This window comes from Bombina bombina, chromosome 3 (genome assembly GCF_027579735.1).
Source record: "Bombina bombina isolate aBomBom1 chromosome 3, aBomBom1.pri, whole genome shotgun sequence".
In the NCBI taxonomy this organism is placed as follows: Eukaryota; Metazoa; Chordata; class Amphibia; order Anura; family Bombinatoridae; genus Bombina; species Bombina bombina.
This window is the reverse complement of record NC_069501.1, coordinates 1,176,753,906-1,176,898,084: the sequence shown is the minus strand read 5'-3', so window position 1 is coordinate 1,176,898,084 and position 144,179 is coordinate 1,176,753,906. Positions and strand designations below refer to the sequence as shown.

The 144,179-nt window shown below is 39.0% G+C and overlaps 1 protein-coding gene across 1 annotated transcript; it reads right to left on the bottom strand.

Moving 5' to 3' along the window:
• Positions 1–28,108: 28,108 nt before the first annotated feature.
• Positions 28,109–107,748, bottom strand: CCDC82 (coiled-coil domain containing 82). Its single transcript, XM_053708590.1, has 8 exons — positions 107,614–107,748; positions 91,129–92,201; positions 83,345–83,519; positions 70,925–71,017; positions 52,391–52,515; positions 51,155–51,325; positions 42,563–42,742; positions 28,109–30,217 (listed from the first exon to the last, which is right to left on the bottom strand). The coding sequence occupies exons 2-8, from the start codon at positions 92,197–92,199 to the stop codon at positions 30,155–30,157; spliced, it is 1,878 nt and encodes a 625-aa protein (XP_053564565.1). The 5' UTR covers positions 92,200–92,201; positions 107,614–107,748; the 3' UTR covers positions 28,109–30,154.
• Positions 107,749–144,179: the final 36,431 nt, after the last annotated feature.

Below are 144,179 nucleotides of genomic sequence, written 5' to 3'. Positions count from 1 at the left end.
TAATCTGCCTTCCCTAACATCGCCGCCACCTACCTACATTTATTAACCCCTAATCTGCGCCCCCAACGTCGCCGTCACTATACTAAATGTATTAACCCCTAAACCTAAGTCTAACCCTAACACCCCCTAACCTAAATATAATTTAAATTAATCTAAATACAAATTCCTATCATTAACTAAATAATTCCTATTTAAAACTAAATACTTACCTATAAAATAAACCCTAAACTAGCTACAATATAACTAATAGTTACATTGTATCTAGCTTAGGATTTATTTTTATTTTACAGGCAAGTTTGTATTTATTTTAACTAGGTAGAATAGTTATTAAATAGTTATTAACTATTTAATAACTACCTAGCTAAAATAAATACAAAAGTACCTGTAAAATAAAACCTAACCTAAGTTATAATAACACCTAACACTACACTATAATTAAATAAATTAGCTAAATTAAATACAATTAAATAAATTAAATTAGTACATAACCCACTAAATTACAGAAAAACTACAACAATGTACAGATATTTAAACTAATTACACCTAATCTAATAGCCCTATCAAAATAAAAAAATGCCCCCCAAAATAAAAAAAAACCCTAGCCGAAACTAAACTACTAATTGCCCTTAAAAGGGACTTTTGCGGGGCATTGCCCCAAAGTAATCAGCTCTTTTACCTGTAAAAAAAAATACAAACAACCCCTCCAACAGTAAAACCCACCACCCACACAACCAACCCCCCAAATAAAATACTAACTAAAAAAACATAAGCTCTCCATTGCCCTGAAAAGGGCATTTGGATGGGCATTGCCCTTAAATGGGCAATTAGCTCTTTTGCAGGCCCAAACCCTAACCTAAAAAAACCCCCACCCAATACACCCTTAAAAACATAATTTATGCTTACCTGATAAATTTATTTCTCTTGTAGTGTATCCAGTCCACGGATCATCCATTACTTATGGGATATTAACTCCTCCCCAACAGGAAGTGCAAGAGGATTCACCCAGCAGAGCTGCTATATAGCTCCTCCCCTAACTGCCATTACCAGTCATTCGACCGAAAACATGCAGAGAAAGGAAAACCATAGGGTGCAGTGGTGACTGTAGTTTAATGGAAAAATTACCTGCCTTAAAGTGACAGGGCGGGCCGTGGACTGGATACACTACAAGAGAAATAAATTTATCAGGTAAGCATAAATTATGTTTTCTCTTGTTAAGTGTATCCAGTCCACGGATCATCCATTACTTATGGGATACCAATACCAAAGCTAAAGTACACGGATGACGGGAGGGACAGGCAGGCTCTTTATACGGAAGGAACCACTGCCTGAAGAACCTTTCTCCCAAAAACAGCCTCCGAAGAAGCAAAAGTGTCAAATTTGTAAAATTTGGAAAAAGTATGAAGAGAAGACCAAGTTGCAGCCTTGCAAATCTGTTCAACAGAAGCCTCATTCTTAAAGGCCCAAGTGGAAGCCACAGCTCTAGTAGAATGTGCTGTAATTCTTTCAGGAGGCTGCTGTCCAGCAGTCTCATAGGCTAACCGTATTATGCTACGAAGCCAAAAGGAGAGAGAGGTAGCCGAAGCTTTTTGACCTCTCCTCTGACCAGAATAAACGACAAACAGGGAAGACGTTTGTCGAAAATCCTTAGTTGCCTGTAGATAAAATTTCAGGGCACGGACTACATCTAGATTGTGTAGCAGACGTTCCTTTTTCGAAGAAGGATTAGGACACAAAGATGGAACCACAATCTCTTGATTGATATTCCTGTTAGTGACCACCTTAGGTAGGAACCCAGGTTTAGTACGCAGAACTACCTTGTCTGAATGAAAAATCAGATAAGGAGAATCACAATGTAAGGCAGATAACTCAGAGACTCTTCGAGCCGAGGAAATCGCCATTAAAAACAGAACTTTCCAAGATAACAACTTGATATCAATGGAATGAAGGGGTTCAAACGGAACCCCCTGTAAAACATTAAGAACTAAGTTCAAACTCCATGGTGGAGCAACAGTTTTAAACACAGGCTTGATCCTAGCTAAAGCCTGACAAAAAGCTTGAACGTCCGGAACTTCTGACAGACGTTTGTGTAAAAGAATGGACAGAGCTGAAATCTGTCCCTTTAAGGAACTAGCGGATAAACCCTTTTCTAAACCTTCTTGTAGAAAAGACAATATCCTCGGAATCCTAACCTTACTCCATGAGTAACTCTTGGATTCGCACCAATATAAGTATTTGCGCCATATCTTATGGTAAATCTTTCTGGTAACAGGCTTCCTAGCCTGTATTAAGGTATCAATAACTGACTCAGAAAAACCACGTTTTGATAAAATCAAGCGTTCAATTTCCAAGCAGTCAGCTTCAGAGAAATTAGATTTTGATGTTTGAAGGGACCCTGGATCAGAAGGTCCTGTTTCAGAGGTAGCGACCAAGGTGGACAGGATGACATGTCCACTAGATCTGCATACCAAGTCCTGCGTGGCCATGCAGGCGCTATTAGAATCACTGATGCTCTCTCCTGTTTGATTCTGGCAATCAATCGAGGAAGCATCGGGAAGGGTGGAAACACATAAGCCATCCCGAAGGTCCAAGGTGCTGTCAAAGCATCTATCAGAACCGCTCCCGAATCCCTGGATCTGGACCCGTAACGAGGAAGCTTGGCGTTCTGTCGAGACGCCATGAGATCTATCTCTGGTTTGCCCCAACGTCGAAGTATTTGGGCAAAGACCTCCGGATGAAGTTCCCACTCCCCCGGATGAAAAGTCTGACGACTTAAGAAATCCGCCTCCCAGTTCTCCACTCCCGGGATGTGGATTGCTGACAGGTGGCAAGAGTGAGACTCTGCCCAGCGAATTATCTTTGATACTTCCATCATTGCTAGGGAGCTTCTTGTCCCTCCCTGATGGTTGATGTAAGCTACAGTCGTGATGTTGTCCGACTGAAACCTGATGAACCCCCGAGTTGTTAACTGGGGCCAAGCCAGAAGGGCATTGAGAACTGCTCTCAATTCCAGAATGTTTATTGGTAGGAGACTCTCCTCCTGATTCCATTGTCCCTGAGCCTTCAGAGAATTCCAGACAGCGCCCCAACCTAGTAGGCTGGCGTCTATTGTTACAATTGTCCAGTCCGGCCTGCTGAATGGCATCCCCCTGGACAGATGTGGCCGAGAAAGCCACCATAGAAGAGAATTTCTGGTCTCTTGATCCAGATTCAGAGTAGGGGACAAGTCTGAGTAATCCCCATTCCACTGACTTAGCATGCACAATTGCAGCGGTCTGAGATGTAGGCGTGCAAAGGGTACTATGTCCATTGCTGCTACCATTAAGCCGATCACCTCCATGCATTGAGCTACTGACGGGTGTTGAATGGAATGAAGGACACGGCATGCATTTTGAAGCTTTGTTAACCTGTCTTCTGTCAGGTAAATCTTCATTTCTACAGAATCTATAAGAGTCCCCAAGAAGGGAACTCTTGTGAGTGGAAAGAGAGAACTCTTCTTTTCGTTCACCTTCCATCCATGCGACCTTAGAAATGCCAGTACTAACTCTGTATGAGACTTGGCAGATTGAAAGCTTGAAGCTTGTATCAGAATGTCGTCTAGGTACGGAGCTACCGCAATTCCTCGCGGTCTTAGTACCGCCAGAAGAGCACCCAGAACCTTTGTGAAGATTCTCGGAGCCATAGCCAATCCGAATGGAAGAGCTACAAACAGGTAATGCCTGTCTAGAAAGGCAAACCTTAGATACCGGTAATGATCTTTGTGAATCGGTATGTGAAGGTAAGCATCCTTTAAATCCACTGTGGTCATGTACTGACCCTTTTGGATCATGGGTAAAATTGTCCGAATAGTTTCCATTTTGAACGATGGAACTCTTAGGAATTTGTTTAGGATCTTTAAATCCAAGATTGGCCTGAAAGTTCCCTCTTTTTTTGGGAACCACAAACAGATTTGAGTAAAACCCTTGTCCTTGTTCCGACCGCGGAACCGGATGGATCACTCCCATTAATAAAAGATCTTTACGCAGCGTAGAAACGCCTCTTTCTTTATTTGGTTTGTTGACAACCTTGACAGATGAAATCTCCCTCTTGGGGGAGAGAATTTGAAGTCTAGAAGGTATCCCTGAGATATGATCTCTAACGCCCAGGGATCCTGGACATCTCTTGCCCAAGCCTGGGCGAAGAGAGAAAGTCTGCCCCCCACTAGATCCGTTCCCGGATCGGGGGCCCTCGATTCATGCTGTCTTAGGGGCAGCAGCAGGTTTCCTGGCCTGCTTGCCCTTGTTCCAGGACTGGTTAGGTCTCCAGCCTTGTCTGTAGCGAGCAACAGCTCCTTCCTGTTTTGGTGCAGAGGAAGTTGATGCTGCTCCTGCTTTGAAATTACGAAAGGAACGAAAATTAGACTTTCTAGCCTTAGGTTTGGCTCTGTCTTGAGGCAGGGCATGGCCTTTACCACCTGTAATGTCAGCGATAATTTCTTTCAACCCGGGCCCGAATAAGGTCTGCCCTTTGAAAGGTATATTAAGCAATTTAGATTTAGAAGTAACGTCAGCTGACCAGGATTTTAGCCACAGTGCTCTGCGTGCCTGAATGGCGAATCCGGAATTCTTAGCCGTAAGTTTAGTTAAATGTACTACGGCATCTGAAATAAATGAGTTAGCTAACTTAAGGGCTTTAAGCTTGTGTGTAATCTCATCTAATGGAGCTGATTCAAGTGTCTCTTCCAGAGACTCAAACCAAAATGCTGCTGCAGCCGTGACAGGCGCAAATCATGCAAGAGGTTGCAATATAAAACCTTGTTGAACAAACATTTTCTTAAGGTAACCCTCTAACTTTTTATCCATTGGATCTGAAAAGGCACAGCTATCCTCCACCGGGATAGTGGTACGCTTAGCTAAAGTAGAAACTGCTCCCTCCACCTTAGGGACCGTTTGCCATAAGTCCCGTGTGGTGGCGTCTATTGGAAACATCTTTCTAAATATCGGAGGGGGTGAGAACGGCACACCGGGTCTATCCCACTCCTTAGTAACAATTTCAGTAAGTCTCTTAGGTATAGGAAAAACCTCAGTACTCGCCGGTACCGCAAAATATTTATCCAACCTACACATTTTCTCTGGTATTGCAACTGTGTTACAATCATTCAGAGCCGCTAACACCTCCCCTAGTAATACACAGAGGTTTTCCAGCTTAAATTTAAAATTTGAAATATCTGAATCCAGTTTGTTTGGATCAGAACCGTCACCCGCAGAATGAAGCTCTCCGTCCTCATGTTCTGCAAATTGTGACGCAGTGTCTGACATGGCCCTAATATTATCAGCGCACTCTGTTCTCACCCCAGAGTGATCACGCTTACCTCTTAGTTCTGGTAATTTAGCCAAAACTTCAGTCATAACAGTAGCCATATCCTGTAATGTGATTTGTAATGGCCGCCCAGATGTACTCGGCGCTACAATATCACGCACCTCCCGAGCGGGAGATGCAGGTACTGACACGTGAGGCGAGTTAGTCGGCATAACTCTCCCCTCGTTGTTTGGTGAAATATGTTCAATTTGTACAGATTGACTTTTATTTAAAGTAGCATCAATACAGTTAGTACATAAATTTCTATTGGGCTCCACTTTGGCTTTAGCACATATAGCACAGATATCTTCCTCTGAATCAGACATGTTTAACACACTAGCAAATAAACTAGCAACTTGGAAATACTTTTCAAGTAATTTACTATAATATGAAAACGTACTGTGCCTATAAGAAGCACAGAAAAAGTTATGACAGTTGAAAATTAATAAACTGAAAAGTTATAGCATCAAATCTTTGTAAAAAACACAATTTTAGCAAAGGATTGCTCCCATTAGCAAAGGATAACTAACCCTGATAGCAGAAAAAAAATACAGAAATAAACGTTTTTTTATCACAGTCAACTACAATCTCACAGCTCTGCTGTGAGTGATTACCTCCCTCAAAACAAGTTTTGAAGACCCCTGAGTTCTGTAGAGATGAACCGGATCATGCAGGGAAGACAATAAACTTCTGACTGAATTTTTTGATGCGTAGCAAAAGCACCAAAAAGGCCCCTCCCCCTCACACATAACAGTGAGAGAGATCAGTAAACTGTCATAAATTAAATAAAATGACTGCCAAGTGGAAAAAAATAGTGCCCAAAACATTTTTTCACCCAGTACCTCAGAAAATTAAACGATTTTACATGCCAGCAAAAAACGTTTAACATTAATAAATTGAGTGTTATTAAAAAGCCTGTTGCTAGTCCCTGCAAATTAGGCTAAAGTTTTATGCATACAGTATAATTCCAGTGAAGTGCCATTCCCCAGAATACTGAAGTGTAAAATATACATACATGGCAGCCTGATACCAGTTGCTGCTACTGCATTTAAGGCTGAGTTTACATTATATCGGTATGGCAGAATTTTCTCATCAATTCCATTGTCAGAAAATAATAAGCTGCTACATACCTCTTTGCAGATTAATCTGCCCGCTGTCCCCTGATCTGAAGTTTACCTCTCCTCAGATGGCCGAGAAACAGCAATATGATCTTAACTACTCCGGCTAAAATCATAGAAAAACTCAGGTAGATTCTTCTTCAAATTCTACCAGAGAAGGAATAACACACTCCGGTGCTATTATAAAATAACAAACTTTTGATTGAAGGTATGAAACTAAGTATAATCACCACAGTCCTCTCACACATCCTATCTATTTGTTGGGTGCAAGAGAATGACTGGTAATGGCAGTTAGGGGAGGAGCTATATAGCAGCTCTGCTGGGTGAATCCTCTTGCACTTCCTGTTGGGGAGGAGTTAATATCCCATAAGTAATGGATGATCCGTGGACTGGATACACTTAACAAGAGAAAAAAACCTAACACTAACCCCTTAAAGATCGACTTCCCGGGAGACGTCTTCATCCAAGTTGGGCAGAAGAGGTCCTCCAGATGGGCAGAAGTCTTCATCCAAGCCGGGCAGAAGAGGTCCTCCAAATGGGCAGTAGTCTTCATCCAGACGGCATCTTCTATCTTCATCCATCCGGTGGGGAGTGGGTCCATCTTCAAGACATCCGACGCGGAGCATCCTCTTCATCCGATGACTAACACAGAATGAAGGTACCTTTAAGTGACGTCATCCAAGATGGCGTCCCTTAGATTCAGATTGGCTGATAGAATTCTATCAGCCAATCGGAATTAAGGTAGAAAAAATCCTATTGTTGCTGTTCCAATCAGCCAATAGAATGTGAGCTCAATCCTATTGGCTGATTGCATCAGCCAATAGGATTGAACTTGAATCCTATTGCCTGATTGCATCAGCCAATAGGATTTTTTCTACCTTAATTCCGATTGGCTGATAGAATTCTATCAGCCAATCAGAATCTAAGGGACGCCATCTTGGATGACGTCACTTAAAGTTACCTTCATTCTGTGTTAGTCGTCGGATGAAGAGGATGATCCGCGTCGGAAGTCTTGAAGATGGACCCGCTCCACGTCGGATGGATAAAGATAGAAGATGCCGTCTAGATGAAGACTTCTGCCCGTCTGGAGGACCTCTTCTGCCCGTCTTGGATGAAGACTTCTGCCCGTCTGGAGGACATCTTCTGCCCAGCTTGGATGAAGACGTGTCCCAGTAAGTCGATCTTCAGGGGGTTAGTGTTAGGTTTTTTTAAGGGTGTATTGGGTGTTTTTTTTTTTTTAGGTTAGGGTTTGGGCCTGCAAAAGAGCTAACTGCCTTTTTAAGGGCAATGCCCATACAAATGCCCTTTTCAGGGCAATGGGGAGCTTAGGTTTTTTTACTTAGTATTTTATTTGGGGGATTGGTTGTGTGGGTGGTGTGTTTTACTGTTGGGGGGTTGTTTGTATTTTTTTTTACTGCTAAATGAGCTGATTATTTTTAAGGGCTATTGATAGTTTAGTTTATGCTAGGGTTTTTTTTTGGGGGGGGGGCATTTTTTATTTTGATAGGGCTAATAGATTAGGTGTAATTAGTTTAAATATCTGTAATTTGTTTTTTTATTTTCTGTAATTTAGTGGGGTTTTTTGTACGTTAGCTAATTTAATTTATTTAATTGTATTTAATTTAGTTAATTTATTTAATTGTAGTGTAGTGTAAGGTGTTATTGTAACATAGGTTAGGTTTTATTTTACAGGTACTTTTGTATTTATTTTAGCTAGGTAGTTATTAAATAGTTAATAACTATTTAATAACTATTCTACCTAGTTAAAATAAATACTAACTTGCCTGTAAAATAAAGATAAATCCTAAAATAGATACAATGTAACTATTAGTTATATTGTAGCTAGTTTAGGGTTTATTTTATAGGTAAGTATTTAGTTTTAAATAGGAATCATTTAGTTAATGTTAGGAATATTTATTTAGATTTATTTAAATTATATTTAAGTTAGGGGGTGTTAGGGTTAGACTTAGGTTTAGGGGTTAATAACTTTAATATAGTGGCGGTGACATTGGGGGCTGCAGATTAGGGGTTAATAAGTGTAGGTAGGTGGCAGCGACATTGGGGGCGGCAGATTAGGGGTTAATAAATATAATGCAGGTGTTGGCGATGTTGGGGGCAGCAGATTAGGGGTTCATAAGTATAATGCAGGGGGCGGCGGGGTCCGGAGCGGCAGATTAGGGGTTAATAAATATAATGCAGATGTCGGCGATGTCAGGGGCGGCAGATTAGGGGTTAATAAGTTTAAGATTAGGGGTGTTTAGACTCGGCTCATGTTAGGGTGTTAGGTGTAAACATAAATTTTATTTCCCCATAGGAATCAATGGGGCTGCGTTAGTCAGTTTTACGCTGCTTTTTTGCAGGTGTTACACTTTTTTTTGAGCCGGCTCTCCCCGTTGATTCCTATGGGGAAATCGTACACAAACACGTTACACCAGCTCACTGCTGACTTAAGCAGCGCTGGTATTGGAGTGAGATTTGGAGCCAAATTTTGCTCTACGCTCACTTCTTGTCTTTTAACGACGGGTTTCTGAAAACTCGTAATACCAGCGATGCAGGAAAGTGAGCGGTGAGAAAAAACTGCTCGTTAACACTGCACCCCTGTTACCGCAAAACTTGTAATCTAGGCGAAAGTTAATTAAAGGGGCACTGAACCCAAATTTTTTCTTTCGTGATTCAGATAGAGCATGAAATTTTAAGCAACTTTCTAATTTACTCCTATTATCAAATTGTCTTCATTATCTTGGTATCTTTATTTGAAATGCAAGAATGTAAGTTTAGATCCCGGCCCATTTTTGGTGAACAACCTGGGTTGTCCTTGCTGATTGGTGGATACATTCATCCACCAATAGAAAATTGCTGTCCAGAGTACTGAATAAAAAAAAAAGCTTAGATGCCTTCTTTTTCATATAAAGATAGCAAGAGAACGAAGAAAAAATTGATAATAGGAGTAAATTAGAAAATTGCTTAATATTGCATGCTCTATCTGAATCATGAAATAAAAAATTTGGGTTCAGTGTCCCTTTAACACAACACACAGAACGTCTGGTACTCTTTTGCAAGCACACAGCTAGATTAGTATGTTATGTTTTTTTTGCATTTGGGGTTGCGCAGGTATCACAAGTTGCAAAATAACTTATTTTGCACGCATGTTAACCTGCTTAATCCAAAAAGTCTGATCGCGTGCACGTTCACCTATTTCCCCATAGAAGCCAATGGAGAAGACAAATAGAAAAAAAAACAAGTAAAACCTTAGAATGTTTTCTTAATGGAATATGTTCTATTTATTTATAAATAAATATTTTTCTATATATGTGATGCTTTCTGGACAGATATATCTATTTATAGCAAGATATGCATATTATTATATATATGTATAGATATCTCGAGATCTATATGTAAACATCTCTTTAAAAATCCCTCTGAGATATTGTTTAATGTGCATAAGATTGTAATGTAAAATATGTTCATTATCTCCATAGTTAAACATATCTCTATACATATAAATCCATGTTTCTCTATGTATGTGTATACATGTCAATGTAAAATCCCTTTGTCTGCTTTTATTTCCTAACACCTGAGATCTCCTATCTTTGAGCCCTTATAACTGTCAAGGCATCCACCAGTTCTGCCTGAGGATCTCTTGACCTCGATCCGTACCAAGGGAATTTGTGATTTAATTGAGATGCCATGAGATCTCTCTCTGGTCATCCCAAGAGTTCCACCAACCTGAAAAAAGTTTCCTGATTGAGAGACCATTCCCCCGGCTGAAGAGTCTGGTGACTCAGATAATCTGATTCCCAATTGTTCACACCTGGGATGTGAATAGCCAAGATTGGGCACTGATGCTGCGAGTGCCCCTTGATGATTTATGTCAGCTAATGTTGTGGTGTTTTCTGACTGAAAGCAGATAAAAGGAAAAAAGACTAGTTGGGGCTAAGACAGTAGGGCTCTGAATATATCCCTGAGCTACAAATTATTGATGGGGAGAATAGCTTCCCAAGAGGACCACACTCACTGAGCTTTCTGACCCTCCCAGACCGCTCTCCAACCTGATAAACTTCCATCCATGGAAATTATCTGCCACTCTGGCCTGCGAAACTCATACCTCTGGAAAGTTAAGCTGGAGATGTCCACCATGACAGGAACTTTTTCACTTCCTGATCCAACTGGATGGTCTGGGAGAAGTCTGAATGGTCTACATTCCACTGTCTCAGCATGATTAAATGTAGAGGTCGCATATGAAACCTCACAAGCAGTTTGGCGTCTGAGGCCACTACCATTAAGCCCTCTACCTCCATACATTGTGCAATGGAAGGAAGAGGAGTAGATTGAAGTTTGACATGCTGCTTGCAGTTTTTGGTTGTGTTGGTCTGTCAGAAAACTTTTATTTCCATTGAGTCTATGACGACTCCTAAAAAACAGACCCTTGTATTGGGAAATAAGGAACTCTTGGCCTCGTTGACCTTCCATCCATGCATACACAGAAAGCTGAAGGTTAAGAAAGAGCTTGAACCAAATATGGGGCTTCTGAAACCCATTGGGCTTTGATCACAGAAAGTAGTGCTCCTAGGATTTTGGTGAAAACTCAAGCACAAACTGGTCTTAAGACCACTGCTTCTTAACTTCTGTTTCCGGTGAGCCGGAAGGTTCACGCAGAATAAGCAGCATCCACTGCTTGGTAAATATACCCCCTAGTATGAATTCAATAACAATTATTAACTGGTGAACTTCAGGCTTTGCAGCGTGTGAATGCAAAACACTCTTTCCTCCGGTTCTCTCTGTAATGAATCTAACTCTGCCAAACAACATATTTATCTCACAATTATAACATCAGATACTTCTAGAAACATTCTTTTTGGTGAAACGTTCTTATTGGTGAAACATACTTATTGGTGATAGCGTGTAAACAGAAAAGAGAGACACTTTATTCAAATCTTCAACATAGCTGTTAAGGATCAGGTAAGCTAATAAACTTGACAAACCAAAAAAAAAACAAAAAACGGTTGAGCCTTCTTATATTTGTGATTGACCTGGCATGCTTGTGGACAAATAATACCAGGTGACAGGAATTATCTAAGGAAAACTGTTTGTGACTACAGGCAAACAGTATTTATTAGTCCACACAATAAAATAAGATACATTTAAAAGAAATTGCAAATTCTATCACAAATTAGCATTAATTTTTAAGGTAAACCTGTTTTATATCACCAAATTGAAATGAGTTCTCCCCTTGCGGGTTCTACAATACATAAGTAAACAAAGGTGCCACAATGGCCTTGTACAGTCACAAAAGATTTAATAAGATTCAGGTGATAAAGGGACTCACAAACTCCAAGCACCTCCAGGTGCTATAAAGGCTGACTGGAACCTCACAGCTGTCCAGTAAAGTGCCCTCCCAGCAATCAGGAACCCTCCACACCATAAACTCTTGTATGAACAAGAGGGATGGATGGATGCATAGCTTGAAGAACAGTACACAACAAAGTGTGAAGATAAAAACATCAATAAAAACAAACAAAACACAAGCAACAAATTTCTCAGCCTCCCAAAGGCTGTTTCATCAGGCCTAAAAACTAGTTTAAGGGTACCTATAAAAGGGTCTGCAGCTTGTGATGCAGTGCAGGAGTGAAACCCTTGGGGCTATAGTTAAGCCAAACAGGCCGAGTAAGTTTCATCAACGTATCTCACAACATAATGCCAATACTGTTGGGTCTCAGTAGACCAGCAGCAGATTATTCACTATTTTGATCCCCTCTTTACACTGTATGCACAATTATTAGGCAAGATGTATTTTTGAGGAGTAATTTCATTTGTGAACAACTACAGTGCTCTCGGTCAATCCAAAATGTTAATAAACTTCAAACCTGAATATTTAAGAAAGTAAAAGGGAAGTTTTGGCTTTCTTATGAGAATATCTATGTGTGCACAATTATTGGGCAACTATTAGTATGCAGAATTATTATGAAACAAACGTTTTCCCATCTCACTTGTTTATTTTCATCTGTTAAAATGAGAATAATAAACAAACAACTCAAAATTTACAAACAAACATTTCTGACATTTCCACACAAAAAAAATCAGTGACCTATATAGCCACCCTTCTTTTCAATAACAGTCTTAGGGGCCGAATTATCAAGCTCTGAATGGAGCTTGATGCCCCTTGTTTCCAGCGAGCCTTCAGAAGTTATGAAGCAGCGGAGGACAGAAATCAACTCGATCGAATACGATCAGATTGATTGACACCCCCTGCTAGCGGCCAATTGGCTGCAAATCTGCAGGGGGCGGTATTGCACAAGCAGTTCTGGTGAACTGCTTGTGCAATGATAAATGCCGACAGCGTATGCTGTCGGCATTTATTGATGTGCAGCGGACATGATACGCTACATCCATGGAGTTTGTCAGTTTCTTGAACTGTTGACTGTGACGACCAGGGTTAACCAACCCTGCGCCAGTCACTTGTTTGGCACAGAAAGGGTTAACAGACCCTTTTCCACCCTTACACTCTCTAGTCTGTCCTAGACTTAGAAAAATGCCCAAAACTCTCCTTTACCTCCTCTGCAGGGCAGCTTTAATTTCATCATAGTCTTGATCAAACTCTGGAGCAAGTTCAGCAAAAGCTTCAAGGGCAGGACCTTTCAAACCAGGGGTAAGATACTTGGCCCACTGCTCCCTTGGCAGCTGGAACTGTCTGCAGACTTTTTCAAAGCAGCGCAGGAATACATTCAAGTCTCCATCTCTCTCCAGGGTAGGGAAACTCTCTGCCTGCGGTCTGATTAAAGAGGAGTCTCTAGGTTCTCTAACAGGTTCTCTCCAACCGTGCAAGCTGTAACTGATACTCTCTCTCAGCCTGTCGTTTAGCAACCTGTCTCTCAGCAGCCAGAGCCTCTCTCTCTCAGCCTGTCGCTCAGCTGCTTACCTAGCAGCCTCTCTCTCTTTCAACCTGGTGTTTAGCAGCCTGTCTCTCTGCGGCCAGAACCTCTCTCTTAGCCTGGCGCTCAGCTGCTTCCCTAGCTGCCTGCTGTTCTTGGAATTTGAGAATGCACAAAATTGTATCCACTGAGCCTATATGCTTTAAATCAGTTTGCAATTAACAGTCCAAGGGATCTCCAGATCTTGATGAATCACTGCCCACAGTTGCAGACACCTCACCTGAGACTGCAGCTTGTGCAGCCTGGCTGCTGTTATAGTCCAAAAGAGCTTTAGCAATCCCTCCTTAGTCTTTCCACAAGAGGGAATTTCTCTCTCCTTGCATAACAGTTGCATTATTTCCTTGGTCTGCTGCTGGTATGCCTCCATAGTAAAAATAAAATAGAAAAGAAAAACAGAGAATAGGGAAGGGGACTGTTTGCAATGTGTAACTATATATTAGCCTTAGGAAATTACGAGAGTCACAATTTATTTTAGTACTGGGGTTTTCACACTAGCAAATCCACAAAGCACTAAAATGTAATACATTTTTTTTATCCCACTGCTGCCACCAATTTGTGATGACCAGGGTTAACCAACCCTGCGCCAGTCACTTGTTTGGCACAGAAAGGGTTAACAGACCCTTTTCACTTTTACTAATCTGTCACAGTCCAGCCAAGCCTGTGACTTAGTTAAGTGGGTGCAAGGGTTAACGATAGAAGAAAACAGAAGAAAGAGGGGCGCCTCATGTGTGCATCAGCATATCACAGGAAGAAGTGAAGCAGATTAACACACTAAATGGGTGCTCACATTTAGCCCAAGTACACTTATGTACTGGTAGAAGCAGGCTGGTAACTTGGGGTGTACCAGCTAACCCTCTCCAGGAAGATGATGCAGGTGTGTACTGACCCAATCAGTCACTCAGTGTGTGTTGTAGATTACCAGTAGTGGAGTGCCAGAAGCAGTAGCTATGCTACTTAATAAGGTGCTGTACCAATGGTTGTATTAAAAATATTTTTGTTTATTAAAAGCAATTAAAAACAAGTAACAAGCAATGGTTACAGAGAACATATAACAAATGTGCTCTGTCTATGCAACGTGTTTCTCAGCCTTAGCATTGGCTGTTTCATCAGGCATAAAGCCCCTTACAACTGACAAAATATTTAAAACAAATTCTATCCAATAGTGAGCTAGTACACACCTATAGTGGGCGTGTACAGGTAAATATATCATTAATTGGTAGTCAATAGCAACATGTAACCAATATAAACATGAACAAAACAGTATAACATTATACAGTATATAATTATACAATATTGGTTAGCAAGTGGGTTACAATCAAAGTGGTCCCCAAGTGATTGCTTTTGTATCAGACTTTGATAAAATTTATTTGTAACCCAGATCTAAGTGGAATTAACAAAATGCAATATAACATATATCATATATACCCCTACAGATAACTTATAAGGATAAGAGTGTTGGATACATGTATGGTCATAGCATCTCCATTGAGTTGGACAATATGCATAAAAATGATTATTTGGGCAAAATACTTACTTGCCTAATAATTGTGCACACAGTGTATACCTATCTCTGGATTCTGAAAGTCATTAATTATATCAATCACTGATTAACATAGTTAATATCAAAATTATTATTATGAAATTCTGTCAGATGACTCTCTTATATGGGAAAAAATTAATACAACAGTTCTAGACTACAATCACAGTCATAAAGAGCACTTGTTTAAAGAATAAGTGATAGGCTTGAGTATATGTGACAAGTCAAAGTGAAAGTTATTCAGTCTGGTAAAAAAATGCATTGGGGTAAGCAAGTTTTAATGCAAACAATTAGTTCACAAATAGGCCTAAGAAAGACACAACATGACATCTAAATTATAACAGAAATGTCATGACAGTCAGCTTGCTCAGAAATTGTAATAACAGCAGTCTAATTTATTATCCACACTGTCAGTTTCAGTACTGACACAAGTATACACTTACTAGCACTCCACCAAAAAGAGGATATACAGTTCCAATATTAGGCTGAATCGATGTCGAAAAAAATGTGAGGTAAAATTACCCCAGTCTAATTTATATCAACTCCAAATAAATGCTTGGTGGAGAATACACAGAATATATTATTCCATACTGCATATGTACACAAGACACAGGTGATAGAAGCATAAAACATGAATATATATATATATATATATATATATATATATATATATATATATATATATATATATATATATATATACACACAGTTGTATGCAAAAGTGTAGGCACCCCTGACAATTTCCATGATTTTCATTTATAAATAATTGGGTGTTTGGATCAGCAATTTAATTTTGATCTATCAAATAACTGAAGGACACAGTAATATTTCAGTAGTGAAATGAGGTTTATTGGATTAACAGAAAATGTGCAATATGCATCCAAACGAAATTAGACATGCATACATTTGGGCACCCTTTTCATTTTGTTGATTTTAATACCTGTAACTACCTAGCACTGATTAATTGGAACACACAGTTGGTTTGGTGAGCCATTAAGCCTTGCACTTCATAGACAGGTGCATCCAATCATGAGAAAATGTATTTAAGGTGGCCAATTGCAAGTTGTTGTTCTCTTTGACTCTCCTCTGAAGAGTGGCAACATGGGGGCCTCAAAACAACTCTCAAATGACCTGAAAACAAAGATTGTTCAACATTATGGTTTAGGGGAAGGCTACAAAAAGCTATCACAGAGATTTAAGCTGTCAAGTGTCCACTGTGAGGAACATAGTGAAGAAATGGAAGACCACAGGCAAAGTTCTTGTTCAGGCCAGAAGTGGCAGGCCAAGTAAAATATCGGAGAGACAAAGGATGGTAAGAACGGTCAAAAACAGCCCACAGACCACCTCCAAAGACCTGCAACATCATCTTGCTGCAGATGGTGTCACTGTGCATTGTTCAACAATTCAGCGCACTTTGCACAAGGAGAAGCTGTATGGGAGAGTGATGTGGAAGAAGCCTTTTCTGCACACATGTCACAAACAGAGTCACTTGAGGTATACAAACGCACATTTGGACAAGCCAGCTTAATTTTGGAAGAATGTGCTGTGGACTTCTGAAACAAAGATTGAGTTATTTGGTCATAACAAGGGGCGTTATGCATAGCGGCAAAAGAACACAGCATTGCAAGACAAACACTTGCTACCCACAGTAAAATTTTGTGGATGTTCCATCATGCTGTGGGGCTGTGTGGCCAGTGCCGGCACTGGGAATCTTGTTAAAGTTGAGGGTCGCATGGTTTCCACTCAATATCAGCAGATACTTGAGAATAATTGTAGGAATCAGTCACAAAGTTGAAGTTATGCCGGGGCTGGATATTTCAACAAGGCAACAACCCAAAACACTGCTCAAAATCTACTCTGGCATTTATGCAGAGGAACAAGTACAATGTTCTGGAATTGCCATCCCAGTCCACAGACCTGAATATAATTTGCATTTTAGCCAATCAGTGTTCACTCCTAGGTAAATTCACGTGCATGAGCTTAATGTTATCTATATGAAACATGTGAACTAATGCCCTCTAGTGGTGAAAAACTGTCAAAATGCATTTAAATTAGAGGTGGCCTTCAAGGTCTAAGAAATTAGCATATGAACCTCCTAAATTTAGTTTTCAACTAAGAATACCAAGAGAACAAAGAAAAATTGGTTATAAAAGTAAATTGGAAAGTTGTTTAAAATTGCATGCCCTATTTGAATCATGAGTTTTTTTTGGACTTGACTGTCCTTTTAAAGGACTGAGAGTGAGAGAGCAAACTTTCCAGGTCTTACTGCTGCAAAGACATTGCAGAGCTCCAAGCAGCAGAAGCAGTTTGAAATAGAAGCTACAGCTCTTTTAAATATTAACTCTCATAATGTAGTGGAAAGGACACTCGACTTAAAATTCCTGCCCACTCAGATGCCATTACGTGTGCCCTCCCACAACAGCATTAGTAATAGAGAGTAGAATAATCTGCAGCATAAATGACCAAAGGAGGAACAACATGACCAGTGGAACTGCTTCACTGTTCCCCAACCACATGATGGAAAAACATAATTTATGCTTACCTGATAAATTTATTTCTCTTGTAGTGTATCCAGTCCACGGATCATCCATTACTTGTGGGATATTCTCCTTCCCAACAGGAAGCTGCAAGAGGATCACCCACAGCAGAGCTGTCTATATAGCTCTTCCCCTAACTGCCACCTCCAGTCATTCGACCGAAGACAAACAAGAGAAAGGAGAAACCATAGGGTGCAGTGGTGACTGTAGTTTAAAAATAAAACATACCTGCCTTAAAATGACAGGGCGGGCCGTGGACTGGATACACCACAAGAGAAATAAATTTATCAGGTAAGCATAAATTATGTTTTCTCTTGTAAGGTGTATCCAGTCCACGGATCATCCATTACTTGTGGGATACCAATACCAAAGCTAAAGTACACGGATGAAGGGAGGGACAAGGCAGGAACTTAAACGGAAGGTACCACTGCCTGTAAAACCTTTCTCCCAAAAATAGCCTCCGAAGAAGCAAAAGTATCAAATTTATAAAACTTTTAAAAAGTATGAAGCGAAGACCAAGTCGCCGCCTTGCAAATCTGTTCAACAGAAGCCTCATTTTTAAAAGCCCATGTGGAAGCCACAGCTCTAGTAGAATGAGCTGTAATCCTTTCAGGAGACTGCTGGCCAGCAGTCTCATAAGCTAAGCGTATTATACTTCTTAACCAAAAAGAAAGAGAAGTTGCAAAAAGCCTTTTGGCCTCTCCTCTGTCCAGAATAGACAACAAACAAAGCAGATGTTTGACGAAAATCTTTAGTAGCTTTTAAATAAAACTTTAAAGCATGAACCACGTCAAGATTGTGTAATAGACGTTCCTTCTTTGAAGAAGGATTAGGAAACAGTGACGGAACAACAATCTCCTGATTGATATTCTTATTAGATACCACCTTAGGTAAAAACCCAGGTTTGGTACGCAAAACTACCTTATCTGCATGGAAGATCAGATAAGGGGAATCATACTGTAAGGCAGATAACTCGGAAACTCTACGAGCCGAGGAAATAGCTACCAAAAACAGAACTTTCCAAGATAAAAGCTTGATATCTATGGAATGAAGAGGTTCAAACGGAACCCCTTGGAGAACTTTAAGAACCAAATTTAAACTCCATGGCGGAGCAACTGGTTTAAACACAGGCTTGATTCTAACTAAAGCCTGACAAAACGCCTGAACGTCTGGAACATCCGCCAGACGCTTGTGCAAAAGAATAGACAGAAATCTGTCCCTTTAAGGAACTAGCTGACAATCCCTTTTCCAATCCTTCTTGGAGAAAAGATAATATCCTGGGAATCCTGACTTTACTCCATGAGTAACCCTTGGATTCACACCAATAAAGATATTTATGCCATATCTTATGATCGATTTTCCTGATGACAGGCTTCCATGCCTGAATTAAGGTATCAATGACTGACTCGGAGAAGCCACGCTTTGATAAAATCAAGCGTTCAATCTCCAGGCAGTCAGTCTCAGAGAAATTAGATTTGGATGGTTGAAAGGACCCTGAAGTAGAAGGTCCTGTCTCAGAGGCAGAGTTCATGGTGGAAGAGATGACATGTCAACTAGATCTGCATACCAAATCCTGCGTGGCCACGCAGGTGCTATAAAAGTCACTGATGCTCTCTTCTGCTTGATTTTGGCAATCAGACGAGGGAGCAGAGGAAACGGTGGAAACACATAAGCCAGGTTGAAGGACCAAGGCGCTGCTAGAGCATCTATCAGCGTTGCCTTGGGATCCCTGGACCTGGATCCGTAACAAGGAAGTTTGGCGTTCTGGCGAGACGCCATGATATCCAGTTCTGGTTCGCCCCAACGTTGAACCAGTTGTACAAACACCTCCGGATGGAGTTCCCACTCCCCCGGATGAAAAGTCTGTCGACTTAGAAAATCCGCCTCCCAGTTCTCTACACCTGGGATATGGATAGCTGATAGGTGGCAAGAGTGAAACTCTGCCCAACGAATTATCTTTGAAACTTCCAACATCGCTAGGGAACTCCTTGTTCCCCCTTGGTGGTTGATGTAAGCCACAGTCGTGATGTTGTCCGACTGAAATCTTATGAACCTCATTGCCGCTAGCTGAGGCCAAGCTTGAAGAGCATTGAATATCGCTCTTAATTCCAGAATGTTTATTGGGAGGAGGGTCTCCACCTGAGTCCACGATCCCTGAGCCTTCAGGTAGTTCCAGACTGCCCCCCAGCCTAGAAGGCTGGCATCTGTCATTACTATTGTCCAATCTGGCCTGCGAAAAGTCATACCTTTGGACAGATGGACCCGAGATAGCCACCAGAGAAGAGAATCCCTGGTCTCTTGATCCAGGATTTAGTAGAGGGGACAAATCTGTGTAATCCCCATTCTACTGACTGAGCATGCAGAGTTGCAGCGGTCTGAGATGTAGGCAGGCAAAGGGCACTATGTCCATTGCCGCTACCATTAAGCCGATTACTTCCATACACTGAGCCACCGAAGGGCGAGAAATAGAATAAAGAACACGGCAAGAATTTAGAAGTTTTGATAACCTGGTCTCTGTCAGGTAAATCCTCATTTCTACAGAATCTATCAGAGTTCCCAGAAAGGAAACTCTTGTGAGAGGGGATAGAGAACTCTTCTCTTCGTTCACTTTCCACCCGTGCGACCTCAGAAATGCCAGAACTATGTACGTATGAGACTTGGCAATTTGGAAATTTGACACCTGTATCAGAATGTCGTCTAAATAAGGGGCTACTGCTATGCCCCGCGGCCTTAGTACCGCCAGAAGTGACCCCAGAACCTTCATAAAGATTCTTGGAGCTGTAGCTAACCCAAAGGGAAGAGCTACAAACTGGTAATGCCTGTCCAGGAAGGCAAACCTGAGAAACCGATGATGATCTTTGTGTATCGGAATGTGAAGATAAGCATCCTTTAAATCCATTGTAGTCATGTATTGACCCTCCTGGATCATAGGTAGGATGGTACAAATAGTCTCCATCTTGAATGATGAAACCCTGAGAAATTTGTTTAGGATCTTGAGATCTAAGATTGGTCTGAAGGTTCCCTCTTTTTTGGGAACCACAAACAGATTTGAATAGAAGCCTTGTCCCTGTTCCTTCTTTGGAACTGGATGGATCACTCCCATAACTAGGAAGTCTTGAACACAATGTAAGAATGCCTCTCTTTTTATCTGGTTTGCAGATAATTGTGAAAGGTGAAATCTCCCTTTTGGAGGGGAAGCTTTGAAGTCCAGAAGATATCCCTGGGATACAATTTCCAACGCCCAGGGATCCTGGAAATCTCTTGCCCAAGCCTGGGCGAAGAGAGAAAATCTGCCCCCTACTAGATCCGTTACCGGATCGGGGGCCAATCCTTCATGCTGTCTTAGAAGCAGCAGCAGGTTTTTTTGGCCTGCTTACCTTTGTTCCAAGCCTGGTTAGGTCTTCAGACCGACTTGGACTGGGCAAAAGTTCCCTCTTGTTTTGTATTAGAGGAAGTTGATGCCGCGCTCGTCTTAAAGTTTCGAAAGGCACAAAAATTAGGCTGTTTGGCCCTTGATTTATTAGACCTGTCCTGAGGGAGTGCATGACCTTTTCCTCCCGTGATATCAGAAATAATCTCCTTCAAACCAGGCCCGAATAGGGTCTGCCCCTTGAAGGGAATATTAAGAAGCTTAGACTTCGAAGTGACGTCAGCTGATTTAAGCCATAGCGCCCTACACGCCTGAATAGCAAAACCAGAATTCTTAGCCGTTAGTTTAGTCAAATGAACAATGGCATCAGAAACAAATGAATTGGCTAGCTTAAGTGCTCTAAGCTTGTCAAGTATATCGTCCAATGGGGTCTCTACCTGTAAAGCCTCTTCCAGAGACTCAAACCAGAAGGCCGCCGCAGCAGTGACTGGGGCAATGCATGCAAGAGGCTGTAGAATAAAAATTTTCTTAAGGTATTCCTCTAACTTTTTGTCCATTGGATCCAAGAAAGCACAACTGTCCTCGACAGGGATAGTAGTACGCTTAGCTAGGGTAGAAACTGCTCCCTCAACCTTAGGGACCTTTTGCCATAAGTCCCGTGTGGCGGCATCTATTGGAAACAATTTCTTAAAAATAGGAGGGGGAGAGAATGGTACACCTGGTCTATCCCATTCCTTAGTAATAATTTCTGAAAACCTTTTAGGTATTGGAAAAACATCAGAGAAAACAGGCACTGCATAGTATTTATCCAATCTGCACAATTTCACTGGCACTGCAATGGTGTCGCAGTCATTCAGAGTAGCTAAAACCTCCCTGAGTAACACGAGGAGGTGTTCAAGCTTAAATTTAAATGTTTCCATATCAGAATCAGGTTGCATCATCTTCCCTGAGTCAGACACATCACCCACAGAAAGAAGCTCTCCTTCCTCAGCTTCTGCATATTGTTAGGGGGTATCAGACATAGCTACTAAAGCGTCAGAGTGTTCTGTATTTCTTCTAACCCCAGAGCTGTCTCGCTTTCCTCGTAACCCAGGTAGTCTGGATAATACCGCTGACAGTGTATTATCCATGACTGCCGCCATGTCTTGTAAAGTAAACGCCATGGGCGCGCTAGATGTACTTGGCGCCTCTTGAGCGTGAGTCCCTTGAGCGGGAGTCAAAGGCTCTGACACGTGGGGTGAGTTAGTCGGCATAACTTCCCCCTTGTCAGATTCCTCTGGTGATAAATCTTTTAAAGACATAATATGGTCTTTATAACTTAAAGTGAAATCAGTGCATTTGGTACACATTCTAAGAGGGGGTTCCACCATGGCTTCTAAACATAATGAACAAGGAGTTTCCTCTATGTCAGGCATGTTTAAACAGACTAGCAATGAGACCAGCAAGCTTGGAAAACACTTTACAGAAAGTTAACAAGGAAAAAATAAAAACGGTACTGTGCCTTTAAGAAAAATAAAAAAGGTCAGAATTTGAAAAACAGTGATAAAAAGCAGTAAATCAAACGGTACTGTGCCTTTAAGAAAAATAAAAAAGGTCAGAATTTGAAAAACAGTGATAAAAAGCAGTAAATCAAACGAAATTTTAGTTTCTTATACACAGTTAGTCTATTATACACAGTGTGTATAATAGGCTAACAGAGCATTGCAGAGCATTGCACCCACTTGCAAATGGATGATTAACCCCTTAGTTTCAAAAACGTTTTTTTAACAGTCACAACAAACTGCCACAGCTCTGCTGTGGCCCTACCTTCCCATACAATCGACTTTGGAAAGCACAAAAACCCTTCAGAGAGGTCCTAAGCATTCAGGGGACTCCTTCAGGGAAACTGGATGTCTCAGACTGCAAAATATAATGCGCATTTAGGCGCGAAATTAGGCCCCTCCCACTCATGTATTCACAGTGAGAGGCCAAACAAAACTATACCTAGGCCAAAATTAGCCAGCCCTGTGGAAAAACTAAGCCCCAATAAAGTTTTATCACCAATATGCATATAAAAAACGTTTAAGCACTTCCAGCAAACTTTTTATATGTCAGAAATGTGAAAAATAATAAGAGTATTACCTCTAACAGCAAGCATGATACTAGTTGTTGTTAAATCACTGTAATCAGGCTTACCTCAGATAAATCCGGTATTAACAGCATTTTCTAGCATTTACATTTCTCTAGAAAAATTTAGACTGTACATACCTCATAGCAGGATACCCTGCACGCCATTCCCCAAGCTGAAGTTACCTCTCTCTTCAGTTATGTGTGAGAACAGCAATGGATCTTAGTTACAACCTGCTAAGATCATTAGAGACCACAGGCAGACTCTTCTTCTATTTTCTGCCTGAGACCAAAATACTACAATTCCGGTATCATTTAAAAATAATAAACTTTTGAATTGAAGAAAAACAACTAAATTACACCACATCTCTCTAACTGCTTCCATGTTTGTTGAGAGCTGCAAGAGAATGACTGGGGGTGGCAGTTAGGGGAGGAGCTATATAGACAGCTCTGCTGTGGGTGATCCTCTTGCAGCTTCCTGTTGGGAAGGAGAATATCCCACAAGTAATGGATGATCCGTGGACTGGATACACCTTACAAGAGAAATAAAAGTGAGCACACCCTAGATAGTCAATCATGCATGGGCAGGAGATGTTAATCTTCCTAGTCAGACAAGACTGGGGAGATTGAAATTCTACACCTAAGTAGTGGAGAACAGGGTAGGGAAGCCTCAGTCTGATGACCACTGCTTGATAAGTCCTGAAGAAGGAGAAGGGCTTAATAAATCGAGCCCTTAGTATAAGTCACTATATTTCCCCAAAGCCTTGGTCATCTTTATCTTAGAAAAATTGGGGACACAGTACATTATCAACAATAAAATGTATATGTTAATGCTGAGCAAAACACTGGTGACTTCTGGACAGCAGCACAGTTTTTGTTTTGAATTCCCATTCTGTGGATAGACTTTACAATAAGTAATGATTAAAAATACATGATGGGGCTGTACTGGACATAAGGGCAGAGAAAGCAACAGTGAAATACAATGAGGGCAATCGTTGCCCGTGAATAAAAGTACGGTCATATACAACATAAATATACAAACACATATTTAAATGGAAAAAAAAATGTATTGATAGTAAAAAGTGTCATCATTATATTCAAGCTAGGTTATACAAAACACAATGTAGAAAATTCATTGTTAAAATAATATTTTTACAATTATCATTACATTTTATGCAACTTCTACTGTTATCTGAATACTATAACACAAGTCTCTACTATTAAAATAATTTAATTAAATAATATACAGATGTCCTAATATATCATGTTCACAACCATGTCAAACATTTAGTGGAAAGAATTACTTACAAAGACTAAGTGGAATATACATTATAACATATTTATGTGTACAAAACTATATTTGGACTAGAATATCATTATGCCAATGGGACAGCGCAAGTTTTTGAGAATACGGGGATGGCAGGCTAATTGGTTGTATCTCATGACGATGGGTATAAAAAAACAAAAACAAAAAAAAGTGCAATGTTTGGGCTGTCTAAGAAGCATTTAAGGAGGACAGTTAGGAATAGTTTTCTTCTACAGATCTTGCAGATGTAATTTAGACAGAATTATAACTTTATATTGGTTGCAAAATGTAATTGTTTACTGCCCCTTTAATGATTTAAGTATCTCTATAAAAGATCAATAGAGGGGTAATAGGAGTTTGAGAAAGAGAAAAATCCATCTAGAAGAAAAGAGGGCAAGTACAGAACAATGTTATGAGTGCCAAGGGATTTTATTTTTTTAGAATCGTCAACTCAACACCATTAAGGGTAGCAAATGGCTACTTTGGTTAGGGCAGTTTCAGTGGAGTGGAGACGTCTAGCTAAAAGCCTTAGAAATTAAAGGAATAAGTGGCAATTTTCTGAAATGTAGTATTGTTGAAAAAATGAAAACTTTGTGTGGGGGAAAGGATTTGAATTATAGGTTATAGGAACTTAGATGGAATAAGGTCTAATGATTTAGGGCTAGATAACAAGTGGAGCGCTATTGTTAGTGCGAGTCGTGATGACCGATTTCAACACTGCGCTAACTTGTGAGAATATTACAAGTTATAAATAAACTCTGATGCGATATTTGTGCTCCACTGTGTAATACCAGTGCAGCAAATGGGCGCTGGTATTACAAGTTCACAGCAATGCGAATGTGAGAGCGGATGAGTGAAGGAGTTCATGAAGTGAGTCTAAAAATGGGAAAAGAGGGGGGTGAGATGGGAGTTTAATGTATAGGTCTTTATTTGCAAGGTAATAGATTGTGCAGATAGAATAACTCTTAAAGGGATATGAAACTCAATTCTTTTCTTTCAGGATTCAGATGGAGCACGCAATTTTAAGCAACTTTCTAATTTACTCCTATTATCAATTTTTCTTTGTTCTCTTGGTATCTTTATTTGAAAAATCCGGAATATAAGCTTAGGAGCCGGCCCCTTTTTGGTTCAGAACCTGGGTAGCGCATGCTGAATGGTGGCTACATTTAGCCACCAATCAGCAAGCGCTACCCAGGTGCTGAGGCAAAAGTGGGCTGGCTCCTAAGCATACAATTCTGCTATTCAAATAAAGATACAAAAAGAACGAATAAAAATTGCTAGTAGGTGTAAATTAGAAAGTTGTTTAAAATTGCATGCTCCATCTGAATCCTGAAAGAAAAAAAATTGGGTTTCATATGCCTTTAACTCCTTAAGGACCAAGGACCTACAGGGAACGTCCTACAAAAACTGTCACTTAATGACCAAGGACGTACCTTGTACGTCCTCAGGATTTTGAAGAGCTGAAAGTGATCATGGTCGTTTCCAGACACTTTTAGGGTATTGCAGTGATGCCTCGATATAGAGGCATCCTGCAATACAGTTTTTTAAAGGGACACTGAACCCAATTTTTTTCTTTCGTGATTCAGATAGAGCATGAAATTTAAGCAACTTTCTAATTTATTCCTTTTAGCAATTTTTCTTCATTCTCTAGCTTTCTTTATTTGAAAAAGAAGGTATCTAAGCTGTTTTTATGGTTCAGAACCATGGAAAGCACTTGTTTATTGGTGGGTGAATTTATCCACCTATCAGCAAGAACAACACAGTGTGTTCACCAAAAATGGGCCGGCATCTAAACTTACATTCTTGCATTTCAAATAAAGATACCAAGAGAATGAAGAACATTTGATAATAGGAGTATATTAGAACGTTGCTTAACATTGCATGCTCTATCTGAATCACAAAAGAAAAAATTTGGGTTCAGTGTCCCTTTAAGCATCTGATGCAGAGAGAGCCACTCTGTGGCCCTCTCTGCATCGGCCAGCGATGGTGCAGATTGTTGGTGTGTGGGAGCCATTGCAGGGAGGCGGGTGTGCGGACCATCGCTGGAGAACTTCCGTCCGGTGGTTGAAATTAATTTGCGGGTGCGCGCACGGGGGGGGGGGGGGGGGGGCAACTACACTAATGTTGGGAAACGGATCTGGGGGGGTAGGGTATTGAGAGGGGCAGCTACACTACAGAAAAATGGGGGATTTATAAAGAAGAAGTCAAAGTTTATTGCAAAGTGGGTACTGGCAGACAACTGCCAGTACCCAAAATGGTGGCAAATAGTTAGAGGGGGGAGGGTTAGAGAGCTGTTTGGGAGGGCTCAGGGAGGTTGGGTGGTATGGAGGGATCCTACACTGCAGAAAATATATAATTAAAAAAAAAAAAAAAAAAAAAAAAAAAAAAACATTTTATTTTTATACTGGCAAACTTTCTGCCAGTACTAAATATGGCGGTGACAATAATGAGGTGGGGGAGGGAAGACAGCTGTTTGAGAGGGGTCAGGGAGGGATCAGGGGGTGGGATGTGTCAGGTGGGAGGCTGATCACTACACTAAAGCTAAAATAAACCCTACAAGCTCCCTACAAGCTACCTAATTAACCCCTTCACTGCTGGGCACAATACAAGTGTGGTGCGCATTGGCATTTAGTGGCCTTCTAATTACCAAAAAGTAATGCCAAAGCCATAAATGTTTGCTATTTCTGAACAAAGGGGATCCCAGAGAAGCATTTACAACCATTTGTTCCATAATTGCACAAGCTGTTTGTAAATAATTTCAGTGAGAAACCTGAAATTGTGAAAAATGTAAAGTTTTTTTTTAATTTGATCGCATTTGGCGGTGAAATGGTGGCATGAAATATACCAAAATGGGGCTAGATTAATACTTTGGGTTGCCTACTACACTAAAGCTAAAATTAACCCTACAAGCTACCTAATTAACCCCTTCACTGCTGGGCATAATACAAGTGTTGTGCGCAGCGGCATTTAGTGGCCTTCTAATTACCAAAAAGTAATGCCAAAGCCATAAATGTTTGCTATTTCTGAACAAAGGGGATCCCAGAGAAGCATTTACAACCATTTGTTCCATAATTGCACAAGCTGTTTGTAAATAATTTCAGTGAGAAACCTAAAGTTTGTGAAAAAGTTAGTAAAAAAAGTTAACTATTTTTTTTTATTTGATCGCATTCGGCGGTGAAATAGTGGCATGAAATATACCAAAATGGGCCTAGATCAATACTTTGAGTGGTCTACTAACAAAAAATATATACATGTAAAGGGTTATTCAGGGATTTCTGACGGATATCAGTGCTAAAATGTAACATACAAATTTTGAAAAAAAAATGGTTTGGAAATAGCAAAGTGCTACTTGTACTTATTGCCAAATAAAGTGCAAAAACAGCAAAGAACATGTAAACATTGGGTATTTCTAAACTCAGGACAACATTTAGAAACTATTTAGCATGGGCGTTATTTGGTGGTTGTAGATGTGTAACAGATTTTGGGGGTCAAAGTAAGAAAAAGTGTGTTTTTTTACATTTGTTTCATCATATTTTATAAAAAAAAAATTATAGTAAATTATATGATATAATGAAAATAATGGTATCTTTAGAAAGTCCAATTAATAGAGAAAAACTGTATATAATATGTGTGGGTACAGTAAATAAGAGGAAAATTACAGCTAAACATAAACACCACAAAAAATTAAAAATAGCCCTGGTCCTAAATGGTCAGAACATTTAAAAATGGTCTGGTCACTAAGGGGTTAAACAGAACAGAAAGTGAGGAGTAAGAAATACAATTTAAAAACAAGTAAAATAAAATTAATTTCTATCACTCTCCTATTTTTTTAGCAAATAAATACTAAAAAAAATCCATTAGAAAAACAGGCTTGTCCACTGAATCATTTTTATTCAATCATTCAATTCTGATAACCACTTCGAATTTTCTTCCTCCTTTTCACTCCTATATTTAATATTATAAGCAGCTCCCTCTAGTGGTTCTAATGGTTTAGTACATACTGGGCTATTGGCAATTAACTATTATCATAGGGAGTAAGCGGTTAAACCCTCTGAGGAAGTGTGAGCGAAACACGTGTCAGGGATCTGGCTTCAGAGAGTTCATACTCTAATTTTTTAACCGCGTACTCCCTATGATAATTGTTGATTGCCAATAGCTTGTAAATGTATGTTATATTCTGAGATCAGACTTTATGCTATGATAGTGAAACAAGTCAGTTAAACGTTAATCTAGCCCCCCACTATAGAAGGGGCTAAAGCAGACAGAATCTATTACACTGAGCAGCTGTGCTAAAGTTAACTGTGCAAGCAAGGACTTTATAATTACAGATAGAGTATTAGCTAGATAGCTTTAATATCATACTCTGACATCCCACATATTAACAGGTCCTCTTGTTACAGCATTATTTCTGAATTTATTAATAGCCGGCTACAAAAGATATTGTTTGTATCTGACTGCTTGATATTATACAAACCAAGTACAATGTTTCACATCTAGATACATGATTCTCAGAGGTATTATTCACATACCTATGATATGAGTTTAAGTGTTTTTAAACGTGTATGATTGAATAGTTAAACCAATAAAGATAAAGTATGAATAGTTAAAAATCGCTCCTGTATTATTTAGTGAGAATTTTTCCTATATAATTGTAGGGGTAATTCACTCTTTTTTGTTACAGACTTTGTAACTCATTTTTCTATTCATATATGAGTCTGATATCAGTCACATGATATAGAGGAGCAGCAAATTGAAGTTAATTTAGAAATTTGTCATTTTTTTTACTTCTGATTTAAACTTCAGATTAAGTGCTATTATGTTGTATTTTTATTATGTGCTTGTTAATTATGCAATTCTACTTTATTTAATGGTCCTTCAGGTGTATGAATACTAATAAGTTAATAGGTATTGCTGTTGTTATTTAGATTCTCTAATTTCCTACACCACTCTCCTAAGGAAAATATCCTCAACCAACTTTGGTATAGAGTTCGATAACTACATCCAAAAAAATGGTGGTGAGGGTGTAGCGATTGCAATATAAAAAGGAGGATAGTGAGAGAAATGGGCCAGATTTAACAAGCAGTGGATGCTGCTGTCTCCGCCTAAAAGTTTCCGGCTTGATGGATACTTAAGTTAAGAAGCGTAACTTGTCCGTCACCTTTTAGGTGGCGCACTACAATCATCCAGATCCGATCTGGATGATTCACACCCCCTGCTAGCGGCCGATTGGCTGTGAATGTGCAGGGGGAGGCATTGCACAAGCATTTTCACAAGAAATGCTTGTGCAATGTTATATGCCGACAGAGTATGCTGTCGGCATTTAGTGATGTTGGGCGGACATGATACGCTACAGCGAATCATGTCCACCCGGCATATAATAAATCTACCCCAGAGGGCGTTTATAAGGAATGGGGGGTGGAAATAGGGAAGAGAGAAAAAAGAGAGAAAAATATATATTGGAATTTTCTAGACAAACCCATCTGTAACATGTCCATTCGTCGTAATTGTATGGGTTTTAAATAACTTTCACTGTCTTGAGGTCAACTCAAGTGAGTACAAAACCTGTTGTTTGTACAGTAGGTGCTAATTTATTCTTGAAATAAACACTAAATGCTAAACTATAAGATTTTTGCTTACTACCTCACCCTCTCTTTTTGTCTGGGTAAGGGCAAGTTATGGTGCCGTATATTTAGTTGTCTGAAGTAAAGTTTTATGCCCACCCAACCTTGAATATCAGTAACTGCCACTATTCAATGGTCAAAAACAATAAAACAGCTTACAATTAAGAGCTAGATTTATCTGACCTATAAAATAACGCTTACAAATAAAAAGGTCAATGATATTTATAACATAAAGCGCATAACTGGTCAGTTAATTTAAAATATATAGCAGTACAGATAAATTATATATTATATAATTATAATTGTTCTTCTTGGAAGTAGTCTGCTTCATTCAAATAGTTTTCAAGCGTGTTAAATTCCTGCAGAGAAAAACAAACAAACATTTATTGTAAATAGCCTGAAACTGTCATTTTGATGTGTAATAAATAATCATTTGTTTATCAGTTTCCTTAGCAGAGCTTTTTATAGAGCATGATTCAGGTGGAATGTGACATTTTGCAAAACGTTCCACTTTTTTTTTTTTAGATCCATATACACATTAACATACAACATTTCACATTCAAGTGCTTCTGCACTAGTAACGCCCATATGTAACCACCCATTACAAACAATTAAACGCTTCATAAAGCTAAATACAAGTGACACATACTGTGGAAAGTAAGTCTATTCACGTAGAGATATGGTACCTAGGCGCTTAATACAATTAACATACGGCTAGATTACGAGTTTTGCATTATGAGGGGTGTGGTACTAACTTGCAAGTTATTGTCACCGCTCACTTTCCTACAGTGCTGGTATTACAGGTTTTTCTAAACCCGGCGTTTAAAAGACAAGAAGAGAGCATAGAGCAAAATTGTGTTCCATACCGCACTCCAATACCAGCGCTGCTTAAGTGAGCGGTGAGCTGGTGTAACGTGCTTGTGCACGATTTCCCCAGACATCAATGGGGAGAGCCGGCTGAAAAAAGTCTAACACCTGCAAAAAAGCAGTGTAAAGTTCAGTAACGCAGCCCCATTGATTCCCCTAATCTGCTGCCCCCGACATCGCTGACACCAACACTATACTTATTAACCCCTAATCTGCCGCTCCCGACATCGCCGACACCTACATTATACTTATTAACCCCTAATCTGCTGCCCCCAACATCGCTGCAACCTACCTACATTTATTAACCCCTAATCTGCCGCCCCCAACGTCGCCGCCAATATAATAAACATATTAACCCCTAAACTGCCGCACTCCCGCATCGCAAACATTAGTTAAATATTATTAACCCCTAATCTGCTGCCCCCGACATCGCCGACACCAACACTATACTTATTAACCCCTAATCTGCCGCTCCCGACATCGCAGACACCTACATTATACTTATTAACCCCTAATCTGCTGCCCCCAACATCGCCGCCACATACATTATATTTATTAACCCCTAATCTCCCTCCCCCAATGTCGCCGCCACCTACCTACAATTATTAACCCCATAATCTGCCGCCCCCAACGTCGCCGCCACTATATTATATTTATTAACCCCTAAACCTAAGTCTAACCCTAACCCTAACACCCCCTAACTTAAATATAATTAAAAGAAATCTAATTAAAACCTACAATTAATAACTAAATAATTCCTATTTAGAACTAAATACCTATAAAATAAACCCTAAGCTAGCTACATTATAACTAATAGTTACATTGTATCTAGCTTAGTGTTTATTTTTATTTCACAGGCAAATTTGTATTTATTTTAACTAGGTAGAATAGTTACTAAACAGTTATTAACTATTTACTAACTACCTAGCTAAAATAAATACAAATTTACCTGTAAAATAAAACCTAACCTAAGTTACACTAACACCTAACACTACACTACAATTACATACATTACCTAAATTAAATACAATTAAATACAATTACCTAAATTACAAAAAAAAACAACTAAATTACGCAAAATAAAAAACTAATTACAAGATATTTAAACTAATTACACCTAATCTAATAGACCTATCAAATTAAAAAAAGCCCCCACTAAATAAAAAAAAAACCCTAGCCTAAACTAAACTACCAATAGCTCTTAAAAGGGCCTTTTGCAGGGCATTGCCCCAAAGAAATCAGCTCTTTTACCTGTAAAAAAAATACAAACAACCCCCCAAGAGTAAAACCCACCACCCACACAACCAACCCCCCAAATAAAACCCTAACTAAAAAAACCTAAGCTCCCCATTGCCCTGAAAAGGGCATTTGGATGGGCATTGCCCTTAAAAGGGCATTTAGCTCTATTGCAGCCCAAACCCCTAATCTAAAAATAAAACCCACCCAATACACCCTTAAAAAATCCTAACACTAACCCCCGAAGATCCACTTACAGTTTTGAAGAGCCGACATCCATCCTCAATGAAGCCGGGAGAAGTCTTCATCCAAGCGGCAAGATGTCCTCAACGAAGCTGGCAGAAGTGGTCCTCCAGACGGGCAGAAGTCTTCACCCAGACAGCATCTTCTATTTTCATTCTTCCGACGCGGAGCGACTCCATCTTCAAGACATCCGGCGTGGAGCATCCTCTTCAATCGACTGCTTCTTCTGGAATGAATGTTTCTTTAAGTGACTTCATCCAAGATGGCGTCCCTTAGATTCCGATTGGCTGATAGAATTCTATCAGCAAATCGGAATTAAGGTTGAAAAAATCCTATTGGCTAATGCAATCAGCCAATAGAATTGAACTTCAATCCTATTGGCTGATCCAATCAGCCAATAGGATTGAGCTTGCATTCTATTGGCTGATTTAATCAACAAGCTAAAGAACTGGCTCTACATACTAATCGTGCTGAATTACTTCGGAAGAAAATCAAGACAAAGGATGATCAAACTCGATTAATATTAACGTACAATCCACAAATTCACTTAGTAAGTGAAATAATGAACAAACATTGGCACATACTTACCTTGGACCAAGATTTGCGACCAATTGTTGGAGACAGAGTTCAAATTGGCTACCGGAGAACTCAGAATATTAAGAACATGGTTTCTAGTAGCCACTATCAGGTGGGCAAAACCAAAATGGTAGTCATCCCAGGTGCATTTCCCTGTGGTACGTGTTCCACTTGTTATCATATAAGAAAGACAAATATGATCCCAGACAGATTCGGTCATACACACAAAATGAAGAACCATATCAGCTGTTCTACTGAAAGTGTAATATATGCACTATACTGCAGCTGTTCCAAGATCTATGTGGGTATGACCAGCAGGAAATTACGCATCAGACTCCAAGAACACATAAGAAATATAAAAAATGCTGCGAAAGATCTGGAGGATGGTAAAATGATCTCCTCACGTTGCATCTCATTTTCTGGCACATCACCATTCGAACCCCAGAGATCTTAAATGCCAGGGAATTGAGAAAATTTCTCTTGGAATTAGGAGGTCAAACTCGAACAAGCTCTATTGAGAGCTGAATGCAGATGGATATACTTACTAAATTGTGTTCATCCTAAAGGACTGAATGAACAAAATAACTATTACTGTTTTTTATGAACAATTTTTCCAATTGTCAATATAATGTACCATGATCTCGTTAATACAATCATGGCAAATTATTGTCAACTGACACATGGCATATTTTCTGACTTTTTTCCATTTCACGTTACCACTTGATTAATAGGTAACATTTTAAATAATGATTCTATGGTTCCCACATTTCACTTAGGAGTACATCCTCCCCCTTTTTCATTCACATTTCTCACTTTGAGATCACTCTACTTATTTTAGTGCATGCTTCCTCACACCCATGTATCCATTCCTTTTTCTATAATTGAATTAATTCACACAATACACGGTCATGATAGAGACATTTATTTATTTACATGGTCTTAAACACCATATTCAGACCATATTTGTTGAGTCTGTATTACATTTAATATTAACCTTAGGCTCTGCTACACTTGCACTTGATTCTACATGTTTCATTCATTCATTCCTTTTTTTTTTTTTTTTAAACTTTATTTATAACCAAGACAGAGAAATCTACAACATTAAAGGTTACCAAAAAAAACAGGCAATAGATAGCACAGTAATTATACACCGGTCCATACATAATTAAATACAGTCAAGATAAACCATAGTGGGGGGCCGGAAGGGCCCGTGCGTAGTTAAATACCCTTCTTACAACCTTAGATAAAATAATTATTCAACAAAACTGAAAATGTATGGTGTAACCAAATAAACCTTTGTAAGCTAGCTAGACTTTCTTCATCATAGTTGCTTTCCCCCTTTTTTACTCCCCCCCACATTGTATAAGCAAAACAAAACAAACTACAGCACAACAGAACAAAACAAGACAAAACAAGACAAGACAAAACAACAACAACGACAACAACAGCAACAACAACAACAAAAAAAAATAAAAAAAATAAAATAAAAAAAAATAAAAAATAATTTTTTTTCCCTTTCTCCCTCCTCTCCCCCCCCCGTCCCCTCGCCCCCTCGCCCCCATCCCTCCTCAACCTCTCACTCCGTGTCTGTTGCCCATTCTCCAGGGAAATGGCCTGCCAGAATGTTCGTCTGTATAAATTCTGAATTTCTAATTGGTTTGATTAATTTTTTTTGATGTATTAGGGGCTAAGATCTTACAAATATCTCCCATTTCTTAAAGAGTACTACTAAGTGTTTTTCTTGTGGATAAGGTACATTAATCTGTTCTGTTATAAATTGGTCAGTCAGAGCCCTTTTAAATTGTGCCATTGTAGGTGTAGAAGATGCTTTCCATGCTTTAAAGATAAGATAACGTGCGGTTAGTATAATGGTGTTTATCAGGCTATAGTTCTTAAATATGTCCCGGTATTTTACCAAAAAAAAGATCTCAATAGGGGAAATTTTATGATCCATTTTCAAAACTACCGTCATCCAAAATATGATTTTACTCCAGTATTGACATACCATGGGGCAACTCCATAGACAGTGAAAAAGATCAGCACCTGTAATTGAGCATCTAGGGCATAGAACCTTTGTTTTATACCATTTAGTTAGAACATCAGGTGTAAGGTATCTTTGTAGCCCAACTTTTATTTGTGATTCCCTCCATGCTGTTGGAACCCAGGTCTGTTGTGTTATTGTAAAACTCCCTATAATAGTCTGCTCATCTATATCCGGAAATACAGTAGCCCATTTAACAACCATCTCGTCTACTTGTAATTTTGACGCTTTCTGATTTAATAGTAAGTATAGAGGGGAGATTGCATATATTCCTGCTGCATACATTGAAATCCTAGGCTGCAGCACACCCAAGGACCAGTCATTCCCATAATTTGTGAGCATCTCCTGGAGAAAGTGTCTAACTTGTAGGTAAGCGTAAAACTCACGTGTCCCTATATCAAACCGAGATGTAATTTCTTGAAATAATAATGTATATCCTGCCGCATCCCGTAACTGACATAAGGTTTGGAGACCTTTTGTCTCCCAATCCTTGAATACCCGATTAGAGAGGCCCGGGCTAAATTCTGGATTGCCCACTATGGGTAGATATTGTGAAACATATGGAGAGTTCCCCACTTCTATACATAGCCTTTGCCATGCAATAATGACATTCTTAAAGGTATCTAAATAGAATATGTTAGATGGGATTGAGGTAAGTGGACAGTGCAGAAGAGCTTTCAGATTAAATGGAGCCACAAGCTGTGATTCCCAGGTGAAAGAGGTAATTTGTTCTTTCGCAGTTAACCAATCTAGTGCAAATCTAGCTATAATGACCAGATTGTATGTCTGGATATCAGGGAGTGCCAAGCCTGCTGAAAGCTTAGAATTCATAAGCCTATATCAGGCAATCCGCGGTCTTTTGCCGTTCCATAAAAATTTGGAGCAGGCCTTATTATATATAGTAATATCTTTCTTGTGTAGGAACCATGGAATATTTTGCATAATATAGAGGAGTTTTGGGAAAATTACTGATTTAATTAATGTCACCCGTGCCGTTAATGAAATAGGTAGCCTAGTACATTCGTCCAGCATCTTTTTGCAAGAATCCATCACTGCTTTATAGTTTAATCCATACCATTCCTCCGGATTTCTAGAAAACCGTAAGCCCAAATATGTAATCTGGGAGACCTCTCTGAAAGGATGGTTTACCTGCAATAAGGGGTTTTTATCTATCCACATTAATTCAGATTTAGAAGTATTAATCTTGAACCCTGAGATTTCCCCAAACTCTTGAATAATACTCTGTAGAGTAGGTAGTGATACTTTAAGATTAGATAAAAATAGAATCAAATCATCCGCATAGAGAAGAAGGATCAACTTCTCACCTGCTAATGAAATCCCCTCAAGTTCTTGCCGTAGTAAAATGGCCAAAGGTTCTATACTAAGATTAAACAAGAAGGGAGAAAGTGGACAACCCTGTCTAGTCCCTCTGAATAGATTGAATCGCTGAGTGGACGCGTTATTGATAATCACCGCGGAAGAGGGAGTACTATAGATTAAACGTATATAATTATTGAAAGAACCTGAAAACCCGAATTTATCTAGCGTGGAAAACAGATGATCCCAACTGACCCTATCGAAAGCCTTTTCCGCATCGACTGTTAAGATAGCCTTGTCTATACTTCCATAAGATTCCTTAGTTTTATATGTGTTCCAATAGGATTCGATCAAAATTAGTAGTTTCCTTGTGTTCCTTACTGGTTTACGTCCATGCATGAAACCAGATTTATTCTCATGGACTAGGTCACCCATGTGTGGTTTTAAACGAAGAGCTATAATAGCCGCGAGCAGTTTATAATCGGTGTTTAAGACCGAGATAGGTCTAAAGGAGCTTGGTAATTCAGGATCTTTCCCCTTTTTTAGGATCAGTGAGATATTTGCGGCAGCGAAAGATGCGGAGCACCTCGTGTTCTCAGAGAAATAAAAATTAAATAGTTTAACTAATATCGGTAGCACCTGGGGTTGGAGGATTCTATAATATTCTATGGGGAGAGCATCTGGGCCCGCTGCTTTATTGGGCTTCGCGTTTTTGATTGCCCAAATTATTTCCTCTTCCGTAATGGGAGCATTAAAGGCTTCTCTGGCTTCTGTGGGTAAACGTGGGACTTTAATCTTCCCCCAAAATAACTCTTTTTTTATCTGGTTTGATAGGCTCTTGGCTATATAAGTCCTGAAAGAAGTCAAAGAAAACTTTTTCTATGTCTGCATGACTTGTATATCTCAGGGCTCCTTGTTTAATAGAAGTAATTGTATGTTTAGGTGAAGACTTGACTAACCTTGCTAAGAACTTTGCTGATCTACCTGTGTACCCCCCATACTTTGCTTTAGTTCTAAGTTCTTCCTGGGCACTGATCTGTTTCAAGTACGAGTCCCGAAGTGTCTTCGCTGTTACATAAGCTTCCCAACATTCTCTCATACGCCTAATAATATAAGCTCTGTATGTGTTCTTGACCCGGTTGGCTAGTTGTCTAGCCACTGTACTACAGCTTTTTGACCAGTAAAGCGTATAGGACTTAATCTCTCCGCGTAAAACGGCTTTAGAAGCCTCCCAAAATGTCTCAATCCTGTCTACATAACTAATATTATTATTAAAGTATTCTGTCCATTTCAATCGAAGGTGGTTCTGAAATTTAATATTATTACTTAGGTATCTAGGGAAAGAGATATAATTCTTACTAAGCCACCTACCTACGTCATTAAGACCCAGTACGATAACCGCATGGTCAGAGATAGCTATGTCTTCAATTCTAGTGGTCCAATTCCGGGCTAACATGGTTTCTGAAACCAGAAAATAGTCAAGCCGGGAAAAAGATCATTGAGCGTGTGATATGCACGTATAGGAGCGCACATCCGGGTTCTGTACTCACCATAGATCGACCACCCCCAGGTGGGAACATAATCTCTGAAATATCCGCATTTTTCTACCTCTGCTATTTAGCATCCTATTGTTAGAGTTGTCCAAGAAGGGGTCTGCTAACAGGTTAAGATCCCCTGCAATAATTAAGTTTGATCCTATAAATCTATGTAATTTTACAAGTAGGATGGACCAAAAATTATGGTCAACTTGATTGGGGCCGTATATATTACAAAGTATATAACTGATACCTTTAATTTCCAGCTCCAATATTAGGAATCTCCCTTCGGGGTCTAGTTCAACATTAGTTATCCTATACTCTAATTTACGATTCAATAAGATTGCCACCCCCCTCTTCCTTGAAGTAAATGGGGCTGCTACCACTTCCCCCACCCACTTGGATTTGAGTTTGGGTATTTCAATAGCATTAAGGTGTAACTCCTGTAGAAGGACTATATCAGGGTTAAGTTTCCCCAGATGTTTTATTACAGCTTTCCTTTTAATTGGGGAATTAATGCCCCCTATATTCCAAGATAAAAGATTCAGATTATATGTCATCATTACTAATCATCTTGCTGGTCTAGTATACCGCAAAGAGTAAAAGGTGTTCCTTATATTTATCCTAAGAGAAAGAAACAAAGACCCCTTCCCCACCACGGCCCATAAGAAGGGACAGGGTGGGAGAGGGGAGGCACGAGAGGGAGGAGGCAGAGAAGAGAGAAAAAAAAACAAAAAAAAACAAACAAGAAAACAAACACAGGAGACACGACCCAAACCCACAAAAACCCCAACAAAACATAAAAACACCATTTCTATAACTAAAACTATCATAATCCTAGGTTCGGAGCCCATAGTACTCACTTCTACATCTCTAAGTAACATAGTATTCTCATTCTGTGATCGAAGAACCTCATCCTGATATATTGAAGACCTACTCATGGAACCCCTGCCTCCCTACAGAAAGTCTCAGCCTCCATAACATTGTTAAGTGTGTGTGTATTTCCATCTTTCTGCACTATTAACTTTGCTGGGTAAATCAACCTGATGTTGTAATTCTCTTTCTGTAGCCTCCCATAAAAGAAGGACATATCTCTCCTCTTAGTTAGTGTTTCTGAAGAGAAGTCCTGGAACAGCAGTAATTTATGAGAGCCTAAGGAGAGAGAGTTACATTGTCTGTAGTGTTTGAGGTATAATAATTTGTCCTGGAAGTTGACAAATTTAAAAATTACTGGCCTAGGCCTCAAGGCCTCATTCTGTTCTCGACGTTGGCCTATCCTGTGAGCCCTTTCAACCAAAAAGGGAGCAGCAGGAGCTGGGATCTGCAGAGCCTGTGGTAATGTGATGGTAACAAAATTCATTAGATCTTGATATTCAGACGACTCTGGCAAACCGATCACTTTAAGATTATTACGCCTTGATCGGTCCTCAAGGTCTTCAACCTTAGCTTGGAGCGATGTGATAGTTTTGCTATGAGTATCTATTACAGGATCAATAATATTGAATCTATCTTCCAGGTCTGAGATCCGATTCTCAATTTCATCTAGTCTAGATGAGAACTGCCTAACCTCCGAAGTGAGGTTTGATATCTCATTTCTAATCTCTTGTTTGATCATATCAAATTGGGGTGCCAGCATTTTGGCTACTTCAGCTGCAAATTCTATCAGATTGTTGGGAGAAGGATTGGAGACACTTTTTTCCAAAGGGGAGACAGTGCTAGAATCCAAGTTCCTGCTGCTCCCCTTTTTTTCTCGGGATTTAGGAGGCATATTGGAGGGAGAACTCCTTTGCTGCATATATTTATCCATGAACAAGATCTAGCTAGTATTTATCTGTGTAGTACTAGGTATTATCTAGGATACTTTATAGTACTCTCTAATATCCTATCTAGTGACACAAAACTTTTACCTAGATTAATGTGCGTGGCTGAATATCAGTGCAAATACTCAGCTTCCTAGGCATAGAACAATGCCGTAAGGGTTACCCAAGGTAACTTGTGTATAAGCGTCTTCACTAGTATATTGTTCTAGGGTTACTCCTGTGAATACAATTCAGTGTCCTGTTATTTAACTCAATCAATTCAGTAAGAGCAGGCCTTAAGAGGACTTAGTGTTTTTTACCACAGCAAATTTGAGATAGACCAAATCTATATTATATGCCTCAGGTGTACGTCTCTTAGCCTTAACAAGCTCTTCTAGATGTTAATTTATTAAGAAAGGAGTTTCTAACTGTTGTAGCCACTATATTTTAATGTATATTGACCTTCTGTAACCACCTTTCCATGCAGATATTATATTACAACATCTTACAAGCACAGATACAATAGCTTAGAGCAGGAGAGGATTTTCTACTAATGCAGGGTATACATAGATAAACTCTCAGCACATAAAGAAAAACTGACTCCCTTACATTAAAGCTCAGCATTCAGTTTGTTTAACTCAACCTCTCACGTTTTGAACTGCAGCGACACAGAACCAGAGAGAAATTTTATACTGTTGCAAAATATACATAGGTGAGATAACAGCACAAAAGAGGATAATAGCTCTTTCATAATACCTCACCCTACATCTAAGCATTAAACTTATTTATAGCAATGTCTTTGCAGCCAGTTCATCCAATTTATCCAGGCAACCTGAGCTATCAGTCCACTTTGTGGGTATAGCAGAAAGGCTCAATGCACTGAATACATAAGGAAAGCTTTGAAGCGCATAGGCAAAATGTGTCAATATGTTCAGAGAGCTCAAAAAAGTTTTTACGTACCCAGTCCGGCAAAAATTCAAAGATCAGGATACGCTACCTTGCTGCCGATATCCAGAGTCTTAACATGAGCACCATGCCTTTGCTCACTTTACCCAGGTTGTGGTGTTCCGTGTTCGAGGAGACCCTCTACTGTATCCTAAACAGAGGGACTGTTGTATGGCGGAACCGCACGCCCGTGGTGAAGAGAGCAGCCGACAGAACATTCACACCAAACACTCCTTCTCTGCTAGAGTGCACGCCGTCGGCGGGGGGAGGGTCTGAGCACACAGCAACCAGGAGCGATGTGCAGTGTCGGCCCCGATGACTCACTCTGTAGAGGGCGGGATTGTTTTCACTGTTTGCCCATCCAGGGGGCCCAGACTTCCTTGTGACCCACTCAGCACCGCCACTGCTCCGCTCTCAACTCGGGAGAGGGACACCTCCTCTACCAGTGTTAGGATCTCCAGGGATGGTAGCGCTGCCCGAGCACTTCGATGTCCCATTCAGTTATCACCCAGGGATGAAGGGGTCGCCGCCAGGTATGCAGCACACTCAACCAGGTAAGTGTCAGAGTCACCACTCTGTATCCTGAATACCACTGTGTAAACGGCTTTATTCAAAATAACACCTCTTGTGTAGATAAGCCCAGAGCCTCTCTTTTTTTTTTTTTTTTTAAGTGCAACTCAATTGCCAGGGACAGTACATAGAGACTCTGACAGTCCTTAATATAACGGCTTAAACGTGGCAAAGGGCTTGACTGAAATAGTTCTGGTCCAATGCTCAGGAACTCCTGTAGAAAATGGTGTGCACCAGCCACCGTGCACTTTTAGGCTGCAATTTTGACTTCCCATGCTGGACCGGAATCCATGTTCCCAAGCCTGGATGTGGCCAAGGGAAACAAATGCATATGTTGGTGTTTGATTTAGGCCTCTCTCAGAGGCACGGAGCGTCCTCAGCACCTGCAGCTACCTGCAGCTACCTGCATGCCCCGCCTCCAACAGGAAGTCCCCTGTTGCCACTCTTTGGGAGAGTCAATGAGACTGTTTCATTCATTCCTAATTATTTGTTTATATTCTTTTACATTGTTCACGATTATTTATATTCCACCTCACCTTTATTGCCACTTATCTTAGCATTTGACACTATTTAGTATTTATAAGCCACAGTAGACGTCATGTAAATGTATAATTAACACGAAATATGAGTCCTTTAAAATATAACACTGTATAGACCGTTTGTCTGTGTCTCCGCCTTATTGTCTATCCCAAGATACACTTGGAATTATAATTCCTAGACACACATTTTATTTCTAGACATACATTTTACCTCCATAAATTTGAGTCCTTATAGCTTTTGTGTACAATATTTTTTGTTATTTTTATTAGAAAGTGTTATTATGAGTGTAAAGGTAGGTTTCAAAGTATTTTTAATGTGTTTTGTGACACTTTTTTGTTTTGAGAAACTGTTAACCAGAACTCTGGGTACGCGCTAACCCGATGTACATTAACTTAAATTGCGCTCAAGTAATCGTGTTTACTTTCAACTTGTAATACGAGCGCCACATCTGCTGCGCGCAAACAGTAGCGATAAACCCGATATCAATCATGCAGGACTGTTAGCACGCCTCTTGTAATCTGGCCCATAGTCTATGTACTTCCAAAAAACAAGCCAGGCAGATAGCTCAGCATGCTAAGGTACTGTGGCAGAGTTCTGTACCAACCCAAGGGTTACAGGTTCAATCCCCGGCGAGGTCCACTCAGCCTTTCATCCTTCCGAGGTCGATAAAATGAGCAGCGCCTTGAGACCCTTACGGGTGATTAGCTGCGCTTTACAAGTACCCAATAGAATACAATTTAAAGATTTTTATTTTGAAAAAAAAAATTGTATTTCCAAAATGTAAAAAAAATTGTATTTGTAAATTTAGATTTGTATTGGTATGTCACTATTTATGTACAATGATATAGAATCACACTACTTCCTTTTTGAAAGCAATCTTTTTCAATACTACTGAAAATACTCTCCATGAGCTAAATCTTTATGAATGAATCAATTACATGCAAAAATATTTTTAAACACAAACATGTATATTTTCTATAAAACAAAACAGTTTAAGCAGACAATAAAAAGGAATTTGCAAATGAAATAATCTACCTTTTTAATGATTCCTTTGTTTGCCATCAAATTGAAACTTGTTTCCACAATTTCTTTGGCAGACTTATCACTGACATCATGAATGTATGGACTACATTTCTTGTATAGGTAATATTTATAATGTTTAAGTTGGTGATAAACTTCTGTACGAGCAGAACAAACTTTACCAATCTGAAACAACTAAAATAGAAGAGTGAAATATTATGTGAGTACTCTTTACATAGATATTAACATATATATTAAAGTGAAGGTAAACTTTGGTAAATGAAAGCCCATTTTTTTAAAATATTATTAAAAACAGGGGCACTTTCATTCATCAAAGTTTACAAAGCAGTCGTTTTGATTAAAAACTTACCTTTTTTTCTTTTCACAGCCAGAGCAGCTTCCCCCTCCTGGAAATCCTCTCTTCACACGTCAGCAATGACTAATCCGGCTTCCTCCAATCACAGCATGGCCTCAGGCAATGACTACCCTGGGGGGAAAGCCGTGATTGGAGGAAGCTGGATTAGTCATTGCTGACGTGTGAAGAGTGGATTTTCAGGAGGGGGAAGCTGCTCTGGCTGTGAAAAGAAAAAAAGGTAAGTTTTTAATCAAAACGGCTGATTTGTAAACTTTGATGAATGAAAGTGCCCCTGTTTTTAATAGTATTTTTAAAAAACGGGCTTTCATTCACCAAAGTTTACCTTCACTTTAAGGAAAGTAGGTCTTCCTTATGAGATTTACATGCTTATCGATTGATATTTTATACATTCTTATTTGATGTCTTAGCATATTTATGTTACCAACTGTGTAAATCAATGTTACTCAATCTTTCCTCCTGTACCGCTAACATACTAGAATATGCACAGGCACCTGACAATTGGATTGTGCATGTGGGCTACGTGTGCACCCAGAGGCAGAACTTTTTTTCCCTTTCTGCGATGAGATTTTTTTATAGTGAAAAATTTCCTGCAGGTCATTTTGAAATGAAATTCAATTTATATTAGGGGGTTACAATAAAGCATCATCTCAGCTGCAATGTGAGACTGGAGAATAAAGCAAAATCCATGAGAGCAGTCCTGATCCATATTTTACTGTTCCCTTCAAAAAGAGTGCTTTGCTGTGGCTGCACTGTGTTATAGAAAATGTACATAGTGCAGCCAAAGAGCAGCGCTGTTTGAAGAGAACAGCTTGATGCAGAGCAGTGCTGCAAAGCGAAAGAGCTAACAGTTTCTGCTATGACATCTCAGATCACAGTATGTTCTGCCTTGGGGCATGTGCATGCTCTTTTGTTGCATAGACAAAAAATAATTATTGTACAACCTGCAATGATAAATGTACAAAATATTACTAATTGAATTTGGAACAGCTGCATATTTCAAAATCCTTTTCTTCTCCATTTAGAGGATTTCAGTATCTGATCACAGGAAAGTCAATTCACTGTTATAGGTACTTGAGGACTGTAGATAAGAAATGTTTTTATTAATTCATATATTTTTTTTCCAATTAATGCCGATTGTAATTTTCATATCAGTTTATATGACCAAGTAAAAGGTTTGTAGCAATCCTATAACATAAAAGGCCAAATGAGTTTGTCGGAAGCTGTCATGGGCAGTAGAGACAGCACAAGGACAAACACACCTGGCCTTAGAGTCTACCTGACCTGCGGAATGGTAACGGTGGGCAGAAGTGGGTGTGGCCAGGCGTGAGCAGGGGCAGGGTCAGTCGCGGTCACGCGTGAGAGAGAGGAGGAGGAGGAGATAGAAAGAGAGGGGGAGAGAGCAAAAGATAGGTGAAAGAGCAAAAAAGAGGGGCGAGAGAGCAAAATAGAGGGGAAAGAGCAAAGGAGAGGGGAAAGAGCAAGATAGAGGGAAGAGAGAAGGGGATAGAGAGAGCAAAAGAGAGGGGGAGAGAGAAAGTAAGAGGGGAAAGTAAGAGAGCAAAAGAGAGGGGAAGAGAGAGAGCAAAAGAAGAGAGGGGGGAGAGAGAGGGGGAGAGAGGGGAAGAGAGAGCAATAGAGAGGGGGAGAGAGAGCAATCAAGGGGGGAGAGTGGAGAGAGAGAGAGAGGGGGGAGAGAGAGCAAAAGAGAGGGATGGAGAGAGAGCAAAAGAGAGGGGAGAGAGACAGTGCAAAAGAGGGGGTGAGAGAGTGCAAATGAGAGAGGGAGAGAGAGAGCGCAAAAGAGAGGGGGAGAGAGAGAGAGCAAAATAGAGGGGGGAGAGAGCGCAAAAGAGAGTGGGGAGGGAGAGAGCAAAAGAGAGGGGGGAGAGAGAGAGCGCAAAAGAGAGGGGGAAAGAGAGACCGCAAAAGAGAGGGGGAGAGAGCGAGAAAAAGAGAGATGAAAGAGCAAAAGAGAGGGGTGAGAGAGCAAAAGAGAGGGGTGAGAGAGCAAAAGAGAGGGGGAGAGAGAGCAAAAGAGAGGTGGAGCGAGAGAGAGCAATAGAGAGGGAGAGAGAGAGCAAAAGAGAGGGGGAGGGAGAGAGAGAGCAAAAGAGAGGGGGAGGGAGAGAGAGCAAGGGGTGGGACCGATGTACTGCAAAAAATGGCCCATGTGAACAGGATTTAGGATTAGTTATTAATAAGAATCATTCTCATAATTATAAATCAAGCTTGCTAGATATATAACTGTAAATATAACTCAAACCTTCCAACATTTCCCCCAAGGCCTCTGTGTTTTGTGGGCAGAGCCAAGATGGAAATGGCAAGAACCCAGGTTTCCTGTGTAATGGCAGCAGTTGGGAGGAGTGTGTGCTGTGGGCAAGACTAGGGAAGTGTGTGCTGTCTGACTGGGGAAGAGATAGTGGGTGGACCTCCCAACCCAGACAATCATGCAAGATGCAAGATCTGGGACAATTGGGAGTTATGCAAACCTAAATACTAAATATGTTTCTCAGGCAAACACACATTGCTTTATTTTTAAAAGTTAACATGAGTTAATCAATCAGGAAACACATACGGAAATGATATGGTTGGGCTTTAAAGGTCCAGCATACTAATTTAACCCCATAAAGATGAAGGCAATTGACCAAGGTCTTAACGTAAACAAATTTGAGCAATTTGTATGTTCAAACATAGTTTACCTCTCTCACATTAAGTGCACCCACACTTATTATATATAGTAGGCCAAATAGAGCTTTCTATTAAAATCAAATATTTATTTTTAACTATAATTTAATATGAATAAACTCTAACTAAATGTGATAAATTAAGAAATGTTATGTTTTCCAAGCAGCACAAGCATTTGTTATTGTTAATATCATAATCGTCCCATTTACATGGAAATTTGGCACATTGATTTTCTGGTACAGTATTACAGGCTGGGAATGGAAATAACCCCCATTATGGCATACCATTTGCAAGAGTAGAAAACCCAGGGTATTGTAAAAGGTGAATGCCCAATCTGTTTTTGTAGTTACAATCACAAAATCTGGGCAAATTTAGTGGTCATTATTATTTTTTGCGTTTTCCCCCACAAACACTAACATTTTGTTGTTTATATCATCCTTATATGTCTTACTGCTATAATATTTGCGTTCAGCGATGTCCCACGAGTACAACAATACCCTCATGTATAGGTTTTATGGTGTTTTGGGAAATTACAGGGCCAAATATGGGGCCCATTTCAGTCAGGAAAACAAAAAGTATTCCTCCCACTCAGTTTCCACAGTGTAAAGACATGTATCACTAATACCACTATGTGGTGAAACTCTGGGACCAAAGGCTGGTGACTTGAGTCTGTCAAAAAACTAGTTTATTGTGCACTAACCATTGTATTGATCAGGTGTGAGTCAATCTGCATAATTACCGCTGTTCAAATGAGAAATATGTAGCTCAGTCATCCAGGCAGTAGTCCGTGCACTAGACAGGATCACAAACGTCTAGCCCAGACTCACAAAAGTGACCCCAAGGAAAGAGACAATCTAAACAAATGGATGAGTAAGAACAAGAACACTTCAATAGGTCTCACGTAAGTATGCGCTACACGGACATCCAGTCTTATCGCTATGGAACCTCCTGATCCAGGATAAGCTCAGCCTCGTGCTAAGCCTACTCAATGAACCGCACCGGATAACCCAGGCGTCCGTATGGAGTATAGTATCCTTCTTGCGATGGCCACATCCGAAGCCGCTCATGTAGTCGTTCGGCGTCTTGCATAACTGAGTCATGTGGATCACATGGGAGGCGGGCAGCCAAAGGTATCCAGGTCAGCTGTCCCCAGGCTTGGAATCATGTAATAGGCTAATAGCAATAGCAAACTTGAAAATTAATACACAGTGTCCTTAATAAAAAGGACAAAGTGTATTGGTTTTCAAGTTTGCTATGCCTATTTCAGTCTTCATACATGGAAATTTGATACATTGATTTTCTGGGCCAATGTTGCCTTTGAGACAGTATAGCAGCCCTGGAATAAACATTACCACCATCATGGCATACCCATTGCAAATGTAGATAGCCCAGGGTATTCTAAATGGGGTATTTGAGTTGTTTTGTGTAGCTAATTTATCATGGCCTTAGTGGCTGAGCTTAATGTAAAAAACATAAATTATGCAGGGAAGAGTCCACAGCTGCATTCATTACTTTTGGGAATTCAGAAACTGGCCACCAGGAGGAGGCAAACATACCCCAGCCAAAGGCTTAAATACCTCCCCCCCTGCCCGACCCAACCTCGACACCACTACTGACAAAACCCAAAGCCAAGCGAAACATCGAGGATGCAACACACCAGACCGGCAAAGACTGTAGTCCGAACAAGGGTATTAGCTGAAATAGATGACAGTCAGAGAGCTGGAAAAAGCTATTATTCAAGGAAAACTACCTTGAGCAGGCAAATGGAGTTGCAACTCCCACAGAAGGTAGGGAACTCCTGCACACCACCTCTCAGAGCATCATGACTCGGAACAGAGAAAACCATGCCCGCACACCCGACCAGATGATCCCCCCCAAAAGTGGGGAAGGATGAAGCTCTGCCATCGCAAGAAGGAGCGCATTAGGCTAACGAGTTAGTGTCCGGAAGAACCTCAAGTGAAAACCAAACGTTAAATCACCCGGCACATCAGACCAAACAGATCACACACATCTCCCAACTTCCATTTAAAGAAAATAACGGTTCTAAGTCTCGGGGACCTGAAGAACCTAGAGTCGTCTGCAGAAGAAGGACCATAGCCTAGGCGAGTAGTCCGAATCGACCACCCTTAGAGTGATATGCACAACCCTCCATCTGGAGAAGTTGCATATAAACCACAGGCCTCATACATCAGTAGGATCCAAACCCAGAGTCCATAGAATAGGCCTAGAGGTATCCTCAGCACCACAAAAGTGACACGAACCCTGGTAACGGCTGAAAAAGCGCCCAACCAGTACTAGCCTGGTAAAAGAGCACTCTGGAACTGTTCAAGGTCCAAGAAAATTTGTCCCGAAGGATCGATAAATGAACTAGAAATGAAAATTCTAATATTCAACAAGTGCGCAACTCCAGAGGGAGTGCCCACGCGACCACGAGTCGCAAGTATTGGTTCCAAAGAAAAACTATAAAACGAAATCTAACAGACCTGAGCTCAAGGAAAAACAAATTAAACACATCCACCCAGATCAAAAATAAAATGAAAGGCAGCACTCATCGGGTGAACGCCCAAGGTGAATGAGAATGACAACAGGACCAGCCGAGTAGTGGACCCATTCACCCAAGCTCAGAAAAGGAACTGAAAAACATATAAAAAATAAAATGAAAACGATAAGGAGATTGGCTTCATCCCCTAGCATCATATCCATTTTGCCATCCAACTTCTAAGGCCTCAGATCCCTCTGTCCAATAGGACTGGGATCCTCTAACATTGACAAAACATGTCTTAAAAGAACCCTAAGGTGAGCCAGACTATAACGGAAGGCAAAATCACCCCTCACTGAATCTGCTGGAGACCTCGGCTCTGAGATTGGGGCCCCTGAAGCCTCAGGGGCCAACGTTTCCCCATAAGGCCGAACTGAATTGGGTGATCCCACGCTCGATGGGCCTAGGTTTACCAAGCATGGACAGTATCAGAGAAATACTTCAATTTGGAGATATAAATGAGACAGTGCCATAGAAATGGCCATGCGGAACTGTGCCGTAACCTCCGGCGGAAACAAGCTACTCTCCGGAAAAGGAGTGAAGGCCATAGGGACACCTGTGTGCATAGCCGGAAAAGGGTCTTGATATTCATCACAAGACACATCCTCCGTATCGGAGGCATCCGTGTCGAGCATATCAGAATCCTCCATAATCTTGGGATTACAAAAAGATAAAATTAACTGGCACCCTTTGACACCCCCAATGGCTGGGACACTCACCACCTCCTGTGAATCAGACAACCCACGAGCTAAACTCTCTCGGTCGCACACAGTCAGCATACGGAAGTGAAAACCAAAGTAACTGCACCCGTCACGAGGTGCACCATGCCAGTCACCAAAGGGCACATAATCTGGAAAGATTGCGTCATTAAAAGAAGGCCGTTATGTTCCGTAAAGGCTGTGAGCCTAAATAAAGCTACACATTTGCAGATAGAACCATATAACAAACATGATTAAAAGTCCCCCCTGTTCCATAACCCCCCTCAGGAAATATTAACCTATGATTCCTTATTAAGATAAAAGGAGTCCCACTGGGACCCTACCTTGTTTCGTTAACATTACATTCACATATCTAAATAAAATGAAACAATCTTACCGGAATCTACGCCGTGGAACAGGAACACGGCCCTTCAAGTTTGACAGATAGAGCTGTTAATATGAGTTGGGATGGGTTTGCAGGAAAACTCTCCCTGCATCTTCGAACTCTAACATTGCGAAGAGTACTACCCTCCATAAGAGACTATGTTGAACTTCTGTACACTTCTCTGCCAACCTCCTGTGACAAGAGGCAAAGAATGACTGGGGGATGAGGGAAGTGGGGGAGGTATTTAAAGTGACACTGAACCCAAAATTTTTCTCTCATGATTCAGATAGAGCATACAATTTTAAGCAACTTTCTAATTTACGCCTATTATCAATTTTTCTTTGTTCTCTTGGTATCTTTATTTGAAATGCTAGAATGTAAGTTTAGATGCCGGCCCATTTTTGGTGAACAACCTGGGTTATTCTTGCTGATTGGTGGATAAATTCATCCACCAATAAAAAAGTGCTGTCCAGAGTTCTGAACCCCCAAAAAAGCTTAGATGCATTCTTTTTCAAATAAAGATAGCAAGAGAACGAAGAAAATGTGATAATAGGAGTAAATTAGAAAGTTGCTTAAAATGTTATGCTGTATCTGAATCACGAAAGAAAAAAATTGGGTTCAGTTTCCCTTTAAGCCTTTGGCTGGGGTGTCTTTGCCTCCTCCTGGTGGCCAGGTTCTGAATTCCCAAAAGTAATGAATGCAGCTGTGGACTCTTCCCTTTCAAGAAGAAAAGGGACAGGCTAAGGCGAGGGGATTCATGAAGACTGAGTAGTCAGGACATAGTTGGGACAAAGAATACAAATTTAATACATATTTAAGCCTTTGGCTGGGGTGTCTTTGCCTCCTCCTGGTGGCCAGGTATTGTATTCCCAACAGTACGGAAATGAAGTTGTGGACTCTCCCTGCCTTATGGAAGGAAATAATAACATAAATCAAGAACACGTACAGAGTCATTTGAATCAATAGTTTAGCTCAGTATGGTAGATTCTGAAACAGTCTGTGATACAGCGGCCAGGTAGAGATGGGCAGGAAGGGCAATACCCCCAACCCAAAAGTACTATGTACTGATAAGAGTGATAACAGTAATAATAATAATGTGATCAGCAGTGAAAAGGTTAATATATATATTTAATATATTAAAGCTGGATCTGTGCTGGAACTGCGTCACACTTTATAGCACTGTCTTCCTCTCTCCTTAAAATCGCAGTGTGGCAAGAGAGTAGGCAGATACAGTGCTGACAGCCAATGATTGCATTCATTTGCTGTCACATTGTATCAGTGATTCATCGCCACTGTTGCTATGAGCTGATTGGGTCTTTGGATCCTGGATCTGCAGCCAGATCCAGTGCTCTCAACGCAATGGAGGGGAAGCAGGATGCAGGAAAAGTTAAGACGTTCCATGCTACCCTAACGACGTTAAAGCCCAGCACTTTTAGGATGGCATTGAATGTTCTAATGGCATCTAGGGGTTAAAGTACTTTCTATTATAAAACATATTAAAAATGGCCAAGTGACAATCTCAGAGCCTAGACTGGATTTGAGTGGTTGATGTGTACATGACAGTGTACCTACAAGTTTTCGGCTACATATGCTCTGAGATCAGGCATCTGGGGTGTGTATGAGGCACCAATCTCTACAGTTAAAAACGCTAAAGCTACATTTTATATTGGTAAGCGAATTACAACTACATAGCGCTGACTTTAAAGTACTAGACAGCTGTTCTAGGCACGTGCTGGGATAATGCACTAGACTAAATGCTCAAAACTAACAACTAGAAGATCAAAGTCCAATAAATTCCCATGTTAAAAATACAGCTCTCCCAGCTAAAGTGCAACTGATCAATCCATCTCTGTGCTATCACCACTATTGAATAGTTAAAAACAGAATGGAGAATCGGATATAAAATAAATACTTTAAAAGATACCTGCTTGTCATTGGACATAAAATCGTCAGATTCCATGGACCTGCCATTATAAGACTGGCCTGATAACATCACTTGAAATCTGCAATGCCGTTGGAGTTGACATGCTTGACAGGGCTGGTCACGAGCATATATGGACTTGATGTGAAGCAGAGGGTAGCAATCTACTCTTTCCTGCAAGAAAAGAAAATAATAATAATAAAAATAATATTAATAGTAAAAAGGGACACTAACTATGTTCCAATGTAAACAAATTGAAATCACGCAATTGTTCATGCGCTTGATTTCAATTATAGGATCGGGTCCTGGGGGGTGTCTATGCAGCTAGGCACACCCTCCAGCCTGCAATCCAATTTAGCAAGCCACTACGGCTTCGGGACAGCCAAACGGCTAGGATGTTCAATGCCGTCCTAACAGCGCTAAAGCCCAGCGCAGTTAGGACAGCATGGAATGTCCCAACGGCGGGAAAGGGTTTATCAACAAATTAGTTATCTCAAAATAAAAAGGTGCTGACATCACTACTGAAACAACAAGTGTTTAACATCACATGCTAATACCACTTAAACAATCTATATTTCCTGGTTTGTACCTATTCAGATATTCTTAAATTCGCTTACAGTATACAATATCTATTGGAAGTTTATTCCATTCCGTGAAGAGGTGATTCAGTAAATAACTCCTGAACCTCCAATACTGCTCTTTTATAGAAATTAATCATTAATCTCTGATTTTATTTAATTGCTTAAAGGAACAGTGAATAAAATTAAACAGATGATTCAGACAGAACATGCAATTTTAAACAATTTTCCCATTTATATTATAAAATGTGCTTACTTCTGTTGGTATCCTTTGTTGAAGAGCATACCTAAGTAGGCTCAGTAGCACTGCTAGGAGCTAGCTGGACACATCTGGTGAGCCAATGACAAGAGGCATGTATGTGAAGCCACCAATCATAAAGAGCATTCTGCAGCAGCAAGAAATAGAGTACTTAGACAGCATCCGTTATGAAAGGGGTACAAAGTAATATTTTTGCATATTTAATTGCATGCTTTATCTTTATCATCAAAGTTTTGTTTTGATATTAGCGTCCCTTTAATCAACAAATAAAAAGATAAACTCATACTCTTTCCAATATTTTTATATTTTTTTAAACAGCAGATAAGGTACAGTATGTTGGCTGTTGTATGTATATAGAGTTGCAATCAAGGTCTAACTTTTTCCAATTCTTTTTTTTTTTACCTTGTACCGTGTGCTCCAGCGACAGCTTGTCGTCAGTTTCGCAAGACGAGGAAGAATAATTCTTTCATCTAAGTAGTTAAGGGAATTTAACATTTCCTTTGCATATTTTTTCTGCCTTGTTCCATCTACATATTAATAGTTACATAAAATAAAGAAAGAAATTTAACAACTTTGAGGTTGGTTCTAGGACACATTTTAACTAAAGCAAATAAAAACAAAGAAACTTAAAAAAAAAACAGGATGGTATAACACAAACTATTCTGTATTCACTAAGCGTTACAATAAAAAAATAGGTTACTATCACCCTCTGACTGTGCTGCTGTTTGTTTTTTTGTGCTTATACACAATGACCTAAATCAGAGATGAAGATTGGTTTTATAAAGCTGGCACTAGTTACGAGTGTGTGTAAGGGAATAATGGACTCTTAGTCCGGTGCTACCCCCCCAGTAATTACTGATATAAGAACAGGAAGTTGGAATAGGTCCAACCAAAGAGCACTCTTAAAGCACTCTTCCCTATTAAAGGAGTAGCGATGATTATTAAAAGCTATGTTTTAATTCTTATTAAAAGACAGAATAAATACTCTCCAAGTGAACAACAAGTAAAAAAAGAGCTATAATTAAAAATGTACAATCACCCCCCTGTTTCCTGGCTGATATCTTAGGTTTATTTTTATTTTACAGGCAAGTTTGTATTTATTTTAACTAGGTGGAATAGTTACTAGATAGTTATTAACCGTCAGATGCTAACGTGCCGTAAGTCGGATAAACCAGCGATGTCCAGAAATCTGCGCAAGTACAAATTTCTGGCGTCACCAGTGACTTGCGCCACGTTAGAAACTGCCGGCGCCTACAAAACCTGACTAAAGTCTAAATCACCCGCACTGTCTAACACGCCTCCCTAACATAGCCCGACACGTCTAACCCTCTATCCGCTATCCCCCCTCTCTATCCTAACAATAAAATATGTAATAACCCCTAAACCGCCGCTACCTAATAAAATTATTAACCCCTAAACCGCCGCCAGCTATATTAAATCTATAACCCCCTAAAGTGAGCCCCTAACACCGCCGCCATCTACCTTACCTACCCCCTAAAGTGAGCCCCTACCCCGCCGCTATCTATTTTAAAATTATTAACCCCTAATCTAATCCCCCTACCCCGCCGCCATCTATATTAAATTATTTAACCCCTAAACAACTAAACTATCCCTACCACTAAACCTAAGTCTAACCCTACAAATAGCCCTGAAAAGGGCTTTTTGCATGGCATTGCCCCAAAGTAACAGCTCTTTTGCCAGCCCTTAAAAGGGCTTTTTGCGGGGCATGCCCCAGAGAATTCAGCTCTTTTGCCAGCCCTTAAAAGGGCTTTTGGCGGGGCTTTGTCACAAAGTAAACTGCTCTTTTGCCTACAATCTACATCCCCCTACACCGTGGCCACCTATAATAAATGTATTAACCCCTAATATAATCCCCCTACACCGCCGCCAGCTATATTAACCCTAATTATATTAGGGTTAATATAGTTAATATAGTTATTATATTATATATATTAACTATATTAACCCTAATTATATTAGGGTTAATATAGTTAATATCGTTATTATATTATATATATATATTTTAAGTATAATAACCCTATCTAACTCTAACATCCTAACTAAACTCTTATTAAAGTAAATCTAATATTAATATTATTAATTAAAATATTCCTATTTAAATCTAAATACTTACCTATAAAATAAACCCTAAGATAGCTACAATATAATTAATAATTACATTGTAGCTATGTTAGGGTTTATATTTATTTTACAGGTAATTGGGTAATTATTTTAACTAGGTAGCTATTAAATAGTTCATAACTATTTAATAGCTACCTAGTTAAAATAATTACCCAATTACCTGTAAAATAAATCCTAACCTAAGTTACAAATACACCTACACTATCAATAAATTAAATAAACTACAAATATCTATCTAAAAATACAATTAAATAAACTAAACTAAATTACAAAAAAAACAAACACTAAATTACAAAAAATAAAAAAAGATTACAAGATTTTTAAGCTAATTACACCTATTCTAAGCCCCCTAATAAAATAATAAAGCCCCCCAAAATAATAAAAATTCCCTACCCTATTCTAAATTAAAAAAAGTTCAAAGCTCTTTTACCTTACCAGCCCTTAAAAGGGCCTTTTGTGGGGGCATGCCCCAAAGAAAACTGCTCTTTTGCCTGAAAAAAAAAACACAATACCACCCCCCAACATTACAACCCACCACCCACATACCCCTAATCTAACCCAAACCCCCCTTAAATAAACCTAACACTACCCCCCTGAAGATCTCCCTACCTTATCTTCACCACGCCGGGCCGAACTCCTCATCCGATCCGGGCGATGTCTATCCAAGCGGCAGCAAAGTCTTCTTCCATCGGGCAGCATCTTCCATCAAGCGGCATCTTCAATCTTCATTCTTCGCTCCTCAGACGCGGAGCATCCATCCCGGCCGACGACTGAACGACGAATGAGGTACCTTTAAATGACGTCATCCAAGATGGCGTCCGTCGAATTCCGATTGGCTGATAGGATTCTATCAGCCAATCGGAATTAAGGTAGAAAAATCTGATTGGCTGATTGAATCAGCCAATCAGATTCAAGTTCAATCCGATTGGCTGAACCAATCAGCCAATCAGATTGAGCTCGCATTTTATTGGCTGATCGGAACAGGTAAGGTAGGGAGATCTTCAGGGGGGTAGTGTTAGGTTTATTTAAGGGGGGTTTGGGTTAGATTAGGGGTATGTGGGTGGTGGGTTGTAATGTTGGGGGGTGGTATTGTGTTTTTCTTTCAGGCAAAAGAGCAGTTTTCTTTGGGGCATGCCCTGCTAATGGCCCTTTTAAGGGCTGGTAAGGTAAAAGAGCTTTGAACTTTTTTTAATTTAGAATAGGGTAGGGAATTTTTATTATTTTGGGGGGCTTTATTATTTTATTAGGGGGCTTAGAATAGGTGTAATTAGCTTAAAAATCTTGTAATCTTTTTTTTATTTTTTGTAATTTAGTGTTTTTTTTGTAATTTAGTTTAGTTTATTTAATTGTATTTTTAGATAGATATTTGTAGTTTATTTAATTTATTGATAGTGTAGGTGTATTTGTAACTTAGGTTAGGATTTATTTTACAGGTAATTGGGTAATTATTTTAACTAGGTAGCTATTAAATAGTTAATAACTATTTAATAGCTATTATACCTAGTTAAAATAATTAACAATTTACCTGTAAAATAAGTATAAACCCTAATATAGCTACAATGTAATTATTAATTACATTGTAGCTATCTTAGAGTTTATTTTATAGGTAAGTATTTAGATTTAAATAGGAATATTTTAGTTTATAATATGAATTAGATTTATTTAATAAGAATTTAGTTAGGGGTGTTAGGGTTAGATAGAGTTTATACAGGGAGTGCAGAATTATTAGGCAAGTTGTATTTTTGAGGATTAATTTTATTATTGAACAACAACCATGTTCTCAATGAACCCAAAAAACTCATTAATATCAAAGCTGAATATTTTTGGAAGTAGTTTTTAGTTTGTTTTTAGTTTTAGCTATTTTAGGGGGATATCTGTGTGTGCAGGTGACTATTACTGTGTATAATTATTAGGCAACTTAACAAAAAACAAATATATACCCATTTCAATTATTTATTTTTACCAGTGAAACCAATATAACATCTCAACATTCACAAATATACATTTCTGACATTCAAAAACAAAACAAAAACAAATCAGTGACCAATATAGCCACCTTTCTTTGCAAGGACACTCAAAAGCCTGCCATCCATGGATTCTGTCAGTGTTTTGATCTGTTCACCATCAACATTGCGTGCAGCAGCAACCATAGCCTCCCAGACACTGTTCAGAGAGGTGTACTTTTTTCCCTCCTTGTAAATCTCACATTTGATGATGGACCACAGGTTCTCAATGGGGTTCAGATCAGGTGAACAAGGAGGTCATGTCATTAGATTTTCTTCTTTTATACCCTTTCTTGTCAGCCACGCTGTGGAGTACTTGGACGCGTGTGATGGAGCATTGTCCTGCATGAAAATCATGTTTTTCTTGAAGGATGCAGACTTCTTCCTGTACCACTGCTTGAAGAAGGTGTCTTCCAGAAACTGGCAGTAGGACTGGGAGTTGTGCTTGACTCCATCCTCAACCCGAAAAGGCCCCACAAGCTCATCTTTGATGATACCAGCCCAAACCAGTACTCCACCTCCACCTTGCTGGCGTCTGAGTCGGACTGGAGCTCTCTGCCCTTTACCAATCCAGCCACGGGCCCATCCATCTGGCCCATCAAGACTCACTCTCATTTCATCAGTCCATAAAACCTTAGAAAAATCAGTCTTGAGATATTTCTTGGCCCAGTCTTGACGTTTCAGCTTGTGTGTCTTGTTCAGTGGTGGTCGTCTTTCAGCCTTTCTTACCTTGGCCATGTCTCTGAGTATTGCACACCTTGTGCTTTTGGGCACTCCAGTGATGTTGCAGCTCTGAAATATGGCCAAACTGGTGGCAAGTGGCATCTTGGCAGCTGCACGCTTGACTTTTCTCAGTTCATGGGCAGTTATTTTGCGCCTTGGTTTTTCCACACGCTTCTTGCGACCCTGTTGACTATTTTGAATGAAACGCTTGATTGTTCGATGATCACGCTTCAGAAGCTTTGCAATTTTAAGAGTGCTGCATCCCTCTGCAAGATATCTCACTATTTTTGACTTTTCTGAGCCTGTCAAGTCCTTCTTTTGACCCATTTTGCCAAAGGAAAGGAAGTTGCCTAATAATTATGCACACCTGATATAGGGTGTTGATGTCATTAGACCACACCCCTTCTCATTACAGAGATGCACATCACCTAATATGCTTAATTGGTAGTAGGCTTTCGAGCCTATACAGCTTGGAGTAAGACAACATGCATAAAGAGGATGATGTGGTCAAAATACTCATTTGCCTAATAATTCTGCACTCCCTGTATAGTTAATATAAATACTATAGTAACTATATTAACTATATTAACCCTAATATAATTAGGGTTAATATAGTTAATATCTATAATGTAATAACTATATTAACTATAATATACTTAGGGTTAATATAGATAATATAGCTGGCGGCGGTTAAATTAGGGGTTAATAATTTTAATATAGATGGCGGCGGTGTAAGGGGCTTACATTAGGGGTTAATACTATTAATATAGGTGGCGGCGGTGTAGGGAGGGCAGGTTATAGGGCAAAAGAGCTGTTTACTTTGGGGCAAAGCCCCGCAAAAGGCCATTTTAAGGGCTGGTAATAGAGATAATTATTTTAGGGGGATTAGATTAGGGGTTAATAATATTAATATAGCTGGCGGCGGTATAGGGGGATTAGATTAGGGGTTAATATTTTTTATATAGGTGGCGGCGGTGTAAGGGGTCAGATTAGGGGATAGATCAGTTAGATGGTGGCGGTTTTAGGGGCTCACAGTAGGGGGTTAGTTTATGTAGATGGCGGTGGGGTCCGTGAGCGGTGGTTTAGGGGTTAAATACTTTATAAGGGATTGCGGCGGGGGATCGCGGTTGACAGGTAGATATACATTGCGCATGCGTTAGGTGTTAGGATTTATTTAGCAGATTGCGGTTGACAGTTAGATAGACATTGCGCATGGGTTAGGTGTTAGGTTTTATTTAGCAGCTAGTTTAGAGAGTTACGGGGCTCCAATACTCAGCGTAAGGCTTTTGCGGGCGACGATTTTCATCGGATCGACCCCAAGAATTTTAAACTAATTACACCTAATCTAATCCCACTAACAAAATAAAAAAGCCCCCCAAAATAAAAAAAGCCCTACCCTACACTAAATTACAAATAGCCCTTAAAAGGGCCTTTTGAGGGGCATTGCCCCAAAGTAATCAGCTCTTTTACCTGTAAAAAAAAATTACAAATCCCCCCCAAACATTAAAACCCACCACCCACACAACCAACCCTACTCTAAAACCTACCCAATACCCCCTTAAAAAACCTAACACTAACCACTTGAAGATCACCTTACCGGGAGAAGTCTTCACCCAACCGGGCCGAAGTCCTCAACGAATCCGGCAGAAGTGGTCCTCCAGACGAGCAGAAGTGGTCCTCCAGACGGGCAGAAGTCTTCATCCAGACGGCATCTTCTATCTTCATCCATCTGGCGCGGAGCTGGTACATCTTCAAGACATCCGACGCGGAGCATCCTCTTCTTTCCACGACTTCTTGCTGAATGAAGGTTCCTTTAAATGACGTCATCCAAGATGGCGTCCCTTCAATTCCGATTGATAGAATTCTATCAGCCAATCGGAATTAAGGTAGAAAAAATCCTATTGGCTGATGCAATCAGCCAATAGGATTGAAGTTTAATCCTATTGGCTGATCCAATCAGCCAATAGGATTGAGCTGGCATTCTATTGGCTGTTCCAATTGTATTTAAGTTAATAACTATTTAGTAACTATTCTACCGAGTTAAAATAAATACAAACTTGCCTGTAAAATAAAAATAAACCCTAAGATAGATACAATGTAGGCTTTATTTTATAGGTAAGTATCTAGTTTTAAATAGGAATTATTTAGTTAATGATAGGAATTTTATTTAGATTTATTTAAATTATATTTAAGTTAGGGAGTGTTAGGGTTAGACTTAGATTTAGGGGTTAATAACTTTAATATAGTGGCAGCGATGTTGGGGGCGGCAGATTAAGGGTTAATAATTGTAGGTAGGTGTCGGCGATGTTAGGGACGGAAGATTAGGGGTTGATAATATTCAACTAGTGTTTGCGATGCGGGAGTGCGGCGGTTTAGGGGTTAATACATTTATTATAGTGGCCGCGATGTCCGGTTCGGCAGATTAGGGGTTAAACATTTTTTATAGTGTTTGCGATGCGGGAGGGCCTTGGTTTAGGGGTTAATAGGTAGTTTATGGGTGTTAGTGTACTTTTTAGCACTTTAGTTAAGAGTTTTATGCTACGACGTTGTAGTGTAAAACTCTTAACTACTGACTTTAAAATGCGGTACCAGTCTTGACAGGAGAGGGTCTACCGCTTACTTTTTGTCAGACTCTTAATACCGGCGCTATGCAAGTCCCATTGAAAAAAGAGGATACACAATTTACGTAAGTGGATTTGCGGTATTTCCAAGTCTGGCCAAAAAAGTGAGTGGTAGACTTGTACCTGCAAGACTTGTAATACCAGCGGTAGGAAAAAAGCACCTGTTAATGCTGCTTTTTCAGCCTAACGCAAAACTCGTAATCTAGTCGACAATTATTTGTGAGAAAAATTCTGTTAAAACATATTTTTCTGATACTGAGGACCCTAACAGTTTATCTATAACAGACAAATTGTCTCTTAATGATCTGATTACCCTCTTAGGGGAGTCTGAAATGAATGATACCTCTACTGGGGATGATTGGCGTAAAATTCTTAAACTAAAATCACAGTTTGTTCCGCCTAACAATATATCGCCTTTTCTAAATTTAGTCTGTACATGACATATTGACAATACAGGAACCTAAACTGAATACACAGGCCAATCTGTCTAAGTCAGAAATAGGAGCTATCACTGAGATATCCAGTTGGAGTGATGTACAAATTAAAAATAGAGATAAAGGCGGGAACATTGTGATATGGACAACTACCATGTATATAACAGAAACCCTTAAACAACTTAATAATTCTAAGAACTACAAAAAACTGTTAGGGAACCCTACAGAAAACTTCCAGGAAAACTAAAACAGACTGATAGATTCTGCTCTAACTCACAAAATGATTGACAAAAAAGAACACACGTTCCTCACAGTAATCCAAGGGTAGCCACTCTGTATCTTGTACCCAAGATACATAAAGGACATTATGGCCTAGATTTAGAGTTCGGCGGTAAAAGGGCTGTTAACGCTCCGCGGGTTTTTTTCTGGCCGCACCATAAATTTAACTCTGGTATCGAGAGTTCAAACAAATGCTGCGTTAGGCTCCAAAAAAGGAGCGTAGAGCATTTTTACCGCAAATGCAACTCTCGATACCAGAGTTGCTTACGGACGCGGCCGGCCTCAAAAACGTGCTCGTGCACGATTCTCCCATAGGAAACAATGGGGCTGTTTGAGCTGAAAAAAAACCTAACACCTGGAAAAAAGCAGCGTTCAGCTCCTAACGCAGCCCCATTGTTTCCTATGGGGAAACACTTCCTACGTCTGCACCTAACACCCTAACATGTACCCCGAGTCTAAACACCCCTAACCTTACACTTATTAACTCCTAATCTGCCGCCCCCGCTATCGCTGACCCCTGCATTACACTTTTAACCCCTAATCTTCCGCTCCGTAAACCGCCGCCACCTACGTTATCCCTATGTACCCCTAATCTGCTGCCCTAACATCGCCGACCCCTATGTTATATTTATTAACCCCTAATCTGCCCCCCACAACGTCGCCGACACCTGCCTACACTTATTAACCCCTAATCTGCCGAGCGGACCTGAGCGCTACTATAATAAAGTTATTAACCCCTAATCCGCCTCACTAACCCTATCATAAATAGTATTAACCCCTAATCTGCCCTCCCTAACATCGCCGACACCTACCTTCAATTATTAACCCCTAATCTGCCGACCGGAGCTCACCGCTATTCTAATAAATGTATTAACCCCTAAAGCTAAGTCTAACCCTAACACTAACACCCCCCTAAGTTAAATATAATTTTTATCTAACGAAATAAATTAACTCTTATTAAATAAATGATTCCTATTTAAAGCTAAATACTTACCTGTAAAATAAATCCTAATATAGCTACAATATAAATTATAATTATATTATAGCTATTTTAGGATTAATATTTATTTTACAGGCAACTTTGTAATTATTTTAACCAGGTACAATAGCTATTAAATAGTTAAGAACTATTTAATAGTTACCTAGTTAAAATAATAACAAATTTACCTGTAAAATAAATCCTAACCTAAGATATAATTAAACCTAACACTACCCTATCAATAAAATAATTAAATAAACTACCTACAATTACCTACAATTAACCTAACACTACACTATCAATAAATTAATTAAACACAATTGCTACAAATAAATAAAATTAAATAAACTATCTAAAGTACAAAAAATAAAAAAGAACTAAGTTACAGAAAATAATAAAATATTTACAAACATAAGAAAAATATTACAACAATTTTAAACTAATTACACCTACTCTAAGCCCCCTAATAAAATAACAAAGCCCCCCAAAATAAAAAATTCACTACCCTATTCTAAAATACAAATATTACAAGCTCTTTTACCTTACCAGCCCTGAACAGGGCCCTTTGCGGGGCATGCCCCAAGAATTTCAGCTCTTTTGCCTGTAAAAAAAAACATACAATACCCCCCCCCCAACATTACAACCCACCACCCACATACCCCTAATCTAACCCAAACCCCCCTTAAATAAACCTAACACTACCCCCCTGATGATCTTCCTACCTTGTCTTCACCATGCCAGGTTCACCGATCCGTCCTGGCTCCAAGATCTTCATCCAACCCAAGCGGGGGCTAGACATCCACTGAAGAAGTCCAGAAGAGGGTCCAAAGTCTTCCTCCTATCCGGCAAGAAGAGGACATCCGGACCGGCAAACATCTTCTCCAAGCGGCATCTTCTATCTTCTTCCATCCGATGACGACCGGCTCCATCTTGAAGACCTCCAGCGCGGATCCATCCTCTTCTTCCGACGACTAGACGACGAATGACGGTTCCTTTAAGGGACGTCATCCAAGATGGCGTCCCTCGAATTCCGATTGGCTGATAGGATTCTATCAGCCAATCGGAATTAAGGTAGGAATTTTCTGATTGGCTGATGGAATCAGCCAATCAGAATATAGTTCAATCCGATTGGCTGATCCAATCAGCCAATCAGATTGAGCTCGCATTCTATTGGCTGATCGGAACAGCCAATAGAATGCGAGCTCAATCTGATTGGCTGATTGGATCAGCCAATCGGATTGAACTATATTCTGATTGGCTGATTCCATCAGCCAATCAGAAAATTCCTACCTTAATTCGGATTGGCTGATAGAATCCTATCAGCCAATCGGAATTCGAGGGACGCCATCTTGGATGACGTCCCTTAAAGGAACCGTCATTCGTCGTCTAGTCGTCGGAAGAAGAGGATGGATCCGCGCTGGAGGTCTTCAAGATGGAGCCGGTCGTCATCGGATGGAAGAAGATAGAAGATGCCGCTTGGAGAAGATGTTTGCCGGTCCGGATGTCCTCTTCTTGCCGGATAGGAGGAAGACTTTGGACCCTCTTCTGGACTTCTTCAGTGGATGTCTAGCCCCCGCTTGGGTTGGATGAAGATCTTGGAGCCAGGACGGATCGGTGAACCTGGCATGGTGAAGACAAGGTAGGAAGATCATCAGGGGGGGTAGTGTTAGGTTTATTTAAGGGGGGTTTGGGTTAGATTAGGGGTATGTGGGTGGTGGGTTGTAATGTTGGGGGGGGGTATTGTATGTTTTTTTTTTACAGGCAAAAGAGCTGAAATTCTTGGGGCATGCCCCGCAAAGGGCCCTGTTCAGGGCTGGTAAGGTAAAAGAGCTTGTAATATTTGTATTTTAGAATAGGGTAGGGAATTTTTTATTTTGGGGGGCTTTGTTATTTTATTAGGGGGCTTAGAGTAGGTGTAATTAGTTTAAAATTGTTGTAATATTTTTCTTATCTTTGTAAATATTTTATTATTTTCTGTAACTTAGTTCTTTTTTATTTTTTGTACTTTAGATAGTTTATTTAATTTTATTTATTTGTAGCAATTGTGTTTAATTAATTTATTGATAGTGTAGTGTTAGGTTAATTGTAGGTAATTGTAGGTAGTTTATTTAATTATTTTATTGATAGGGTAGTGTTAGGTTTAATTATATCTTAGGTTAGGATTTATTTTACAGGTAAATTTGTTATTATTTTAACTAGGTAACTATTAAATAGTTCTTAACTATTTAATAGCTATTGTACCTGGTTAAAATAATTACAAAGTTGCCTGTAAAATAAATATTAATCCTAAAATAGCTATAATATAATTATAAATTATATTGTAGCTATATTAGGATTTATTTTACAGGTAAGTATTTAGCTTTAAATAGGAATTATTTATTTAATAAGAGTTAATTTATTTCGTTAGATAAAAATTATATTTAACTTAGGGGGGTGTTAGTGTTAGGGTTAGACTTAGCTTTAGGGGTTAATACATTTATTAGAATAGCGGTGAGCTCCGATCGGAAGATTAGGGGTTAATAATTGAAGGTAGGTGTCGGCGATGTTAGGGAGGGCAGATTAGGGGTTAATACTATTTATGATAGGGTTAGTGAGGCGGATTAGGGGTTAATAACTTTATTATAGTAGCGCTCAGGTCCGCTCGGCAGATTAGGGGTTAATAAGTGTAGGTAGGTGTCGGCGACGTTGTGGGGGGCAGATTAGGGGTTAATAAATATAACATAGGGGTCGGCGATGTTAGGGGTAGCAGATTAGGGGTACATAGGAATAACGTAGGTGGCGGCGATTTGCGGTCGGAAGATTAGGGGTTAATTATTTTAAGTAGCTTGCGGCGACGTTGTGGGGGGCAAGTTAGGGGTTAATAGATATAATACAGGGGTCGGCGGTGTTAGGGGCAGCAGATTAGGGGTACATAAGTATAACGTAGGTGGCGGTCGGCAGATTAGGGGTTAAAATTTTTAATCGAGTGGCGGCGATGTGGGGGGACCTCGGTTTAGGGGTACATAGGTAGTTTATGGGTGTTAGTGTACTTTAGGGTACAGTAGTTAAGAGCTTTATAAACCGGCGTTAGCCAGAAAGCTCTTAACTCCTGCTATTTTCAGGCGGCTGGAATCTTGTCGTTAGAGCTCTAACGCTCACTGCAGAAACGACTCTAAATACCGGCGTTAGGAAGATCCCATTGAAAAGATAGGCTACGCAAATGGCGTAGGGGGATCTGCGGTATGGAAAAGTCGCGGCTGTAAAGTGAGCGTTAGACCCTTTAATCACTGACTCTAAATACCAGCGGTAGCCCAAAACCAGCGTTAGGAGCCTCTAACGCTGGTTTTGACGGCTACCGCCGAACTCTAAATCTAGCCGTATGAGTCCTCCTGGGAGACCAATCGTCTCTGGGATTGGTTCTCTCATGGAAAGAGCGAGTAAATATATAGATGCTCGACTACGGAAAGTTGTGGAAACCCTTCCCTCATACACCCGAGATACGATGCATGTATTAAACAAGATCCAAATTATCAACATAAGCACAGAATCTGTACTTGTCACATGTGACGTAGAGTCGTTGTATACAAGTATACAGATGGATTGGGGCATTAAAGCAGTTGCCCATTTTCTTGAGAAAGATGAATACCTGGAGGTGGAAACGAAACAGTTTATTACTAAATTGTTGAAATTCATTTTAACACATAACTATTTTGTCTTTGATGACAAATTTTACCTCCAGGTATGTGGCACCGCTATGGGCACATCCTGTGCCCCTACATATGCTAAAATATACCTAGGCTGGTGGGAAGAGGTGGTAGTATTCCATGCATCTATGAATAACTACACTCAATACATCTCCCACTGGTCTAGGTATATATACAATATTTTGTTTGTGTGGGAGGGACCTGTAGAATCACTGGAGGACTTTTTCAAAGTACTCAACACCAATCCTTTTGGGCTATTTTTGACATACAAAACTAGAACAGATAAGGTAGAATTTCTTGACCTGACCATACATAAGGAGAAGGATGGTTTAAGGACAGAGGCATTTAGGAAACAAACAGCTACAAATAACATACTGCACGCCACCAGCCACCACCATTCCTCTACTATTAGAGGTCTCCCGTATGGAGAATATCTTAGGTTAAGGAGGAATTGTACTACTCAGGACTCTTTTAAAAAAGCTGCAATTGATCTAAAAAACAAAAAAAAGAGACTCCTTGAACGCAGCTATTCAAAAAAAAAAAACTCCTGGCCAGAGCATATCAGAAAGCCCTATATAAGGATAGATGTGATCTTCTAAAACCCAAAGAGCACCAGGTATCAGAAACCTTGAGATTCATCACCACTTACAACTGCCAAAGTGAGAAACTAACAACAATAATTCAAAATCCCTGGCACATTTTGAAAAGTGATGAGAAATTACAAGAAATATTACCAGACAAGCCCTCTTTTACATTCAGAAGGGCTAGAAACCTCACAGACAATCTGACTTCAAGTCACTTTAGTAGGAACGCAACAAAGTGCCTATCTATAAAGGTTCTATCCCCTGCGGAAACTGTAAAGTCTGCCAATATATGGTGAAAAAATAAACAATTAATGACAGATTTGAAAAATTTGGAAAATTAAAACACATATCAATTGTCAAAGCACTGACGTGATATACGGTCTATCATGTTCATGTGACATCTACTATATTGGCATGACTACCCGCAAACTGGGTACCAGAGTGACAGAGCATCTCAGTAATATACGTAATGCCCAGAAAGATCTTGATAAGGGCAAACAAATTACGAGTGTTGTTAGGCACTTTCTCAGGCATCACATAGGCAAACCTTTAACTTTCAAATGTTGGGGATTAGAACAATTTAAGTCAGGTATAAGAGGAGGGAACTGTGAAAGAATCCTACTCCAAAAGGAGACTAATTGGATTTTTAAACTAAACACTGTCATGCCCAATGGCATGAACAAAGCAAATAACTATTGGGTATTTCTGTAAAATGATAGTATAATCTATTTTGGTTCATATACCCATACCTATTACTATTCTCTCTACATTGTGTCTTAGTTGTGGCAACTAATCTTCATATTACAAAGTTATTCTATAATACCCCGGTATAAAAAGATTTGATGTCTAGTACTTGATATCTCATGCAAAAATATACACGGTACGATTATCACCCAATCTGCAACCTTTGTCCACTATACTGGCTATATGCTATATGATGGCTAATTAGGTTAATGCATTTTAACAATAAGTATCATAATCAATGTATATCATTATATATCTCATAAGATTGTAAGGGGAGGTACAATATATGGAATTACAAGTGAGAGGTTCTGTCCCAGCTGTATTATGGGACTCAGATATAATATTAGATGTATATTTTATTTACGATTTTGGAATACTCACTACGATCAGATTAAATTGCCACCAAATTGTGCTGCCTACTATACATTAACTAACATTTCAGCATTATACAAATTAATGGACAGTGTTAGTGTGAAATCAGCTCCTTGACTCCCTTTGTCTGTATACAGTACCCCAACTCTGATTGTAGATATTGACAAGCTATAAGTGCTCATAGAGGATATGGTCACTCACACAATAAGCAATGGGCATTTCATCCGCACCATATACACCCATAGGAGCCCAGAACGAATACAATCTACTAATATGGCTATCTGATGTGCATAATAATGAACCACACAAAGACGAGATACGACTGGTTAGATACCCTAATATGCAACATATTAATTCTGTTTAATATGTACACACCCCTGGTGCTGTCAGCAGCTGATATTGGATCCCTTCCCCTAGTTCTGACAGCGCATTTAGTCCGGCCCTCTCATCGACGTCATGAAGACACTCGCTCCTATCAAATACCGTTTTTACAATCTCCTATGGGGCGCAACATTGTCATACACTTCTGATTATGATTGGACCAATATCGGCAGCTACACATTCATTTCCCTATGCACCTTTTGTGACACATCATGTTTGTTCGTATTCAGGGAATCAACATTTTAAAAGGTATTTTATCAATCATTTAACATTTTTATATATATACCATTTTATTTTTAAATTTGAATGGAACTTTCTGTCATTTTTTTGCTATTTGCAACCACATATCCATAGGGCTTAAGACGATCCTCGCATGATGAACGGATATTAAGTCTAATAGGTCCCAGCTCTGATTAAGTTAGTATATCAGTGACAAACATTAAGGTATAGTTTTCAAACATATACAATTTCATATCCACTCCTTGTTGCAATGAAGTTTGCAGTGTCAACAAAGGGATAATCTGTTGGGAACTCACTCCAGTGGGGGTGGCCAACCAGGTGCTTGTGTTTTTTTGATTGTTCTGGTTTCTTATGTGGTTGGTAAGGCTTGTATATTTAAAGGCAGTTCACAGCTTGTTTTTTATGCCTAATGAAACAGCGTTTGACATGCTAAGAAACATAACATTGCATAAAGCTAAGGTGGGCAGCTAGCAAATTGGTTTTAATTATCAGCAACATCTTTGGAACCTTACTGAATTAGCCTATCACCTACCAATCACTCCCATAGGGAGTTCTATTCTGCAGAGATCGTGATTTTTTCACTATTAAGGTTCATTGTTCCTGGGTTCTTGAGTCTTGGCCTATCGAGGTGACCAGTAAGCTGGGTTGCTGCTAACCACCCAGTCTGTTCCTAATAGCACTGTCTGAGTGCTCTTCTTAAATGTGAGTACCCTGATTAGGTTTTTTAAAAGAATACCACATTACACTACTGGTACACACAGGTGCCCCTTCTGTTTCCCATTGCATATACAGATATTGGGATCCTGTGTTCCTGTATATCAAGATTGAACAGTGAGCTGGGTCGCTGCTAAACATCCAGCCTGCCTCCAATAACATTGTATGAGTGCTCCTCACAAATGTGAGTACCCTGATTAGGACATTTATTGGCTTATTTCCATTCTGTTATTGGTATACACATGCACCTATCCTGTTCTGTATATTTTTCCAGATATTAATTCTGTTTCTTGGGGAATCTATGTAACAAAGGAGCGATACTGTCCACACACATTGATTATCGACTGCACACAGGGTCACTGAGCTTATCATTGAAACCACTGATTCTCCCTATCCTAGCACCATTCATACTGTATTAATCATTATACTATATGTTAGGCTGGGTATTGTTAAGGTGCGCTAGTTTGCACGCATGTTTTGGATGTAAATTACTATGTCAGCAATGACGGAGTAGAAGTAATCCGAATGTGCCATAACATCTTAGTTATGGAACGCACATAAGAGGGAATGCACCTAAGAGGGAAATTTGATCGATCCCATGCACAAACCCCAAAATGTATTACTAGGAATGTGGGCTAGAAATAGTATCATGAGCCCCAAATCAGTTTTGAGATGTCAGTAACATACACAGTTTACAATAACATTGAGGATACCGCCCCCGGCCTTACGTCACCGACCAACCACGCTGCAGAGAGTAGTTTTTATACACCCCTAGAATATACGAGCACTTGTGATTTGACACATAGGGGGGCCGGAGAGGCAAATGTTAGCAACGATTGGATAAACAACCTTTATGTCATGATAGGTAGATGGGAGGGCGTTGTTTGGCCAGGTACCCTCTGATTGGCTGAATATCGGTTTGATAGTGTATAAGACAAGGTGGCACCCGGGCTTCGGTTTGCCTACTTCTAAACATTGACAAAGGCTTCCCAGACAGCCGAAATGCGTTTGTTACTGAATACACAGTTTTTCATGTCTTTCACCCCTGACACCTGATGTGGACGGCTGCAGATATCGGCCAGGAAACAGGGGGGTGATTGTACATTTTTAATGTTAGCTCTTTTTTGACTTGTTGTTGACTTGGAGAGTATTTATTCTCTCTTTTAATAATAATTAATTAAAACATATAGCTTTTAATAATCATCGCTACTCCTTTAATAGGGAAGAGTGCTTTAATAAACCCCCACTTTGGTTGGACCTATTCCAACTTCCTGTTCTTATTTCACTAAATCAGAGATGGCCAGCTGACTGCCCCAGGGCCACATGTGGCCCTCTCTTTGTGGCCCCCAGGTAAAAGCATATCTATGAATGAGTGTTATAGTTTTATAGTTTTTGCTAAAAAGTTGAACTAAATATATGTGCTTTGGCCACAACAAAAAAGAACCCTCTAATGGGCAGAATAGCATAGGGTTCCCTGCGCCAGCCTAAATCCCTGTGCCATTGGACGGTTTTAAGGATAAGGATTATTTGTGTGGACAATAGCCATAAATATACAGTACATGTGGCCCATAAGGCTTTCAAAATATTTATCTGTGGCCCCCATGTGTTAGGAAGTCAGCCATCACTAGCCTGGATTAAATAAATGTAGAATTGTTGGCACTCTGTAAAAACAATTATTTATTTCAGAATTTCAAAAAGCGAACAGACAAATAGAAAATCACAGGTCAACTGAAATTTTTTGAGCAATAGAACTTCTACGTGTTTTCAATGCTAACGTATGTTGGTGTTTATTTTTTCTAAGAGGGAAATTTGATCGATCCCATGGAACCTTTTTGAGAAATTAAGAAGCTCAAGATCCTAAACTTACTTTGCCAACCCTTGCAATATGTCTTGTTGAATGTTGTCAGCATTTGGATGTGTTACAAGGTCACAAATTATCTTTAGCTATAGAACCACCAGTCTAGACGTGGTTTTTCATGCCTACACTCACAGGGGCAGCCCTCATGGAATTCTATTAAAAACAAAGGACTGTCCCGTCAATTGATGAGATGTCTCCGTAGAAATAATGAGAGCTCTCTGTGAAGTAAAAGTTTGCAATGGATAACGAAATACAAAGGGTGACCTTGACGTATGTTTAAATTGTATTATTACGCCTTACACTGTCCCTTAAAATCGTTATTTTCGTATGTATGGGTTTTTCTTTCAAAGTAATTCATTTTTTTTAGTTTGATAAAAGCTTTCCAAAACAGTGAGATCTGTAGGGCGGAAATGTTTACAGAATTATGCTGGGATTTGAGAAACAATTCCTTATACGCCTGTGGAACGCCCATGTTCAGCCCATTTTAGGAAAAAAACAACAATTACGCTTTGTATTTTGTACTTATAAGTACAAATTTCTATATGATTTGCACATCCAGTGTACTTAAATTAAAATACACTGTGCATATTTAATATGATTTATTTCTGTGTAATTTACCTACAAATTTTACTTTTTTGATAAAATATGATTTTTAATGAACAATTTTGTTACGATTTTTAATTGATGTAACAATATCATTTTCCCCCCAAGTATTTTTGTGTAAATGGTTACATTTTTTATTTTGTAAGATTTTGAAATTAAAATTTCCATTTTACAGTTTTGTAATGTATGCATCTCATCCCATACAAAAATAAAGTATACGCCCCCGAGCGAGACACCTTGTTTTCTGCTTAAAAAGTGGCTTTGGATAATTCCACCAGGGGAATAGCAGGACTGGCAAGCATTCTTATAGAATCTCACCAGCCCAGAGAGATTTTTAGAATCGGGTCCTCCGTGAGAAAAAAAAAAAAAGGACAGGGTACTAAAAATTTACCTCCCAGACATCTACTATCTATAGCTAGGTTAATTTTAGCTGACACAAAAGTGCAAATTTGTTGCCTTGTTGTAAAATAGACAATAGGCCCGCTAAACATTTAAACCCCACTGTGATTTTGTTTCTATCAGCACACTGTAAAATATATTAACAGGTGACTTTTTTTGTCAGAAGTAATTACTTACCATAGAGACTAACTAGGAAAGTAGAGTCAATAATATTGATAAGGAAAGCCTTTATCACTCTCTCAAAGTGGCTACCAAGATCGTTGCTTGAGACTGTAAAATAAACAAATTCTTTTCACATCCACTTTCCATTTTTGGATCTTTACAATGAAGTTTAGAAAAAAGTATTATATAATAATAATAATAATTATTATTATAATAATAATAATAATAATAATAATATTTCTCATACTGATTATGTACTGATTATTGGTATGCAAAATGTACCCAATGTGACATAAGTTGTTCTAAGTAAATGGCAAATATTCAAGGGACATGAAGCACTAATTACTTTTTATAAGGATATTATTAATATTGTCTACCTCCCTCTATTCATGGGTGCCATCATGTTGATATCTAGCTTTCACTGCTTTCCATCATTGGCGTGTTTGCGCATGTGCAGCAACTCTCCTTTAAATACCTGCAGTGAAACCTAGGTTCCAAAATGGTGGCACCAGTAATTAGAGGGAGGTGCATGAAACGTGTTTAGCGTCTAATGTCCCTTTCAGTATGTCCAAATAACTGTTAATCTCCCGCATATGGACATAATCAAAGACATGTAAAATCAAGCATCCCCTGACTTCATGTGTATTTAAAAGGACAGTAAAGTCATAATAAGACATTCATGATTTAGACAGAGCATACAATTTAAACAACTTTTCAATTTACTAGGTTCTAACTGCTGATTGATGGCTGCATATATTTATATATATATATATATATATATATATATACCCCCCAATTGTCATTGGCTCACCCAAGTGTTCAGTTAAAAAACAGTAGTGCATTGATGCTCCTTTAACAAATGATACCAAGACAATGAAGCAAATTAATAATAGATAATAGAAGTAAGCCCGGAAAGTTTTTTAAAATTGTACGTTCTACCTAAATTATGAAAGAAAATTTCGGGGTTTCATGTCCCTTTAAGTTTTCCTCACTCTTAATTTGATTGAAAGATCAGGAAAAGAATAACATCCATGTTTTTATTTTTTCACTTTTTGGAGTGAGTTACTGTAGCAGTAGCGCCATCTGGAGGCCCCTCTATAATAGTAAAATATCACAAATCACTAAACAGCAGCAATATGGAGTGTCAGTGCCAGTGAAGACAGGGACTCCCAAAATCCCCAAATCTAAATAGGTAGAAAAGTTAATGCCCACATCGACGTTTAAGGTTCAAGTAATTAGCATGAATAAGGGTTAACTGAACCCGAAACATCGTTTGATGTCTATTTAATAAAGAGAGAAATTAACTACAGTTCTGTGGACATTAACTTTTCTACCTATAATAGTAAAATTATTATTTTTATTTTTTGGTATGGTTAAAGGGACATAAAACTTATTTTTTTTCTTCCATGATTCTGATGGAGTATGTGATTTTAAACAACTTTCCAATTTACTTCTATTATCTACTGTTTAGTTGTCTTGGTATCCTTTGTTGAAAAGTATATCTAGGTAGGCTCAGGAGCTGCTGATTGGTAGCTGCACATATATGCCTCATGTTATTGGCTCACACAGAGCGTTAACCAGCTCCCAGTAGTCCATTGCTGCTTTTTCAACAAATAATACCAAGAGAATAAGCAAATTAGATAATGGAAGTAAATTGCAAAGTTGTTTAACCCCTTAGTGACCGAGGACGTGCAGGGTACGTCTGAAAAAAAAAGGCAGTTAACGCCTGACGACGTACCCTGCACGTCCTCGGCTAAAGCGAGTGCTGGAAGCAATCAAGATCGCTTCCAGGCACTATTACAGTACTGCAGGGATGCCTCGATGTCTGGGCATCCCTGCAGTGCTGTTACGGAGTGCCGGGACCGGAGCGATCACTCCCCCTTGAGTGATCACTTCCGGTTTTGCTCCACGTGGAGCCCGGCAGTGCAGCAGAGCATCGGAAGCGATCGGACACGCTTCCGATGCTCTGCTAGTGTGCTAAGTGCCTCGGTGGGTCGAGGCACTTAGTTAGTATATAAATAAAAGTAAAAATGTGGAAAAAAAAATATAATATAAAATAAAAAAGCCCACATATAGCGCCCCCCCCCCTCCCCCATGAGGCTTCCAAAATGGCGATGCCCGGTGCATCATGGGGCATCTGGGGGTGTCCCTAGCCTGTCTCACCATAGGGGCAAGCTAGGGTCACCCAATCTGAGCCTTCTTAGAAAAAAAAAATAATAATAATAAAAATACCCCATTTGTCTGATCATGTCAATATTTGTAAATATTGACTCTGATCAGTGTGGATCTCCCTCCCTCTCCTCACTTGCCATTTTGTTGGAGAAAGAGAGAGACCTATATTTTAGCAGAGAGAGATTTATTTCTTTTATTTGTTAAAAAATTTAAAATCCAAAGGCTCTTTTCAGAGCCATTAACCCCTAGCTTGCCAGTGATCACTATAAATCACTGGCAGTAGCACAGCTGCACTTTTTTTTGCTGTCTGTGCATTTTTTTAGGGGTTAATTTTTGTTGTTGTATTTTTTTTTAAAAACTCAAAGGCTCCTTTCAGAGCCATTTAGCTAATTTAATTTAAAGACTATTTAACCCCTAGCTTGCCAGTGATCGCTATACATCACTGGCATTAGCATAGCTGTACTTTTTTGCTGTCTGTGCATTTTTTAGGGGTTAATTTTTGTTGTTGTAATTTTTTAAAAACCTAAACGCTCCTTTCAGAGCCATTTAGCTAATTTAATTTAATTTAAATAGTATTTAACCCCTAGCTTGCCAGTGATCGCTATACATCACTGGCATTAGCATAGCTGTACTTTTTTGCTGTCTGTGAATTTTTTTAGGGGTTAATTTTTGTTGTTGTAATTTTTTAAAAACCCAAAGGCTCCTTTCAGAGCCATTTAGCTAATTTAATTTAATTTAAAGAGTATTTAACCCCTAGCTTGCCAGTGATCGCTATAAATCACTGGCATTAGCATAGCTGTACATTTTTGCTGTCTGTGCAATTTTTTAGGGGTTAATTTTTGTTGTTGTCATTTTTTAAAAACCCAAAGGCTCCTTTCAGAGCCATTTAGCTAATTTAATTTGATTTAAAGAGTATTTAACCCCTAGCTTGCCAGTGATCGCTATAAATCACTGGCATTAGCATAGCTGTACTTTTTTTTTAAAAAAACCCAAAGGCCATTTAGTTAATTTAATTTAAAGAGTATTTAACCCCTAGCTTGCCAGTGATCGCTATAAATCACTGGCATTAGCATAGCTGTACTTTTTTTTAAAAAAACCCAAAGGCCATTTAGTTAATTTAATTTAAAGAGTATTTAACCCCTAGCTTGCCAGTGATCGCTATAAATCACTGGCATTAGCATAGCTGTACTTTTTTTTAAAAAAACCCAAAGGCCATTTAGTTAATTTAATTTAAAGAGTATTTAACCCCTAGCTTGCCAGTGATTGCTATAAATCACTGGCATTAGCATAGCTGTACTTTTTTAAAAAAAAAACAAAGGCCATTTAGTTAATTAATTAATTTTGGTTTTCTGTGACAGATACAAAAATGTCACAGAAAAGATATAGTGTTGAGGAGGCGTATGCCATCCTTGCGTCAGAGTCAGATGCCTCTATGTCTGACTCAGACCCCAATTTTGACCCTGCCATATGCTCAGATACATCATTAGATGCAGTCTCAACTGATAGTGATGTATCTGTGGCTGCTAGCCCCCCTGCCAGCCCCCCTGCTAGAAGGAGGCGTGTTGCTGCCATTGCCGCTGAAGAGTGGGTAACGCCTCATCTCCAGAGGCCAGATATCCCACCCTTCACAGCAAATGCTGGCATAAATATAGATGTGGCAGGTTTTAGCCCCCAACAGTTTCTGGAGGTGTTTCTGGGTGATGATGTATTGGGGAACATTGTCGCCCAAACTAATTTATATGCCCATCAGTACCGTGCTGCAAAGCCTGAAACATATTTGGCAAAGCAGCAATGGGCCCCCATCAATGTGCCAGAATTTAAAAAATTCTGGGCATTGACTATGCTGATGGGCATCATAAAGAAACCCTCCGTTCGCTCCTACTGGAGCAGTAGCCCCATCTGCTCTACCCCCATTTTCTCCCAGAGTATGTCGAGGCAGAGATATGAAATGATTCTTCATTTCATGCACTTCAGCGACAACAGCCTGTGCCCCCCTAGGGAGCATCCCCAATTTGACAGGCTGTATAAAATCCGCCCCCTGATTACCCACTTTTCTGCCAGGTTTGCAGAGGCTTATACACCTGGAAGGAATATATGCGTTGATGAATCCCTGATGAAGTATAAGGGAAGGCTGGGATTCAAGCAGTATATTCCTTCCAAGCGCTCCAGGTATGGGGTAAAGGTGTATAAGCTCTGTGAGAGCGAGACTGGGTATACTCAGGCCTTCCGGGTGTATGAGGGAAAGGATAGCCACCTTGACCCTCCAGGTTGCCCAGAACATATGGGAACCACTGGCAAGATTGTCTGGGACCTGATATTACCCCTAATGAACAAAGGGTATCACTTGTACTTAGACAATTTTTATACAAGTGTCCTTTTGTTCAAGCTACTGTATTGCTTTGATACAGTAGCTTGCGGTACTATTAAAAAGAACCGCAAAGGTTTCCCAGGACAACTTGTACGCACCCGGCTACGAAGGGGGGAGACCTCTGCTCTGCGCCAAGAGGAGCTGTTGGCACTGAAGTACAGAGACAAGAAGGATGTATACCTTCTTACCACCATCCACACAGAGAGGACGGTGGCGGTCTCTGTACGTGGCAGAGCTGAGATCATAAGGAAGCCAGTGTGCATCAAGTCTTATAACAGACATATGGGTGGGGTTGATCTGGCAGATCAGCTGCTGCAGCCCTACCTAATTATGCGGAAGACAAGGGCCTGGTACAAAAAGGTTGCAATTTACCTAATGCAGATTGCAACCCACAACGCTTTTTTGTTGTTCAAAAAAGCAAACCCCGGAATGAAACTGACTTTTTTACAATTTCAGCTCCAGATCATTTCGGGGATTTTGTACCATGATGCACCTGCTCCCCGGGCGGTGATGGGAGAGAGCAGAGTTGGGGCTACTCATTTTATTTTTAAAATCCCCCCTACTGCCGCAAAGCAGAGACCACAAAAAAAATGCAGAGTCTGTACCAAGAGGGGGCAGAGAAGGGACACTGTATATCACTGTCCTGATTGCCCTGGACAGCCTGGACTCTGCATTGGGGACTGCTTCAAGCGGTACCATACAATGGTCAATTTTAAAAAAATAAATAAATTTGCTGTTATTTTTTTTTGTTATGTTTACTGTTAAATTTTTTGTTATTTTTTTACTTTTAATGTGCCAGATTTTTACATTTCACTAATATATTTTTTTTTCTAAAATGGGGCTGTTCTTTTTTTTTTTTTTTACAAAAACCCCTGTCAAACCTATGCATGGGGACATAGGTGTACTCAGGGTGCCTAGCAGAAAACAACCTGTAGTATTTTTTTTGCACTAACTTACAACAGTCTCTCCTAAATCATAGTCAAAAAGCAATGTGTGTGTAAAAATGAAAATTGAAAAAATGCCACCATACACTTTCTCCAATTTTTTTAGCTAAAACAGTTACTTCAAATGCATCAAAGCACACCATATACAATACCTTGGGGTGTCAACATTTCAAAAATATGCACATTCATGGCAATAAATAAAAGTGGGGTTTACAATAGGCCCCAAACTAAAGATAGGCCTATCAGAAGAAATACTCTCACTTAATAACTAAAATCACAAGTCATAAAATTGTAACATAACCTTCCCAAAATCCTGGCAAACCTATGCATGGGGGGCATAGGTGTACTCAGGGTGCCTAGCAGAAAACAACCTGAAGTATTTTTTTGCACTAACTTACAACAGTCTCTCCTAAATCATAGTCAAAAAGCAATGTGTGTGTAAAAATGAAAATTGAAAAAATGCCACCATACACTTTCTCCAATTTTTTTTAGCTAAAACAGTTACTTCAAATGCATCAAAGCACACCATATACAATACCTTGGGGTGTCAACATTTCAAAAATATGCACATTCATGGAAACAAATAAATTGGGGTATGTTAAAATACCCCCAAAAAGACAATAGGCAAAGAAAATATGTTAAATGTGAAAAAAAAATCACAAACGCATGTTGGACATTTGGCATTACACCCCCCGAACAAGCCAAGAAACTTATGCATAGGTGGTATCACTGTACTCAGGAGATGTTGGTGAACACATATTGGGGTCTTCTTTGGCAGTAACACATAACAGGAGCTGAGAATTCATGTCTAAAGTACAATGTGTGTGAAAAATAACACACAAAAAATGACTGCCTAATAGTTTGACAAAGAATTAGTGCATGGAAAGTGTTAAAATACCAGCATTTGAAATACCCTAGGGTGTCTACTTTTCAAAAATATATGGTTTGATGGGGGTAAATTACATTGGCCAGCTTCAGAAATGTCCTACATAGGACATGGGTGCATGGGATGTGAAAATTCCAAGTTGAAAAACTGGAATGCGCCCCCTAAAAATAAGGCCTTTTAGCCCCCAGAGAACCCAACACACCTATACATGGGTGGTATCACTGTACTCAGGAGATGTTGTTGAATACATATTGAGGTTTTTTTTGGCAGTAACACATAACAGGGACTGAGAATATATGCCTAAAGTACAACGTGTGTGAAAAATAACACAAAAAAATGACTACCCAAAAGTTTGACAAAGACTAGTGGTTGAAATAGTGCATGGAAAGTGTTAAAATACCAGCATTTGAAATACCCTAGGGTGTCTACTTTTCAAAAATATATGGTTTGATGGGGGTAATTTACATTGGCCGGCTTCAGAAATGTCCCAAATAGGACATGGGTGCATGATGACAGATGTGAAAATTCCAAGTTGAAAAACTGGAATGCCCCCCCTAAAATTAAGGCCTTTTAGCCCCCAGAGAACCCGACACACCTATACATGGGGGGTATCACTGTACTCAGGAGATGTTGTTGAATACATATTGAGGTTTTTTTTGGCAGTAACACATAACAGGGACTGAGAATATATGCCTAAAGTACAATGTGTGTGAAAAATAATGCAAAAAAATGACTACCTAAAAGTTTGACAAAGACTAGTGGTTGAATTAGTGCATGGAAAGTGTTAAAATACCAGCATTTGAAATACCCTAGGGTGTCTACTTTTCAAAAATATACGGTTTGATGGGGGTAATTTACATTGGCCGGCTTCAGAAATGTCCCAAATAGGACATGGGTGCATGATGACAGATGTGAAAATTCCAAGTTGAAAAACTGGAATGCGCCCCCTAAAATTAAGGCCTTTTAGCCCCCAGAGAACCCGACACACCTATACATGGGGGGTATCACTGTACTCAGGAGATGTTGTTGAATACATATTGAGGTTTTTTTTGGCAGTAACACATAACAGGGACTGAGAATATATGCCTAAAGTACAATGTGTGTGAAAAATAATGCAAAAAAATGACTACCTAAAAGTTTGACAAAGACTAGTGGTTGAATTAGTGCATGGAAAGTGTTAAAATACCAGCATTTGAAATACCCTAGGGTGTCTACTTTTCAAAAATATATGGTTTGATGGGGGTAATTTACATTGGCCGGCTTCAGAAATGTCCCAAATAGGACATGGGTGCATGATGACAGATATGAAAATTCCAAGTTGAAAAACTGGAATGCGCCCCCTAAAATTAAGGCCTTTTAGCCCCCAGAGAACCCGACACACCTATACATGGGGGGTATCACTGTACTCAGAAGTTGTTGTTGAACACATATTGAGGTGTTTTTGGTCAGTAACATATAACAGGAACTGAGAATCCATGCCTAAAGTACAATGCGTGTGAAAAATAACACACCAAAATGACTACCCAAAAGTTTGACAAAGACTGGTGGTTGAATTAGTGCATGCAAAGTGTTAAAATACCAGCATTTGAAATACCCTAGGGTGTCTACTTTTTAAAAATATATGGTTTGATGGGGGTAATTTGCATTGTCCGGCTTCAGAAATGTCCCAAATAGGACATGGGTGCATGACGACAGATGTGAAAATTCCAAATTAAAAAACTGGAATGCGCCCCCTAAAAATAAGGCCTTTTAGCCCCCAGAGAACCCAACAGACCTATACATGGGTGGTATCACTGTACTCAGGAGATGCTGCTGAAGACATATTGGGGTGTTATTTGGCAGTAACCCTTAACGTTCTCAGTAAATGTATTCTTGAATTGCTATTTTGTCAAAAAATCACCACTTTTTTTTTTTTTTTTCAAACTTTGGCATAGATTGGTGGTAAAATAGTTGCATGGAAAGAGTCAAAATACCCCATGTTTAATACCTTAGGTTGTGTTCTTTTAAAAAATATATATATGTGAAGGGTTAATCAGGGATTCCTGACAGATATCAGTGTTCCAATGTAACTATCGCTAATTTTTTTTAAATTTTTTTGGAAATAGCAAAGTGCTACTTGTACTTATTGCCCTATAACTTGCAAAAAAAGCAAAGAACATGTAAACATTGAGTATTTCTAAACTCAGGACAAAATTTAGAAACTATTTAGCATGGGAGGTTTTTGGTAGTTGTTGAAGTGTAGGAGATTTTGAGGGTCAAAGTTAAAAAAGTGTGTTTTTTTCAATTTTTTCCTCATATTTTATAAAATTTTTTATAGTAAATTATAAGATATGATGAAAATAATGGTATCTTTAGAAAGTCCATTTAATGGCGAGAAAAACGGTATATAATATGTGTGGGTACAGTAAATGAGTAAGAGGAAAATTACAGCTAAACACAAACACCGCAGAAATGTAAAAATAGCCATGGTCCCAAACGGACAGAAAATGGAAAAGTGCTGCGGTCATTAAGGGGTTAAAATTGCATGTTCTGTCTGAATCCAAACAGTAACATGGGTTTCATGTCCCTTTAAGACTTAGAAGAGGACACAGAACTTTATTTACAAAATCTGTAACAGGCAAACAAAACCAGGAACATGCAGAAGTAACAGAGTAACTAGGTTCTACTAAATTGGTTAGACCATATTGCAGAATATCAAGTAAATGCAGAAAGCTGACAGTATACCAGAGCCAACCTGTTACCGGCCTTTTTAATTGCACCAAATGATCACAATGGCACAGCAGTTTATTCAAGAAAAAAATAACAAGCAGCTGTCAATGAGAGTCCCTTTAATTCCAGTTATTGTTTCACCCTTTGCAAAAACTTCAGGAAATGATTTATCAATTCCAGCAGTTTCAAACCTGTGCTAAAACAGCTGCAGATTTGCCTCTAGATGGCGCTACTGTCAAAGTGTGCAATAACCTCAAAACGTGAGATTTGTATTTGTTCTATTTATGTCAATGAGCACTTGTACCTTTTGCATTTGTATCAACAAAACTATAAACATGGGCAGAGATATAGAAATGAAGAAATATACAAACAAAACTATAAACATGGACAGAGATATAGAAATGAAGAAATATACAAACAAAACTAAACGTAAATCCCTCTGAGTTAATATTATAATTATAAGGGACAAAGGACCCTACAAATAGTTCCTTTACTTTTAGTAAAAGCTGATTTTGCCTGTGGTATCCCTACCTATACTTAAAGCTTCTATACTATAAGTATTGGCTATAGAAAAGCAGAAGAAATGATGCTACACAGTGAGGGTTTGGAGAGATAAGTAATAAAATTTTAAGTTTCAATTGTTGTCTCTAAGTATTGGGTATTGCTATACAGGCAGAGATAATATTAAGAAGCATGTGTGTGAACAGAAAGTCATAAAATAAGGAGATCTGCTTTCCCTGCAAGCTCAACCCATTTTAATAGATTGTCCTTTCAAAGAACAAAACATGTCTATTGCATATACAAAAATAAACATAAATAAGCAATTTCTCATATAATTTTATACTCCACGGGCTGGTATAACAAGTCATTGGCAACACAGTATACTGTTTTCATTTAAATTTACCTTTTTTTCTCCTTGTATCTTTTGTTGAAGTGTTGCTCTTGAAGGCATCCTGAGGTAGGCTCAGGAGCTCACATGTCTTGAGCACTGTGGACCAGATTTTTAAAAACTTGCTAACGTGGAAACTTTGGGTTTTTATTTTTGAGCTTTATATTGTAATGTATGTGTCTATCGTTCTTTATCAGAATCCCCCATAGTGAGATAAACCGCTCTTAAAGGGACAACTCCAAAATGTTAATAGTTTATAAAGATAAATAATCCCTTTATTACCTATTCCTCATTTTTGCACAGCCAACATGGTTACATTAATATACTTTTTACCTCTGTGATTACCTTATATCTAAGCCTCTTCTGACAGCCCTTTATCACATGGCTATTTATTTATTATCTGTTGACGTGCATGTTTAGCGAATCAGTGCTGTGTCATCCACAACCCACAGGAATGAGCACAATGTTATCTATATGACACACGTGAATTAGCAGTCTCTTGTTGTGAAAAGCTAATAAAAATGCATGTGATAAGAGGCGGCCGTAGTGACTTAGAAACAGGCAGAAATTTAGAGGTTTAAAAAATGTTATAAAGTAGAATAATATAACAATGTAGGTTGTGCAAAGCTGGGGAATGGGTAATAAAGGCGTTATCTATCTTTTTAAACAATAACAATTCTGGTCTAGACTGTCCCTTTAAACTAAAATTTGCATTTCTAATACTGACGAGACCTCACATAATCTCACCAGAACAGAGAGCTTTAGAGAATCGTACCCTATATGTATAACATTGCTACATATTAATATATGTTACCATATGCTCCTAAACCTACCACACATATTCTATTAGAAATAAAAATAGAGAGTTTTTGGTATGCTTTGTATAAACCATGAAACTTTGATTTTTCCTTCCATGCCCCTTTAATAATAATATTAAAAGTTATAAAGATATTTCAAAATCAGCTAAATTTGTCAAAAGTACAACAGTTTTATTGCAATTTTGAATTACAGACATTTACACAGTTCTCTTGTGTTTTATGCCTTGAGCCATTTTTAAACTCATTATTCATCTCCATAACATCCTTAACATTAGTGTCTGACAATTTCTCTCACCTAGGAGAACAGAATATCCAATATGTCCTTTCTAAAAAAGCATTTACATTTATCCCCAAGGCTTTTTAAAACTTCCGATGCAAGAGCAAGTGAAGAAAGGTTGTGAGAAAAACTAATAGACAAGTTTATCAATACTGTAGAATTGATTTTCTTTTTTATTCTGTTGTTATAAAACAGAAACATATATTATACACAAGCACAATGTTTGGAGTTTACAAAGCTTGTTGTTTATACATTAAAAGGAGATGAAAGTAAAAAATAAACAATTTTAAGAGACCGTTTCAATTTGTCTCCATTGTCAAATTTACTTCATTGTCTTAGTAACCTTTGTTGAAAAGCATAATTATGTAGACACTGTCCCAGTAGTGCGTTGCTGTTCTGGAGCTGGATGTTAAAGGGATATGAAAAGCAAATAGCATAACATTTTAAACAACTTTACAACTAACTTCTATTATTTAATGTTCGTAGTTCTCTTGGTATCCTTTGTTGAAAATCATACCTAGGTAGGCTAAGGAGCTGGGAGCTAGCTGCTGATTGGCTGCACATATATATGCCTTTGGTCCCTGGCTTACCAATGTGTTGAGATAGCTACCAGTAATGCATTGATCCCCTTCAACAAATGATATCAAGAGAATGAAGCAAAACTGATAATAGAAGCAAATTGGAAAGTTGTTTAAAAATATATACTCTATCTGAATAAATAAAGAAACTTTTTAGGGTTTCATGTCCCTTTAAAGTGAATGTCAATTTTGATGCTAAAGTGCCCGGTTTTTAAAAATTAGATTAAAAACAGGGGCACTTTAATTCATCAAAATTCACATTTAACTCCTGCTGTGAAAAAAAAAACTTACCTTTTAATCTTCACAGCAGCTCCAGCTTCCTCCGCCCGTCGCAAAGCCTCTTCCTGGGTCTAAAATGAGGAATTCGGCTTCCTCCAATCAAGGCGTTGAATCAGAAACTGATTCCCCTGGGGCTGAAGCCGTGATTGGAGGATGACCTATCCATCATTTCTGCCTTCAGAAATGGCTTGCGACGACCGGAGGAAGCTGGAGCTGCTGTGAAGATTAAAAGGTTAATTTTTTTTCTCAACAGGAGTGAAATGTAAATTTTGATGAATTAAAGTGCCCCTGTTTTTAATCAAATTTTTAAAAACCGAGCACTTTAGCATCAAAATTGACATTCACTTTAACTATGTGTTTAACATGCTGTTATATGCAATCAACAGCGCAAAAATTAAATTATCTTAATACATTAGAGCAATTTTTTATTTTTTTTGCTCTTTTACGTCCCTTTATTTTTTATCAGATTATAAAAATGGGTTATTGTAACTGCTAATTTATAACGTTTAACTTACGGAGAGGAATGTGGTGCTTTAAAAACAATTCCTGGTGTGCAGCTAAACGGAAGCGACTAGTGTCGCCATCTTGTGCGTCTTCTTCATCGTTGACTATGAAGTTGCTCAGACTATCACTATCGTCATTGTCATCAGACAGTGAAAGGGGTAAATCATTCATTTCAACATCACTGTCCTGTTGGAAAAAATAAATAAAAATATTAAACATTTGCCTACATGAAACACTTTTTGCTTTTGTACAAAAATGGTGCTTTGTGTTGTGCTCTCTAGAGACTTTTAGAAAATACCCTTATAACCTCAAGGGGAAGGTGGGAAAGAACTCAAGATGACAATCCCAGACCTTACTCCAGATAGACCTATGTACTGGATAAGGTAGTGCCTAATGCCAATTATAATATATTAGAAGTAAGGAGAAATAGAACAGGGGTATTAATATGGCACACTTGGGGGATTGACATCTCTTAACAAATTAGGTAGGTGATTGTGTGGTGTGGTACTATGTAATTAGTTTAAAACTTAACATTTATTATTTATTATTGATTAGATAAAAACATTTTTTTACTCAGTGGTGTGGACCATGCCACTATATGTTAAAAAATCCATTCACACACATATAAAAGAAAATCAAAATAACTAAAAATTAAAGAAAAAATAATTAAAGAAAAAATGATTTATATACAAGCACTGCTGACTCTCTGTATGAGGAGTAACCTCCTACAAGTTGCACAATTAAATATATAGTATTGGGGTAGAGGTATCGTTATACTAGGTTTTCTATAATTGCCCGCTGCAAGCTAGGGTTGTGGTATTAGGAGAAGTACTATTATCGATAATGCTTTTGTGCCTTAAATCAATTTAAACTGTAAGTACTTTTACACTCTCCTATTCCCAAAACCAGCTTATTATCAACCGTTAAAGGTGCCCTAAAAGAGGGCCAACAATTATGCCAAAAGACAATAGTCAAAGGATAGTATTATAAATAACCTAAACCCAATTGTCTATCAATATCCCATATGAAAACAGAGAGCACAGTACGAACGGCCTAACGCGCGTTTCACATACGCTTTTTCAAAGGCTGAGGACGCCAGAACATAAAAGAGAAAAGATTGTACATGTGAGGAGAAGTATTTAGTGTTTACAAGTCAGTTAAAGGGACAGTGCAGTCAAAATGTAACTTTCATGATTTAAATAGAACATACAATTAAAACAACTCTCCAATTTACATATTTTATCAAATTAGCTTTGTTCTCTTTGTATCTCTTTTTAAAGGGACATGAAACCCAAATTTTCTCTTTCATGATGTAGTTAAAGCTCGAACGGGGGGTCCGGGTCGGTGCAGGAGGCTCCCCTCCCGGGCCCCCCTTTTCCGACCCGTCTCGCCCTCCCGCGGCCGCTTCCCCCGTGCAATTGTAAACAACTTTCAAATTTACTTCTATTATATAATGATATCCTTTGTTGATATCCTTTATTGAAAAGAATACCTAGGTAGACCCAGGAGCTGCTGATTGGTGGCTGCACATAGATGCCTCGTGTTATTGTCTCTCCCATGTGCATTGCCGTTACTTCAACAAAGGATACCAAAGAAGTAACGCATATTAGATAATACAAGATAATTGGAAAGTTGTTTAAAATTGTATTCTCTATCTGAACCATGAAGGAAAAAATTTGAGTTTCATGTCCATTTAAAGAGCATATCTAGCTAGGCTCAGAAGCAGCAATGCAATATTTAGCGGTAGCTAGTGATGGGTAAATACACAAATATTGCTCATGTCATTGGCTCACCCGATGTGTTAGCTAGCTCCCAGTAGTGCATTGATGCTCCTGAGGTTTACTCTTCAACAAAGGATAACAACAATGAAGCAAATTTGATAATAATAGTAAGCTGTAACACTGTTCAAAATGCAATGTTCCATTGGAATCATGAAAGGTTTTGTTTTGTATTATTGTTCTGTCCCTTTAAGATCAATTTCATCTTGATAGTGGCAGGATTATATGAATTATGGTTGAAATTGTCTTTTTGGTTACTGTAAAAAGAATACAGTAGAAAAACTTGGAAGTAGAGGAGACACGACCTGGAAGTAATTACAGATAGTAAGATTAGAATGGACAACACATATCCATGTGTCACTTAAACCTCTAATTAGGCTTGATAGAACAAAGTGTGACTGTAAAAATATGAATTGGATTTAAATGTAATGGAAGGGGTTACTAAGGGGCAGATGATTAAAACAATTCTGGCATAGAGAGAAATTACACAAAATAATTAGGATTTATTTTAAATATTGTAATGTAGGGTCTCACTCTCTCCTATATATCTAGAACCCTATAGAGGGAGATAAACTTCACTCAAGCTAAAATTTCAGTTTATGCAATTCTTTAAGGGACCATGTTGTACGGACGGAATTTTTAAATATTAAGTGCTAGATTACAAGCGCTCACGCAATCTCAGAGCTGTGGTTAAAGGAAAAGTAAACTTTCATATACCACTATGCAGAATTGCAAAGAGGAGCTAAAATCAGTATAACTTTAATTGATACATTTTTTTAATCCTTACTATATTTCACCCTTATGTACCTTTTAAATCTCAATCCTATGCCGCCGTTCCTCCGTCTGGATATAAAAAAAAAAGTATATATGATGACGAATATCGTCTCTTTCTCATTTCCATTGGTCCCCCACTGGTGTCCCAAGCGACTCCTTTTATGCCCACAATTGATAATTCTTAGTCTTGATCTAAGTGCATTCATGGGACACGCATGCGCATTATCTTCAGAGCTGCAATTTGCTGATTGCTTATTTGGTCATTTTTTACTCATGCGCAATATACCGTTTACGCATGCGCAATATACACAACGCTTAACATGAACGTGCAAGGATGTACACGTAAGAGCGGGTGGGACCGCTCTTACGTGTATAGGAGATCAAGCAGTAAATGAGCGGGTGGGCGGAGGAAGTATACAAAAGGGTACGCTTTTTCAAATAAAAATTTACACAAAACTAAAAAGAATATATTAAAATAAAGTTAGCGACTGTAATACTGGATTACTGAATGAAATTAATAATGAAGGTCAAAATTTAATTTCACTTTAACGGTTTTCCTGAAAATAAAAAGTTGCACAAAACACATCAAAAACACATTACAAAGTACATAACACTGTCTAATAAAAATTATATTGCACACAAAAGTTAAAAGGGCTCAAAGATATGTGATCTCAGCTGTTAGAGAGAAAAAAAAGCAGGAAAAGGGCTTTAACATTAAAGAGATAGGAAAGTAAAATTAAACTTGCATGATTCAGATAGAGCAGGTCATTTTAAGACACTTTTAAATTCACTTCTATTTTCAAATGTGCTTCGTTCTCTTAGTATCCCTTGTTAAAAAAGAATACGCACATATCCTACACTAGTGGGAGCTGCTGCTAATTGGTGCCTGCACACATTTGTCTCTTGTGATTGGCTAAATAGATATTTTCAGCTTCCTGTCAGTAGTGCAATGCTGTCCCTTCAGCAATGGATAACAAGAGAATGAAGCAAATGTGATAATAGTAGTAAATTGCAAATTTGTTTAAAATTGTATGTTCTATATGAATCATAAAATAAAATGTTGTCGTTTACTATCAATTTAAAATACATACATATAAATCACTCATACATGTGTATTTACAGACATCAGACATATATACACAAATAAAAACATTAATATATATATATATATATATATATATATATATATATATATATATATATATATATATATATATATATATATATATATATATATATATATATATATATACACACACACACACAGGTAGCCCTCAGTTTACGCCGGGATTAGGTTTCAGAAGGAATGGTTGTAAATCGAAACCGTTGTCAATTGAAACCCAGTTTATAATGTAAGTCAATGGGAAGTGACTGAGATAGGTTCCAGGCCCCTCTCAAAATTATCATAAGTAACACCTAATACATTATTTTTAAAGTTTTGAAATGAAGACTTTAAATGCTAAACAGCATTATAAACCTAATAAAATAATCACACAACACAGACATCACTTGCATTTTTCTGCAAACAGTTCTTTCTATGCATTCCTATGCATGGACTGATTTATAGACAGGAAGATCTTGTTCCTTTGAAATCTGCTCGATAGCTCAGGTCTGGTTAAACTGATTAATTTCAGGGGGTCGATCCGATAAAAATTGTCGCCCGCAAATGCCGGCGACGCCAATATTTGCGCGGGTTTGGTATCACATATACGGCGTAACCTAGAAGTTACGCCCGTATATTTCTGCCGTCGCCCGTAGTTTTTTGGGCTATAGGCAGGTATACCAAACCCGCGCAGTTTGGTATCCAATATGCAGCGTAAGGACTTACGTGGCGAAAATGGAGAAAACTTACTCCATTTTCACCTCGCCACAAAAAGCAGCCGTAAGAAGCCTTACGCTGACTATTGGAGCCCCGTAACTTCCTAAACTGGCTGCTAAAATAAACCTAACACCTAACGCATGCGCAATGTCTATCTACCTTTCAACCGCGATCCCCCCCCCGAAATCCCTAATAAAGTTATTAACCCCTAAACCGCCGCTCCCGGACCCCGCCGCCATCTACATAAACTAACCCCCTACTGTGAGCCCCTAAAACCGCCGCCATCTACCTTATCTATCCCCTAATTAGAACCCCTTACACCGCTGTCATCTACCTTATCTATCCCCTAATCTGACCCCTTACACCGCCGCCACCTATATAAAAATTATTAACCCCTAATCTAATCCCCCTATACCGCCGCCAGCTATATTAATATTATTAACCCCTAATGTAAGCCACTTACACCGCCGCCATCTCTATTAAAATGATTAACCCCTTATTTAATCTACCTACCCCGCCGCCAGCTATATTACCTATATTAACTATAATATACTTAGGGTTAATATAGATAATATAGCTGGCGGCGGGGTAGGTAGATTAAATTAGGGGTTAATCATTTTAATAGAGATGGCGGCGGTGTAAGGGGCTTACATTAGGGGTTAATAATTTTAATATAGATGGCGGCGGTGTTAGGGGATCACTTTAGGGGGTTATAGATATAATATAGCTGGCGGCGGGGTACGGGAGCGGCGGTTTAGGGGTTAATAGCTTTTTTATTGTTAGACTAGTGAGGGGGGATAGCGGATAGAGGGTTAGACGTGTCGGGCTATGTTAGGGAGGCGTGTTAGACTTGTCGGGCTATGTTAGGGAGGCGTGTTAGACAGTGCGGGTGTTTTAGACTTTAGTCAGGTTTTATAGGCGCCGGCAGTTTCTAACGTGCCGCAAGTCACTGGCGACGCCAGAAATTTGTACTTGCGCAGATTTCTGGACATCGCTGGTTTGTCAGACTTACGGCACGTTAGCATCTGACGGCGACTTATATGGGATAGCTCGAGTTGCGAGCTGAAACTGCGGGCGACGCCGGTTCCCTCGCTTGTGCCGCAAACTGCGATCTATATCGGATCGCGCCCCAGCTTGCTTGACTTTGCTGCTACACAAGCGGACAGCTCCACCTACTGGCTATTTTAATAAATGCACTGCTTCTCAATGCTTTTCAATAGGAGTCACATGACTGGAAAAAAAGGTTATTATTCTGAAACTGTGTAAATTGAACCGTTGTAAAACGAGGGCCACCTGTATATATATATATATATATATATATATATATATATATATATATATATATATAGATACATATATATAAGTGCATTGGAGCCATTTAATAAAGGTTTTAACTATGTATTTAAGGTAAATATTTGACAGTCCATTGTAGCATATGTTCTATGTATTTATAAATAGATATATCTGTATATATCTATGCCTATATACAATCATATATATATATATATATATATATATACACACACACACACACACACACACACACACACACACACACACACAGGTATAAATATATATTTGTTTAAAAAATCATCAGATATATGCAGATATATTTATTTATGAATAAATAGAACATATTCCATTATGTAAAGAACATTGAAATATAAAATATTCATATTTTCATATCAGGTATGTGCATATTACAGTATGCAATCATATTTAAGCATATTACAGTATGTGATTGGGTTTGCGCATATTACAAACAAACATGTTAAAGAACATTGGAATATGAAATATTCACATTTTCATGTCGGGTTAGCTCTATCGTGAATATATTATGGTGTTTGTGCAAGAAAGGGGGGTGTTAGGTTTTCCCCCCACTTTTTTATCCATTGACTTCTGGGGGGAGGGGGATGCATACACAGGTTCATGATTTTCGATTTCTGACTGCGCAAGTTGGGTTACCGCTGGAGAACAAACTGTTTACTTTCAACTTGTAATACCAGCAAAATCCAAATAGCGAAAATGGAAAATACTTTACACTTGTAATCTAGTGCTTAGCGTCGTTTAAAAAGCCTGACAAAACATATAAAAACGTTTACACAGGCCATTTTTTGCAGTACAACGGTCCCACCCCTTGCTCTCTCTCTCTTTTGCTCCCTCTCCCCCCTCTCTTTTGCGCTCTCTCTCCCCCTCTCTTTTGCTCTCTCTCTCCCCCTCTTTTGCTCTCTCTCTCCCACTCTCTTTTGCACTCTCTCTCTCCCCCCCTTTCTTTTGCGCTCTCTCTTCCCCCTCTTTTGCTCTCTCTCCCCCCCTCTCTTTTGCTCTCTCTCCCCCACTCTTTTGCTCTCTCTCTCCCCCCTCTCTTTTGCTCTCTCTCTCCCCCCTCTCTTTTGCTCTCTCTCTCCCCCCACTCTTTTGCTCTCTCTTTCCCCCCACTCTTTTGCTCTCTCTTTCCCCCCACTCTTTTGCTCTCTCTTTCCCCCCACTCTTTTGCTCTCTCTCTCCCCCCTCTCTTTTGCTATCTTTCTCCCCATCTCTTTTGCTCTCTCTCTCTCTCTCTTTTGCTTTCTCCCTCCCCCTCTCTTTTGCTCTCTCTCTCCCCCTCTCTTTTGCTCTCACTCCCCCCTCTCTTTTGCTCTCACTCCCCCCTCTCTTTTGCTCTCACTCCCCCCTCTCTTTTGCTCTCACTCCCCCCTCTCTTTTGCTCTCACTCCCCCCTCTCTTTTGCTCTCACTCCCCCCTCTCTTTTTCTCTCACTCCCCCCTCTCTTTTTCTCTCACTCCCCCCTCTCTTTAGTTCTCTCCCCCCTCTCTTTTGCTCTCTCCCCCCTCTCTTTTGCTCTCTCCCCCCTCTCTTTTGCTCTCTCCCCCCCTCTTTTGCTCTCTTTCCTGAGCTTTGTTTTCTTTGTATCTTTCGTTAAAGGGACATGAGACCCAAATTTTCTCTATCCTGATGTAGATAAAGCTCGGACGGGGTGTCCGGGCCGGCAAGGAGGCTCCCCTCCCGGGGCCCCCCTTTTTCGACCCATCTCGCCCCCTCCCGTGGCTGCCCCCCATGCAATTGTAAACAACTTTCAAATTTACTTCTATTATATAATGATATCCTTTGTTAATAGCTGCTGATTGGTGGCTGCACATAGATGCCAGGTCAGTTTGTTGAAGGCCAGATGTGTTTGTCCTCGCGCAGTCTCTATTGCGCATTAAAGCTTCGGACAAACACACTTAGCCTTTTATATTATAGGATATAACGTCCTTTTAATACTCTGCACTATCTCCATAATCTTTAAAATATTTTTTTGAATGCAGCTTTTAGAAATGTCAATAACTAACTGTGGAACAATTCACTTTTCTCCAGTGTTATAAAAATAAATGCAAGAAAGTGAGTTCGTAGGCGGAAAACATTAGAATAAATGTTACTGTACCTCACTGCTAGTCAATAGATTTTTGGATTTTTGCGTTTTCTTTGCGAGCTGTTTAAGCTTCTCAAGCTTTTGCTTCTTTGAGTTTCCTTCAACTACATCCTCCGTTGATTCTGTAACTTTTGTTGCTTGTGTGTCATTATTGAGGCTTGAAGTTATTTTTTCATTACTAGATTCATCTTCATAATCTAAAATACAGTGGCGCTTGCTAAACACTTTTCTTATAGGGCCTTCACTGTCAGAGCTGGTATCACTATCATTCAATACTGCAGAGGATCTTCTTCGTTTTGGTTTAGTGATATGTTCTTCCTCAAAATCCTCTGCAGAAGTATTTTTTTCTTCTTGCTTTGGATTATTTCTTTCTGACATGCTGCTACTGCTGCTCAAATCTTCTTCATCATTTTCGTCCATTTCATCTTCAGTGTTACTAGTGCTTTCATCACTTAAAGAAATAACCTGTGAAATGCTGTCCTTCTTAGTTCGTTTCCAGTCAATCTTTGAGGTAGTTTTTTGTTCCTCCAACTTCTTTTTCATTCTAGTTAAGTAATTTCTAGAAATATTTTCCACATTTGGTGACAAAGAGCTGCTGCAACTTGTGTTTGTAGGCCCATAGTCATTTTTGCCCATTTCCTCTTCAGATGAGGCAGTGACAATGCCTGAGGAAAAATTGTCCTTATCTGCATTGAAACTTGACATTACTAACTCCTCTGCCTTCTTATGACTTCTAGTTAAGTAATTTCTAGAAATATTTGGTGACAACGAGCTGCTGCTGCTACTGCAGCAACGTGTGTTCATAGGCCCATAGTCATTTTTGCCCACTTCAGCTTCAGATGAGTCAGAGACAATATCTGAGGACATATTTTCCTTCTCTGTATCTTTCCAGTTGAAACTTGATATTACTAGTTCTTCTGCCTTCTTATTACTTCTAGTTAAGTAATATCTAGAAATGTTTCCCACATTTGGTGACAAAGAGCTGCTGCAGCTTGTTTTCATAGGCCCATGGTCATTTTGGCCCACTTCCTCTTCTGCCTTCTTATGACTTCTAGTTAAATAATGTCCAAGAATATTTTCCATTTCTGGGGAACACAAAAAAAATAAAAAAAATAAAAATATGGTGTTAATTATAAGTAGGTGGTTAACAAGTATTTTAGGTAAGCAGAACCAAATCTTACCAATAACAAAAACAACAATATGGATTTCATTATCTTGATTATGAAATTTTTCATAAATTAATCCCAATTTTTTAAAGTAATGTAGATAATGTTTATCCTAAATATTATATGTTTCCTACTATTGAAGTTGATTGCACTATGATAGAATTTATCATCATAGTTTGCAGCAATCATTCCTGTTGCTGACAATACACCCCCCCCATTTGCATACTCCTTACTGCCCGACACAATTATAACAAGTGCTATTATAACACTCTACACCTACAGCTTCCCCATGCAGAAGCCACAAAAATTGACCCTGCCATAAGAGATATATTCTTTATCAATTAAATGGAGCTGTTGCCACCACCCACAACACTATTATTATTATCATCATCAGGTATTTGTAGTGTGCCAACAGATTCCGGAGTGCTATAAACATAGGCGGTATACAAGGCAACATTTATTGGGTAGAGGGCCCTGCCGAGAGTTACACTGTTGTAGTTGGCTCTTATGAAGGTTAACTACAAACAGCTGGGCTCATAGGCTTACATCCTAAGCTGTTCAAGGGGATAGCAATGTAGTTAGGAAAGGTTAGTGTAGGTTGTATGCGTCCCTGAATAGTAGAGTCTTTAGGGAGCGCTTAAAGCTTTCAAAACTAGGTGAGAGTCTTGTGGAGCGGAGCAGAGAGTAACACAATAGGCCTCAGAGGACGTAACAGATAAAGGCCACTTTCACATTGGCTAAAAACAAATCCAGACCTTCCTCTGATAAATGCACGCCATCTGCTCTATAAAGGCGTTTACAATCACCAAAAATAGTATCGTGCCTGGTCACAAAGCCACCCTCCTCTACAATCATTCTTCCAACATCCCTGTTAAGCTTCTTCCTATTTCTATAGGCCGATCTATGAACCCTCACATACCTCCAATGCAAACGAGCAATCATGTTTGACCATGCAACCTGTACACCAGGAAAGCAAGCTTTCACCCAACGCACATCAGACTGCCCAATGGACGCCAGCTTAAGCACTGGAACTGCCCCTACATCATTGCACGCCAAATGCAGGGCCATAAGTGAGGGCCTGACCCATCGGTGGAATGCATCATCCAGACACGCCGGCAAATCCCTTCCCTAATGGAAATTGCATCTGGACGAATTCCTAGCACCTGGCCGCATGGAAGCTTCAATGCATTAATGGCCACCCAGTGGACATAGGAATGCCCCACGATCCATGCTCTAACAGGGGGATTCATTACAACTAGAACAAAACAAGAACTAAATAACAATGAAAACTAACCATATAATGCCCTAAACCAGTGCTTTCCAAACTGTGTGTCGGGACACACTAGTGTGTCGGCAGCAGTGTGTAGGTGTGTCCCTGCTTCAGCACAATTTTTTTTTTAAATTTAATTTTTAAATTTTTTTTTTTTTTTGGGTTTCTGACTCTCCGTCTGCCTCCCCGCATATCACATGGTTGACACATGATTGATACCTAGTGGGTCACAGATCATCTTAACCAATTGGCGCAGCTCAGTGGGAACTGAAACTATTCCCATTGGCGGCTTTGGCGGGACATTGGCTCCTGACTGCATGTGTAGTCTCCTTAATTGGCTTGTGACTGCACGTGTAGTCAGTGAGTGGGACAGCAGTGTGTTTGCAGCGTGGGCAGTAGTCAGTAGGGCTCACGGAACTCTGAGGGCGGCAGCTTAAATGCTGAGCTGAAGTCAGAGGTTTTTTTTTGCAGCTAGCTCCCAGTAGTGCATTGCTGCTCCTGCTCTTGATATTCCACCAAATAATCAGAAACTGTGTTCATCCCATCAACCTCATACATCCCATTAAAATAGTAAGTAGCTATTGGTGTTATTAAACTTTTTTTTTAATTCTTGCACATACATACTGTTACTTGTAAATACATATTATTATTACATCATTTATGTATGTGTCCGTATATTTTAAAACAAGTTAGTTTAACCTCCTTTTTGCTAGTACAACTGAATTAATTACCGTGTCGCGAAATGATTTAGGTCTAAAAAGTGTGTCACCAACATGAAAAGTTTGGAAAGCTCTGCCCTAAACATTAGATGAAGACCCACTAGCAATGTCCAACGGTCTAATATATACCTGGTACCTTTATCTCCATCTTCCTAATCTCTGGAAATCCTACTTCGGCAGTGCTAGTAGCAGTGCCAATGCGAAAAGAATGATGGGCAATAAAGTCAGAGTTAAGCCCAGCCTAAGACTCTCCTAAACTGAAATTTCAATAAATTTGAACCATCAGCAAAAACAAAAAAATTGTGCTGAACTAGACTGGCGCTTTTTCAAATACTCAGATATCAACTTCCCTGGGCAACACCCCTGGTACACCTGCTCCTGCATGGACAACCACACCCCTTTACCATCCTGATCAATCTTTAACCGGGGAATATATAACAACAATGCACCCGCATTGAACCGAACATGATAAACTTGCACTCCCGCTCCCTGAGACACCCTGGACTACGCTACCAACTCACCCACTCTCAGAACCCCAAAAATGCCAGGGAAAAAGCAGCATGAATACCGCCAACAAAACACGCAACCTCTGTTTTTCATTACAATTCTTAGCAACCCTTGACTACTTGTCAAATGAAAAATGAACTGATATGGTCTGGGAAACCTCACAACTTGCAGAACAAAGCTAAGGTCGCTAAATGCTTTTTAACTGCCCCTCTTTTACAACCATTCTTCAAACACACCAGTCACTCTAACAACACTGCAGGGGAACTGATTGCTGGGGAACTCCTGTACTCATACTGAACGCTTCCCACTCTGCCCAGTGCCATACATAAGAAAGCCAATTAGCCTGAGCCAGTGAGGCCCTCACCGTGGAACTCAGTACATCCCACCCTCAGCAACCTGCCAAAGAAATGAAGGACAAGAGAAACCTACTCTTTCAGCCCCAGGTACCAACTGCCTAAATTGGACCCATTGAAAGCGGGACAATGCATCAGCCACCACATTATTAACATCGAGCACAACAAGCCTTAAAGTCAATATTGTGTTGAAAACACTGTAGCACAAGCCAGCGCAAATATCTAACAACCAGTGAGGAGGAAGCGGAAAGCTTATTAATAGCAAAAACTACTCTCATGTAGTCACACCAGAAAATAACTGATCTGTTAACCAAACGGGCACCCCACAACTCAATAGCCACCACTATGGGGAAGAGCTCAAGCAAAGTCAAGATTCTTGTCAAGCCACGTTCTGACCAAGAATGTGGCCAGGGCTCAGTACTCCAAGCGCCCTCAAAGTAGTACCATTACCATGCGCCCAGGCAGCGTCAGTGAACAATTGCAAGGATTGACTAGATACCCTCCATAGCAAAGTACCCCTAAATTCTGACAGAAACACGACTCAAACTTTCAAATCTTTCCTCATGTCATCAGAAATCTGACACTTCCTCTGTGCTCCGCCACCCCTTTTCAGAGGAGTTTCCAATTTACAATTGAACACTCTTCCCATTGGGATAACACGGCAGGCAAAGTTCAATAAACCCAAAAGTGACTGCAAGTTCTTAACAGGCAACCATTCTGCGGCTATGGTAACCGCGGCAAGACTGCTCTCAATTTTTCCCTGGGCAAGCAACAGAACTTTGCCTGAGTATCAATTTCCATACCCAAAAAAGTCAGGCACGTGGACAGACACTGTGTTTAATTCTTCTGCCAAGGGAACTCCAAAATGGGAAAGTAGGCCTCTCATGACAGACATTAGTCTTGAGCATTCGTTTGACCCCGCTCGCCCTACCAAAATAAAGTTGTCTAAGTAATGTGCAATTAGGCACCAGCTACCGATGAGACAGCCCAATGCAAACATGTACTGAACGTCTCAAAGAATGCGCAGGAAACTGAACAGCCCATAGGTAAACAACAATCTACATAGTAGGAACCCTCAAACCAGCCAACCCATCAAGTGAAAGGATACTGGATGAATTGGAAGGAGACGAAAGGCCGATTCAATGTCCCGTCACCCGCCTTGCGGACCAAGGCTACAGCCTGTTCAAAAGATTGGTAATGAACAGAACTAACCTCAGGGTCAATTGCATTATTAACCGATCTACCTTTCGGGTAAGGCAAGTTTTCTATTAGACAAAATTTCCCTATCTTCTTCTTGGGAACTATGCCCAAAGATAAAGTAAACAAACCAAGGAGAGGGGGGATGACAAAGGGGCCCACCATACAGCCTAAGGATCGCTCCTTATCCAACTTGTTTCTGACTGCCTAAGGATGCTCATAAGCTGACTTCAAATTCCTATGTTTCTGAGCCCCCACCACCACACCCTCCCGAATTCTGTCAAGTAGCAATAATGCTGCATTCCTGTTCGGGTAAGCCCTGAGCCAAGGCTCAAAGCATACAGCCTCGGTGGAGTTGGGTCTTTTTAATCCAGCAACTCTGCCTGCCCCTTTCCCCGTGGCACTCTCTTTTTTCCTTGAACATTCAGTCCCTGGGTGTGGGGCACCACAGTACAAACAGGAATGCCGAAACAGTTTGCTCCTTTGTCGCACTTCCCGTTATTGTACTTCCAGCACTCCCTAACCTTCCTTTTCACTACCCCTGACTGTCTAAACGGACTCGACTTCTGAATGGGAAAGGGAGACGGCAACATTTTTGCACCCAGGCACTGGTAAAGGTGCATATCAGTGACCCCAAATGATAGCAAAGGATTCACAACCATCTGTGCCATAAATCTGCATTGTACAATCTCCAAGAATGCTCCCTAAAGTGCTTGTGTATGAATTCAATGGTATCCATGTATTTCAAGATCGCCAGGGCCTGGTCAGGCTTGACCTCCAGATAACATGAAGCCAATACGTGAAAACAGCCACGCCATTAATCCATTGTTTTGGACCTTCTTGAGGCCTATCCTAGCCTCACTACGCTCCTTAGCCCTATATGCTTCTACAGATAGCTTGAATATATTTACATACTTCCCTTCCCTAATCTTCTTAGCAATTTTGCTCTTTAAATGGAAATAGAGGGAATGAACAATGCAGAGGTACGTGTCACCCTGAGCCTCTGCCTTCCAGTCTAGCGAAACCAACCCAACTGTTCCCTGAACTTTACTAGGCGCACCCCCAGTCAAATCTTGCCCTAATGCTAAATTGGTGGACACAGGCACTCCAGAGCTCCCAGTAACCCCAATCTAAACTAAGCCAAGTCTCGTCTCTTGCCGGTCCTGCCTTGCCACTAGTTTTCTCAACAAATTGAATACTCTTTTTTGTGGTTTGGACACTGGACCTAGAGATTCATCACTCTCAGAGCCAGAGTCACTAGACTAACAAATCCCCCCCACCCCTCAGAATCCCATTGAAATATGAAGTTCACCTGCTAAAGGAACTGGCTGTGACAACGCCGCTCCACTGGACTCTTCTGCTGCTGCTCCACCGGGCCAAGCCAAGGAAGAAGAGTGGGAGGGAAGGGGGCCCACTAGGCCACCAGGCAAATTAATTGAATAAAAAAGGGACCCTGATGAATCCCCATGATCACCATCCCCTGACACCCAGGGTAAGTCCCCTGTCCTGTTAGCCTGCCCAGGGCAAGGACCAACCCCAGGCCCACTCTCCTCTAACGCCCTCCATCCATCAACAAATTCAGGGATGCTAGCAGGGCCCCTTAAAACTATATCCTCACACTCTCCCTTTGAAATGGCATCCAAAACCTCAGCCTCCCCACTACTCCCAGCTTGAGAAAGGGGCATCAAAGGGGAGGATGAAAGGCCAGGCAATGTTAAAGAGCTAAGCTGTGAAGGAGGGAGGACTTCCCACCTTTTGTCAAACCTGCCCTCTCCAACCTTAACAAACAATCGATGTGACACTGGAGAAGAATCCCTCGGACACTTCGGTGGTACTGATTGCCTCCTAGGACACTCCATTTGCAGACATAGAAAATGTTCTGTTCAGAAGACAGAAATAAAGAGGAAGTGGGGATATCTATCCAAACCTTTTATAAGGTAAGCAATCCCCACCCCAACATTGGCAACAATGTTGCACACTCACTCACTCACATACCAGCTTCACATTATACAGGATGTAACTTGGCAGGATAATTTTCTGTGGGTCACTATGGATGTGACCTCATTGTATTTCATAATTAACCACAAAAAAGGACTAGAAGCAGTTAAATGTAAATTGCCAGAAGATAAATATTTAGGATCTAAACGTTTGGATTTCATAATTAGAGCCATAGATTTTATTTTACATCACAACTTTTTTTTTGGTTTAATGTTAATTATTATTTACAGATTTGTGGTACTGCCATGGGCACCAGGTTTGCACCAAGCTATGTATATATATATATATATATATATATATATATATATATATATTTATTTATTTCTTTGAAAACAATTATGTATGGCATAATTCAGAATTTGGTGCAGACCTGTTGTCCTGGCATAGATACATAGATGATGTAATTTGTATATGGAAAGGGGGAGAAATAAAACTGACCCACTTTGTGAATGCTCTTAATAACAATAATCAGCATGTTATACTAACCCCTGAATAAGTGAACATCATAAACATGAAATTAATTTTCTTGATCTAACTCTTTATACCAATGACAATGTGGTACATAGTAAAACATTTTTCAAGCAATGCGATACAAATACATACATAAAACAGGATAGCTGCCACCAGGTTAAAGGCAGTACCAAAAAGCCAACTTTTGAGAATTCATAGAAATTGCAGTAAAATAGAAAAATATGAGCAGCAATCAGTGATCCTCAAAGAGAGATCTGTTCAAAAAGGATATAATAGTATAACTCTTGAGAACAGGAAAGAGATTAAATAAAAAACAAAACAAGATCAGAACTATTGAAAAATAAGAGATAAAAACATCAATAATTTTCCAAAATGTGTAACTACATTTAGTATAGAACATAAAACAATCAAAAACATTGTAGAAAGACATTGGCACGTTCTAAAAGAAGATGAATATTTGGGACCTGTGATCCCCAGCAAAACAATGGTCATCTATAGAAAAGGACAAAACTTTAAACAAAAATTAGCACCGTCTATGATTAAAGGTATAGCCCCAGAAAAAAATGCTTCAAATTAGCAACATGACAGGCTTTTTCACCTGTGGAAAATGAAAGGGCTGTAATTATACAAGAACACACAAAACATTCAACTCTACAGTTACTGGGAAAAGTTATGAAATAAAAGATTTTATTACATGTAAAAGTAAATATGTTATATATTCATTACAATGTGGCTGCAAATATCAATATTTGGGACAAACGTCCAGATTTTTGAAGACACGAATCAAGGAAAATTTAAATAAAATAAAAAAAAAAAATGAAGATCATGGAGTGCCGCTACATTGCAATAATTGTCAACTATTTAAAAAAGAATCTTTCATATGGATAGGAATAGAAAAGGTTAAACTGCATTAGAAAGGTGGTAACCTGGCTAAACAACTAGATAAAAGGGAGCTAAGATGGATACACATGTTGAAAACATATGCCCATTGGGGTTTAAATAAAGATACAAAAATTGGCGCTTTTGTGTAAGATCTATTATTATGTGACTTTTTACTTTCTGTTTTTTTGTGGCTATAAAGATACAAAATTGCCTTTGTCAAGAAACAATAATTTGTAACTTAAGTTTACCATAATATTAAGTTTATTATTATGTTGTTCATTCATTTTCTAGAATCATACTAGTATTTAAAGGATATATACTTAGCACCTTTAGTGATGGTAATGTCACAATATAAAATATTATCTACGTGTCTTGTAATTCTACATAGTGTGTTCTAAAGACAGTACTCTGCAATGTCACATATTTGAATTTGATGCCAAAAATAGTTTAGTCTGCAAACAATGTATTAAAGTGATTGTTAAGTCAGCCTCCTGTCTAAACAGCTGTGTAACAGTTATCCCAAAATAACCTGAGTTTCATTCATCAAATTTTACGTTTTCTAATGGATACCTGTATTTTCTTAATCTTATATTAATTTTCGGCAAAATCATCCTCCTCCCGGCATTCGCGCTCCGTTGCTGCCTTTTTTGATTGACGTCTTAATAGCCAATAACGGCTCTAACCACGGGGGGACCCACCCCCTTACCATGACGTAATACGTCCTTATTGCGCATGCGTTCGTTTGCGGTGCAGAGCTAATCTATTGTAAGCTTGTGCACATTTTGCGCATGCGCAATAGAAGTAAACACGGCGTCGAAATAGGATTATATACGGAGTCCTGTCATTTCCTCTGTATTGTAACGCTAGGATTAGTGGATCTGAAAGGGCTCCGTATATACGTTTTATTTATTTTAGCTATGTCACCAACTATGTTTATGAAGAGAATGCAATATAGGAGTAACGCATGCGCAATGCAAAATATACACGGGAGCGCGCAGTGCCGACACGTAAACAGCGGGTGGGACCGCTGTTTACGTAATATGGAGGAAAACTAGCAAACAGTGAGTGGGAGGAGCGGGTAAGTGAATGATCGATATTAAATATATATCATAAAAACGAAATCATAGATTATATTAAAAATGTATTGTGGCGGTATGCTTAATCGGATGATTCCCTACCAAACTATATTATACAAACCTGAAAAATTTACATTCACTTTAATGATCCATATTAGAGCTGCAACAACTAATCGTCATAATCGATAATAATCGATTATGAAAATAGTTGTCAACCAATCTCATAATCGATTAGTTGGTTTGCAATTAGTTGGTCTGTGCACGGCACCAGCTGCTTCACTCCAATGAGCTCCTGCGCATGGTATTGGGTTTTATGGTCATGTCCTTAGCCTAAAGGACGTCTACTTTTCACTTTTTCAGGACAGTATAACTTTACAACTACCCCTGGCTTATGTGCAACCCAGATATAATAGTCATCATTTAGATTGTTTATATTAAATCTGGTGATTTGGAACTATGCGTTTCATGATATAGTGCCAAGCTTGTTGTTAACACCTTGCCCCTTGATTGATGGGAGTTATTTAAATTGACGTGCACTATTATCTGCACAATTATTAGCGTATTGTTTGCTATTGCTGATTATATGTACTGTATAAATAAATGTGTAAGGCTTTGTCCTGTTATTGATATTAATATAATTATATATTATATATAATTATATATTGAATTGATTTTTAATATATATATATTTAATATATATATATTGATAATATGAACCAGATTCAACCTTTATAAGTATATATTCGTTATTTTTAGAGCGGACTAGAAATTTCCCCTAACCTTATAGCTGGTTATTTACCATTGCATATAGATATTCAAGATATTTTATGTTAGAATGAAGTCAAGGGTTACTTTATTGAGAGGCCCCTTGCCAAGGTAGAAAACACTTAGCATTGGTGAAGAGCTAACAAAGATAAATATCTCACTTTGGTGAAATTGGCAAAACCCTACTTATACACCTCAACAGCCTTTTCTCTGCTGCAGGAAAAATAGCTGCAAACAGAGAACCAGCCTTAGCCAGAAGCATGTGGACATGTTGAGATTTTTGCATTTCAATGCAAAGTTTCTGAAAGAGTGAATAACAGAATGTTATTAACAGTGATAGTCTAACTCTTTCTAGTTCTACCTCTTTTCAAACAGTTTGTGGTTTTGTTTTGTTTAATTATAAAACTGTGCTCTGCTGCTTAAAAATTGAAGAAACAGTTGTGTTAATGTAAAGTTTTAGTCTGAAGTTTATATTTGTAACACTCATTACGTGGATTTTATTTAAAACATAGAAAACTATTATTGATTATTATTACTATTATTATCAGGTATTTGTAGAGCGCCAACAGATTCCGCAGCGCTGATTCTCTTTTTATCCGATTAGTTGATTAATAGAAAAAATAATTGTCCGATTAATCGATTATGAAAATAATCGTTAGTTGCAACTCTAATCCATATTCTAACTCACTTTAAAGATAATGACTTGCAATGTTACATATTGGGATCTAATGCAAATCTCTTTTCACTCCACTACTTAGCTAGAAAACGGCATTTATAGTCAACGCTAATAAAACAAAATGTTTTTGACTGAGAAGCTTCTGATTGGACATTGAACATCATGTGATTCCTCATTCCCAAACAGACCTGATAGAAGACTATCACAAAGAAAACGGCTCGAAAAGGGAACTGCAACAACTGAATGCAAAGAAGTTTGACTCTTAAATAAAGATATTTTTAACAATATTGTTGTTTAAATAACAATTGTTTAATAATATTTATAATTTGGGTTTTATTTTTAGGTTCTATCTTAAAGGGACAGTCTATACCAAAATAAACTTTTATGATTTAGACAGGGCATGCCATTTTAAACAACTTTCCAATTTACTTTTATCAACAATTTTGCTTTGTTCTCTTGGTATTCTTAATTGAAAGCTACATCTAGGAGGTTCATATGCTAATTTCTTAGACCTGGAAGACGGCCTCTTTTCTGAATGCATTTTGACAGTTTTTCACCACTAGAGGGTGTTAGTTCATGTGTGTCATATAGATAACACTGTGCTCACGCACGTGGAGTTACCTAGGAGTCAGCACTGATTGGCTAAAATGCAAGTCTGTCAAAAGAACTGAAATAAGGGGGCAGTCTGCAGAGGCTTAGATAGAAGGTAATCACAGAGGTAAAAAGTATATTAATATAACTGTGTTAGTTAGGCAAAACTAGGGAATGGGTAATTAAGGGATCATCTATCTTTTAAAACAATAACAATTCTGGTGTAGACTGTCCCTTTAAGGTTGAGTTTTAGCGAGTGTAAACCCGGCCTCCACCAATGGGGTAACGGGTAGCATCATTAACTGTAATATTTAAAGGCCGCCTGTGTAGCGGAAAGGTATGCTTGGTTTGTTAATCACTTTTAAAATTGTAAATGCTCTTGAGAAAGACAGCTGGTTCAGTTGAAACGCGTTGGGCACAATAAAATTGTCTTTTATAAGAAAATTTGTGAAGTTCTTCTTTGCATATATAAGGAGCCGGTCATCTGGAACATATGCTGTGAGTATATACACTATATCACAGCACAACCCTTTAATTTGAACTAGGAGTATACCTCTCCGGACGAATTCCTGAAGGGAAGTGGAGCACACACACAAGTGAACAGAAGAGGATTTAGAGTGAACCTGCGCCTCCTTTTTGGCACAACACATATATCTATACAGGCTTCAGGAGAGACTGTGGGAAGGCTGCGGTTCTATCATCGAAGGGGAGTATCAATCCATATTATACATATTTGTTTTTTTAATCACATTGCAGTAATACAGGATAACCCTTAAGACGCTCCAAGCATAATTATGCTTTACACTAGCATTATAAGTGAGCAATATTACTTTCCATGTGAGAAGGGTTGCCAGGCATCCAGTATTTAACTGAACAGTCCAGTATTTTAGCAGGCTGTCCAGTAAATTTTTCACAAAAATAATGAATACTTAAATGTCCAGTTTTAAACTCTCTAAGTCCTAGCTAAATGTAAAAGGTCCTAGGCATTAATGCATTACAACTAAAAGAAAGAAGTGGCAGTCAAGGAGGTCAGGGTACTTCGGTTTATTTGTGTCACTGGCAGTGAAAAAGGTAAAATTGTTGGGGGTATAATGACTGCTCAGTTGTAAAAAATATAAATGATGGGATCAAGAGTAGGGCCTAAGGTCATTTTGGGTACATTGTACGACCCAGTGGCGTATTTAGGTTTTGTGCCGCCCTAGGCACTCAAATTCTACCGCCCCCACCAAAGGCTTTAGGCTTTTTTAACCATAATAACTTTTGATCAGGGAGTAATGTGAATTTTTTATGGAATTTCCAAAATGAATGTTCACAAAAACACAGTCAAAGACATAGATGAACAAACACACACATATACAGACACACCCACACCCATTTAGTGCTGCAATTTACATTAAAGAAACACAGATTTATTAAAAAAATACTTCCCAAAACACAATACTAAGTCCTGAAAGCCAACAGAACTTGTTTGCTTAGGTCAAAATATGCCCCTGGTATGACCCTTAATGTAGCCACCAATAAGCAAGCGCTATCGAGGGTGCTGAACCAAAAATGGGCCAGCTCCTAAGCTTTACATTCCTGCTTTTAAAAAAAAATCGGCTAGATTACGAGTTTTGCGGTAAGGTAAAAAAACAGCGTTAACAGGTCCTAACACTGCTTTTTCACTACTGCTGCTATTAGTCTTGGCAGATTAGGGGTTAATAAATATAATGTAGGTGTCGGCGATGTTAGGGGCGGCATATTAGGGGTTAATAGTCTTGCAGGTTTAGGGGCCACGCACACTTTTTTGGCCTTACCACAAACCGACTTACGTAAACTTCATAAACCCTTTTTTCTATGGGACTTCCATAGCGCCGGTATTACGAGTCTGTCCTGGGAGGCCAAAAAGTGAGTGGTACACCCTATACCGACAAGATCCGTAATGCATTTTAAAGTCAGTAGTTATGAGTTTTACACTACAAAGCCGCACTCCCACCTCACAAACACTAGTTAAATATTATTAACCCCTAATATGCCGCCCCTAACATCGCCGACACCTACATTATATTTATTAACCCCTAATCTGCCACCCCAATGTCGCCGCAACCTACCTACACTTATTAACCCCTAATCTGCCGCCCCCAACGTCGCTGCCACTATATTAAATTTATTAACCCCTAACCCAAACACCCCCTAATTGAAATATAATTTAAATAAATCTAAATAAAAATAACTATCATTAACTACATTATTCCTATTTAAAACTAAATACTTACCTATAAAATAAACCCTAAGCTAGCTACAATATAACTAATAGTTACATTGTAGCTAGCTTAGGGTTTATTTTTATTTTACAGGCAAGTTTGTATTTAAAAAAAAAAAAATACAAACACCCCCCAACAGTAAAACCCACCACCCACACAACCAACCCCCCAAATAAAATACTAACTAAAAAAACCTAAGCTCTCCATTGCCCTGAAAAGGACATTTGGATAGGCATTGCCCTTAAAAGGGCATTTATCTCTATTGCAGGCCCAAAGCCCTAACCTAAAAAATAAACCCACCCAATACACCCTTAAAAAAATCCTATCACTAACCCCTGAAGATTCACTTACCGGGAGAAGTCTTCATCCAAGCGGCAAGATGTCCTCAACAAAGCCGGCAGAAGTGGTCCTTCCGGCACAGAGCAGGTCCATCTTCAAGACATCTGACACGGAGCATCCTCTTCAAACAAAGTCTTCTTGCTGAATAAATATCTCTTTAAGTGACGTCATCCAAGATGGCGTCCCTTAGATTCCGATTGGCTGATAGAATTCTATCAGCCAATCGGAATTAAGGTAGAAAAAATCCTTTTGGCTGATTGGATCAGACGGTGTCAGTGTAACTTAGGTTAGGTTTTATTTTACAGGTAAATTTGTATTTATTTTAGCTAGGTAGTTATTAAATAGTTAATAACTATTTAATAACTATTCTACCTAGTTAAAATAAATACAAACTTGCCTGTAAAATAAAAATAAACCCTAAGCTAGCTACAATGTAACTATTAGTTGTATTGTAGCTAGCTTAGGGTTTATTTTATAGGTATTTAGTTTTAAATAGGAATAATGTAGTTAATGATAGTTATTTTTATTTGGATTTATTTAAATTATATTTCAATTAGGGGGTGTTAGGGTTAGACTTAGGTTTAGGGGTTAATAAATTTAATATAGTGGCGGCGAAGTTGGGAGCGGCAGATTAGGGGTTAATAAGTGTAGGTAGGTTGCTGCGACATTGGGGGCAGCAGATTAGGGGTTCATAAGTATAATGTAGGTGACGGCAGTGTCCGGAGCGGCAGATTAGGGGTTAATAAGTATAATGTAGGTGTCAGTGATGTTGGGGGTGGCAGATTAGGGGTTAATAAGTGTAAGATTAGGGGTGTTTAGACTCGGGGTTCATGTTAGGGCATTAGTTGTAAACATAAAATGTGTTTCCCCATAGGAATCAATGGGGCTGCGTTACTGAGATTTATGCTGCTTTTTGGCAGGTGTTAGACTTTTTAACAGCCGGCTCTCCCCATTTGATGTCTATAGGGAAATCGTGCACGAGCACGTACGACCAGCTCACCGCTGAGTTAAGCAGCGCTGGTATTGGAGTGCGGTATGGAGCACAATTTTGCTCTACGCTCACTTCTTCCCTTTTAACGCGGGGCTTGTAAAAACCTGTAATACCAGCGCTGTAGGTAAGTGAGCGGTGAGAAATAACTGCTCGTTAGCACCGCACAGCTCCTAACGCAAAACTCGTAATCTGGCTGTTTGATAGCAAGAGAACAAAGAAAATTTAACAATAGGAGTAAATTAGAATGTTTCTTTAAATTGCTGAATCATGAAAGAAATAAAAAAACTGGCTTTAGTATCCCTTTAAGGGGAAAGGTTTGTCTGTTATTGTGGTTATGTGCAGTAGCAGGCCCAAATTTAAACAGCTTTCCAATGTACTTCTTTTATCTAATTTGCTTCATTTTCTTGGTATCCTGTGTTAAAAAGTATATCTAGATAGGCTCAGGAGGTGGCTGCACATATATGCCTATTGTGATTGGCTAACCAATGTGTTCAGCTAGTTCCCAGTAGTGCATTGCTGCTTCTTCAATAAAGGATTCCAAGAGAATGAAGCAAAATTGTTTATAGATATAAATTGGAAAGTTGTTTACATATGTATGCTCTATCTGAATCATGAAAGAAAAATGTTTTGGTTTAATGTCCCTTTAAGCGCAAGGGTTTTGAAGGTTTAGTTTTTAAGTGGGTTTAGTTTTAAATTGAATAAATACTGAATTAACTAACGCACTAACAATTTTTAAAGAGGCATCAGTTTTGTTATTTTTTTGTATTTGTACGAGACATATGCACACATATCTACCAATCACTGCCTGTGTCTTGTAAACACAAGCACTGCATCTCCCAAGCTGAGCACAGACAGTGATTGGCGGGTCGTGCGACTGCCATTGCCGATTGCGCTCTGCTCAGGACCAACAATTTTGTGCAGCTCCCAAGCATGATTATATATGTTTTTAACCCCTTTTGTGAATTAGACATTAGAGCATGCAATTTGTGCACTAGAATGGTCATTGAAACATTGTTATTTTTTTGCATTTGTATCTGGTGAATCACCTGTAAAGGATTTTATGATTTTAACAAGTCTCTATTAGATGCTTTTTTTAGTATGGCTTGCAGTCCTTGTGGATATATAATAAATGCTTTTTTAAATATTTCCCTCTTTTAGATCAGGCTTTTTGAACTGGAACCAAGCAGTTTATTTGTGGATAGTGTTGTAAATGATTTGCACACACATACAAATAATAAAGGCAGTGAACTTACCAAACTGTCACTCTGTGTCCAGCCTAGATCAGTCTCTGCGCTTCTCTGTTTCGAGTAAACTGTAAATATTTCCCAGTTCAGTAGACATTCCATCCACCAATGGCAGTACAAGTTTCATTTCTAAGTCACTGTTAGCCCTGCTGCTATTGGCTAAACTTAAAGTGATCTCTTACACTAGGAAGTCAAGGCAAAAAAAAAAAAAAAAATACAACTAGATTTGGAAACATTAACTTGCCTGTATTTTTCTTTCCAGCTATAGAGTAAATGCACAGTCACCTCCCAGCAGGTTAACACAGAAATAAAGTGTAGGGACATAAAAAAAGCAGTTTATACAGCTGAGAAAACTTGCCTGACAGCAGTGTAAGTAACCAGTGCACATTCAGCAGAGCTTAGTTTGTGGCTGAGATAAACCTGTTCACAAATAAAACTAATAATCTCTACTGCAGGACTATTGGGGACAGTCAGCAGCTGCATCAGTTTTCTGCTAATGTAGGCTGCCACCTCCCATGCTGTACACAATATTCTGTGCACAGCTAGCACCATATTACTAGCAGGAAGATAGTGAGCTGTGTGCAGAGAGAGCCTTACAAATGTTTTACAGAGCTCTTAGCAGGAGGGGAAAGCATAATCTCACTCAGTTTTAAAGGGACAGTCTACTCCAGAATTTGTATGTTTTAAAAAGATAGATCATCTCTTTATTACCCATTCCCCAGTTTTGCATAACCAACACTGTTATATTAATATATTTTTACCTCTGTAATTGCCTTGTATCTAAGCCTCTGCAGACTGCCCCCTTATTTCAGTTCTTTTGACAGACTTGCATTTTTAGCCAGTCAGAGATGACTCATAAATAACTTCACGGAAGTGAGCACAATGTTTTCTATAGACCTAGTGCTGTCTACCTGCGAAATACTGTACAAAATGCAAAGGCTTAAAAATTAGCATATCAGCCTACCTAGGTTTTCAACAAAGAATAGCAAGAGAACAAAGCAAATTTGATGATAAAGTAAATTGGAAAATTGTTTAAAATTGCATGCCCTATCTGAATCTTAAAAGTTTAATTTGGACTTTACTGTCCCTTTAACAACTTTAGCTGTAACATTTTTAACCCTTTAAGGACACAGCTTTCAGTTTGCTCAATTGTTTTATGACGGAAAAATTCCGTCATATGTCCTTAAGAGGTTAATTCCTACACAGTATTTTGTTTCCAAATAGTGCATTTTGTTTTCTGACTACATTATCCCTTTAACCCTTTTTATTGCTGAACCATTTTACAAGTTTCAACTTTTTTTTTTGTGAGGTACAACACAACTTTTTTTTTTAAGTAAGTTATAGCGCAACAAATACATTACAACTGATGGCTCGGTAATAACTTGCAAGTTATTTCCACCGCTTACCTTTAATAGCGCTGCTATTACAGGATTTCCAAAACCCTGCGTTTGCGGGCAATATGGCAGCGTTGAACTCCATACCGCGCACAAATACCAGCGCTGCTTTGAGCTGGCTTTACGTGCTTGTGCACGATTTCCCCATAGACAACAATATGGAGAGCCGGCTGAAAAAAAAAAGCCTAACACCTGCAATAAAGGAGCGTAAAGCTCCGTAACGCAGCCCCATTAATTCCTATGGTGAAAGAAAATTTATGTTTAAATCTAACACCCTAACATAAACCCTGAGTCTAAACACCCCTAATCTGCTGCCCCTGACATCACCAACACCTACATTACACTTATTGACCCCTAATCTGCCGCCCCTGACATCGCAGACACCTACAGTACCCTTATTAACCCCTAATCTGCCGCCCCCGACATCGCTGACACCTACATTATACTTATTAACCACTAATCTGCCGCCCCCGACATCGCCGACACCTACATTACACTTATTAAACCCTAATCTGCTGCCTCCAATGTCGTCGCCACCTACATAAATTTATTAACCCCTAATCTGCTGCCCCCAATGTCGTCGCCACCTACATAAATTTATTAACCCCTAATCTGCCGCCCCAACGTCGCCGCCGCCACTATACTAAAGTTATTAACCCCTAAACCTCTGGCCTCCCACATCACTAACACTAAATAAACATATTAACCCCTAAACCTAACTCTAAGTCTAACCCTAACACCCCTGACTTTAATATAATTAAAATAAATCTAAATAAAAATTACTATTATTACCTAAATAATTCCTATTTAAAACTAAATACCTAAATAAACCCTAAGATAGCTACAATATAACTAATAGTTACATTGTAGCTATCTTAGGTTTTATTTTTATTTCACAGCTAAGTTTGTATTTATTTTAACTAGGTAGACTAGTTAGTAAATAGTTATTAACTATTTACTATCTAGTTAAAATAAATACAAATTTACCGGTAAAATAAAACCAAACAAATTTTTTGGGGGTAAATAGCTCCACTATGCTGAATTGAGCACAATGTTGATTAACCCTTTAAGGACGCAGCTTTCAGTTTGCTCAATTGTTTTATGACGGAAAAATTCCGTCATATGTCCTTAAGAGGTTAAACAATATATAGAGGTTGTGGAGTTTATTGAAGAAAAAAACACATTAAAATGTAAAACTTTATTGTAACCATGTTAAAATACCTGTATACTCAGGAAATATCACACACACACACAATTCCTATGTGTTATCTGAATGAAAGGGTTAATTTTCAGTATATCCCTTTCGCAACACAAGGGATTAACACACATTAAAAATATTAGACCATGGGGATTAGGGTAATAGTTAATTACTATCATATCAAATAAATCATTATGGGAGAAAAATGAGGATAATACCAATGCCTTCAATGTTATTTTAAATCACTCAAATGGTGGATGTCTGTCTCTTTAAGACACTCACTGATTAATAACTAGTGGCCTATATCCTTAAACACCTGCTCAATGTAATGGTGTATATTCCTCCCAATATAAATTATGTACGCTAGTTTATCATAGTGGGTAGCTCAGATTCAAACATGATGTCTATTTGCATATATATCAAATGTCTCTCATTATATCAGGTAATTTTAAGCTATATCTAAAACACATAGACACACTGTTATCCTTGTGTGTAAATTAGTTATGCAGGGTGCTAATCCTCCCCTCTTTTTACAAAATTCGTGAAATTAAACACCAAGTAAAATGAAATTGTTGCACATAAGAATTCATTCAGTTGTCACTCTTTATTTATTTCAACACATTCATGCATTGTTTCAGGTAACATTGTAATCAACACGTGATTGTGGCAACATTGTAATTAATGGTATCCCATATAGGGGTTAAATCTGCATCTCAAACTAATGTCTATTGTTTAGTGGCAAAATAAATCCGTTCCACCAATTCCCAATAGTCCTAGACCATATAAGTAGTTACTATTAGCTGCACATAATTGTTCTGCAGTTGCTATTAGCTTCAAATATTTACTAGGTGGTTACAGATAAATCTAGATGGTAACGATATAGAATATCTGATTATTTAGGGTAAAGATACCGCAGATTGCGAGCCTTAGAGAGTTACATAGGTTTAAAGTAAACCGCTATTACCAACATCAATTTAAATAATGTTTAGAATTTTTAATAAAGTTTTTAAAGCTACCCACAACAAGCTCAAAGTGCCGATATGCTGGCACATACTCTAACCCTAAGCCCCTCCCTCCTACGCGTTTCGTCACGGCTACGTGACTTCGTCAGGATTTAGGGCTGTAAAATAAAACCTAACCTAAGTTACACTAATACCTAACATTACACTAAAATGAAATAAAAAGAAATTATCAAATATTTAAACTAATTACACCTAATCTAATAGCCCTATCAAAATAAAAAAGTCCCCCCAAAATAAAAAAAACCCTAGCCTACACTAAACTGCCAATGGCCCTTAAAAGGGCCTTTTGCGGGGCATTTCCCCAAAGAAATCAGCTCTTTTACCTGTAAAACAAAAATACAAACAACCCCCAACAGTAAAACCCACCACCCACACAACCAACCCCCCCCAAAAAAACCTACCTAAAAAAACCTAAGCTCCCCATTGCCCTTAATAGGTCATTTGGATGGACCATGCCCTCAAAACGGCATTTAGCTCTTTTTCTGTGCCCAAAGTCCCTAATCTAAAAATAAAACCCACCCAATAAAACCTTAAAAAACCTAACACTAACCCCCAAAGATCCACTTACAGTTTTTGAAGACCGGACATCCATCCTCATCCAGCCGGGAGAAGTCTTCATCCATGCGGGCAGAAGTCCTCAATGAAGCCGGGAGAAGTCTTCATCCAAGTGGCAAGAAGTCATCCTCAAGGCGGGCAGAATTCTATCAGCCAATCAGAATTAAAGGGTAAAAATTCCTATTGGCTGATGCAATCAGCCAATAGGATTGAGCTTCAATCCTGTTGGCTGAACCAATCAGCCAATAGAATTGAGCTTGCATTCTATTGGCTGATTGGAACAGCCAATAGAATGCAAGCTCAATACTATTAGCTGATTGCATCAACCAATAGGATTTTTTACCCGTTAATTCGGATTGGCTGATCAGCCAATCGGAATTCAAGGGACGCCATCTTGGATGATGTCATTTAAAGGAAACTTCATTCTTGACTAGCCAGTGAAAGAAGAGGATGCTCCGCGCCGGATGTCTTGAAGATGGAGCCGCACCGTGTCGGGAAGGATGAAGATAGAAGATGCCGTCTGGATGAAGACTTCTGCCCGCCTTGAGGACGACTTCTTGCCGCTTGGATGAAGACTTCTCCCGGCTGGATGAGGATGGATGTCCGGTCTTCAAAAACTGTAAGTGGATCTTCGGGGGTTAGTGTTAAGTTTTTTTAAGAGTTTATTGGGTGTGTTTTATTTTTAGATTAGGGACTTTGGGCATAGAAAAAGAGCTAAATGCCTTTTTAAGGGCAATGCCCATCCAAATGCCCTTTTCAGGGCAATGGGGAGCTTAGGTTTTTTAGGTAGTTTTTTTGGGGAGGGTTGGTTGTGTGGGTGGTGGGTTTTACTGTTGAGGGTTGTTTGTATTTTTTTTTTACAGGTAAAAGAGCTGATTTCTTTAGGGCAATGCCCCGCAAAAGGCCCTTTTAAGTGCCATTTTCAGTTTAGTGTAGCCTAGGGTTTTTAAATTTTGGGGGGGCTTTTTATTTTGATTGGGCTATTAGATTAGGTGTAATTAGTTTAAATATTTGATCATTTCTTTTTTATTTTGTATAATTTAGTGTTTATTTTTTTTTGTAATTTAGTTAATTGTATTTAATTAATGTAATTTATTTAATTTTAGTGTAATGTTAGGTGTTAGTGTGAGGCAGGTTAGGTTTTATTTTACAGGTAAATTTGTATTTATTTTAACTAGATAGTTAGTAAATAGTTAATAACTATTTACTAACTAGTCTACCTAATTAAAATAAATACAAACTTAGCTGTGAAATAAATATAAAACCTAAGATAGCTACAATGTAAATATTAGTTATATTGTAGCTAGCTTAGGGTTTATTTTATAGGTAAGTATTTAATTTTAAATAGGAATTATTTAGTTAATTAAAGTAATTTTTATTTAATTTATTTTAATTATATTAAAGTTAGGGGTGTTAGGGTTAGACTTAGGGTAAGGTTTAGGGGTTAATAACTTTAGTATAGTGGCGGCGGTGATGTTGGGGGCGGCAGATTAGGGGTTAATAATATTAAATAGTGTTTGCGATGCGGGAATGCGGCGGTATAGGGGTTAATATGTTTATTATAGTGGCGGCGATGTCCGGAGCGGCAGATTAGGGGTTAATATTTTTATTATAGTGGCGTTGATGCGGGATGGCCTCGGTTTAGGGGTTAATAGGTAGTTTATGGGTGTTAGTGTACTTTGTAACACTTTAGTTATGAGTTTTATGCTACAGCTTTGTAGAGCACAACCCATAACTACTGACTTTAGGTGGCGGTACGAATTTTGTCAGTATAGGCTGTACCGCTCACTTTTTGGCATCCCAGGCAAAACTCGTAATACTGGCGCTATGGAAGTCCCATTGAAAAAGGACTTTTTGAAAGGTGCGGTAGTTACGTTGCGTTACGGCCAAAAAAGTGTGCGGTACAGCTATACCTGCAAGACTCGTAATAGCAGCGGTAGTGAAAAAGCAGCGTTATAAGCCATAAGGCAAAACTTGTAATCTAGCCGTTTGTTCTTTTTGTGTCCTTTTGCTGAAAAGCATACCTAGGTATGCCTCTTGCCAATGTGTTCAGCTAGCTCCCAGCAGTGCATTAATTCTCATTCAATAAAGGATACCAAGAAAAAGAAGCAAAATTGATAATAGAAGTATATTAGAAAGCTGTTTAAAAATGTATACTCTATCTAAATCATAAAAGAAAAAGGTTATTTATGATTTATCCAAGTATGCTTTTTCTATGCATTTAAATACTAAGAAAAAGCAAGTGCAAGCGATATTCACAAACTGAAAGTAAATACGTTCGCTCAAGTGCAATAAAATGTAACCTGTCGGTTTAGCGCGACTGAAAACCTTGTATAAAGATTTAGGGCTAAAAAAAAACTTGCAACAAACACAACATAAATACATTAACATTAATAGTTATACTCATTTAAACACTATCTATATTTATAAGGGTTTAAAGGTATATGATATAATTGGCCATGTATTTGAATGCAAAGGGCTATTTTTCATATATATATATATATATATATATATATATATATATATATATATATATATATATATATACATCCCAAATATTTATAAGAATCATGAAGACACAGCTCCTTCTTTTGCAAACACTATGGCCTAGATTACGAGTTTTGTGTTAGAGGCTGTATGGTGCTAACGAGCAGTTTTCCCTCACCGCTCACTTACTTGCAACGCTGGTATTACGAGTTTTCAGAAACTCGTTGTTAGAAGACAAGAAGTGAGCGTTGAGCAAAATTTTGCACATTACCGCACTCCAATACCAGCGCTGCTTAAGTCAGCGGTGAGCTGGTCGTACTTGCTCGTGCACGATTTCCCCATAATCATTTATTAACCCCTGATCTGCCGCCCCAACGTCGCCGCCACTATATTAAATTTATTAACCCCTAAACCTAAGTCTAACCCTAACCCTAACACCCCCTAACTTAAATATAATTACATTAAATCTAAATAAAAATTACTATCTTAACTACATTATTCCTATTTAAAACTAAATACTTACCTGTAAAATAAACCCTAAGATAGCTACAATATAACTAATAGTTACATTGTAGCTATCTTAGGGTTTATTTTTATTTTACAGGCAAGTTTGTATTTATTTTAACTAGGTACAATAGTTATTAAATAATTATTAACTATTTAATAACTAACCTAGCTAAAATAAATACAAAAGTACCTGTAAAATAAAACCTAACCTAAGTTACAATAACACCTAACACTACACTATAATTAAATAAATTAACTAAATTAAATACAATTACCTAAATTAAATTAAATTAACTAAAGTACAAAAAAAACACTAAATTACAAAAAATAATAAACAAATTACAGATATTTAAACTAATTACACCTAATCTAATAGCCCTATTAAAAAAAAGCCCCCCAAAATAAAAAAAATCCCTAGCCTAAACTGAACTACCAATAGCCCTTAAAAGGGCATTTTGCTGGGCATTGCCCCAAAGTAATCAGCTCTTTTACCTGTAAAAAGAAATACAAACAAACCTCCCAACAGTAAAACCCACCACCCACACAACCAACCCCCCAAATAAAATACTATCTAAAAAAACCTAAGCTCCCTGAAAAGGGCATTTGGATGGGCATTGCCCTTAAAAGGGCAGTTAGCTCTATTGCAGCCCAAAGTCCCTAACCTAAAAATAAAACCCACCCAATACACCCTTAAAAAATCCTAACACTAACCCCCTGAAGATCGACTTACTGGGAGAAGTCTTCATCCAAGCCAGGCGAAGTCGTCCTCCAGACGGGCAGAAGTCTTCATCCAGACGGCATCTTCTATCTTCATCCATCCGGCGTGGTGCAGGTCCATCGTCAAGACATCCGAAGCGGAGCATCCTCTTCATCCGACGACTAGCTGAATGAAGGTACCTTTAAGTGACGTCATCCAAGATTTCTATCAGCCAATCAGAATTAAAAATAAAACCCACCAATACCCCCTTAACCCCTTAATGACAACTGACGTACCAGGTACGTCATGCATTAACAAGCAGTTAATGACAATGGACGTACCTGGTACGTCAGTTGTCTAACAGAGTGCTGGAAGTGATCACAATCACTTCCAGCAGCTCTGAGGGTATTGCAGTGATGCCTCGATATGGAGGCATCCTGCAATACCCCTTTACAAGACTCCGATGCAGAGAGAGCCACTCTGTGGCCCTCTCTGCACCGGTAGTGATGGTGCCGATGGTGCCTTTGTCTGGTGGGAGGAGGGAGCGTGTGTGCGCGCATGAACGATGCGCGCGTGTACGTGCGTGGGTGTGCGTGTGCACGTGGGCGTGCGTGCACGTGCACGTGCACATGCGCACATTAGCCACACTGACACCAATGAAAAAGGAAGGGGAAAAAAAGTTTTGTTTTTTTTTTTACATTTAAAAGGATCTGGGAGGGGGTGGGGGTATTGTGGAGGGGCTGCTACACTACAGAAATAATTAGGCATACAAATAAAAGTTATAAAAACATTAAAATAGTTTGGTTTGTGGGGCCAAACTGGGTACTGGCAGACAGCTGCCAGTACCCAAGATGGCGGTAATTAGGTAGGGGAGAGGGTTAGAGAGCTGGAGGGGGGGATCAGGGAGGTTGGTGCTAAGGCAGGGGTCCATCACAACTAAAATATTTTATAATTTTTATTTAAAAAAAAAAAAAAAAAACTCTTTTATTTAGTACTGGCAGACTTTCTGCCAGTACTTAAGATGGCGGTAACAATTGTGGGGTGGGGGAGGGAAGAGAGCTGTTTGGGAGGGATCAGGGGGTGGGATGTGTCAGGTGGGAGGCTCATCTCTAAAATTAACCCTGCAAGCTCCCTACAAGCTACCTAATTTAACCCCTTCACTGCTGGGCATAATTCACATGTGGTGCGCAGCAGCATTTAGCGGCCTTCTAATTACCAAAAAGCAACGCCAAAGCCATATAAATCTGCTATTTCTGAACAAAGGGGATCCCAGAGAAGCTTTTACAACAATTTCTGCCATAATAGCACAAGCTGTTTGTAAATAATTTCAGTGAGAAACCTAAAATTGTGAAAAATGTAAAGGTTTTTTTTTTATTTGCTCGCATTTGGCGGTGAAATGGTGGCATAAAATATACCAAAATGGGCCTAGATCAATACTTGGGGTTGTCTACTACACTACACTAAAGCTAAAATTAACCCTACAAGCTCCCTACAAGCTCCCTAATTAACCCCTTCACTCCTGGACATAATACACGTGTGGTGCGCAGCGGCATTTAGCGGCCTTCTAATTACCAAAAAGCAACCACAAAGCCATATAAGTCTGTTATTTCTGAAAAAGGGGATCCCAGAGAAGCATTTACAACCATTTGTGCCATAATTGCAGAAGCTGTTTGTAAATAATTTCAGTGGGAAACCTAAAGTTTGTGACAAAATTTGTGAAAAAGTGAACTTTTTTTTTTTTTTATCGCATTTGGCGGTGAAATGGTGGCATGAAATATACCAAAATGGGCCTAGATCAATACTTTGGGATGTCTTCTAAAACAAAATATATACATGTCAAGGGATATTCAGGTATTCCTGACAGATATCAGGGTTCCAAAGTAACTAGCGCTAATTTTGAAAAAAAGTGGTTTGGTAATAGCAAACTGCTACTTGTATTTATTGCCCCATAAATTGCAAAAAAAGCAAAGAACATGTAAACATTGGGTATTTCTAAACTCAGGACAAAATTTATAAGCTATTTAGCATGTTTTTTGTGATTGTAGATGTGTAACAGATTTTGGGGGTCAAAGTTAGAAAAAATGTGTTTTTTTCCATTTTTTCCTCATATTTTATAATTTTTTTTTAGTAAATTATAAGATATGATGAAAATAATGGTATCTTTAGAAAGTCCATTTAATGACGAGAAAAACGGTATATAATATGTGTGGGTACAGTAAACGAGTAAGAGGAAAATTACAGCTAAACACAAACACAGCAGAAATGTAAAAATAGCCATTGTCATTAAGGGTAAGAAAATTGAAAAATGGTCCGGTCATTAAGGGGTTAAAAAAAACTAACACTAACCCCCTGAAGATCGACTTACCGGGAGAAGTCTTCATCCAAGCCAGGCCGAAGTCCTCAACGAAGCCGGGAGAAGTCTTCATCCAAGCCGTTCTAATCAGCCAATAGAATGCAAGCTCAGTCCTATTGGCTGATTGGATCAGCCAATAGGATTGAACTTCAATCCTATTGGCTGATTGCATCAGCCAATAGGACTATTTCTACCTTAATTCCGATTGGCTGATAGAATTCTATCAGCCAATCGGAATCTAAGGGACACCATCTTGGATGACGTCACTTAAAGGAACCTTCATTCATCGGATGAAGAGGATGCTCCGCGTCGGATGTCTTGAAGATGGACCCGCTCCGCGTCGGATGGATGAAGATAGAAGATGCCGTCTGGATGAAGACTTCTGCCCGTCTGGAGGACCACTTCGCCCGGCTTGGATGAAGACTTCTCCAGACTTCGTTGAGGACTTCGGCCTGGTTGGATGAAGACGTCTGCCGTTTCCTTGAGGATGGATGTCCGGTCTTCAGAACTGTAAGTCGATCTTCAAGGGGTTAATGTTAGGTTTTTTTAAGGGTGTATTGGGTGGGTTTTAATTTTAGGTTAGGGTTTGGGCCTGTAAAAGAGCTAACTGCCCTTTTAAGGGCAATGCCCATGCAAATGCCCTGTTTAGGGCAATGAGGAGCTTATGTTTTTTTAGATAGTATTTTATTTGGGGGGTTGTTTGTATGGGTGGTGGGTTTTACTGTTGGGGGGGTTGTGTGTATTTTTTTTTACAGGTAAAAGAGCTGATTACTTTGGGGCAATGCCCTGCAAAAGGCCCTTTTAAGGGCTATTGGTAGTTTAGGCTAGGGGTAGTGATGTCGCAAACCTAAAATTTTGCGTTTGCGAACTGGCGAACCGGGCGAACCGCCATAGACTTCAATAGGCAGGTGAATTTTAAAACCCACAGGGACTCTTTCTGGCCACAAAAGTGATGGAAAAGTTGTTTCAAGGGGACTAACACCTGGACTGTGGTATGCCGGAGGGGGATCCATGGCAAACTCCCATGGAAAATTACATAGTTGATGCAGAGTCTGGTTTTAATCCATAAAGGGCATAAATCATCTAACATTCCTAAATTGTTTGGAATAACGTGCTTTAAAACATTTACATGTACACTACTGTTTTAGCAGATATGACTTGCACTGGTGTGACACTGTGCCCTGGCAGGACCTGGAACGCACACGTGTGAGGGAAACTGACTGCTATTATTTCACAGTAAAAAAAGTTGTTTTTTTTAAAATGTATGTACACTACTGTTTTAGTAGATATGACTTGCACTGGTGTGACACTGTGCCCTGGCAGGACCTGGAGTGCACACATGTGAGCGAAACTGACTGCTATTATTTCACAATAAAAAAAGTTTTGTTTTTTTTTAAATGTATGTACACTACTGTTTTAGCAGATATGACTTGCACTGGTGTGACACTGTGCCCTGGCAGGACCTGGAGCGCACACGTGTGATGGAAACTGACTGCTATTATTTCACAGTAAAAAAGTTTTTTTTTTTTTTAAATGTATGTACACTACTGTTTTAGTAGATATGACTTGCACTGGTGTGACACTGTGCCCTGGCAGGACCTGGAGCGCACACGTGTGAGGGAAACTGACTGCTATTATTTCACAATAAAAAAGGTTTTTTTTTTTAAATTTATGTACACTACTGTTTTAGCAGATATGACTTGCACTGGTGTGACATTGTGCCCTGGCAGGACCTGGAACGCACACGTGTGAAGGAAACTGACTGCTATTATTTCACAGTAAAAAAAGTTTTTTTTTGTTTTTTTTAAATGTACACTACTGTTTTAGCAGATATGACTGGTGCACACTGTGCCCTGGCAGGACCTCAAATGCACACGTGTGAAGGAAACTGACTGCTATTATTTCAAATTAAAAAAAGTTTTTTGTTTTTTTTTAAATGTACACTACTGTTTTAGCAGATATATGACTTGCACTAGTGTCACACTGTGCCCTGGCAGGACCTCAAACGCACACGTGTGAAGGAAAATGACTGCTATTATTTCAAATTATTATTTTTTTTTTTATTATTTTAAATGTACACTACTTTTTTTTAGCAGATATGACTTGCACTGGTGTCACACTGTACCCTGGCAGGACCTCAAACGCACACGTGTGAAGGAAAATGACTGCTATTATTTCAAATTAAAAAAAGTTTTTTTTTTGTTTTTCTTTTAAATGTACACTACTGTTACACCAGATATGAGTGGTGGCACTGGGCAAGTGGGCACAGTATACGCTGTGAGCCTGAGCTGGCAGGCAGGCTGCAATTAGATTTAATTGTGTAATCTATTAGATTTCCTGTGTAATCTAATAGATTACACAGGAAAAAAAAAAAAAAAAGCAGACTGATGTTCTAGCCCTAAAAATGGCTTTTTGGGGTGCTGTCCTTACAGCAGAGATCAGATGAGTCCTTCAGGACTGTAGTGGACACTGAATACACTAGCCTAGCTATCGATTTCCCTATTAAATCAGCAGCAGCTACACTGTCCCTCCTCTCACTAAGAATACAGCTTCCGAATGAATCTAAAATGGATGCTGTCCAGGAGGTGGGAGGTTCTGGGAGGGAGTGTCTGCTGCTGATTGGCTGGAATGTGTCTTGTGACTGTGAGCTTCAGGGTCAAAGTTTACTCAATGATGACGAATAGGGGGCGGATTGAACATCGCATATGTTCGCTATGTTTGCTGCGAACTATTTGTGGCAGAACTGTTTGCGACATCACTAGCTAGGGTTTTTTTTTATTTTGGGGGGGGGCTTTTTTTATTTTGATAGGGCTATTAGATTAGGTGTAATTAGTTTAAATATCTGTAATTTGTTTATTATTTTCTGTAATTTAGTGGGGTTTTTTTGCACTTTAGCTAATTTAATTTAATTTAGGGAATTGTATTTAATTTAGTTAATTTATTTAATTATAGTGTAGTTAGTGTAGTGTTAGGTGTTATTGTAACTTAGGTTAGGTTTTATTTTACAGGTACTTTTGTATTTATTTTAGCTAGCTAGTTATTAAATAGTTAATAACTATTTAATAACTGTTGTACCTAGTTAAAATAAATAAATACAAACTTGCCTGTAAAATAAAAATAAACTCTAAGATAGCTACAATGTAACTATTAGTTATATTGTAGCTAGCTTAGGGTTTATTTTATAGGTAAGTATTTAGTTTTAAATAGGAATAATGTAGTTAATTATAGTAATTTTATTTAGATTTATTTAAATTATATTTAAGTTAAGGGGTGTTAGGGTTAGGGTTAGACTTAGGTTTTAGGGGTTAATACATTTAGTATAGTGGCAGCGACGTTGGGGGAGGCAGATTAGGGGTTAATAAATGTAGGTAGGTGGTGGCGATGTTAGGGACAGCAGATTAGGGGTTAATAATATTTAACTAATGTTTGCGAGGTGGGAGTGCGGCAGTTTAGGGGTTAATATGTTTATTATAGTGGCGGTGACGTTGGGGGGGCAGTTTAGGGGTTAATAAGTGCAGGTAGGTGGCGGCGACATTGGGGCGGCAGATTAGGGGTTAATAAATATAATGTAGGTGGTGGCGATGTTGGGGGCAGCAGATTAGGGGTTCCTAAATATAATGTAGGTGGCGGCGGTGTCCGGAGCGGCAGATTAGGGGTTAATATTTTTATTATAGTGCTTGCGATGCGGGAGGGCCTCGGTTTAGGGGTTAATAGGTAGCTTATGGGTGTTAGTGTACTTTTTAGTACTTTAATTATGAGTTTTATGCTACGGCATTGTACCATAAAACTCTTAACTACTGACTTTTAAATGCGTTAGGACTCTTGACGGGGTAGGGTGTACCACTCACTTTTTGGCCTCCCAGGACAGACTCGTAATACTGGCGCTATGGATGTCCCATAGTAAAAAGACTTTACGAAGTTTACGTAATTTGTTTTGTGGTAAGGCAAAAGAAGTGTGCGGTAACCCTAAACCTTCAAGACTCGTAATACCAGCGGGCGTAAAAAAGCATCGTTAGGACCTCTTAACGCTGCTTTTTTACCTTAACATACAACTCATAATCTAGACGTTTATTTGAAAAAGCAGTAATGTAAAGCTTATGAGTCCGGTGTTATCGCTCGAGCAAATAGCTAAATAGCGTGCCAATTGTAATTTTGTCCTTAATTGGGATAAATCATATCTCAAGCTTTCCACTCTAGAAAACCACAAAAACTTCATAGAGATTGGGATACCGAATTTCTGGAAAAACATGTATAGGACTCTGAAAGCTAAAATGTTGAGATACTTTACAGTTTAATACCTACAAGTATGTAAATATTCTTCAGGACCATTCAGTGTACGTCAGCCTCTGGGACACGTGCTAATTCTTTGCAGATCTGGAATATTATATATGGAAAGTATTTTAGAGCAAAAAGATACAACCAATTTTAAAATCTGGGGATTATGTGAGAATCTCAAACTTCAAGTGTGTGTTTACAAAAGTTTACAAAGAAACATTCACAGATGAAATTTTTATTATCGCCAACATAAATACATGTGGGTTAAACCACTTTACAAGCTAAAAGATCTTTTCAGTGATTCCACTGAAGATACATTTTACTCTGAAGAACTTCAAGAAATAACATATGATCCTGACCTGGTTTTTAGAATTGAAAAAAATGTAAAATGTAAACTTATAGGCAGCAAGGAGTATTTATTTTTGCACTGGAAAGGATAGCCACACAAGTTCAATAGTTGGATACCTACAACTTAGTTGTCTACAATATAAGACAAAGTGCGCTATATATTTAGGGCAGGAAGTAAGAACTGTCAGGAGCTGGATTGGACATCAGCTGCACCTGACTTCCGTGTTCCTTGTACGCAGCAAATTCATTCTCAGCAGGGGTGGAGACTATAACATTGGAGTTGCAGCAGAAACTGAGTAAAGGTATTTATTTAGGTCCTTTTTACAACACATGTCATTTAGACAGCTGTCATGCTACTGAAGGGGAAAATATGTCCCAGAGTTTTCCTCCCCATATAGCTTTGATTTTATTACTGCTGTTGCCAGTGATCTTCTTGCTGCTTATAGCGGTGGTCACCAGAGCTATGCAAATTATATCAATCACAAATGCACTACAAAGGCACCTTCATATTTGGCTTCATATCCTTCACCTACCTTGCTAGTATTTTTCACTACCTCGTTTGTACGACAGTGTGTAAATACTGTATGTATGTATGACTGTGTTTGTATGTATATGTATGTCTCTCTCTCTCTCTCTCTCTCTGTTTCTGTCTCTCTCTCTCTCTCTCTCTCTCTCTCTCTCTCTATATATATATATATATATATATATATATATATATATATATATATATATATATATATATATATATATATATTTATATATCTATATTGTAATTGGCACACAATATGTCACAATCTAGCCACGCCAGGCAAGGGTTAACAACACTCTTTAGACTGTACTAGACATAAAATAAATAGTGATGTCCCGAACTGTTCGCCCGCGAACGGTTCACAGCGAACATAGGTTGTTCGCGTTCGCGTTTGTGGGTGAACACATGGCGATGTTCGATCCGCCCCTATATGTCATCATTGAGGAAACTTTGACCCTGTATGTCACAGCCGCCTGACACATTAGAGCCAATCAACATCAGACACTCCCTCACAGAACCTCCCAGCTACTCAGTATCTGCCATTTTAGACTCATAACGACCTTGCTTTCTTAATGAGAGGACGTGTTGTGTTTTTGCTCCTGACATTAATAGGAAAAACATAGCTAGGCTAGTGTATTTAGTGTCCATTACAGTCCAGAAGGACTCCACTCATCTCTGCTGCAAGCACAGCATCCCAAAAAGCCCATTTTAGGGCTATATTTCATGCCTTTTTTTTTTCCCGTATTTTTTTTATTAGCATTTGCCTGGCTTTCAGCCTGTGTGTTTAAGGCTCACAGCATATGCTGTGATTACTGCCACCACTGATATCTCCCTAACAACATTAGTTTAAATTTAACTAACCAAAAATTTTAATTATTTTGCTAGTGTAATTTTTTTTCATTTTCTATCAGGCCTGTGTCACACAGCATATACGCTGGTTCATTGCTCTGTGCCAGCCACCAGTGTTAATATCCGTTTATAACATTATTTTAAATTTTAAATTTTTTATTTAAATCATTTTTCTAGTGTAATCTAATTACATTTACTATCAGGCCTGTGTCTGTCAGGCTCACTCAGCATTAATATACCTCATTTTTTTTACGTCTTTTGGTTAATTGGTCTGTGCCAGGCAGCCACCCACCACTCTTATCTTCTTCACCTTAATTTAAATATAAAAAAAAAAAGTTTAAATTTGTTTGATAGTGTAATCTAATATAATTTTCTATCAGGCCTGTGTGTTTTGCTGACATACAGAGCCTACTGTGTTTACTTGCTGCCCTCCCTAGTCTATGAGCCACGACTCATATGTGTTTAACCTTTTTTTAATTCCCCCCCAAAAAAATAATTTAAATCATTTTTCTAGTGTAATCTAATAGTATTTTCTATCAGGCGTGTGTGTATCTGACTTACAGAGCCTACTGTTTTTAATAGCTGCCCTTCCAAGGCTATCAGCCACGACTCATATGTATGTGCTTAACCTTTTTCTTTAAATTCCCCCCAAAAAGTCTTTAAATCATTATGCTAGTGTAATCTAATATTATTTTCTATCAGGCCTGTGTCTAACTGTCTATCTGACTTACACAGCATACTGTTGTTAATTGCTGCCCTACGTAGCAGCCAGCCAGTGCGACCACTCATATGTGCATTGCACTTCTTAACATAATTTTAATATTAAAATCTAAAATTTTAAAATATTTTGCTAGTGTAATCTAACTTAATTTTATATTAGGCCTGTGTTTTTGTCACTTACACAGCATACTGTGTTAAATTGCTGCCCTACCTACCATCCACGACTCATATCTGCCAGCCTGTGTGCCAGGCCCAACTATCCAATTAGTGGCACCAATCATAATTCTTGTAACAGTATCAAAAAAATTAAAAATCATAATTTTTTGTACTTCAAATATTCAGTCTACTAGTGTCATTGAATTGCAGTTTCCTCCTGCCTGGCAGCCTGTCTGCCAGGCACAAACTAGCCATTTAGTGCCACCAATCCTAGTTTTTGTAAAAGTATTGTTAATCTTTAAAATTCCAAATTGATCGCTTGTGATTCCTCAGTTTGCTCGTGCCATTGAATTGCACTTTCCTACTGCCTGCCAGCGTGTTTTCAAGGCCCAACTAGCCAATTAGTGGAACCAATCATAATTCTTGTAACAGTATATAAAAAAATAAAAATCATAATTTTTTGGACTGCAAATATTCAGTCTCCTAGTGCCATTGAATTGCCAATTATTGCCAGCAATCATATTTCTTTTAACAGTATTGCAAAAATTGTCAATCATCACTGTTTTGACTGTCAGTATTCAGTCTCCTAGTGTCCTTGAATTGCATTTACCTCCTGCCTGCCAGCCTTTTGTGCCAGGCCGTCTTGCCAACTATTTACACCAATCATAATTATTGTCACAGTATAGTTACTAATTAAAATTAAAAAAAATTTGATTGTTGATCTTAATCCTCAGTTTGCTCGTGCCATTGAATTGCACTTTTCTACTGCCTTCCAAGCCTGTGTGCCAGGCCTACTTTCAAAATATTTACACCAATCATATTTGTTGTCACAGTATTCTTAATAATTAAAAATTAACATTTTTGGTAATAGTTGTTCTGAATCCTCAGTTTGCTCGTGCCATTGAATTTCACTTTCCTCCTGCCTTGCAGCCTGCTGTGTGCCAGGCCCACCTAGCCAATTATTGCCAGCAATCATATTTCTTTTAACAGTATTGCAAAAATTGTCAATCATCACTGTTTTGACTGTCAGTGTTCAGTCTCCTAGTGTCCTTGAATTGCATTTACCTCCTGCCTGCCAGCCTTTTGTGCCAGGCCGTCTTGCCAACTATTTACACCAATCATAATTGTTGTCACAGTATAGTTACTAATTAAAATTAAAACATTTTTGATTGTTGATCTTAATCCTCAGTTTGCTTGTGCCATTGAATTGCACTTTTCTACTGCCTTCCAAGCCTGTGTGCCAGGCCTACTTTCAAAATATTTACACCAATCATATTTGTTGTCACAGTATTCTTAATAATTAAAAATTAACATTTTTGGTAATAGTTGTTCTGAATCCTCAGTTTGCTCGTGCCATTGAATTTCACTTTCCTCCTGCCTTGCAGCCTGCTGTGTGCCAGGCTGTAATGTCTGAAAAAGAGACATATGTTAGAGTGGACCACAGCTACTGATAAAACAATATATATATATATATAAATGGTGTAGCTAAGTGTGTGGCAGGGTGTCACATTAATATTACCCTTTAGTAATATGTGAAAACCTAGCACACACACAACTAGCAGTTAATATGTGAAGAAGGTAAGGAAAAATAAACAAAGCAGCAGCAAGCACTATTGCTGAAGTATAAAGTTAAATTCTATTCAGCAGTGTAACTAGTTGCTTTAACCTCAGTTATGATATATTGTTAACGTTAAACCATAAAATTATATATGTTTGTGCACAAGCCAAAGTGATAGTAAAGCTTAAGCAGTTTTGGATGCAATGGGTAATGGATACTAGTAAAGTAACATGAGCTCTTATAATTAGTGCACATAGAAGATTGCGGCAAAAGTACAGTGTGAGCAATATAAGCAAAAGAACCCCCTTAGTGTTGGTACCTGATAGAACTAAAGTTGGAGACTGAACTTCGGTATAACCGCAAGTAAGGTAAGTGCTGAGAGCGGTAAGATAGCAGCTGAATGTCGGCAGAAAGTGGCGTGTGACATCACAGAGGCCGGAGTTCCGGTAGCGGAGCAGTTCACTTCACAGGGAAGCAGCTTGAATGAGACAGGGCTCAGGGAGCGGTTGCTGCACAGACTGCAGGTAGAGGGTGGAGCTCAGGACTGGTCCGGATTGAATCAATACCAAGCAATGAGTAAGTGAGGATTGTTGCTATTTATGGCAGTTGCTGAGGATTTAAAGGGCTAGTGAGATGTAACAATAGGTGAGAATGAGAAGCATGACAGAACACCCCCCTCCAGGAGCAGCACCGATGCTCAAGGTCCAGGACGATCCGGGTGCCTTTGGTGGAATCTGGAAAGTAATCTAGGAGCTGAGATATTGGAGGATGGTTCCCAAGAGTTATGCTCATTAGAATAACCCTTCCATTTAATTAGATATTGGAGAACACCCCTGAGACGTCTAGCATCCAAAATGTCCTCTACCTCATATTCCATGTTAGGGTCTACAGAAACAGAGGGTAGTGTAGCATCCACTGGTTGGTTACGTAAGGTTCGGTAAGGTTTGAGCAACGATACATGGAAAGTGGGATGTATTTTGAGTGAAGTAGGTAAAGTGAGTCGGACAGCATTGCAGTTGATAACCTGCTGTACAGGGAATGGTCCAATGAAGAGAGGTGAAAGCTTCCTGGATGGAGTTGATAAGCGGAGGTTTTTTGTGGAGAGCCAGACTAGATCTCCTACTTTGCAAATAGGAGGTGGAGTTCGACGGCGGTCATAATACTTTTTCTGTATAACCTTAGCGTCTTCAATTGCTTGTTTGATAGTCATGAAGTTAGAACTGATAGTGGAAGCTAAATCTGAAATGTGGGAATGATCCGAAACTAGTTCAGGCAAGTAGTGGAACGTAGGATGGAAACCATAGTTGACATAAAATGGGGTTTGTTTAGTAGTAGAGTGCAAAGTATTATTGAAGACGAATTCAGCAAAATGTAACTGTTGGGACCAGGAGTGTTGGTTAGTATGGCAATAAGTTCGTAAGAACTGTTCCACCCATTGATTACACCGCTCCGTCTGTCCATTTGTCTGCGGATGATAAGAGGAAGAGAGGGACTTTTCAATGGAGAATTGCTTGCAGAAGGCAGACCAAAGAGCACTAGTAAATTGAGACCCTCGATCGGTCAGAATCTTCTTAGGTAAACCATGTAGCCTGATTACATGTTTTAGAAGTAGTTGTATGGTTTCTGCTGCGGTGGGTAGTTTGTGATAGGGTATCAGATGGATCATTTTGCTGAAAAGATCCACTACCACTACAATAGTGGTATTTTTGTCAGAAGTAGGTAAATCCACGATGTAATCCAGAGCGATTTCCTGCCAGGGTTTCTCGGGGGTAGGTATTGAGAGTAGAAGACCATAAGGTGGTCTTTTGTTCCTTTTAGATATGGTACAAGTGGGACAAGAGTTTATGAACTGTGTTACGTCAGTCAACATGGTAGGCCACCAGTAAGATCTCTGTACCAATTCTCTAGTTTTTTTCAATCCACAATGTCCCCCAAGAGATGAATCATGAGCAGATCCGAATAGTTGGTCACGAAGAGATGGAGGGAGGTACAGTTTATTCCCATAGCAGTTGAGTCCATCGTTGTTCTTCCTTAGTAGATGTTCAGGTTTTGAAGAATCTTTTATTTGTTCAGTACGTAGTAAAGGAACAGAATCAATCGTAAACAGAAGAAAATTTTCTTCAGGAATAATGTTCTGGGTTGTGGTCGTTGATGATAACATTTGTGGTAGACGAGAAAGCGCATCTGCCTTCCCATTCTTGCTGGCTGGTCTGTAGGTGATGAGAAAATTAAAGCGTGAAAAGAATAAATTCCAACGAACTTGGCGGACAGAGAGTGTTCTTGTGGACTTCAGGAATTGTAAGTTCCTATGGTCAGTGTAAACTACAGTTGGTGTTGTAGCACCTTCCAGTAGGTGTCTCCATTGTTCGAATGCGGCCTTTATGGCGAGGAGTTCCTTTTCGCCAACTGGATAATTTCTCTCTGCTGTCGTTAAGGTACGAGAATAATAAGCTACAGGATGCAATGGTTGTTGTAGAGATTGTCGTTGTGAGAGGATAGCTCCAAGGGCGAAGTCAGAAGCGTCTACTTCGAGAGTATAAGGAAGTTCTGAATTAGGGTAGCGCAAAATAGGTGCAGAGGTAAAACGTGATTTTAATAAATCAAAAGTATTTTGGGTGGTAGTAGTCCACGTGAATTTTATATTTTGTTTTGTAAGATCAATAAGAGGTTTAGCCAAGGATGAGTAGTTTTTTATAAATTTCCTGTAGAAGTTGGCGAATCCCAGAAAACTTTGTACTTGTTTTCTGGACGTAGGGACAGGCCAATCTACTACAGTTTTAATTTTAGTGTCATCTATACGTATACCCTTGTCAGATATTATGTACCCAAGGAACGGTATACTATTAGCATGAAAGGTGCATTTTTCAACTTTTACATATAAAGAATTGCTTCTAAGTCTAGTCAATACCTGACGGACGTGGATTTTGTGTTCTGATAGAGATTTTGAAAATATGAGAATATCGTCTAGATAAATGACCACGTAAATATCCAGTATATCCTTGAAAATATCATTTATCAGGTGCTGGAAGGTGGCAGGAGCATTGCAGAGACCGAATGTCATGACTACATACTCGTATAACCCATAACGAGTACGAAATGCAGTCAGCCATTCGTCTCCTGCCCTCATCCTGATCAAGTTATAGGCACCTCTAAGGTCTAGCTTAGTGAAAATTGTAGAGCCTTCTAGACGCTCAATTAATTCGCTGATAAGCGGTAGGGGGTAACTTTTTTTATCGTTATTTTATTTAACTGCCTATAGTCCACTATAGGTCTTAGAGAATCGTCTTTATTTTTTACGAAGAAAATCCCTGCTGCTGCAGGAGAAGTTGATGGTCTTATAAAACCTTTTTTAAGATTTTCTTCGAGGTAAGTTTTGAGATGTAGTAATTCTGGTTTAGACAAAGGAAAAATGTGCCCACAGGGAATAACTGCACCTGGTAGTAAATCGATTGGGCAGTCATATGGCCTGTGTGGTGGGAGATTTTCTGATTGTTTCTTGCTAAACACATCAGTAAAATCGTCATAATCAATGGGCACATTTGTATGCAACCTTTCAGGAGGAGGTTGAAGTAACATTTGGGGGTAACAGGTTGTCTTGCAATATTCAGATCTAAATTGTAGAGAGAGAGATGACCAAGAGATATCAGGATCATGTTGCCTAAGCCACTGCAAGCCTAAAATTAGAGGAAAATTGGGTGAGGTAATGACATCGAATTTGATATACTCTCTATGGTGACACTCTGTGGACATTAAGATGGGAGCCGTTTCAAACAGAACAGGTCCAGTGGATAAGACCTCTCCATCTATCCCTCTCAAATGAACAGGAGACAGTTTCTTATGCAAGGGTATTTTATTTGTTTCACAGAAAGTTACATCAATGTAGGAGAGGGAGGCTCCGGAGTCAATAATCCCTTGGAGGGTCACCCGAGTTTGATCCCACTGTAAAACAAGATTAGTTTTACAATAATGATTGCTTTTGAGTACAGTCTTAAGTGAAGGAGAGGGAGTAGAAAGCTTACCCTTCCTTTGGCGAACGAGGTTGGGGCAGTCTCTAATCCCATGCTCATCAGAGGCACAGTACATGCACAGGTTATGGGTGCGACGTCTTATCTTTTTCTGGGAACTTAGGGGTCCTCTTAGGAAAGCGATATCCATAGGTTCCGGAGGGGGTTTTGAGTGTGTACTGGGTGGATTAGTTGCAAACCTTGGTCTAGAGGATGAGTCCTGACTAGTTCTCTCATGATGTCTTTCCCTGAGCCTTCTATCTATGCAGATAGAGAGATCTATAAGTTGTTCCAAAGTAGGAGGTATTTGGGTGCGAGAGAGCTCATCCTTAACAGCATCCGACAACCCCAACCGAAATTGATTTCGGAGAGACAAGTTATTCCATTGGGTGTCGGGAGCCCACCGCTTGAATTCTGCTATATATTCCTCTACCTCTCTTTTCCTCTGCCTTAAAGACCTCATGGCATTTTCAGCTGTTTGCTGCTTAAAAGGATCCTCATAAATTTGTGATAAGGCAGAGAAAAAAGAGTCCAAGGAATTGAGAATATCATCATTGTGCTCCAAAAAAGTATTAGCCCATGCCCTAGGCTCTGCCCTTAAATAGGAAATGGTTGTCATAACTTTTACCCTATCAGTAGGATATGTATAGGGTTTGAGAGTAAATAATAAATAGCATGAATTTTTGAATTCCCTAAAAATCTTCCTATCTCCAGAGAAAGGTTCAGGGGTACTAATCTGGGGTTCTAGAGGAGGGGGCTTCCTGTCAACTACCTCCTTGATATAAGTTTTCAAATTATCATTTTCTAGTTTAAGTGCAGTAAGCCCTTCAGTTAATAAATCTACTTTATTAGTTAGTGTTTGTATGTGTGTATTCATATCAGTTGGGTCCATTTTAGAAGGCTTGGTATTTCTGTAATGTCTGAAAAAGAGACATATGTTAGAGTGGACCACAGCTACTGATAAAACAATATATATATATATAAATGGTGTAGCTAAGTGTGTGGCAGGGTGTCACATTAATATTACCCTTTAGTAATATGTGAAAACCTAGCACACACACAACTAGCAGTTAATATGTGAAGAAGGTAAGGAAAAATAAACAAAGCAGCAGCAAGCACTATTGCTGAAGTATAAAGTTAAATTCAATTCAGCAGTGTAACTAGTTGCTTTAACCTCAGTTATGATATATTGTTAACGTTAAACCATAAAATTATATATGTTTGTGCACAAGCCAAAGTGATAGTAAAGCTTAAGCAGTTTTGGATGCAATGGGTAATGGATACTAGTAAAGTAACATGAGCTCTTATAATTAGTGCACATAGAAGATTGCGGCAAAAGTACAGTGTGAGCAATATAAGCAAAAGAACCCCCTTAGTGTTGGTACCTGATAGAACTAAAGTTGGAGACTGAACTTCGGTATAACCGCAAGTAAGGTAAGTGCTGAGAGCGGTAAGATAGCAGCTGAATGTCGGCAGAAAGTGGCGTGTGACGTCAGAGAGGCCGGAGTTCCGGTAGCGGAGCAGTTCACTTCACAGGGAAGCAGCTTGAATGAGACAGGGCTCAGGGAGCGGTTGCTGCACAGACTGCAGGTAGAGGGTGGAGCTCAGGACTGGTCCGGATTGAATCAATACCAAGCAATGAGTAAGTGAGGATTGTTGCTATTTATGGCAGGTGCTGAGGATTTAAAGGGCCAGTGAGATGTAACAATAGGTGAGAATGAGAAGCATGATACAGGCCCACCTAGCCAATTATTGCCAGCAATCATATTTCTTTTAACAGTATTGCAAAAATTGTCAATCATCACTGTTTTGACTGTCAGTATTCAGTCTCCTAGTGTCCTTGAATTGCATTTACCTCCTGCCTGCCAGCCTTTTGTGCCAGACCGTCTTGCCAACTATTTACACCAATCATAATTGTTGTCACAGTATAGTTACTAATTTTTTCAGGGTAATCAGGCAGGCCATATAGACCACCCCCGATAGGGGTGGTAACAGGGATTAAAGTGCTAAGAAAAGTACTAATTAACACAAGCTAGTTATCATGGGTCCAACACCGTGTGTCTTGATGTTATACTTTGTCAGGGTAATCATGCAGGCCATATAGACGTCCCTTGATAGGGGGAGTAACAGGGATTACAGTTATAAGAATAGTACTACTTAAACATAACCTAATTACCATGGGTCCAAGACCAGATGTTTTATTATTATACTTTGTCAGGCTAATCATACAGGCCATATAGAGCCCCAACAAAAGGGGGGGTAAGAGGGATTCAAGTGATATGAAAAGTTTTACTTAACACAACAAAATTACCATGGGTCCCAGACCGCGTGTCTTGTTGTTATACTTTGTCAGGGTAATCATAACCGCCATATAGACCTCCACCAATAGCGGGAGTTACAGGGCTGAAAGTGCGAAGAATAGTACTACTTAACACAACCTAGTTGGGTCCAAGAACGCATGTTTAATTATTAGACTTTATCAGGGTAATTATATATCTAACAAATCTATCTATTTCTCTTCTATCGATTCTATCTAACTATCAATCTATGTATATCTATCTAGCCTATCTATCAATCTATCTTCTGTCCGGGATGTTTTGAGACAGCCACTTGTGTTTCTGACAAATTTGAAGTAGGAGGACAGAACAATCATCTTCTTCCATCTCCCGGTTCCACAAATGAAGGCCATATAGACCTCATCTGATAGGGGGAGTAACAGATTGTAGTAAAATGTTAAGAATATTACTACTTAACACACCACGGGTCACAGACCACATGTCTTATTGTTATACTCTGTCAGGGAAATTATATATATTTCAAATCCATTTATTTATATATCAAATCGATCGAACTATAAAACGTATCGATTAAATGTAGATTGCATCTATTGATCGATGTAATTCGTATCTATAAAATGTATATTACATATTTTGGTTGATGTCATTCGTATCTATAAAATGTATATTGCATCTTTGATTTGATAACATTCGTATCTATCAAATGTATATTGCATCTATTGATCGATGTAATTCGTATCGATCGAATGTATATTGCATCTATTGAGCTATGTACAGTGTATCGATCATATGTATATTGCATCGATTGAGCTATGTAATCTATGTATCTATCTATCAAATCTATCTATCTCGTGGTTGTGCAAGTGGACTGTTTGCGGTTGATTGCGGTGCGTAACACTTGGAGTTTGCTCTGTCACTGTGATGCGGCCGTAACCCTTACACTACCTGATAGATACAAGATCATAACTGATGTTTTAAAGCACGTTATTGCAAACAATTTGGGAATGTTAGTTGATTTAGGCCCATTATGGGTTAAAAGCAGACTCTGCATAAAATTTGTAATTTTCCATGGGAGTTTTGCCATGGATCCCCCTCCAGCATGCCACAGTCCAGGTGTTAGTACCCTTGAAACAACTTTTCCATCACTATTGTGGCCAGAAAGAGTCCTTGTAGGTTTTAAAGTTCGCCTGCCTATTGAAGTCAATGGCGGTTTGCGACATCACTAAAAATAAATGCCCCAAACTCCCCTTTAATGCCACCCACGCTAAACTAACTATGCTGCCACCAGACTTACACATTAACTCTCAGAATACAATTTAGCAGAAAATAACCTACAATATACAGTTTTAATACTCCAGTCTCTTTCAGTAACGTGGTTCAAATATTAGACAAAGGCCAAAGCTTAATAAATGAATTATTTATTATGCCAAAAATTATTATGCACAATGCATTATTAATAAAAAGTTGTTACAAGTAAAACTACACACAAGAAAACTGTTTTTTAAAATAAAAAGAAGAAAAATAGAAACCGTATACTGTACTAGTCTTTGGAATCTTGTGTGCCAAGGAGATGGCATGAAGCAATGGGTCCTTACTCTGTAGAACAGCTTCCCTTGTAAGAATGACAATTTCAGTGTGAAAACACAAGACCCTTATACCTTTTTTCAATAGATCAGGTTGCCTGACCTCACCCTCTTTGCAGGGGCTGAGAAGCCCCTTATTTTTTATGACCGTCAATAAACTCGAAGTCTTTGCCTGTAATTATAGAACACATCATAATTTCTGCTAGATGCATCCATTTTCATATAGACAGAAAGGCAATCTCTTATTTACACTGTGGGAATCAATTTGATACCAAATATGATGGTTGTCATATTTACCTTCATCTAATGTCATAACATGTTTTAAACACATATCTACTATATACCAATGTCCTTTATTGACCTCATCATGATCTGGGGAGAGGGCACTGCTTATTGTCTCTGGAACCAACACTTTTATGGGCTTGCTGCCTTAATGACTATAGAATAACAGTTATTCAAGTAGAACTCTGAAACAATTTATAATGGGGTCTGGTTTTATCACAAAAAACAAACAACATAAACACAGGACACCGTTCTTCTTGAAAAAACAAATGTTTTTTAGCTCATAGGCTAAAGAGAATTAACCCATTGGCATCTCAATCAATGGGGTATTCGTGGCATATATATATATATATATATATATATATATATATATATATATATATATATATATACAGTATATATACACACACTTGTTAATAGGCTATACAAGTTATTCTCGTTACATTTTGTGTATAGTGGAGGATTTTAAAATCACTTTTTGCCTCCCCATAGTTATCAAAAATGTTGTATGTGTCTATATATTCAACCCCATTTTTGAAAAAGTTGGGATAGTATGGAAAATGCAAAAACACAAACAAATAGTCATTTGAAAATTCAGTTTACCCTGTACTATACTGAAAACACATTATTAACACATTATTTTATGTTTTACTTTAAAGGGACAGTAAACCTTAAAAATAATGTTATATAATTCTGCACATAGTGCAGAATTATATAACATTATTTAAGTGCTATAGTTCTAAAATCCTTTTTTCTCTTTTAATATGTAAAAATGATGGCGCTTTTACAGACCTGCTCTCTGCTCTCTGCTGAGCGGGTCTGTAATATTTAGTCAGCGCATCGGGCCAGCTGTATAGTCACAGCCCGGCCCGACCGCGCCATAAGACTAAAAGGGTTTTAGAACTATAGCACTTAAATAATGTTATTTAATTCTGCACTATGTGCAGAATTATATAACATTATTTTTAAGGTTTACTGTCCCTTTAATGTATATTTAAACACATACACTCATTTCAAATCTGAAGACTACAACATGTTCCAAAAAAGTTGGGACGGGGCAATTTAGTACTAATAGCGATATGACAAGTTGAAATAAGAAGGTGATGTGAAACAGGGGAGGCAATCGTGTAATCATAGTATATAAGGAGCCTCCAAAAAAAGGCCTAGTCCTTCAAGAGCAAGGATGGGTTGAGGTTCGCCAATCTGCCAACAGATGCATCAGCAAATAATCCAACACTCTGAGAACAACATTCCGGGGGGGGGGGGCAACATTCCCAAAGGGATTATGTATATATATATATATATATATATATATATAAATTTCTATTGGCCATGTTGCAACAAGATAATTTGTCACATTGCCCCTCCCGATATTGAGCTCTGGATCCGCCCCTGCTGCACAATGTCAAATCAGAAAGACTGGCACATATTTAGGGTCTTGATAACAATAAAGACACCAAGAATTATAAAAACAAAACATATTGTGATATTAACACTGGTTTCTACACACAATATAAAACCAAAACGTGAGGAAGGGTACTACTGCTTTGTTGTGCCCATATCACAGGCGGTAATAATGAAATCATCATACAGTAATATACCAAGCCTGATTACATACCGGATGAGCAAGAGCTATATAGATTGTGTCACAACACAGTTTATGATGAATTAAAGGCAGTGCTAAACAGGAGGGGTCTGATATTCTATGTATAATATGTGGTTGAAAAGGAAAGCCTAGGACTCCATCATATCTTATATACCATATACCAGAAACAACAGCCGCAAAGGTAAAAAGAAGCAGAGTAACAAGCAACAGAGCAGCGATGATAGCTTTTAATTAGCGAATATCAAACTGTCATTTTTAAAAGTATCAGTTATTCATACAGCATCAGTAGTATGAACTGGACATTTTTTTAAATACATCCATATAGAAACAGTATGGGCAGTATGTAGAGGTGTAATCTTTAGCAGCTGTTCCAGAGACAGTGTCTGTGGATAAACAATTTTGATTTGAATAACACTCTGCTTTATATAACATTTATATTCACATTGATACCTGATGATGCATGTGTTAATCTAATTAAAACATCAGTAAACACCTTGATATTATTTTATCTAAAATGTTTAGTTATGCATAATGAAACACCATTGCAATATATTTTCATTATTTATTTTGCCAACTTTACATGTAATTTGGTCTCAGGATAAACATATCACAAGGGGGAGTGAAAATAGAATCTGCATACAGAGATTGTGTTGTATAAATAAAAAGAGAGAAGCGCTCAACATGGATACAAACAATAGCATAATAGTTTGTTCTATGGCTAGTTACCACCCAAGATACAGCCTCTTTTTGCTCAACATGTGCCTTTTACAGAGAAAAACCAGGCAATCTCTCTCTGAACGAGAGAAGCAGCAAAGCCCCAGACGTATGTTTTGGCCTATTGTGGGCCTCGTCAGTGAGGTGCAGCCATATCCCTCTAGGCACACTGAGCAACGGTTCCACAACTGGATTCCCACATCACACTTAGGAAGACTTTCGTAAGAGTCTTAATTTGCATAAATAAAAAGAGAGAAACGCTCAACATGGGAACTAACAATAGCATAATAGCTTGTTCTATGGCTAGTTACCACCCAAGAAGCAGTCTCTTTTTGCTCAACATGTGCCTTTTCACAGAGAAGAACTTTCCTGTAGCATATCGGTCTGATCCTGACTTAACAGTCCAGTCCAGTCCTGAAATACCAGGCAATCCCTCTCTGAACGAGAGAAACGGCAAAACCTCAGACGTACATTCCGGCCTTGTGTGGGTCTTGTCAGTGAGGTGCAGCCATATCCCTCTAGGCACACTGAGCAATGGGTTCACGTCTGGATTCCCGCATCACACTTAGGGAGACTTAGGGAGATTGTGTTGTGCCTGGGTCATATATACTGGATTTGGTACGTGGTGTTACATAAAATAATAATGTTACAATTCGTAAGACACCCCAAGGATGGAATACATTCATGAGTACAATGGCGGAACTGAACATACCGTCAAGTGTTGTTGGTAATACTACAATCAGGGAGAGCTTTGATAGTTTAAAGTTGGAAAATAACAATTTAGCAGCTAATGTTTTATAATCCTTCACTACAAAGAGATAGAGAATCCTTTTTTAAGGTCAAGTTCTTTAAGCCTACCTGGTTTACCAAGGACTCACGGTTATTTATTACCTAAGAGATTAACTGGTACACATATACAGCCGACAGATTGGTTGAAAATGTAAATAAAAGTTAAATTTTAAATGCATTTTTTCTCATTTTGTATTATATTTGTGATCTCCTCTTGTGTATTGCATCTTTTTCCCTAATAAAACTATTGAAATTTGCAATTTTGTCTGTGTTAAATTATTGTGCTATGTAAAATAAAATATTAATCTTTGGTAATAAATGTCAAAATAGTGCTCTCTTAAAACCTTGACCTTAAGATACATATATACACCATATAGCTTAAAGGACCCCTAAACACACATTGTAAACTACATGATTTTGAACCTTCATATCTGAGAATAATTTTACAATGAAAACTGCAGCTTTATATTGTTAAATGAGTATATTGTTTTATGTTTGTTCATTTCACTGATTTCCCTGTCCCCAAAACAAAAGAATCCTTGTTAACCAATCACAAACTAATATTCAGATATAGTTAGTGTAGGGACCTGTAATGGGCATGTAGCGGGCTAAAGGTTAAGGCCTTAGAGAAAGGGACAGGAGAAGAGGTGGTGCATAGTTAGCAACAGTGTTGCAGATTAGTGGGAGGCTTCCTACCTTTAAAAAGCCATGCTTGTGAGTTGCCCAGCCTCTTCCTCCTGTGATCCTAAAATGAAAGGTTTTAGCAATCCTGCTAACAACCAGGCTCAGTTGGTTTCATAATTAAAAAAAAAAAAGGTGTTCTTTTGTTCCAGTTTTTAAATTGTTTTTTATTGCAGGTTGTAATCGGGGTACCACAAGGATTTGGATTGTGGGTCACTCTTTTTGCTCGAACTTAGAGTGCGCAAGAGCCTCAATCGGGAAGTAGGGAAGGCCGTCACGGAGGCAGGTGGGTTTGTGGTTAAACAAGAGTTCATCAGAGCTGATAAGGTGCACTTATATAGGCATGATGGAGTTCACTGGCATTGATGCAATAAATTACTTTATTCGTGACGTATCGGGGAGTTTAACCCCTTCCTCAGACCACCAAAAACATATACATATACATATCTTGCTATAAATAGATTTATCAGTCCAAAAAACATCACATATATAGAGAAATATTTATTTACAAATAAATGGAACATATTCCGTTGCAAAAACATTTTCGCAATATGGAATAATTGCATTTTTATGTACACTTTTCAAGGAGAATACGTCATGTGCTTTGCGCAACAGATTAGGGTTTTTTTTGTGTGTGTTTTTTTCTGTTTGTCTTCTCCATTGACCGCTATGTGGAATACGTGAACACACATGCAATTTGGCTGTTTGCATTAAATGGCTTAACGCGTGCGCAAAATAAGTTGTTTTGCAACTTGTAATAGCAGCGCAACCCCAAAATGTGAAAAAGCCATAACGCGTGTGGTGCTTTCACAACTGATTTGCTGTGCATCTTGTATTCTTGCCCACTGTGAGGTAAATGCAAAGGATGATCTTTCTTTGCATTGATACGGTTAATAATTTTTGTCTGTGGAGGGCGACAAAGCTATTTCAATAGTTTTCATAAAGAACATAAGGAGACTGGCCATTTTAGGCTAGAATACAAGTTGAGCGCAAAATATTGGTTCAGTGAAAGCGATATCTGCGCTCAACTTAGTAATACCAGCGCACGCAAATTGCATGTAAGCATTGCGCTCAAGAGAGTGAACGGGTTAAGTCGCGCAGCAGATTTAAAATATATATGTATATGGTTCTATACATATATATTTATGTGTTTATAAGTATATATACACATATTAACACAAATATATATGTACTGTATATAAGCATATACATTTATATTTACAGGGAACACACAGTTCACTTAGACCACAATGTAAAGGCACCCCTCACCTGCCAACTTTAACCCCTTATAACTGCTTCCTGCAGTTACTTTATTAAAACATAATTACTACTAACATGTTCCTTATGAAGATAAGTGTGATTTCCCCTATTTTTATTTTCTTTTACAAAATGTATTTTTTTCTAATATATTTAAAAGGAGGTTGGATTCCAAAAGTTATCTGTTCCCTCTCTACATTTCTGTCACATATACTTTATTTGTAATTGATTTCACCTGCCTGCACCTGCTTGGAGTGGAACCTAACACACTGAAGTCTGATACTTTTGGATATTGCATCCTAAGGAAAAGTCCCTTGGTGGTGAGCTGACACACCTTACCATAATATGCCAGCTTGCTCCTACTAGCACATAAGGGTGCTCATCTAATATGTGAGTACCCAATCTTTCTTTGTGATAAGTCAAACACCATATCCTTTGTGGTCTGCACAATTTGGTGCTTTTCCTGTGTTTTATTTTCCTACTACAGTTAATGACTGATATCCTCTGTGGGTGAGCTGTCACACCTGATAAAATCTGCAGCCTGTCCCTACAAGCACATAGGTGTGCTCCAGAGCCTTGTGAGTACCCATTTGGCTTTTTTCTGTGGCTTTATGCTTATTTGATGATACTACACATGAGGCGCCCCTTTGTTTTGTCTTTTATATAGCATCTCTGGACCATTGTTGGTGAGGAGGAGGCCGCCATCGTTGGGAGGAAAGATACACTTCTTAATCTGAAATTGAACTTTCCTTTAACATGCCAAATTGCTGGCAATTCTAATTGTATTTACATGCTTATATATCATTGAGATTATCACTAGCTATTTATTAGCGCTCACCCTTTTGTTGTGTAGAATAATTGTATTTAGTTGCGGTGGGCTCCGGGAGTGGTGGTCCGGGAGTGGTGGTTTAGGGGTTAATACATTTATTAGAGTTGCGGTGGGCTCTGGGAGCGACTGTTTAGGGGTTAATAATTGTATTTAGTTGCGGTGGGCTCCATGAGCGGCAGTTTAGGGGTTAATACATTTATTAGAGTTGCGGTGGGGTCCAGGAGCGGCGGTTTAGGGGTTAATACATTTATTAGAGTTGCGGCGGGGTCCGGGAGCGTCTGTATAGGGGGTAAACAGTATAGTATAGTGTGGGTGTTTAGTGACAAGGTACCAATAAAGCTGTAGAAAAGCCAAAGAGCAGCGAGAACGATGACTGCTAGTTAACAACAGTCCGCTGCTCATCGCACCGTGCTTTTTGACAGCTTTTTTGGTAACTTTGGAGAACGTATTCAGGTCCGCGGCAGCGATGTTAGGCAATCTTAGGCGAGCGTATTGGTGCCGTCGAATGCAGGTAAGTTGACAGCTTGATAAATAGATGCCATAGACTGAAGGTCCGTACACTGCACTATTAGGAGATGACCTTTCAAGCGTTAATTTTTTCACTCTGCTGTTAATGCTAAGAGTTGTTTAAGTGAGCTGAAGTTATTTGTATTACCTATGCCAAGTGCACATTACTAATTTACACTCCCATATAGCTGGCTGGATCTGGCTGCCAAACCACATAGTGGCAATATAAGAGTATTAAGGTATATCCCTGTTTTCCCACTTTCTATATACAGTATATAGGCAGTCAAACCTTTTACCATACACCTTTTTAATCCCTTTAAAATCTTTTTATCAAAAGTACAATTATATTTGTTATTAAAAAGTGTATATATGAGTCTAATAGTTTATTTTAATAGGTTTTTGATGTTTGTTAGGAAAAAAGTTGAGCTAAATATTCTTGAGCATTTCCAGCTTGTGCTCGAGCGCAACCTATAACTTTCAACTTGTAATATGAGTGTTTTAGCGTGGTTGAGATCTCCAGAAAGTATAGGTTGCTCTTGAGCAATGACGGCCACACTAACCCTTCTATGGTAAATGTAATTTACCATGGACTTATAATATCAAGTTGTGTGCTAATGTTAGTGTGGTCTAGCAAAATATTGCACATTGCGGGTTTATCACCAATGCTTTTATATTAAGATTGGGATCTTAGTAACACTATATGGACATATTCTGCTTACAAGGTGCATCTATGTTGACTGGTCCTAACACTACACGACTTTGCTTTATGGACTGAATCATTCCTGCTTTTTCTTTGTATAATAGAATGAGACTCCCTGGCTTTATATACAACTCTAAAACACTGTCATGAGTGACCTGAGCTTGGGTGGGGTGCTTTAACAAATGGGAGATGATCAGTCTCTTTCTTTATAAATACAAATCCACAAAGTTTGTTTTAGCACACCTTATAAAAAGAGTTTGAATACGTCTTTGGGAGTGCAGTCAAGGAGAACAAATAGTTACACAAAATAGGGGTTATTGGTGCACATCCACTTGCAAATAAACAAAATATTTTTTAAATGCTGCAAAAATTGCCTGCAAAATCAGCTATGTTTCTATATATAAATTGGGATCTTAGAAGGGTCGGCTCCAAGGGGGGAATTTGGGGGCAATGCCCTCCCAAATGGAATGCTGTGCCCCCTCCCCCCCACCACACTCCCCCCCAACTGCTGACATAGCAACAAACAATTCATTATTGTTATGTTTTATTTATTTTTTAAGCTGGGTTGTGCCCGATGACGTCACTGTCTCTAAGCTCCAGCCTCTGCCTAAACACCCTCCCAAGTAAAGGGGTTTGGAAAGAAATTTGCAGGCTGTACCAATGTTAGTTGTAAAATTAGACATTTATTGAAAATTTAGTTAAAAATTCCAGTTATGGAAGGCACACTTTTGTTATGCATACAACCTCAGCACACAGGTGCTGCATCCCTCCCACCCTCGCCCGAGACTCTGCTGAGTGTGTCACTGACTCCTACTCTACTCTACTCCTCCTAGTTGGGTTTTTTGATTGGTTAGGGGATGGGGACTCGGGGAGAAGAAGGGATGTGCGCTGCTGCACGGGACTACTGGCCAGGCACATAGACAGCACACTCACTGTCACATGTGATGATGCGTGATGCAGGGCAGGCAGTCTCAGAGGACGCAGTGTCACGCACGATGCACTTGACAAGTCACAAGTTGTCAACAGTCACAGTGTGTATGTACTTACATCCTGATCCATCATACTATTAACTCAGTCAGACTCAGAGCCACTGAGCAGCTGCTGAGCCCTCACTCAGACGGGCCCCTGGACTGGAGACTCACTCAAGTCATCACGAGTGAATCACAACGACAAGGCTAAGCAAAGCAACTCAAGGTAATTCACAAATATGGGTAAGACTGTAAGGCGGTGGGGAAAACTGCACACCCTTAAAACTTATATCCCAAAAGTTTTTATAAAAAAGAAAAGTATGTAGGTGTTGGGTGGCGCAAAAATGCTGTTTCCCGCGCCACCTACTGGTCATAGTTTTTTTGTCAAAATCTTTTGAAGGAAATCGTACATTTACTTGTGTAATAATCACAACATATGATTTAGCTAAAATAAGCTTTGTGTGAGGGAAAAGGCCTGACATTTATGTTTCATTCTATTATAAAAACATGTTCTGAAATAAAGTTATAATTCTATTTCCCTATTTAGTTGAACCTGAACAATAGTCTGCGATTTTTTCCTAAGAGACAAGTAAAACCTTACTTGTCCCTTAGGAAAAAATCGCCGACTATTGTTCAGGTTCAACTAAATAGGGAAATAGAATTATAACTTTATTTCAGAAATGTTTTTATAATAGCTGAAAAAGTACAAGAAGACAGAGGGGCGCCTCATGTGTGGTATAATCAGATGGTATGATACAGAACAAACAGAATGGAGCCAAATGAGTACTCACATACTATTGAAGCACACCTATGTGCTGGTAGAGACAAGCTGCAATTTCAGATAGGTGTGACAGCTCACCCTCCAGGCAAAACTGTGTAGCTGGTGAGAGATTAAAAAACAAACAAAGAAAGCACTACATGTGCAGACCATTAAAGGTATAACCGGCAATATCTCTTAGATGATACAGATGGGTACTCACATACTCCTGTAGCACACTTATGTGCTGGTAGAGGCAGGCTGTAACTTTATGACAGGTGTAGCAGCTCACCCTAGATGTAGATTCTTGGTTGTGCAGGGGTGTAGGTCCCAGTGAGCAATCAGCAAAGGCAGAAGGTAGGAAAAGAACTCCACTCAGAGTACATTTAAAATAAAATGTAGCTATTTATTAAAACCAAAGATACAAAAACAACACAGCAGTTGTTTATGATGAGTGGATAAAAGGGTATACAGTGGCACCCCTCAAATGCAACGCGTTTCTCGGTTAGAACCGTTTCATCAGGCATATATCTTTTTATAATAGAATGAAACATAAATTTCGGGCCTTTTCCCTCACACAAAGCTTATTTTAGCTAAATCATATGTTGTGATTATTACACAAGTAAATGTACGATTTCCTTCAAAAAAAACTATGACCAGTAGGTGGCGCGCAAAGCAACTCAAGGTCTCAAGTGCCAGTGGTCAGGTCAACCGGACGGTCATCACACCAGCTATCAGGTATTTAGCATACATTACTAATGCTGGGCATCTGTGGGAAGATGACGTTGCTCTATATGTGAAAGTAGATTCATCACACACTTGGGGTCACTTTTTAAGTCAATCTCCATGTGGTGTTAGCTGCACATCTTCCGAGAGCAGTGATAAGCTACATTTTTTCACAGACTGATTAATATCTACCTACCATAAATGTGATAAATATAAAGTCTGTACTA

Excerpts from the sequence above, each read along its gene's own strand:
- CCDC82 (XM_053708590.1), bottom strand. The coding sequence starts at position 92,199 with ATGGAAAATATTCTTGGACATTATTTAACTAGAAGTCATAAGAAGGCA. Across the intron at positions 71,018-83,344 it reads AAAGCACCACATTCCTCTCC|TCTCAAGCAACGATCTTGGT; the intron begins GTAAGTTAAACG and ends TTTATTTTACAG. Across the intron at positions 42,743-51,154 it reads TTATGTCCAATGACAAGCAG|TTGTTTCAGATTGGTAAAGT; the intron begins GTATCTTTTAAA and ends CTTCTATTTTAG.